Here is a 127,384-nt window from a genome sequence, read left to right on the forward strand (position 1 = left end):
TTGTTGTAAAAACTATGCACTATATTTAATTTATTGATTTTTTTTTTTTGAGATAATAAGGTGTCGTCCAGACTGATACGTTTCAGACATTTTAAGGTACAAGCAAGAGGTAAATCCTGCTGACAGTAACTCGGACGTGTCGCCGGGATTAGGGCGGAGGAGCCACCGCGGCCCTGCGCGGGTTTTGCGCGCTCCTACCCGGCCGCTCACCCTCGAGGATGCAGCCCCAGGCAGCGGCGTGGAAAACCACAGAGGCACTAACGCCTTTATTTTTCTATCGCCTTGAAGTCTCCACAGCCTGTGACCAAAAGAAAATCGTTTAGAAATTTAAATCAGAGCCTCCGACGCGATCGTTTCAAAGGGTTAGGTATCGGTCAAACCCAAATCGAGATTATCCCGATCAAGTCTTTCGACACATGGGATCTGTTCAGATTTTTGATATATGGTGATTTTTGGCGTGTCGCCCCGGGGCACGGGGTGTGCGGGGCCCGTGAGCTGGTTATGCCTGGATGTCACCTCCAGCCGAGCCACCTGAAGCTCTCGGTGAGGGATAAACACTTTTCCTTCCTGAATCTCATCCCATAATCTCATGCATCCGCCAGCCTCTGTTTCACTGGGCGGATTTTTACAGAAGCCGGGGCCACGCTGTGGCCTCGCAGGACAGGTTAAAGCGATTTTGTAGAAAATATCTTTACTAAAATTATGGGGTTTTTAATTTTATTTTTAAAGTGCACGTGAGTGGGAAATCTCTGTGTTTCAGAGGTCCCCATTCTCATCCTCCGGGGCTAGGAGGGGGAGCGGTGGGATGCGGAATCCGCGTCCTTCCGCCCCCCTGCGCGGCCCTACGCGGGAGCGGAGCCGAGCCTCCCTGTAATTCATTCACGGGGATGAATTGCCAGACGTGGCCCTGAGCTGGTGGGGATGAGCCAGTGATTATATTTAAATTCGCTATAATTGATTTGGGGAAGAGCCGCGGTGACAGGGATTAATTGATCTGCGAATTTATTGGCGAGATAAACGGCGCAGTTATCGAAAACCGCGCGCTCCAGCGCCGGCGGGGCGGGGAGCCGGGGGTCCCGTCCTCGGGACCGGGGAGGGCACCGGAGCGCCTCGCTCCTTTGGAAGTCGAGCTGCCCCGGGAAAGCAGCGCTGCTCCCTCCTTTCCTAGGCCCCATTCCCTTGGGAGGGGATGCCTCCGCCGTTCCCCGAGCTCCCAAAGCATCGCTGGGCCAGGAGCGCCGCTGCCTCCCCGGGACCCGAGCGCTGTTACCGGGGCAGCTCCCTCCTGGTACTGAGGCGCTCCTCTCGGGACTATCCCCTAAATATCAGACATTACACGGCAGCTGTGGCACTGGGCTAAATTCGGATTAGGAAGCGGTTCCCGGCTCCCTCCCGAGCGTTTTCGGCACCTCCCAAAGCACCGGGATGCCGTGGCCCGGGAGCATCCTCCCCTCACACAGCGCTCGGACACCTCCAGTAAAAAACGCCGTTTATTTTCTCCCCACCATCGCACGGGTGGGAGGACCTGGGGAATAATTTAGCATGCATAAGTAGAGGCAATTTTTTTTTATAAATATGATATACAAAAATAAAGACAGTATTGAGATTTCCAGCAGTTTTAACGTTCATGACATAAACAGATTTCCCGATATATAGTAAGAACAAAACATTTCCAATACTCAGCGAAAGGAACGCGCTTCCAAGGGGCAGGGGTGGGGGGTGAGGGAGCTCAAGTTTTGTCTGGTTTTCAGTCAATAATAACACTGTATTCGCGATAAATCCTCTTCCCCTCCCGGCATGCGGAGGATCCTCTTCTCCATCCCTCTCCAAGCAGGGAGAAATCTGAACAAGAGGGGAGCGGGACAGGTGCCAACCGGGAGCGGCGGGACGGCTGGAGGAGCTGGACCCGCGGGGGGCTCACTGGGGCTGCGCCGGGGCTCCGTGCCGGCCCCGGGGCTGCGTGTCCTCCTCGTCCGCCTCGGAACAGTCGGAGGAGTGGTACGGGCAGCATCTCCCGGCCGCCGCCGCCGCCTCCTCTTCCTCCTCCTCGTCTTCCTCGTCCTCAGGCTCGCTGTCGGGCAGCTCCCGCATCCTCCTGCCGGCGCTCTTCTCGGGGGCGGGCAGCAGCAGCTCCTCATCCCCCTTGTCCTCGCCGCCGCCCCCCTTCGGCTTCTCGGCCTCCTGTGCCGCCTGCTCCTTCGCCTTCTTGCTGCGCTTCCACTTCATGCGCCGGTTCTGGAACCAGATCTTCACCTGGGGCAGACGGGACACAAGCAAATCCCCTCATCCACCGCCCGCCGGGGCTGCCCCGCCCGGCCAGCCCTCCCGGAGCCGGGGACACCCACCTGTGTCTCGGTCAGCATGAGCGACGTGGCCACCTCGAAGCGCTTGGGCCGGGAGAGGTACTTGTTGAGCTTGAACTGGTGCTCCAGCTCCAGCAGCTGCTGGCTGGTGAAGGCCGTGCGGGGTCGGCGACACTTTCCCAGGAGGTTGGACTGCGCCTGGGCTGGGAAAGGAGAAGGGGGAGCGCGGAGGTGAGCGCGGAGCGCCCAGCCGCGGCCGCGCATCCCCCGGGAGGGCGCTGGAAGCAGGAAAGGCTGGAGCACGGCTGGACCATCATCCGCCGGGGATCGCCTCCAGCCTCCCTGCCTCCGGCGTTTCTCGGCTTCCGCCGTGTCAGGGGATCACCCACAGGGACCAAAAAAAGGGAATTAAATTAAATCTTTTAAATAAAGGAAAATATGTCTCTTGATTTCCCAAGAGCCCAACAAACGCGAGACAATAAACCGAAGGCAGGGATCGCGGCGAAGGGGCACGGGGCTCTCCGGGGAGCGACAATTTGCTCCATTTAACGTTTTAGTTAAACCTGCCGCACTCCCTGCCCGCCTATACCCGTTTAATTAGCGGGATTGCAGGCCAGAACCGGGACCGGGGCCCGCTCCGCGCCCTGCACCAGCTGCCCCTGGGAGTGTAAATCATCAGCGAGGACTAGAAAACTGTATTGGAAACGGGGACGGGGGGAAGAAAAAAAAAAAGCCTGTTTTCCTCATTAAAAAAATAACTAAAATTAAGGATTTATTAGAGAGAGGGAAAAATACCAAAACAATAAAAAAAAATTCAGCCACGAGAAAGCGGGAACTGAGCCTCTTCGAAGGCCTCGACACCCCTAAGCATGCGACCCGGCAGCGCTACTGCCCATAACCCTAACCCATTTCTCAAATTATTTAGATACTTTGGCTTATGAGGCTTAGAAAAATAAAAGAAATCTGGGAAAGGGCGGCTTCTGCTCCCTGGCCACGGTTGGAGACAGCTCGCTAAATTAGCGGCAGAAAGAATAGGACAGTGTCCGCTCCCGGCCGCAGCGCCCAGGAGATTTTCTCACCGCGGTGCGATTTTCCTTGACTCGTTTTGCTTGGTTATTTATTCCCCTCTGCCCCTTGTTTGAGAGGCAGGACTCTAACAGCTTTCCTAATTATTTTTTCTTCTTGAATGTTCCAGTCTAAACAATCCCAATCCGAGAGAAAACAATGGACTTTTTTGTCTGCGAATGTGTGTGCCGTGTAGGAGAAGGGGGGGGGTGAAAAATTCGCAATTCTTTTCCTGGCATGATTTTCGTAAAACTACACCTCCGGTATTGTTAAACCGGCCATTCCCACCGAGAGCTCACACCTCCGAAAATGATCTTTGCTTAAACCAGATGCAAGTTCCCCATCGCCGCGAGGCCTAGAGCTCGGCACGGCGCTTTGCTGGGACTCCGGGGCTGCCGGGCTCCATCCAGCACTCCCAGCCTTTCCTGGGCCCAGACCTAAACCCTTCCGACTGTACTTCCTTCCTATTCGTTATCTCCAGGGAACGCAGATCCCCAAGTTTTTGGCCGATCCCAGATCTTCCCAATATCTCTTTGTCTAGGAGGCCTGACATCGTTATTATACATCCATTTCCGATAAAGGAAAAATAAAATTAAGAACGGTGAGTGAGTGATGCGACCTGCCACCTCGCTTTTGGGGGTTACACTGAGACTGGGGTTTTAGGGACACCACAAGGACTCCTGTCCCTGCCCTGGCCCCTGACCAACTCCCACCTCCCCTCCCCGGTGGCTTCTTCCCTCCTGGAACGGCGGGAAAGGGCATTTGCAAAGGCAGGGAACAATTTGTCACCTTCCCATTTAACCTGCCCAGGCTGTGCGGGTCTCCTCAAGGGTAGGGAATGGCGATGTGACCGCACATCCCCGTTTCCCGTTGCGGAACGCTATTTCTTTCTTCTAACATAAATTTTGCCAAAAAATAAAAGCGTCTCTTCCAGTTTAAGTCCGCAGCTTGTTTAGGGGGGCAGGAGGGGGCTTCTACCCCCTCGGAAGGAGGCAGCTGCCGGCAGGGCCGTGCAGCGGGACAGGGGATGGAGGGGCCGGAGGGATGCGGTGTGGAGGGAGGCGGCTACTCACAGTTGAAGTCGGGCATCTTGGGCAGGATCATGCCCGCGGTGGAGGCCCGCAGCCACTGGTCCAGCTGGAAGGTGCCGGCGCTGAGCTTGATGGGGTCGGCGGCGGGGTGGGAGGGGTGCGCTCCCTGCACCTGCGAGTAGGGGTACGAGAGCGCCGGGTGCTGCCCGCCCAGCGCCGAGTACCCGTACACCGGGTGCCCGTAGAGGGCCGCCTGCGCCGGCATGCCCGGCCCGCCGGGCGCCGCGGGGTGCAGTCCCAGGGCCATGCCGGCCGCCGAGGCGTGGTGGTGCGGGTGCGAGCCCGAGCCCGCCCCGGGCAGGAAGCCGGGCTTGGGGACCAGGGCGCAGTGCGCGGCCAGGAGGCGAGGCGGAGACGGGCTGTCGGTGCGCAGGCAGTCGGCGGGGCCGCCGGAGGGGTGCTCGGAGGAGGATGAAGAGGACGAGGAAGAGGAGGACGAGGACGGAGGGCTGCCGCTCCCGCTGCTGCTACTACCGCTGCCGCCCAGCGAGGTGACCAGGGCCAGCGGCGCGCTCTGCCCCGCCGCCGCCTTGGGGGGGTCGACAGCCAGCAGCGCGTCGATGCGGAAATTTTTGGATTTTTCCATGGGAGCGCCGGCGGGAGGCGGCTGGGAGCATGCGGCTGCCCCGGGCCGGCCGCGTCTCCCGGCGGCGGCGGGCGGCAGTGCGGCCGCGCTCCGCGGCGCGCCCCTTCAAGGGCCGCAGGCGGCTCCCATTGGCCCCGCGCCGCTGCGGCCTCGCTCGCCATTGGCTGCGCCGCAAACCCGTCACCGCCGAGCGCCCGCCCCCCCGTGCGCCCAGCGCTGCGGGCGGCGGCGCCGGGGAACAGCCCGGGATACCCGAGGGGATAACCTGGGACACCCATGGGGGACAGCCCGGGATACCCGAGGGGATAACCTGGGATACCCATGGGAGACAGCCGAGGAGATAACCCGGGACACCCATGGGGAACAGCCCAGGACAGCCGAGGGAATAACCTGGGATACCCATGGGGGATAACCTGGGACACCCATGGGGGACAGCACGGAACACCCGAGGGGATAACCCGGGATACCCATGGGGAACAGCCCGGGACACCCGTGGCGAACCTCCCGGGACTCCCATGGGGAACCGGCTGCTCCCCGCGGAGAGAACCCTCCCAGCCACGGCAGTGTGCGGCTCTCCGCTGGCTCCGCCGTGTGTCCGATGAGAGTTTTCCACCGTTCCCGCACCCGGTAAATATTTGCCGTAAACGCGCCGCTGGCCGCTTTTTAACGAGTCGGAAAGAATAAACACCTGCGGGTCAGGGAGTCACCCTGCCACCAAATCCCGGCTCTGTCAACAGCCTTATTACACCTGCTTATCTAAGGCAAACAGCCTCGGACAGAAAAGGGAAAGAGCGGGGCGAGGGGTCTCTCCTTACCAGAGTCCCGCTTGCCCGGGGGGGCCCGGCCGTGTGAGCGAAAGGTCAGGCCACGGCACGAAGCGCTGCCAAGACAAACACGTTCTCCTTTCAAAAGTTCTCCCCCGTGGAGAAGGGTCTCGGCCGCGGGAAATGCCCAAATCGCGGCTCCATCGCTGTGAGCCCCCCGGGAGGGGCTGCTCCGCACCCGGGGGCAGCGGGGCTGTGCCCCAGGGGGGCCGGGGCAGCACAGCAAGGGTGCGCTGTCCCACCCGACCCCTGGCCCTCAGGTGGGAAAAGTAAAAGCAACGAAAAGAGGAGAGAAAAAGGGGGAAAGAAAGGGAGAAAGGAGGAAATGGAGAAGAGAAATGGAGTCCAACACAACCAACAAAATATCTGACAATTTGGCCCTGTCCCCTTGACACTGCTCCGTGGGAGGGAGGCCCGGAGCACATCTGAGGGGCGTGCACACCTACAGAGAACGAACCCTTTGCTCAGTGCCCTCATATTCTCCTTTTCCCCTGCACTTTTCCCCCACCTTGACCTCACTAGAACCTCCGGACACACTCGAACGACAGACACACAGACACAAGCAGGACAGACATGCGGACACAATTGCAGCAGGCACACGGACACACCCGTGCATAGGCCTGGCACGATGCACACGCGCGGCACAGCAGAGCCACACGCACACACACGGGCCCCGGGGATGCTCCCGAAGAGCCGCTGCCGCCCGGGAAAGCCCAACACGCACCGAGCACAGCCCGCACACGGGGCTGGGGTCGAGCCTCGCAGCCGCACAAGACCCCAGTGCCCCCCGCTCGCTGGGATGGAGAGGAGGACCCCGAGCCGCAGGATGGTTTTAATGAGCCGCTTCGCTTTTGTCCGGGTGCCGAGGGGCTGAGGAGGCCCCAGGGAACGGACCCGGGATCGCGGCCGTCCCCCCTGGCATCCCCACCGACCCCACGTTTCCCACTGAGCGCCACTTCGTGCCCCACGCAGGGGCAGTCCCAGAGCAGCGAGTGGCCGGACCTTGTCCCTGTGACAGATTCCGGAGGAGGAGGAGAGTGCTGGACCCGCACCCGCCTCCTTCCCTGCGTCCCGGCCCCGCAGGGATGAGGGCCACCCCCCTCCAGTGTCCCCGCTGGACACGGGGACACGGCTGTCACCGGCCGGGCGCCCCGGGCAGAGCCGGCGCCGGTTCCCGATGCCCGGGTCGGCGGCGCCGGGCCCGTGGCGGCTGCGGATCGTCCCGCACGCAGGGGAACCGCTCTGGGTACAGCGTGCGGGCACTTCTCAGGGCAGTTTTGGGGACGAGGGACGAGCTGCAGGGGAAGCCATCCGGTGCCAGCAGGGAGCCATGGGCGCAGGGCTGCGCTCGGGGGTCCCGCGGCCAGAGGGATGCGCGGCTGGCAGCGGCGGCGCTGGAGGCTGGGCGGTGCCGTGAGGGCTTCTCCCGGCGGCGATGGGGCAGAAGGCAAGGCCGGCTGGTGGGGAGCGAGGACCGGGGTCGCATGGTCCCCTGACCCCGGTACATCACTCTCCCGACGGCGGGCTCAGGGCGGCCGCCCCGTCTGGACACCCTGCTCCTTTGGTCCGGGTGTCGCATCTTTTGGCTGATGGATATTTAGTGTTTGGAGAGGAATTTCGATTTCCAGACTTCTTTTTTTTTAAGAGTACAATTTTTAAAAACTCCTTTCCTTTCCTTTCCTTTCCTTTCCTTTCCTTTCCTTTCCTTTCCTTTCCTTTCCTTTCCTTTCCTTTCCTTTCCTTTCCTTTCCTTTCCTTTCCTTTCCTTTCCTTTCCTTTCCTTTCCTTTCCTTTCCTTTCCTTTCCTTTCCTTTCCTTTCCTTTCCTCGCACCGTTCCGTTCCGTGTGTTTGTCCCCACAGGTGCCGCAGGGCATCCGGGCCTGCTGAACTCCCTGCGGCTCCCGCACCTGTGTTGATCCAGTGTATTGCCCGGGAGCCAACAATGCGCGGTTATCTCGGAGATAGCGCAAGGAGCGCGCTCCCCGACACCTCCGGGTGGTCCCTTTCAGCAAAGCCCCCGCTGCCCGGCCGAGGGCAAACAGATCCCTATCTCGCCTTTTGAAAAGCCGGGGCGGTGCACGCAGGGGGCGGCGTGGGGCTCTGGGGTAAATCCCGGTGGGAACAGCGGAGCCCTGCCATGGGGGTGTCTCTCATTTTTCCGAATTAACTCCCCCGATATCCCCAAAGCCGCTGCAAACGCAGGCGCGGGCCACCGTTATTGCCAAAAACACATATTACACTGCGACATTCTGTAAATGAGATAATGATACATAAACCTCCCTGATAAATGTGACATCCTCGGGATGTCTCCTCTAAATTAGCCGCTTGCATTGACTGCTAATAATGGTGAGTTTATGAAAGCAATTTCAGTGCAAAAAGCACAGGGTCTTCTCGGTCTAATCAGCTGCCTCTCCTAATGGATGAGGGGGTCAGGCGGAGAATTATTGACACTCTGCTGCCCTTAACCTGTTTCCCAATAAAGCTGATTAGTTTTTGTCAATTCATCAGCTAACCACTCTCGCCGGGACTGCATCAAAGCCTTATTTGCTCAGGGGAAATCAACAAGTCACAGATCAGATCCATTACGGAGCGGCCCCGGCTGCCGGCGGCTCCCGCGCCGGGGGCTGCCCCGGGCCCTTCTGGGGGGGGAATGGGCTGGGACCAGCACCCTCAGGCACTTGGAAAACGCCTCTGCGTTATCAAACTTGTTCCTTTCGTCCGGTAAAGAAGTTGGGGCTGCCGGGAGGGCTCCGGGCAGGTCTCAAAGGCGGCTGGGTCTCCACCAGCGCCTTGCCCCTCCTGGGGTGCCGGGGGGCGATCGTGCCCGCCCGTCCCTCCCGGGGAAAGGGCGTTTCATGCACTCCAAAATCTCCGAGCTGCAGAGGGGGGCCGGTCTGCAAAACCCTGCCTTCACCTCAGACCCCACATCTGGATAAAAAGCTGGACATGCCTTAGGAGGCCGGGACACTTTTCCTATATGTTTTTTGGTTGCTTTCTTTTTTTTATTCCCTACAAGCCATTTTCCAAAGTTTTGCCTGGATGGCTTTAGACTCGCTCTTCTGATAATGTGAAACAAAAATTTAAAATTTATTCCTGCTACCGCTGCAATTCCCGCATCAGTCGCGGTTTGTCTGGAATAACGAACGCTGGACAGTTTTTGTTCATCCACAGGAAAACAACAAAAAGCCCACCCAGAGCGCGCTGCCCCTTTAAGCCCGACCGACAGCCTCTCAGTCCACCCCCCTTCAATTTAATTTCATTAAAACAGAACATGAATATTTCTATTAAACCTAAAATGAAATATGAAGCCATTTAGACTCTGCCTGCACCAATCACCCAGATTTATGACTTTTATTCATCACATCAAGAGCTGGGAAAAATGAATTTTCTTCACCCAGGAAGGAAATAAAAACCCTGCCTTGGTCATTTCCAGAAAGCTGTTAATTTGCCCGTGTGGTAATTACTTTCACAATTAACTAAAATACAAATCAACCTGACAAATCGGGTTAGTTTATATATTAATTAGCCAGTTTAAATTTATTCATTATAAAAAGACAATTTAAGAGGACCTCGGGTGTCTGTTTTATCGCAATAAATTATTGTTAGGAAATGGGGGCTAATAAAACATCACCGCATCTGAGGGCACCGCGCGGGGCTTCCGCGGGCCGGGGCGCGGCTCTGCGCGGGGGCGGCGATGGGAGCGGGGCCGGGGCCGCTCCCCGCCTCCAGCTGCGCTGATTTAACACTCCGTCGATAGGATCATTCGATGCCTTTTAGCTTGTGATCTTTATAAATGTCCCGCTATTAAATTAGAAAATGATTCTCTCCTCGTTTAATTGTATTCTTTCGTTTCTTATTTCCAATTAATTAGTCCTATCGACGTTGCAATATTTTAAGTGACTGGAGTCCGTTTACAGTTTAAAATATATGGGTCAGCGCGTGCAATTTTAGACTAGGCAGAACTATATAATGTGGGTTTTAACTACTCTTCTCTCATACGTCTTAAACATCTGGCTGAGCGCATCACTGGGAAACACCGCGCGCATTTTGCGCACCGGGGAGCGGCCTCCCCGCGGCCCCTTCCGCGCTCCGCTCGTGGCCGCGGGGGCTGCGCGCAGCGCGGCGCTCGGAGAATCGCTTGTGCTGCTCCTTCCGCCGCCGCTGCGGGCAAACCGGGCTGTGAGGGGGGAAAGCTGAGGGTTTGCTCTGTTTTGCTCTGTTTTGCTTTGTTTTCCAGCGCAGTTCCGGGGGCTGCAGAACGCGTTTGGGGCTCCCCCTGTCCCCCCTCCTCTGGCAGCTGAGAGATTGTGCAGGGACACCTCCTTTCCCTGCTGCTGTCCCGTGCAGGAGCCTGGGCTAGGAGCTACACAGGAAATTAAATATGTATCGAATGTGTGTAATGGGGTATTAAATAACTAGCCCTCTCCGGGCTGGGGTGACCTGCAGGGCCTCCCCAAAGCACTGCCCAAGGGGTGGGCTGGGGATGGGGATGGAGGGGGATGTGTGTCCCTCCTGTGACAGAAGCAGCTGGAGGGGGGCTGGTGCTCTTTCTTTCACCTTCTCTGCTCTCCTCTCCTGTGTAGGAAAAGCCCCGAAGAGCTGCCCTAAAACACAGGCTGGGCAACACGGGTGATCTTGTTAAATTCCTTCCCAGGGTCATCCTACCCTGGGTGCAGTCCCCCTTCCCTGAACAGCCACAGACTCTCTGCAGTCCCACCTTCTCCATGAGCTGGGCTGGCTCTATCCCCATGCTGTGACACTTGAGGGGACCCCAGGAGGCCATGGGGCACCTGAATATACGCAAGGCCAACGGAGCAGCCTCCCAGGAGCAGGGTGGGTGCAGGGAGTGGTCTGCCAGGAACATGGGCAGGTGAGCATGGCTGTGACAACGTGGGGCTGTGGAGGACACGCTTTGTTTCCTGCTCCCCTGTCCCCCTGGGGCTCCTACTGCTACATCCCTCAGCTGATGCCTCCTCCCTGCTCCATCCCATCCCATCCCATCCCATCCCATCACACCCCACCCTCCAGCACCTGAGGGCCACAGTGGGGCTCAGTGTCTCAGGCACCTGCTCACAGCGACTGGGACATCCTGTGTGGTCCTTCACTGATCTGTGCTTAAACGCCACCACAGAGAAGTTGCCTCCCGCCCACATCTGGAGTAATTCTGGACCTCTCCACCATGGCTTGGGCAAAGAAAAGCTGTGCACAGAGTCCCTCCTGCAGCAGGCAGAGCTGTGCTTTGCTGTCACTGGTGTCACTGCGCTCTCCAAATGGGAATGTGAGAGGATCCATAGATCTTGGAGGCTGCCGTGAGCTTCCATATTTAGATGGTTCCCATCTCCAGCCCTGCCTCCATGGGACCCTCTCTCCAACCAGGCAAAGCCTCTTGTAATTATTTTAGAGGAATTATTTGGAAAAAGAAGAGATCCATGTGGACGGAGAGTGGGACACCTGCCACCTCTCCAGGGTACACATGAAGCCTCTCTTCACCTTCAGGCTGTTCAGCTCTGGGACTCTTTGGGCATCCAGTGTGCATGTCACAGGAACAACAGAAATGCCAGGAAGGATAAAAGATGAATCATAAGGGTAGATTAACAATGAAGCAAATAATATTGTTTCCTGGCCAGGGCTCCAAAGGTCTCTCCCATCCATGGTGGGCTCAAAAAAGCAACTGATGTGGTAAAACCTGAACAGGAGCTGCTCTCACTATTGATGACACCAAATGCCACTGTAGTCACATCAATCACAGCGAGTTCCTCCTGTGATTCAGGAGATTGTAATATGTGATTCCATAAGACTCTCATTGTGATTTAGCATTGATTAATGTCTGTTCATAAAATGATATAAAACTTACTTCTCTTCCATTGGAGAGCCCCAAACCGCATCCCAACCAATAATTCAAAACCTTGTTAATGTAACTGCTAATTTCAGAGGGTGATGGGGATGGTTATGGTGTACATGGGCTTGTGCTGAGGGGTCTGCAGTAGGGGCAGGAAGAGGTTAGAGGAATTATTTCCAAAGCAGAAAATTGCTGTCCGGTTTAAATTATTTTAGGTGTTACATGGTCATTCTGCTGTGCCTTCAGATTCACATCAGAGCTCCTGAGGATTTAATCAGCCCTTTGAAATGCCTGCCTCTAAATGCTCAAAAAATCAAATTATTTTGTGATAAACCCCGTAGTATTTTTACCTGTGGCTTCTTGATTTCTGGTAGCATTTGGCCACCTTCCTCTCCCAGTGAACTGGCTGCTCTGAAGATATTCACAGATCCAGTTTTCTTTCACTATTGTTTTCTGGAGGTAGGAGGTTCTCCTTGGCACAAGGCCTAGTACAAAATAGCTCAGGCTTTTTATTTCCTTTTCTCTTCTCTTTTTTAAGACACGTACCAGGGATTGCAATGTGCATGCATAATGGTATGTGAGCCAGGAATCATGCTCTTGCAAAAAAAAATCAAATTAGTGGAGTGGGGAGCAGACTGAGTGACTAGCAAAATGTTTAGAGAATTAAAAGAAAAAAAGGCTGAAAATTGACATCTGAATGAAAACCAATATGTAATAGAAATTTGAACACTTGGTGTTTTAATAGAAATAATTTTAATAGACAATAGAGAGTTCGCAGGATTACTTGATACATTGATAATACAATTTTTCTTTGCAAAATTTATGCAATGATTGCAGTTTTGGTTTAATAATAAATGTAATTTTGAAGAATAATTTGATTCAAACCTCTGCTTTTCTAATGGCATTCAGAATTATTAATATCTGTCTAGCCAGCTAAAGAGGTTTTTAAGAGAGTATGCTGTGTGTTCTGCAATTAGAGTAGCCATCTGCCCTTTATTAAAACTCCATTAACCTTTACATTAAAATACATTTAAAATGCAGACACACTGAGAATATCAGACACAAATAAAATAGATAAATCTAAGTGGTTTCTTTGCTTAAGTGGCTTATTTGTGCAGAACCTGTCAACTTGTTGCGACACCTAAAATTTTCTGGGGACAGATACCAACCGAGAATAAATTTTCCCATGTTAAGGATAGGAAATAATTACAAGGAGGTAATGAAATTAAAAACATCTCTGATGAAATTTTCTAGAACATGATCTTGTTTATAGAAGGCAAGAAAATCGTTTGAAGTTCATACTATTAGCTTCAGAATAAAATGTTTAATTTGAAGTGCAGAATTAAATTGCTTTGCTTCTGCAGCTGATTACAGTGAAGCTATTTTTGTGGTAGAATGACTGATGCAAGCAAAATTATTGAAATTTTCTGAAAATATTCATATTTATTGTCGATATAAAATCCAACAGAGCTCATGTAGATGGTGCTGCACTGTTCATCGAGCCTCATACTGGTGACTCTCTCAGGAGTGAGAACAATGCTGTATTTTCCCTGTGTGAATTATTATTGACATTAGCAGAGCTGCTGACTTTGTCTGTAAATAAATATGTCTAAAATACCCTTTCTAAGACCTGTTTTCACTTGCTTCCATTTTCACACATTTGATCAGAGTGGACTGAAATCCCCGAATATCTGAAATATCTGCCTGCATTTTTTTAAAACATAATCTCGTTTTTCCAGCCGGTTTAAGGTCTCCCGGTGAGGATGTTTGCACACCCACTGAGCCCTGATTTACAGCGCGGCCGGCCGGGATCGGCACCGGGCACACCCCCGGTCACCGATGCCACAAACCCAGACTTTGGCCAAACCATAAAACTTCCCAAAGCGCCTCCTCCGTGAGCGGCACATCCTGCTCGGCTGCATCTCCAGGGGCTGCCCTCGCTCCCGGTCCGGCTCTGAGCAGCATTTCCCTCCCTGCCGCTGGGTTGTGTGCCTCTCTTGGGATTGAGGGACAGCGGGGACAGCGGAGCCGGCACAGGGATGCTGCCGAGCGCGGCGGTACCGCACCCGCGGGGCTGGCAGGGAATCCAGGGATGGGAACACCAGAGACAGAGCTGGGGGACACCAGAGACAGAGGGGCTGGGGCTGGGGACACCAGAGACAGAGGGGCTGGGGCTGGGGGAATGGAGGGACAGGGCGGTGACAGGTGAGGAGGGACAGCAGGGGTGGCGGGGCAGGGAGAGGCAGCGCCTGTGCAGCTCCAGGCAGAGGGAGAGGTCAGTGGTGGTCAGTGGTGGTCAGTGGTGGTCAGCAATGGTCAGTGATGGTCAGTGATGGTCAGTGATGGTAAGTGGTCATCAGTGGTGGTCATTGGTGGTTAGTGATGGTCGGCAATGGTCAGTGATGGTTAGAAGTGGTCAATGATGGTCGGCAATGGTCAGAGATGGTCAGTGATGCTCAGTGATGGTCGGCAGTGGTCAGTGATGGTCAGTTATGGTCAGCGGTGGTCAGTGATGATCAGCAATGGTCAGTGATGGTCAGTGGTGGTCGGCAGTGGTCAGTGATGGTTGCCAGCGGTCAGTGGTGGTGAGTGATGGTCAGTGGTGGTCAGTGGTGGTCAGCAATGGTCAGTGGTAGTCAGTGGTGGTCAGTGATGGTCAGCAGTGGTCAGTGATGGTGGTCAGCAGCAGTCAGTGACAGCCGGTGGTGGTCAGTGATGGTTGGCAGTGGTCAGTGGTGGTCAGTGGTGGTTGGCAGTGGTCAGTGATGGTCAGCAGTGGTCAGTGGTGATCAGCAGTGGTCAGCGATGGTCAGTGCTCTCTGCAATCAGCCACTCCTGTGCTCAGCAGCTACTCACGGAGGAGTGAATTCCTGAAAGTCCTGGGATTACATAACCTCATTTTCACTGCAGAACGACTTTGCAAAAAGATTTGACGTGGCAAACCTTTTCAATCCACACTGCAAGAAAATGCTTTTGCTTGGCTTGACAGAGTATTCTCAAAGCTCTGTTTTCTCAGAAAGATGTACAAAATTTGCAGTTTATTTTTATTCAGAACAAACACAAATGCCAAAATTATAGAGTTTCCCAAGAACCACAAATGCTCCTTCTTTGAAGGCTCTGGTCTCTGCGATCCCTGGGTATCAGATGGTACAATTTAAGTTCAGGTCCCAGTAATGCCCTTCTGATGACAAAACAGTTGAGAAATTAAATAATATATTTCCATGGACTATCATGCTATTTTCTTAATGGTATTTTCAATAGCAGAATCCACATCTCATTAGACTGAAGGATCACCTTGGGAAAAAAAGCTCAGCTTTCAAACAGGTTTGTAGTTTTCTTAGCTGAGTTTATATATGGTCCGTATATTGACAGTAGTTTTTGATTAATATTGTGTATAACATTCCTTAATGCATCAGTTGAATTAATTATGCAGAAACATTTGGCCACCTGGACGTACTATTGATGAAATGACATTTTATTGACAAAATGACAATTTAATACTGAACTCTCCTAAAGCTCTCTGCTGAATAGGTTGTTTCAGCAAGTAGAAGAGGGGCTGTGGCAACTTGGAAAATCCTTTTGTTTCCCCCAAAGTTTCTCACAGTGGGCTGTGAGTACCTCAGGATTGCTACTGGGAGTTACTACTGGGCCACTTTGTGTCCTCAAGTCTGGGGTGGATGGGGCCCTGGGCAACCTGATCTAGGGGGTGGAATCCCGGCCAGTGGTTGAGGGGTTGGAATTGATCTTTAAGGTACCTTCCAACCCAAATCTTTCGATGATTCTGTGATTCCATGACTCTGACAATGGATAATACACAGAGCAGTGGTTTTGTCTCGGGGCCTCTCGCTGGTCAGAGTGACTCCCAGAAATGTTAGAAAGTCTCTTTTCCCAGCCTGATGCTCGAAGAGGGAGTCAGAGCTCTTCAGTTCTCTGTCTCAAGGTTGTTTATTTTTCCTTATCTATAAAATTCTTTCTCCTGTCCAGCTGAGGTCTGTTCAGCAAGACAGTCCAGGCACTCTGCCTGCCCCAGAGGCAGTGTTATGTCTTTATACTAAAAACTATGTGTACAATGTTTACAATTACTTCCCAATACCTATCACCTGTGTTAGACATTGAGCTGCTACTCTAAACCAATCTAAAAGTGCCAACATCACAGCAGAAGATGGAGGCCAAGAAGAAGAAGGAGAAAGGCTGGACACGTCCAAATCCCTCCATCTTGCCTCCTGAACCCCCATTCTAAAAAACCCCAAAATCTACTTTTTCACCTTGTGATAAATTCACTATCATTCTACTTAATTTGTCATGGCTTGCAGATCTGCATCTAAGGTTGGTAACTTGCTCCATGAGTCATAATCAAACCCACAGGCATCTTGGGCTCTGTGCCAGGGTCTCTGAGCCCCCTGGCAGGGGTCTTGGCTGCTCAGGACAGCCCGAGGGATGTCCTGGGTTCCGACATGGTTTCATCCTGGCTGAGCTCAGTGTGGTTTTCAAAAAGGTATCTATGGGTCATGGCTCCAACATCTCCTTTTGTCAGCGGCCCTGCTCTGGCATTTTTTTTTATTTTTGACAGTTGAAATAATATTGGTGAATGAGTGGAACTGAGGCCAGGTGACAAACACGGCTATTAAAAAGAAAAAAGAGCTGTCTCCACCTGCAAAGAGCCCATGTTTGCTGCCCTATCCACATGTGAAAGAGAGGAGCGCTCAAAACTTCCCCTTCTCACCACTCTGTCCACAGTGTCATCTTGCTTTGTGGTCTCAAAAAAGCTTTGTTTAGCTTTTGCCATGTCTTTGAACCCCAGACTGTAAAAATCAAGCTGCACTTCAAAATGATAGATTTAAACTGGGATTTTCAAAAGCTTACAAGTGACTTTGGAACAGGAGTCCTATGAAATCGCTGGGGTCTTCCATCATTTGGGCACTTAAAAAAATCATATTCTTTATTGGGACTTTAGTTTAACTTTCTTAAAAAATTGGAGTGTAGAGGTGGTCCTGATGATGGAGAATAATATTGACTTTCTGTAGCTGATAGCAGAGATGTGAGTGGGCTGGGAGTTTTCCAACCAGATGTTTTTCTCTTGGAAAATGCTGATTTATTAAAACTGAAACTTTTCATGGGAACATATCAGCACTGATTAAATTTTGTTGAGAGAGATTGCTAGGGCCTGAGCCAGAATCTCTGACTGTAACAAAAAATGAAATCTTTGAATGGGGAATGGCCAGCAGGTCAGGGCAGCCATCTGGAGCCTGTCTGGGTCAGGTAGAGGAGCTGAAGGGCTGTGAGTCTCTCACACAACTGACAAAGCCCTTGGGCTACCCCTTACTCCAATAATCATCTACTGGTTTTTCATAAAGCAAATTTGAAAACCTCTCCAGCTTGTTGCTATATGGAGCAGGAAGAGTATTTCTTGCCTAGGTTGTTGTGAGAATTAAATTCTTGCAGTGTCTCTGAAAATCTGATCGATCAGATTATTGCTATTGCATTATTAATACTAATTTAGAGAGGAAAGTGCATTGCAGGGTACAATCATCAGGAGCACTTTGAAGAGGATGGGTGAACATCAAGTCCAAAGACTCAATCCTCTGGAAGCAAATTACTGGTAACTGCATTATGGTGAGTTAATATCAGCAAATGTTATTAGAGTGAGGGTTTCTTCCCATGTCAAAATGATGTTAATACAATATTAGTGATGCAGGTCTTTGGTGTCAACATAAGAATATCAAATGCAAGTGGAGGAAAATTGTATTGGATTGTGGAGATGATGGCAAATCAATGACACAGAAAATCTATGGAGAGCCGTTCACAGTGACACAAGAAAGCAGTGTCTGCATAAATCAGTGCAGGCCAATGGACACCGAAAAGAAATTTCCATGCGAGATTAAGTGGACATAGTTATCATGTCAGGACTACATGAAATAAGTGCTGCAAGATGAGGATACTGTGATGCTGACATCAGACCAAGCAATGCCAACAGAAACTACTCTCATGAAAAGAAACAAACAAGGCTCCTCCAGTATAAACTGAGAGCAGCTGAAGCAGCTACTGGGAGCTCCTGGGTGGATCAATCCCTGCAGCATTTGGTGCTGAGCAAACCCAGACCTGCACAACCCCTCCTGGCTCAGAAAGCTGCCACAGAGGGGGACAGCAGATATCTGTAAGGGGGACATGGCAAGGACAGTCCAAAGGACAACATGGGAGTTGTGGTGTTGTGAGGGTCCCCAGGACAAGGTGAGAGATGAGAATCTGACTCCAAGAAGGCTGATTTATTATTATATTATATTATATTATATTATATTATATTATATTATATTATATTATATTATATTATATTATATTATATTATATTATATACTAAAAATTATGCTAAAGAATGAGAAAGAATACATCAGAAGGCTAGACAAGAATGAATAATAAAAACTTGTGACTGACAAGAGAGTCTGACACAGCTGGACTGAGATTGGTCATTAAGTAAAAATAATTCGCATGGAATTAATCAAAGATACACCTGTGGGTAAGCAACTTCCAAATTACATTCCAAGTAATCAGATAATTATTGTTTACATTTCTTTTCTGAGGCTTCTCAGCTTCTCAGGAGAAAAATCCTGCCACGGGGATTTTTCAGAAAATATCATGGTGATACATGGGCAACGTGGGGGCAGCAGCCTCTGCTTTGCTGAATTTTCTGTGTGCAAAGGAGAGAGGTGAAGGATGAGGAGGGTGATGCTCTGGGGACTCATGGGGTCACAGGGAATAAGGGGAGGGGGCTGGAGACTGGAGTGGGAGTTGGCAAGCTGATGCTGATGGGAAGGAAAAGCTGATGTTGGAGTCACCCAGGACCTTTTCTAACTAGGTGTGTGCTTAAGAAGGTAATCAATATGTTTAAGGGAGATGAGCTGATATGTCCCATCATCTTACCTCCTTGCAGTGTGACATTTGGGGAATATTCTTGGCTGTGTCCTGATCCACCTTCCATCCAACACTGCAGCCCAGCTGAGGAGCTCTGTCCATGTCCACTCAGTCCAGCCAGATGGGCACCACAAAATGTGGAACTGGATGGAAGAACTCACAAATATTTGTTACACAGCTCTCACCTGGCACAGGTGCTGCAGGCATCTACCCTGGGAAGGAATTTGGGCAGGAATAAACCCTGCTCCAACATTGCAGTTGTGTAAACACCTCCTCAACATGGCAGGCTCAGCCCAGCCCGTGCATGGTCCCATCTCCCAGCAGGTTCCCTGTGTATCTTGGACTCCAGGTGTTCTCTGCTCTGGGTGGAAGTGAGTCTGCATTTTCTACATTTAGTGCACATTTACTGTACATTTACTGTACATTTATTGCACATTTATTGCACATTTGTTGAGCTGAGGCCCAGTGAACTGGGTCTCAGGGAATTGAGTGGGAATTTTGCCACCAGTTTGACAGGGAATAGGACCAGGCCCTGTGTCTGCAGATCAGTGCAAGTGTCCTAATGTGCTTAAAGTGTTTATAAAATTACTGAAGTCAGGCACATATTTCAGTGCAGCCCATTAGCCTTTCACATGTGTTTGTGCAGAGCCCAGTGCCCAGGCAGACTGGCGGCTTGTAAATGTTAAATCAGCATAAATATCCCAGCCTCCATGAGGCCTGCTCATGTGGCAACTCACAGCATGATTAACATAATGCAGGGAAAGAAAATATTGACATTTTATAAATCTGTATCTCCATAATGCTGCATGAAAAGTCATATCTGTGATACTAATGGACGCCTAATTAATGTTATTACAATGCTTATAACTCACTGAGAAGCTGATGAGAGAGCCTGTAAAAGAGATAAGATTAAAAGAGAGAAGAGTAGTAGTAATTTCAGTGACATTTCTGGCAGCAAGCTCTGGTGCAGCTCTTGTTTCAGGTCCTGCTACAGTCACTGCTGGCATTTATGGCTCTGTAGCTCCAGGGCCTGATCCCACAAGGGTGTTGGATGGAAAAGGGGAACAGAGGGTGCTGAGCAAGAAAAGTCAGATTTGGGAATGAACCAGAGAGGTTTTGTTGCTGGTGATATTGGTGGCTGCTGCTCAGAGCTGTCTTGACAAAGCAGAGGGAGATGGAGAAGAACTCAGTGACAGCGACTGTGACAGCAATGATAGAGAGAAATGCTAAAGGAGGAAAACACAGAGTCCCTTCCTGGCATGGTGTCTTGCAAATGTGAGGTTCACAAGGTTTTGTGGGGTCCAGTTAAGTCTCTGTTTTGTTGTCTAGTTAAGTTTCATAGCTGGCTTCCCAGGCCTTCCATTAACCAGCAAATTTGGTTCAACCACAGAGGTGACCAGTGGGTATTGGCTCAGCCTTGAGCTGATCTGGGTGAGGAGCTGCTGAGCAGCATCTGAAGAAACATTCCTGTAGCTTGGAATTGTGTTATTCCCTGCCATCCTCAGGGGCTGGGCAGGGCCATCTTGGTGGGGCAGGAAGGCTCCAGCTGTGTCAGCCTGGGCTCCAGGCAGGCAGAGAGCTGAGCACAGCCCATCCACAGCAGGAGTGCTGGAGATCTACAACACCACATTGTGGTGAGGGGGATGGGAAAATGGAAAAACAACATTGAAAGCCACCCTTGGGCTAAACCACTGGCAGTGGTCAGGAAATGAAAGCTCAGGATGATGCTTTCCTCTAACAGGGCTGCAGCATCTGTAGTGCCATTGATTCGTCTCTGGGACATACAGACTTGCTCTCTTTTTTCTCTGCTGTTTGAAGGATGCAAGTATTTCCTGGAAGTGTAGCAGGTACATTGACATTGTGTTCCAAAGAGGGTCTCCTTCCTGCAGCCTCTGGAGACGTGGGGCACTGGCTGAAATGCTGCCCTGGCTGGAAAGCTCTGTCCTCCTGCAGCGAGGCTCTCACTGCATCTTCCTGCCTGCACACACCAGCCAGAGTGCCACTGTCTAAAAGGACTCTGCCAGGCTGTTGCAGGGGAATACAAATAACACACAGCAATGCCAGAACTGCCTTGTGCCATTAAAGGCAAATCCTCAAGTGAAATTACTGTGAGTGCACCAGGAACTCTCAGTACCCAAGGACTGATGTGTGATTTGCATGTACCTGCAAACACTAATCCTCCACTGCTTGCTTGTCTCCACCTCCAGAGGTGTTGATTTTGCTTCCACCCCATTTGAGCAATTAGTTTTAGTGGCCAGGACATAATTTGTATGTTGAATAGCCCAAACTGTTTAATACAAGGCTGTTTGCTCCCAGAGGGGTTTAGAATTTTCCTAAAAGATGGCAAAGAGCCACTCTGCTATCTTGAATCACAGTCTAGTTCCAGAACAATCAACTCTTAAGTTGTTTAAGAAGGCTGGGTACATTAAAGTGGCTGTAAATCAGCATAATGAAAACAACAGTACATACAGAAATTCATTACATATCTGATATGCTGGAGTGTTACTTTTTTTATTTGGTTCATTCTGCTTTATGATTGTTTTGCAGCATAAAATTCAGCAGATGGATGTGAAGTTACAAATTGCTTCCACTTCTCTCACAGTAAACAGAAAGCATTAAAAAAAATAAAGAAAATAAACACCTAAATGTTTTATTATAACAAAGTTACTTGAGGCCAAGAGTTCAATAAGGAGAATTTATAAACATATCATTTCAGATCTTGGAAGGATTTCAACATAATTTGCTTGTGGTATGGTAAGTGAGGTGAAATCCATCTACAAGTCTCTCTGGAGTAATAAATATATGGAAGTGTCTTTTTATATTTGCTGTGAATTTACTGTAGCACAAAAATGCTCTAGACTATCCAAATCAAATATGCATGACTTTTGGGCAAGGAAGAAATTCTTGATGCACTCTACTCTTACACAAGTTAAATTCTCTTTCTCCACAAAGCACAAACCTTACTCCCTCTTAACTATTTTGGCTCCAGTGGTGCTACTCAGAGGATAAGACTCTGAAGAATCAGGCCCCAGGGCCCCAGCTTTCAGCAATATTTTTGAATATGTTGTCCTCTAAGCTGACAGTGTAAATAAATTATAATAATTGAGACTTCATTTTATGTCCATTTGTAAATGAACATAGATTTTTCAATTTATCTAAGTAATTAACCTTTATCAGCACTGCTGGCTGTAATGCAATGACCATTTCATACACAAACAGATGCAGCTATTTTGGGCTTGGTGACCAAGCCACTTTTGAGGAAATTCTCTGTTGTGCAGGTGGGTGCAGCTGAAGGGTCACCTCTGCAAAACTCCCCCACCACAGCTGGCAGCTGCCTCTGCAGGGCAGTGAGAGATGGGGCTGCTGAAGGGAACAGCTCTCCTAGAGAAGGATTGGTTTTCATTTAGTGGCACTGCTGAGATTTTCACCTTTGCTGCCATTCACCACTGGAATTGAATGAACTTTTATTTAACTAAACACAGGAATTTTAAGCCTTGCACAAGGAATAGAAAAAAAAAAAGGATGGCCATTCAAAGCTTCTGGTGAAGTTTTATTTAGGGGAGCTGTTAGTCAGTAGAGGTTGGGATATATATATCCCTTGTCCTACTCCTACAGAAATACTGCCTCCTGCCCAAATATCTGGTTTTAGGCTCATTTTCTAGGGCCTCATTTTTCCCTCCAAACAAATTTCCTCACTTGATACAGACAGCCAATGCCTCTCCAGTCTCTGCTGTCATCTCTTTCTATCCCACCCATATGACAAAAATGGTCAAGAAAGGCAGTAATCACCAAGGCCAGCCCTTTTCTTAAACCTGCAGTCAGAATTTTTGTAGGTGGCTCCTGGGAATGGGATCTGCTTGCAGACATCCAGGCTGGGAGCAAAACAGGCTCCACTTTCCATCTGCAGCTTTGCCATGATCTGGAGGCTTACCCCGGAGCTCAGATATTTTGTCTTTGAACAGGTTATTGATTTGTTGCCTGTTGTTCTTTTAGATTCAACAAAACAATCTGTTCTGATTTTAAAAAAATGTTTGAAAAAAGTTTAAATAATATTTAAGAGTAGCTCTAGGCTTTGTATATTCAGAACCCTCCAGTACCAATACTGAACCATGGGAGAAGGACAATTGCATAGCATCAAATAAAGATATTTCTGGGACTTACACTTTCATTGAATGAACCCAAAGCCTTAAGAATAAACCTTCTGCCCCAGGTATACAGTAAAGTGGGAACTAAAGGTGAGGGACAGATCCAAACTCTGATCCTGGACTGGGCTGTATTAGGAAGGTCAGTTCTCCTCCATGAGCAGCCTGTACAGCATGAAGGGATATATCCAGAAGCAGGAGGGGCTTGAGGTCTAATGCAGTAAAATATTTTTTAGTAGATCTGGCTAACAAATGTTCAATCAGAGATTATGTAGATATTTTTGATCACACCCTGGGGGCTGAATCAAGGGCTTCTCAAGGTCTTTGACAATCCTATTTTCTAAGATCTGAGAGCAGTTCCAGGCTGAACTGCTGAAAATCTGCTATGTAATATAATTGATTTTAAAATGAGCTATGAGTTATTCTGGCCAATCCAAAAGAGAGAAAATGTCCCTTCTGTCCTCCTGGCTTACAAATCATAAGCTAGATAATAAAATACAGATCATGACAGAATTGCTTTTCCCTCTGTTTTGGAAATGAATGACTTTAAAACATTGGCAATCTCCTCTTGCCTACAAAATCCCAAACCCATGTTTAAGCACATTAGGTTCTTTCCATTGTGTGAGGCAAGGTAAGCATTTAAATGTTTTGGGTTTTGGCAAGCAGGGAAAGAGAATCATCAAACCCTACTATTATTAAACTCTTGAGAAAGCAAGCAACACAGTCAGCAAAAAGTAGCAGTGGAAAGGAGCCCCTCCTGAGGAGGAGAAGCTGTGGCAGAAGAGGATCACTGAACTTACTCTGGGACCACAGGGATCAAGATGGGGGCTCTGTGCCAAACCCTTAAACAGTGAAGAAGGTCTGATGTCCCATCAGGCCTAGACATGGGAAGGGTGGAAAGGAAAAGAAGGGGAGGGAAGAAGGGAAATTAGGCAATGACTGAAAGAAAAAAGCTGCAAAAGCTTTGAAATCAAATCTCTGGAGAAGGATGGTTCATAGAAGGATGAAGTGAAAAAGCTCCAGTTTGATGTGATTAACAGTGGGAGTTGCTGCTGTCAATGAGGAAGAGGAACCAGAGTACCTATTTCTGGATCTCTGATCTCAACAACCTAAACTTTTAATTTGCTCTCCAGGGACAGGATGGTGTGTGGCTTGTGTTTATGGAGGAAGTGTGATTCCTGCCCTTGTTCTGAGTCACCACACAATGGTCAACTTTTGCCTCATTTTCTTTACCAAAACTGGCTTTTCCTGAGAATCATTACATTTGTCCTGCTCAAAACTTCACCTTGCCTATCTATCAGCCATGTGGCACATGTCAGAGACAGTAAATACTCCATGAAAAATTACTTTATAATTTGTGAACATGGGCTGAAACTGCTGACCTAACTACGCAGTGACAGCTCCCAGGTAATTTCTGAATCATCTTGCAAAAGAGTAAAACAGAAAGTTAAATTTGTTCAGCAAAAGACTGCCTACAAATCCTTTATCTGCAGAAATACCCTCTATAAGCACAGTGGATGTTACCTGTGACTGAGGCAGGCAAATCTCACTTGCCTTATCTGTGGATCAACAGCAACTTCATGATTGGAAGTGACTTAACTTTCCTATATTTCAATGGGTTTGGATGGATCCCATGAACTTAACATGCATGATGGTCCTCAAGCTACCTCAGGTGACATTGCAATTGCTTTACCAGTGATTTATGCACAGCAGTTGCCTCAGATAAAAGCACCAGGTCTCCACAGCCCTTGTTAACCAAACCTGGTGCTGCCAGCACTTGCTTGGGTGAGAGACCTGGACCCTTTTCCCTTGGGGCAGGTGAGTCCTGAAATTAATCTTTTTTGTTCCTCTTTCTGGTCAAAAATTCCAACCAGAAGTGAGGAAACATTTTTTTTAAACTGATATGTTTCTGCCAAATACTTTGCTAACTGGAAAGGAATTTAATTGAAAAGTTTCTGTTTGGTTCTGGTGCATCCTGACACCAAACTCGGCAAGAATTGGGGCATGCACAGACCCAAACCAGAAGGTTACAAGCTGGTGCAGTCCCAAGGATTATAATTGATTCCTGTATGAATTATATCAGTTTAGCTATGTAGTTAAATTCAGTTATCTGAGTATAGCTTAATCAGAATCATTGAACAAAAGCAACAACATAACCTGTGCAAGAGTCAGGGGCTGTTCTTTTGTTCTGCTCTCACTGCCTGGGGTAAAGCAGCCCTTTAGTCCTCCTGACAGTGTTAGAAATTAATATAAAGTGAAGACATATGGATTCATTCTCCTCCCAACCATTGTCAAGCAACCTGGGAGCAATTCCACTAAAATCAGTTGTTATGGTCTAAAGGTCAAAAGCTCAGGATTTTTATAAAATTTGGTCTGATGAAGAAAGTATTTCTTTTGTTCCTGGCTGCTTCTGATTTGCTGGGTTGTCTCTGTGGTGCCTACTCCAGTATCAGTGAATGGGTTTTTTTCTAGATATTTTCTCCATAAATTTCAGAATATCCTTACTGGTTCATGTTTTTAATGTGAGCTGGATCTTTGGTAGCTGGAAAAAAAGTCTCTGCTGCAGAAGAACAGTGAACAATTGCAATGGGAACATAAAATGGCCAGCTTGTGATTGAGGAAGTACCCTTGTTCAACACAGGGAAATCTCTGACTCTCACTGAGTTTTAATAAACATCAGTCAGTCAAAAATGGTGACATCTGTATGTGATCAGTGACTCCTGTATCCCTGATGCAGTCAAGTCCATGACCTTTCTCTAGTGAGGAAATGGGGGTAACCATTGGACTTGGAAGTGTATTTGTGGATCTTAAAAGTTATGGAGAGGAGTGGTGACTGCTGCTTCTGAAGAGAATTATCCAAACCCTCCTGCACAAAGTATTGACTCAAAGCCCCTTGAGCTGGGCTGGGAATGTTTCTGTAGACTTCCCTAGACTTGCCCAGAGCTCAGAGCAGGCAGAATGTGCCCTTCCTTGGGCTCTGCTTCTGAAGCACCCACACATGGAAAGTTCTTGGCACAGAACAGGAATGGGCCTTTCCAAATGTTACCTGAGCCTCTGGCTTGCTCCAGGCCCTGTGCTCATCATGGGCAGCCTTCTGCTGGCTTTGGGGAAAAGAGGAGAGGTGGAGGAGTGACCTCAGTAAATGTTCCCAGTGTGAGCACCAGCCTCTGCTCCCCAGGTTTCACCTGGAGATCCATTTACCGGCTGTTATAGCTGTGTAGGAACAGGGACACTCCTCCTGGCTGCTTCCCCTGTCCTGATAAAGTTCTCAGAGGGTTTCTGGAAAAGCTGTTGACTTTTGGTAGCTTTTGACTGAGAGGAAACATTTGCACAGACCAAGGCTTGTTCTTTTTTGGTCAAAACTGAGCCCAGGACTCCCTGCAGGGGAGAGAGCAAACTAGCTCAGTGCCTCAGTGTTGGCCTGAGGAAGAGTAAAAAATGTTACAGCCCACCTGGCCAGCATCTACCCCAGGCTTGGTTCTGTGAGAATCCCAGAAGCCCAGGTGGATAGAAACATCTCTTAATGCTCTCAGACCTGGTATTTACTTCAGGATACAGATACAGCTGTACTCCTGGGGACACCTTTGTGTGGGGTCTGGTTCAGTCCTGACATTTGGCTGCCAAAAATGAAACCCATGAGGCTTGCCCTCACCCTTCCAGTGTGATTTAGAGAAGTCAGGTGAACCTTATTTCAACCTTGTTCTTGGGTTCTAAGTGGTTGTTTCATTTAGGACATTTGACTAAAAGCCCTTTTCATGGAACAAGCTACTGCAGGAAAGATGCCAGCAATTAATGAAAGATGATAAAATAATAAAAGAAGTAATACATTAACTATATTATCCTTGCACATTTGGGCAGTCTTTTTCATTATATCCTCTTTATGGACATCCTCCAGCAACAATTGAAGAGGTTCTTTATTGCTGTTCTGTGACTGTTTTGGTTTCTAGACATTAACAAGTTATTTAAATGCAAAAGTTCTCTCTTGCTCATCCATTTCCTACTGGTTATTTGATTCAAATAACAAAAAACCCCTGCAACTTGTTGCATTTATACAATTTCTCTGTGTGTAGGAATACTCATATCAAAAGGAATTTGGATATTTGGGATCTTAGACTTTCTCTTTCCTTCCTGCAACATGAAGAGATGCAAATATTCCTTACATGCAGGTGTATACTATTCTGGCTGAGTAGCACAGTACTGTGTATCCCCATTGTTCTGATTGCTGAGACAGGATTTTCTGGCAAGAGAAAGCAGAGTGAGGCCAGCAGCCCACAGGGCAGTGATTTCTGATCACCATGGAAACTGCAGCCTCTATCCCTCCTGGGCCAGGTGGGAATCACACTGGTGCTTATGGGCCGATTCCTCTCACACAAATTCCAAGGCTCACTAACTCCTTGGTGCTATTTCTTCTACCACCAACACAAACACTTGGTTTGGAGGCACCTTTCAAAGCTTGACTCTGCTTTTGTGCAGAACAGAAATAGCTCTCCAGGCAATTCTGACTGCTGGCATCAGAACAGGGCATCTGCTGGGAATGGCTGGTTCTGGAGCCCAGCTTTAGCAGGCAGGTTGGATTATTTAGAAACAAGAAAGGTAGATATGGCCAAACCCAAGGAGAAAACTGAAGGGGGATTGCCTAGCACGTTATTTATTCATTTTACTTCCCCTAAATGCCTTCTGACAGCTGCTTAGGAAAGGCAACAGCAGAACCAGGTCTGGGAGGAGGTGACTCCTGTGCTGCCTATGAACCTCAGCTCTGTTTGCTGCAGAGTATGATTGTGTCCTGCACAAAAATCAAATGCTGCATCTCATTTTTCATTCTGCAATAACCCTGTGGCTACAGAGGTTGATGAAAACTGCCAAGGTTCTCAGTGTTATTTTTATTTAGCCTATTTTTACCCACCTGCACTTCTTCCAAAAGACTTGTTGTACCAGATCCATATATTTTCAAATTCTCAACTATCAAACAGTAGTCTGCTATTTTGGAAAAAGAAGTCAATGAATTGTCAATTCTTTATGTTGAGTAATTGATTAATTGGCACACTTATATCTAAATCAGCAGCAATAAATTCTATAATTTTTAATCTTGACCTAAAAGTACTAAACCACTTCTAATTGCCACTGTTGCTGCTGTAAAATGACTGATTAAACTGCATTCATATCATGATCTTTGTTGCTTCTGAGAATTCTAATTGAAGTCACATCAGGGACTCAGTGCCAAGAAATGAAAAGACCTTGCTTTTGCTTTCTCTCAGGAATTATTTGGATGGGAAAACCTGCTATTTCCCCCTATCTGTACTTGACACCGCACTCTGATTTTAATTATTATTGCAATGCTATTTATTGTCTATTGAGTCTCAAGGTGCTGGGTGTTTCACAAACCCAAGACAAGACAGTCTTAATCCCAAAACTTGAAGGAGAATATGGAGAAGTAGGTAAGCACAAAATAATGATGAATCACCACAACAAATACCAGTTCTAGAGTATGAGAAATTTCACAAAGTTTTCACTAGGCATCAAAGCAAATGGCAGTTGTGAGGAGACATTTAATTTTCTTTTGCAATTTAAGCAATTATTTTCTGGCAATTCAACATCACGAAGACCCTGGAAGTCAGCTTTAGCCTGACCTTTGTATACATTCCTAGGAAAAGGGATAGAGCCCAAAATCCCAGTGTTATGGTGAATCATAAATCCTGGGGGCCACAGGCAGCTGGGATTCATGAACAGTTGAGTGCCCCAGGATTAGGATGAGCGTGTCCAGGTCTCCTTTATTCTCCTGCCTTCTCCACTCTGAGTGCAGCCCAGCCTGACTGGCTAATCCAGCCCTCTTGTACTATCATCATGTACCAACAGGATTTGTGAAGTGGTGCTTTAACCTTGTGAAAAACTGAGTTTTCTGACAAAGAAGCAGAGCAGACCATCAGGATCAAGACAGGCCTTCTTTGAAGCTGGGGGAGCTGGGGATGTTTTCTGACAGACAAAATACCTCCACCCTTCCTGTGTGAGTTGTGCAAACTGCTCAGAGACTTGAGTGGCAGCTTCAAGCTGTAAAAACCTTAAAAAAAACCTACCCAACAACCCTAAAAAGAAGTAAAAATAATAAAGGACCCAAATCCTGCTGGATTAAGCTGAGGCCCAACTTCTAAACTTTTGGGAACTAAGTCAGAAGAAAACCCATCTAACAAAGTTACAATGCTTTCCATCCCAGGTTCTTGGATTCTTGTTCTGGTTTATTCATTATCAGCCCAAGTTCTGTAGCTGCAGCTTTATTATCATTCTAATTCCACATATAGTTTGCAGGTGAAAAAAATTTTGAAACTGTACCAGATGTGATCTGAAAGAGACAGAAAAAAAAAAAAGAAGCCCTGACCACCATAATTCTGTAACCATGAATTTAGATTTTGTAAACTTTAGCCTGCTTATTGCATTTGACAATGTTACATTGTGGGGGGCTCTATTGCCTCAAATAGTGTCTCCAAACCTGAGAAGCCTTGTTTTAGCACAAAATTGATTAAAGAAATGCAAAACAACTGGAAAACCACCAAACTTATCAAGACCTAGCATGAGCAACATGAACATTCCTTTTGGCTCCTTATTACAGCTTCCCATGATCCCAAGGACAACACAGGGAGCAGCTGAGTTCCGTAGGATTTTGGAGACAGGTCCTGGAAAGGTAAAATGAAATATGGAGAGGAAGGCCACAGCTCTTAGCATGGGCTTTTCTCAGCAAATGCAGGTCAAATGCCCGAGGGTGCAGATTAGCCATAGGTGTTTTTAAGCACAGGGGAGTGAGATTACAGGGGATGGGGACCTGAAGGACAGGGGGATCCCATCTCATGGACTCTGAGGTCTGAAAGGACAGAACACCCCCTCCCCATGAGGGTAAAGCCCCACATTTTGCTGCTTCATGGTGTGGGTACTGAGTGGAGCACAGTGGTGCAGTGTAATTCTGCTCCTGGGGGTCAGCACCAGAGTGGCAGAAGGCTCTGGGTGAATGCTGACATTCACTGCTGCTTTTTGATGTTCTTGAATCAGTGAGGAATACAGTTAAAGCTTTTAAAAAGTATTTTAGTGTCTCTATAGGACACGAAAGAACACAAGCTCACACTGCTGTTCTCAAGGTGAAGAAAAAAAGGGAAGTTTATTTTCTGACTCTAACATTTATAGTTTTCTAAGAGTGACAGTGGATTGGAGGGTGACAGTGCCACCTCTCCAATGACACGGGACACACCAACAGTCCATCAACTTTCTCCTCCTCTATAAAGGAATGCAAAACAATCAGTTATTTACGGAAAGTGTGTGAGAAAGTTCGCTACAAGAAAGTCAACATCAGAAGGCTTCGAAAATCTTAAAAAATCAGGGCAACATCTTAGGTGTCGGGCTTTTTCTTAGGAAAGGCTCTTGGGGGGTTTCTCCTATGCCAGCTTTGGCTAATTTGCAGGGAATTTCCCAGCTACAGCAGCAGCAAATGGTGGGCAGTGACTGAGTGAATGGGGCAATGAGCTCAAGAGGAAATAGGGCTGTGAAGCCAGCCAATTTAATCTCCTCCATGTAAAACCTTGTAGATGAGAAGGAAACTCCAGCTGATGGCCATCTTTCATCATCATTTCTGTCATTTGAAGTTTCCTCTATGAGGATTAGAAAGCATAAAAGTATGGAGTATTAATCACAACTAGTTTGATTGTTAAAATGACCTCTATAATTTCTTCAGGGTTTTCTCTGCTTCCAGAACACCCAATTACTCCATCTTGTACTTAGAATCAACATGAAAATTACTCAAGAACAGCTAAAGAGCACTGAGAGAATTTGTCTTGTTTCTTTAATAAAAGGTTCCTTCTACTTCATTATTGCCTCAAAATTAGCAGAGATCATTGGTCATTTCTGCTTTTCCTAGATGGGGCTGGGTAATTTGGAAGGTGTGTGCTGTGATTTCTCTGATCACAGGTGCCAGGGTGGGAGTAATCTGTCTCCAAGAGAGAGAGTTGATGTCTTATACACCAAACACCTTCAACTGCAATGAAACAACTGTGAAAAGCAAACCCACCAAGGGTCCCTGGATCCATCTGACAGATCATCTCCACGGCTGCCAGCCTCTTGCCTCTGTCCTGACTCACCAACTTCAAGGCACCACAGATTGCTGACCCAGCCAAGAGCTGGCTGAAGTAGTCTGAAAAAAAGAAATAATAGCATACCCTAAGAAAATTTCTCAGACTGCATAAATGCCTGAGATTTCCTTCCTTGTCATGAAGAAAAAAAGGATGCAAGTTCAGATTTAAAAGAGAAAATTTCAGGAAATCTTTGTGTAAAGGGGTAATCTTTGTGTAAAGGGATAATTCCTTGGCCCTTACTGAGACTGTTTTATTCTGTTTCCTCCATTTTTTCTCCATGTGTGCCAGGTAATCACATCCACAGAGTGATTTGTACAATAGTCAGATATCAAATACAGCTAAAACAGCTTAACTGGAAGAAGCCATGATGGGACCATGTGAATTTTTGGCATCAGCCCCTCTGCAACATGGAGTGATTGTTCATGGAAAGGAGTGGGATTGCTGGTGGATTTCCTTGGGTTTATTTCAATGGTGTCAAATCCATTTCTCACAGTGCTTTTGCCTTCAAACCTGTGGCTGAGCATCTTCACCATGACCCTGGAGCTGCTATATGAAGTTGCTGTAGCAATGATGGGCAAATCCCTGTGGGAGGAAATGGAGGAAGATGTTCCTCTGAGTCACTCAGAAAGATCTCTTGAAAGAGCTTGCATGACTTAAAAATTCTAACAAAATCTATCAATTGTTGAGAACTTCTTATTGCTAGAAAATGATCATACTTGGTTGATTTCAATTTCAAGTTTTCCCCAGTGCTGTGGGAGCTGTAATTCTGAAAGATGGGAATCACACAGAGCCACTTGCTCTCAGACAGGGCAGGGAGACAGAAAAAGGGCAAGCCTGGGGCTCAGACTGCAGTGAGGGGGCTGTAGCAGAGGGGCGTCTTTGGCCAAGAGTTTAAAATTCAGTGAAATGCTGAATCACTCAACTGGCAAAGCTGAAGTTGATAAAATCTGTTATCTCTGCTGTTCTCTGTGTGGCTTGTCCTGGAAGAATACTGTTCATAGCTTATTCTTCACAAGTAATGAATACAAAACCAATTTTGTGATGCAGCATTTGCCGTGAAAAAACTTTATTACAAACTAATTTTGGAAGTAATTTTTAGCAGATACATTTTGGGGAGACTGTTATATGGCAAGCTCTGGAATGTGCAACTGTGGTGACTCTGTGAAAGCCAAAATGTACACATTAGTAAACCTTAAAATAGTCCCTGTCCTAGACTTTAGAATAATTTACAAATGGATCATTTTTCAACCTACAGACTTCAGAAACTATCTTTAGACAGATCCAAAGAAGAATTTTATTTGCCAATAAAATTTTCCAGAGGAGCTGTTTCAAAAATGGCTAGAACGTAATGTAATGGCTTTATCTAACATTTTCATCTAATGGTTTTAGTTTCCTATGACTAAGAGGTTGGGACAGTGACATCTTATTATTCATGTATTAGAAAACAATTTCATTCCTATTTTAAAAACAAATGTCCATATAAACCCAAGTGCTGGGCTGCCTTTTAAATATTTGTCATCAAATCCATTAATCCTCCAAACCCTGAGTCCATTTGTGATTAATCTGTCACATTAGACAGCATCTTTTCTAAAATAATAATCAGTGGAACATTAAGTGACAACACCCACATGATGATCTGCAGATTGCAGCGGCAAGGCCTAAAAAGATATTAGTGAATGAATTTTTAATCTTTCTCCAAATTTATAAGATTTTTAAACTGCCAACATTTAAAAATAGCATACTGCCATTGCCATGAACATAATTAAAAAGGAACGATAAATCCATGGAACTGGAGATGCTACATTAGCAGATTCACACAACCAGAATGTACCTTCAGTCTTTGTTTTGCTATAGAACAGTAGCCAGATTTCACAGCAGTAAATCTCTGAAATTTATTTTTGTACCTTTAACAGTCCTTTTCATATGGGTGCTTCAGTACAAGTTAAACATGTCCAAACCCTCTTTTAAAAAAATTATTTTTATATACAAAATCATCTAATAATAAAAAGAAAAATAATGAAACTCCCAGAAGAAAATTTTTATTTTCTTATATTATAGAAGCTGCTAGACAAATGCATTTGTAAATTTTCAGCAAACTTACTGTAGTTAACTGCACCTTTCTGTAGCACAAAAAACCCTAAGTTCCTGTTTTAAGGGCATATCTCAATTCAACTGTCAATGGAAAAACCTCTTGGTGGTTTCACAATTAAATGCTGCCTCCAAAACTCCATTTGTAATCTTGTCATAGAAATCAATTGTACAAGACAAATAATAAGAAAAAGTCTTTGATTTTTTTTTCAGCCCAAGAAGAATATCAACTGTAAAGGAATGAAATTTGAATAGCTAAATGAATTAATGCAGTTTTAATGTTAAATATTGAAGATGAACATTGTACTTCTTTTGGATGATGAAAAATTGCATCATTTGTCAGCTATTGTCTGATAATAGGAGGGGTCAATGTTCATAACAGCTTTGAATTACTTTTATCTTACTACTGTCATCACTACAGAGGCAACAGATTTTATTATAAACAATTGGTTTTTCTTTTTAGTTAGCTTCACTTGAGTTATTCTGTGAACTAACCTTCAAATTGTGTCCATATTTTTCTGCATTTATTCATTTACCCAGCAGAGACAAGTTTTATATTTCACGGCACTTGTAAAAGTTGATCTGTTGAGCAACTTCTTTCCTAGTGAGCATGGAAGCAGTTTGGACTCCTGGAGGATTTGTAAGGAGGCCCTGGCTGAACAGGGCTGGTCTGGGCTCACGTTACCTTGTGGCTGTGTAAGAACTGAGTGTGGACTGGGCTACTTTGGCCTCTTTACCCCAATGGCCTAATTAACTTGAGTTCAAGACATCATCCCTCTAAATTAAAAGTTTCTGTGCGTGGATTTGGCTATGACTAGAAACTACATTTCAATGATGCCATCACCTAGCTTTGCTGTAAATACCAGCCACCTGTCTATTTTCTTTTAATTCCAAAAGTATTTGTCACTTGGTTGCCTGGACACCAATAATCAGAGATTTTTTGAAGCTTTGTTTTCATTGAAAAACAAAACACCAATTTCAGGAAGCCTCTAGATGATCTACCAACATCAAAATAACTTGAATTCTTGACAGTTCTCCCTCTTGCCTTGTTTTTCCTTACCTGTCACTTTGTATGTTGTTACTTTTTGTTTCCCTATTGCAGCATTTGATCCTGCACATTGTTGCAGTGCTGGTCATCCCTGAGCATTTCCTGATGACCCTTTGCTACAGAGATCTGCTCATCATATTTCATTATCAAATGCCAGGTAAAATACATTATATAGGCATTGTAGGCGGGAGACGTGCAAGGTTAATGCCAGTACAGCAATAATTGCTCTTTGAATATAATTATATGTTCCTTGTATTCACTCAGCTATTTTCTTTTCCTAGAGACCAGGGTTATGCTATGGAAAATGTTATTCTCCATCAGGCCTTGTTGTTGGACTTCTTGAGATTAATGTTCTTAAAATCAAAATACAATCTATACAAGATGTCATGTCTTGGAAAATTGATGCCAGAGATACTTTATTTAGTAAATTAGTAATCAGCAGTGACACTTTGCTGCAGCACATCAAGTACAGCATAAGACTGCTCTGCAGAACTGTCATTAGAGCAGGAACAGTCTGAAATTAAGAGTTTTTCTTGAGTTCAAAAGTTAAACATATCCCTAAAAATTTGATTCCCTTGTCAGTTTTGCATACTAGATAGATAGTGTACAGTGCAGGGCCAACAAATGCATATCAAAGGCTGGATAATTTTTTGCATCCCAGGATGTTTTGTTTGCTTCTGTGGCTCCTGAGGGCAGGAGATTTACCTAGGAATTGTGTCAGTTTGGTGCAGAGTCAGGAAGAAAAATCATCATGGCAGTTTCTAAAAACAACTTAATTATAGCTGATAACTAGCTAATATTCAAGACCTCATTATTCTATCTCTACAGTCAGGTAAGTAAATATCTGCAGATTATCTGTGGTGTAGTACCTGATGACTCCCAACCATGTCAAACACACTATGTCACTGTGATTTAAGAATAAAGTGGAGACAGGGGATTTTGCTGGCTGCCAAATAAATAACAATAAATAGCATACTCACCTGAAAATTATTAACACCAATTCTAAGCAATAAGGAGATCAGCTGCATGAGCCAGTCTCCTTCTGAAACAAATTCATGACCTTCTATTCACTGAAAGTTCACTTTTAAACATACTTTTTCCAGGAAGCCTTCCAAAGGCAATCTACCCTGAAAACAAACCTGATTTTAAAAAGCTTCACACAAACAAATGAAAATAGCAAAAGCAGTACAATAATTGACTGCACTTAACCCGTATATTTTTACTCTATTTTTTTTTTAAACTTTCCCTCATGTTTAGGCTTTACAGTATTTTGGATGGTGAGGAAAAAAAATCAAGGTCAAGTTGTCTGACATAATCTGTCTGCTTTGCAACATTGCATTTTCCTTAAGATTACTGTAATCAGAGTTTAGTGAAGAAAAACTTCCGTCAAGCAGAAATTGTCTAAGCTGAGGGGTCACCAGAGATGTTCTCTAGCACCTGTCCAGCCTGGGGCTTGTCTTGTACAATTTTTCTTTCAATGACCGTGACACACACATCAGGAATTTGCCAAAAGTAAAAAGTTGAGAGGCACTGTTGATACTGAAAGGGATCTGAATATCCAGGACAAAGAAAGTGCTGAATAACCAAAAGTGCTGGAATCAAAAACTGGCTCAAAATTTCATTGTGCAAAAGTGTCCTGCTTTAGGGGAGCCATCAGAGAGATTTCTGCTGTAAATTGAACTCACCAGCTGAGAATGTCTTAGGAGAAGGAAGATCAGGATGTACCAGTGAATACCAGCACTATTAGCAGACAACAATGTTATGCAGAAATGAGAAAAGTGGATGGAAATGCATTCACAGAAGTATTTCAAAGAGCACAAGGAAAGTTTTAATTTGAGAAGGGAGACCTGCTCTGCAACTTGTCACCCAGCTCTGGTCAGATATCCTGACAAAAAGTGTGAAGAAGGGTTATGAGATGATGCTGAGAGTGGGGAGCTGATCTTACAAGAAGACACAGTGGGTGCTAACAGTGGCCTGAACAAGCCCAGTTTTGACCACCTGTCAAACAGATCCTGCTCCCTAAATCAGCAGAAAACTCTTTGTATTTTCTGCTGGGTTATTTTATTGATTTAATCACCTACATTGAATAGTCAGACAAGAGCCAGAACCAGTTGTACAGGAAATATACACATGGATGGGAGAGAGAAGAGGAGGAAGAGAAGAAAATTGGGGATCATCCCTTTCGATGGCAAGAAGCTGATGGATTGACTCAGCCTGTTCCTGGCAACCTCATCTAACTCAGCAGAGCAAAGCTTGCTCAGCCTAGAAAAACTTGACAGGACAGAAGGGAGATTTTGTCTACCAACATTCAACCAGATAAGACAGAAGCCAGAGCTGTTGCAAGAATAAATGAACATAAACAGGCCATGAACAGAGCTGGGCTGCCAGTTAGAAGAGTGGATTTAGGCTCCATACCAGCCAGATTCTGCAGTTTCCAATGGGATTAGTCAGGAAGATGGGAAAGAGGTAAACACTGAGAGACACCCAGTAAACAGTCAAGTAAAAAACTTAGAAGAGAGGGAACTTTTTCACCCACATTTATAAGCATGCAGCAACAGGATTCTGCTGTTGGAGGATGTCACAGAGGCCAGGGTAAATGGGCTCAAACAGGGAATGGCCAAACTCCTGAAGGGGAAACACCTCAGTCTCTGCTTCAAACAGTCTGTTATGAATATGAACGAGGCCAAACTTTCTCCGGAGAAAGAGGTTCTTGTTTATTAAAATAGCTGCAAGGAACAGAGCACCCAGGATAAGCCCAGGCACCCACACAGCGAGCCAAAACCAGAACAGTGCGCTACCCCCAAGTGCACTGGGTTCTCCCCAGAAAACAAGTATCTAAGTGTTGCTGGGATGGAGCCCCATAAATTTGTGCAAAGGATTGTATGTAAGGAATGTGAGGCACCAGGGGACCAGAGAGCATGGAGCAGGATGCCTTTCCAAGTGCTAGATCCAAAGTGTATGGATCACTGCAGAGGCAAATGAACCAAATTCCATGTGCTACATTTCACAAGAGACTAAATGAACATTCTTATCTGGCCAAAATATTTCCTTGCTTAACACTAGGGTATTAGATAGTGCAAAACAAACACAGCTTGTAGGCAAGTTTTCAATTTCTCAGTTAAAAAAAAATTCATTTTTATTCTCCAACATCCATTACTTTGCTCTAATTGATTTCAAATGCTGCAGAGACTAATTGGTAAGCACAGAAAATAGAACTGATGAAAGTGTGTATTTAACTAACACAAAATCCAGTTGTGTAGATCTTATATCCATTATTTGATTAAAAATATTTAACTTTCATATCACATATTTGTGTTCCAGAGATGCATAATACACAAGATCTACCAAATGGCTGTACCTCTGTTACAGAGCTCTACAAAATACTATACTGCCAGGCCAAAATATTAAAAAATTGTGAATGAGATCCCAACAATCAGGACACATTCTTAAAATTATATTTCAAAATGAATCAAGAAAATTCTGACTACATTAAACTCAATGACAAACCTTTTGTAAAGTCAATGATGAAATCCATATGGGATTAGTTTTAATTGCCTTTTGTTTTTTATGAGCCTTCAGGACTCACCTACTTGCCATTTCCAGTCTCACTAATCAAAAAATTAATTTTCCTCCTTAACTGACTGATGGAATTTTCCCATAGTCTAATAAGTCCAGGAGTTGAGGCAATAAGAGAAGGACAAGTTATCATAAGGTTTGTGCTCCAATTATATGTCTCCAGTCAATTGGAGAGCAAATTTTTCTTTTAAACTCATCCTGCAGGAAAAGGGTAGTGTCTCACAGGGAGATTTGATGAATTGGACAGAAGTGCCCTGGAATTAAAGGCTGAGAGTGTGGTCCAGACAACCCTGAGGAGGTGGAAGGACCAAGCTGGGAGAGAGAGTGGGATGCAGATCCCAGTTGAGATGTAGAAAACGTAGAAAAGCCATGTAGAAAAGGATTACCCTTGGAAAATGTTTAATTTGGGACCACTTATGTTCAGTTCAAGCTTGACACCTCAAACAATGGCAGTGGACTGATGCAATTTACAGAAGATGGATTTATCTTCTGCTGATGTTCGCTGACTTTATCTTTTAGACTCGACTGACTACATTCCAGGGAGCTGCCTCATACAGGAGTGATGATTGTGGAGCAGTGAAGACCTCTCTTGAGGCTGGAAAAAAACCATGGAAAATAGCTGGAAATATCTGCTTGGAAGATAAGAGCTTAGCCTAAGAAGGGAAAAAAACCCCAAATCTACAAATCTGAAGAAATGGGAATGACGGGAGGGGGCCAAGAGGGACAGAAACGTTTTAAACTCAAAATAAACCTCAATTCTGAAACTTAAATATATAAAGCTGTCTATTAAAAAATAGTACCAGATTACATCTCTACAGAGCCAAATAATTAATAACTTTTAATAACCCTAATAAATTTGGATTTCATCAAAATCTTGTTGCATATCATTGACTGTTTCAAGCAAGGACTATGTGTTCTTAAGGGAAACCAGCACCCATGCTAAAATGTACATTGCTGACATCTTTCCCAGGTACATCAATTATAATTAAAGTGTAATAAGAATGCCAGGATGGACTTCTCAGGCACTTTCATGCTGGAGCCCTAGCATTTAAAATTAAATCCATTAATTGTAACTACTGTACATTTGTGATCTCTCAGATAGGGTACAAACTAATTCATTGCTTTTGCAGCCATGCCAGTCTTTGTTAATTAAGGTTTGTGATTTATTTAATTTGAGCAGGGATGTATCAGAGTGCCCCAAACTGGACTGATAAAAGTTCATTAGTTTGTACTGTTTAAGACAATTTGGAATCTGATAATGAAAAATGTTTCTAGGCGCCTGACAAAAATTGATTAGCAAAATGGTCTCTAATTGTTTAAAGGAAAGCTCCATATTTTCTTCAACCCACCCATCCGAAAGTTCATATGTTAAGAAGCTCTTCTCACTCTGAAGTGGCTCTGAAATACATTTGAAGATAAAAGTCTACTTTAAAATTATTGTTGGCATTGCTCAGGGCAGGAGGGAGCCACAGTGCTGTCACCATCTGGAAGGCCTTATTTCTTTCTTCTCTTTTCATACACAGCAGCCAACACCACAGTCTCTGAGTGGGAATCAAAAATTAACAAAAGCGCTCCTCCAAAATAGTATTAAGGTAGGAGTTTCTCTGCTTTGCAATTGTAAAAGAGAGTTGAAGAGGGTGGGACTGATATGACCAAGTTGTGGCGTAGAGGAGACACTCCTTTGTCATCAGAAAGATCTCAGCAACAGAGCAATAATCCTGACCACAGTCTGGTGAATCTCATGGTGAGGCTGGCACTGGAAGAGTCACAACAGTGATCCCAAAAGGAACCCAGAGCAACCAGAGGAGATGCAAACAGCCACACACAGCCATTAGTTTGGTGAACTGAGTCACAGAGTCAGAGAATAGCTGAGGCTGGAAGGGACCTGTGGACAAAGCAGGAAAACAGATTGCTCAGCACACTGTGCAGTGTAGGTTTGAATGTCCCCAAGGATGGAGGTTTCACAAGGTATTTCTCTGGGTCCCATCCAGAGTGTTTCAGTTCCACCAGCATGAGAAGTTTCTTCCTAATATCTAGCTGAAAATAATCTAATTTCCCTTGTTGCAGCTTGTGTCCATTGCAACTTGTGTCCTCAAGATGAGTTTGTTTCCACCCTCACTATACACTCTGATTAGATGGTAATCAAATGCAGGGAGGTCTTTCCTTCAGCTTCTGCTCTCAAGGCTGAACAAACCAAATCCTTTCAGCCTCTCTTTGTATCATACAGTCCAGTCCCTCATTGTGCTGTTGGTCCTCTGATGATTTCCTCCAGTGTTCCAAAATCTTTCTTGCCCTGAGGAGCCCAGAATTGCATGGAGCTCTCCAGATGCACTCTCGGAGAGAAAAGAGAGCAAAGAGTGCAGAGAGAAGTCCCATCAAGCTGCTGGCTATGCTCTGGTTAATACAACCTGCTACACAGCTGGTTTTCTTTGCTGCAAGGGCACATTGGCCACTCCTGTTCCACTTCTTGCCTAGCTAGAGCCCTTCTGTGCAGAGGTGTTTTCCAGCTGGCTTACTTGGTATGATTATACAGCAGGTTAGAGAAAGTGCTCAGCATTTAAACTACATCTCCCAAATCCTGTGGCACCTTCATCTCTTCCTAATGGCACTTCGAAAATCCAAATTTACTGGAAGAGATCAAAAGAAAAAAGTAATTTCTGTGTCTTTTTTAGAGTAGATGTCAGTTACCGCCTTCAGAATTGGTAAAATGGGAATTATTCAGCAGTCTCTGATACTTTTCACAACATCCTTCTGTGACATTAATAATAATCCTGAATAATTTTATTGCTCATTTGTCATTTAGGTCTTAAAATCTGTTTAGAAGTGCCTCAGCATCATTGTTCCTACTTTAAGGATAAAGGATAACTTTTTTTCTTTATTGTTTTCCTTCCTTCCTTCCTTCCTTCCTTCCTTCCTTCCTTCCTTCCTTCCTTCCTTCCTTCCTTCCTTCCTTCCTTCCTTCCTTCCTTCCTTCCTTCCTTCCTTCCTTCCTTCCTTCCTTCCTTCCTTCCTTCCTTCCTTCCTTCCTTCCTTCCTTCCTTCCTTCCTTCCTTCCTTCCTTCCTTCCTTCCTTCCTTCCTTCCTTCCTTCCTTCCTTCCTTCCCTTTCTCTCTCTCTTTCTTTCTTTTTCTTTCTTCCTTTCTTCCTTTCTTCCTTCCTTTCTTCCTTTCTTCCTTTCTTTTTCTCTGGCTTGTTTTCAGTCACATAGAAAGTGAACTGACTCCAGCTAACTTCAGCCTTGCACATGGCAAGTGCCCAATCTCTTAATGAACTTTCAGTCAATCAGCACATCCAGTGATCGCCCCTTGTAAGGGAGGAGTTTATAAGAGGAAGGAAGCGATTCCCTGTGTGGAGAGGTCTAGATGAAGAGGTTAGACCAGATGCCTAATACTTAGCTAAAATTATATTACACTGATGTCGCTTGAAATGTAAGAGTAGGTAGGAGTAAAATTTGGGAACTTTTTTCTAAGGCAGCATAAACTGTCTTTACTCCTACTGAGTTCTGTGTACCCATGCTCATTTTTATCAATGGCAAACCTGAATGAATGGATCTGAGCCATGCAAAGTCTAAACTTAGAGAAGAACCTATACAGCTCATATAGGACTAAGCTAAAACACCCCTGCAGAAAATGAATCTGAATAACTTGAATGATACACAGATGTAAATCAGAACAATTGTTCAGGATCCCATGGCTAGCTGTAGCAAATTCTCCAGAGTAATTTTAAATATTAGAATACTATTGCTTCCCCTTAGTTATCTAAACTGATTTCTGTGCCTTTTTTTTTATCTTTCTCGCAATTATTTCCCACCAGATCATAATTTTTGTCCCTTAAATACTTTTTGAACAAGTCTTCAGAACATGAATTTACTGGCTGCTTTTAATTCAAGCTGCTTCCAGATGGAGGCCACTTCCATCTCATAAAAAGTGGTCAAAATTCACTTTCTGAGTGGACTTGGTATTAACAGGTGTTTTCATTTTTTTTTTTCACTGTTACAGGAGCCAAGGCCTTGTGCAACAAACAACCCATCTGAGTGTTCATACTTAATGAACAGAGGTTGAGGGGTACTGGGATCTTATTCAGACATTTAAGACTGTTAACATTTGTAATTATGAGTAATTTGTTATGAAAAACCTCTTTAAATTCTTTTGTGGATACCTACATGAAACCTCACCCATAAATCCTTGTATCAATACATGCCCACGTAAGCATGCATGTGTGCCTGTGCTTTTCTGGATCACAGGGAAGCTCAGGTGATGTAATTTAAAAAATAATCTGGTCTGGTTTTTTCTCAAACCACATGAAAGATTTGACTTCGACAGACAAAGTTCTTGTTTACATGGGCACCAAGGGAGGGTGAAAATACTCCAACCAATTTAAATAGGAAATTAAATGGAACACGTTTTAACAACAGCTAGATGTGTGCTCACCCATAGCACACGTTTCTCTCAAGATAAAATCAACATGTTGGAATTGCTAGGAATGCCAATTTTTTTAATGCTTATGTTTAGGGAAAGCTTCCAGGTGTATCAAAGGTGAGCCAAAGACAGTAAGGTAAATAAGAAGTTATGTTTGCATTCACTTGAGGGTAATTATTCTTTAAAACTGGACTTTCAATGACATGTAAGAATTCTGAATGCTCCCTTCCTATTAAAATAAATAGTTTAGGTTTTAGGCAGACTTGAAAAAGATGATCCTAATCTTTACTATTCAGCTGAACATCTTTGCAGCAATAGCATTTGAATTAAATATGTTTATATTTTTAAACCCTAGAAAACAAAACAGAATTTATGGTTAAGTAACATTTGCCAAATAACATCATAATGTCTTACAACTACAGCTCTAAAACTATAAAAAACCCTTATCCCCAGTGCTCCTCGGAAGAGACTGGATTCTGAAAATAAATGATCTTGCTCCATCAGGAGCTGTGAATGAAGTGTAGGCACATCTTGGGGGGGGGGGGGAATTTTGCAATGTAGCTATTATAAAGGAGCTGAGACTATAGGCTAATAAATTTTTCATCTTAGAAACTGTGGATATAAGGTTCCTCATCTCATCAGCTCAACATGCCTTTAGAGGAGTAAGGTGTCAATACTGAGAAAGGAACCACTTGTTTGACTTTTTTACTTCCTTAAGAGTAGGGACAGCAGGCAACCAATAGATATTTATAGATTTCTAATGGAAAGCCCCAAAATCTCACTGAACCAAGCCAACAAAACATGGAATGGTGGCCCCAGACTGGAATCCAAATGCATCACTGTAGTTTGCTGATGTGATTAGCTCTGTAGTACAGGATGGAGCCTTGTCCATTTTTCAAAACTGGGCCAAAGCCTCGAACAGTTGTTTTGGTAATGTAGATGAGCCTTAATAGTTCCTACAATTACTGCTGAATCTGGCCTTGGCTCAGGAATAAACTCCTTGTATTGAAAAGATTTACTATCCTAACTATATCTGTATCTCAATTTAATGAAAATGTTAAGGATAATTTGATGGTCTCTTGCCAGTGTAATTTTAAATAAAATGTCTTCATTCCTTGGCAGTGTCTATTGGCACTCAGGTTTAACTAAAGGAAGTGCTTAAGTGAAGTGCTTTTTACATTACAGTCTTGCCAGTATCTTCTTTGATAGAATAGATTTAATTTTCAGTGTTTTACTCAGAGTAAATAAATTAAAAAAAAAAATTACCTCCCACCATCAATCCATATAGTAGCAAACCTAACTAAAAGCATTACTAAAAATCAGATATTGGCCTATCACAGCATTTGGACTAATCTCAAGCCTCATCTCCTGTAAATTAAAGCATTTCTAACTTATTTACTGTTCATTTTTTATGCACTCTTGTAAAAAATCTTTCTGTACCTTGGGAAATAATGTAGGACACAATGAGGTGCTGTCAGTGCATCTTAGATTTTCATCTGACTTCAGCAAGTCAGCAAAAAAAGTTTAGGACACTTTATTATAATTGCATAGGGAATGGAATGTAATGGTGAGGTGGCGACAATTTGGCCATCATATCCTACAGAACTGAGCAATCGCCAAATACAGTCTTGATTGTTTACCTTGTCTAAATCAGGAATGTGTGTACAGAATGAGGCCAGAAGGACAATGCATCAGAACTTAAATTGTTTGGGGATAGTCTGAGAATAGAAAAAAGATTGTAGATATAAAACAGTGCTCATTAAAAGGGTAAAACATGAGTAATATTTATTTTCCTTCTAAAATTTAAGTGCCATTGATTTGTTTTAATATGCAGAAAGAGTATTTACAAATATAAAAAATCTCCCTGGCAGAGGCAGAGTGTGCTGCTACTTACATTAAGGTACCAGGAGCTCATAATTTTAAAAGTTTGTAAGCCACCTCCATAATGTTATCCTTGGCACCCAGCACAACAACTCAAGATCTTTGTCATGGTTGGAAAGGAATAATTTTTCTTGGTATTATTGCTCCCCACCAAATCTTCATTCCTCTTTTTCTTCTGCTCAACAAGAGACATTCAGAAGTGTCAACAGGAGACTTTCGGAAGATGGCTTTGCTCTGAGCCACTCACAGTGAAAAAGGAAGATCTTACAACAGCCATATGGGCACCACAGGTTTGTCCTGTCCTTGGCACCTAGAAGCAGGCCCTAGAGACATCCTATAGATAAGTTTACCCATGTTTTCTACAGCTGTGACTACCTTTGCACAGCTGTTTTGATTTCTATGGTGTGCATTTACAAGAAAAAGATGGTATTTGCACACACTTTGGAAACTTGGTTTCAGGGAGTGAAGAAAATGTTGAGGAATGACATTTTTTTTAATAGACTGCATCTGACAACCAACTGGACCAATCCATCTGCACCTGGGAGCAGCGTGTACACATGTGTGCAGAGGCAAAAAGGTACAATCACAGGGCAGAGAGCTGTGACTAGGACAACACAAAAAGTCTTGTAGAATGGGCAAAAAAGAGATGAAAAAGATGGGAAAGATTGCAGCAGGTGAGGCAGGTGGGTAGACACAGCACACAAACACAAGGGCAATATTCCTACATCCTTGAGTGTGTGTTTGTCAGGGCCCTGGATTGCCCTTAACAGCCACATCTGGGGCCCTACTCACTCACTCACTCACTCACTCACTCACTCACTCACTCACTCACTCACTCACTCACTCACTCACTCACTCACTCACTCACTCACCCCACTGCTCATCGGCCCCTCTAGGCTCAGGTGTACCTGTCTCCAGCCCTTCCTCCTGGATGCACCTTGGACTACATCACAGCACTGCCTGGCCCCTTAGGACTCATCCACTCACCCTGCCTGGGGCTGAACCCTGTGGCACCACTGCCAGGCTCTGCCCTCTCTCTCTGGATCCTGTGGAATTATGTTCTGACTGGGGAGGGCCCGTGCTGGGGACATCCACTTTGCTTCCTTCATGGAACAACATGTTCTTGCTGCTCCCTGGGAATATTAAACCAGTCCTGGCCTTGAGGAGCATATACAAATCATAGAATCACAGAATGGCTTGGGTTGGAAGCATCAATCCTCATTCCATGGATAGAGACACCTCCCACCAGGCCAAATTGCTCAGTGTCCCATCCAAGCTGTCCCTGGACACTACTAGGGATGGGACATGCACAACTTCTCTGGGCAGTCTGTTCCAGTGCCTCACTGCAGGGACACAGTTTGTGGGACTGGGAGTGGGGCTGGGCCCAGCCCCATCCCCAATGGGCACAGCTGTGAGCAGCAGGTGAGCAGCACTGGCAGCAATGAGCCGTGGAGTGCCCAGGGGCACTGACCAACCACCAAAGGGAACAGAGGGCACACAGGTGCAATGCATGAACATGAGGGTGTAAAAGGTTGAGCTAGAGAGCAAGAAGGGCACACACTTGCAGCCTTCTTATGGGATATGATGTTGCTCTGTATGGGTTGAAGCTTTCTGAGATTGTGTAGTGACAGTCTGTGTATCGTGGCTGTCTCGACTGCAACAGATGCTGTGGCATTTCATCACTCTCAATGTAAAGAGTTTTTTCCTAGTATCTAATCTGAATCTATTCTCTTTTGGTTTAAAGCTATTCCCCTTATCCTGCCACTACATTCAATGGTAAAAATGTTCTTTCTGTCTTTCTTGCAGGCTCCCTTCAGGTACTGGAATGCCACATGAAGGTCACTCCACAATGTTCGCTTCTCCAGGCCGAACAACATGATTCTCCTAATCTTTCCTCATGTGGGAGGTGCTTCATCCTTCTAATCTTCTTGGTGGCCTCCTCTGGACTCAACCCAACAATCTGATGTCCTTCCTGTGCTGGGGATGCCATATATCACCAGGAATTCTCAGACACTCATCAGTTGGGCCTGTGTCATTTTCCAGCCACTTCTGCAGAAGGTAACAGCCAGGGTCAGCCAAAGATCTTGTGTCCTTCTGATACTGGAGCTGGAACATGTCAAATGTGTATCAGTGAAAACCCTACTTCACAGAAACTCTGCTCTCTGCAGTTTCATGTTTCTTTTGCTTCTTACATAAGGAGAGATTGCATCCCTAAGCTGTCTTTGCTACTGATAAAGATGGCACAAACTGATGACCTAACAGATTGCTTCTGTGCTAATGAAAATTAACTAATTAACTACTAGAGACACCTAGACTAGTCCTTTTTTTAATGAGACTTATAAAGTTTATCAAGGCCAAAGTCAAATTGAAAAGAATCTTGTAATGTTTGGAAAAAGAACTTACTATCATTTCAATACAGAGTGGTGGGATATTTTATCAGCAATGCAATGTGTTGAAACTATGAACAAACATTTGACACGGTATTTCACAATATCCTAAACCCAATCTGCATTTGTAAACAGTATTTAAGGAGGCCAGGCTTGCTTATACTGAGATGATGTTATCTGGGGGAATGCCTGGCTAATGCTTACTCTTGCTAAGCCCTCCTTCCCTTATGAAAAAGTCTCAAATTTTAAAGCTTAGACTCTAATGAATCATCCAAACCCAATGAAATCTGAACAAACATTTCGTTTTCCAGTCAGCTTGACAACAGTTAAAGAGCATTGTGCTCTTAGTATGAACAGCTGCAAAGCACATACATCCTCTCCTGACGTGGGTGCTTGCCATTTGTTTGTTGTGATATGCTGATGTGAGAATTCACAAGCTAGAGCTCATGAAATCAAATTTCCACCAAAAGGAATGAAAGCTGGATTTGGCCACCTATATTTATTTACCACCTTGAGTTGCAGACTGAGTAACTGCTTTTTGTTCCTTTTGTTGTCTGTGCCACCTCTGTATCTGGAGGGATGCAGTCACCCTGCTGAAAAAAATGGAGAATGGGCTAAGAAATGTAAAGCAGCCTCAGGTGTAGCTTCACTGTTTGGGTCTGCTACTTTTACATTACAGCCTTTTTCTCTTTCCACTACTCATCAGCTGAGGTCCCATTCCTGAGCCCACCTCTATCATGTGTATTTTCCCAAGTGTATTGTCATGGCTGTGTGTATTGTCATGGCTACACAGAAGCCTGTATTGGTGTGTTCAGTCTTCACCCTAATCAAGAAGTCTTTGCAATAGGGTCATGTCCATCTCTTCATGGAGAAGAAGAGGCTCAGGTATGACCTGGTGGCCAAGGCCAGTGGCATCCTGGCCTGGATCAGGAATGGTGTGGCCAGCAGGAGCAGGGAGCTCATTCTGCCCCTGTACTTGGCACTGGTGAGGTCCCACCTTGAGTGCTGTGTCCAGCTCTGGCCCCTCAGTTTAGGAAGGATGTTGAGATGTTTGAGAGCATCCAGAGGAGGCAATGAGGCTGGAGAGGGGCTGGGAACACAAACCCTGTGAGGAACCCCTGAGGGAGCTGGGGGTGCTCAGCCTGGAGAAAAGGAGACTCAGAGGTGACCTTATCACTCTCTGCAGCTCCTGAAAGGTGTTTGCAGTCAGGTGGGGTTGGTCTCTTTCACCAGGCAGAAACTGACAGAACCAGAGGACACAGTCTCAGGCTGTGTGGAGGGAAATATAGGTTGGATATTAGGAAAAAGTTTTTTATGGAAAGAGTGATAAAGTTCAGGAATGGCCTGCCCAGGGAGGTGGTGGAGTCACCATCCCTGGATATGTTTAAAAAAAGCCTGGATGTGGCACTGGGTGCCATGGTTTAGTTGAGGTGTTGGGGCTGGGTTGGACTTGATGATCTTGAAGGTCTCTTCCAACCCAGTGATTCTGTGAATTCTCTGAATTCTCATCTCTCTCTACAACCCCCTGAAAGGAAGGAGTAGCCACGTAGGGGTTGGTCTCCTCTCCCAGCACAGGAAGAGAGGAACTGGCCTCAACTTACACCAGGGGATGCTCAGGTAGGACATGGGAGGAATTTTTTCACAGAAAACGGTGACTAAACATCGGGATGGGCTGCCCGGGGAGGTGCAGTCACCGACCCCGGAGTTGTTTAGGAGCTGGATGCGGCACTTAGTGGATGGAGGTGTTTGGTCAAAAGTTCGACTCTATGGTCTTTTTCAACCTTATTTATTCTGTGATATGCTTATGCTACTAAAAGTATAAATTATATACATATACATATATGTGTGTGCGTGTGTGTAGCGATTGTGTTGCCGTACCAAATGACGCTGAGGAGGGCAGCCCTGTGCCAAAGCCCGGCTGGACCCTCAGCTCTGCTGTCGCCCTCAGCGCAGCCCGTCTGGGCAGGATGCGGCAGCGCAGCCCCAGCCGGCCCTGCACACCCGCGGGCAGCTCCGGTGGGGACCGGGGCAGGGAAGTTTCCCGTGGAGCAGGGAAGCTCCCGTGGAACACCCGCAGCCGGGACAGCCGGGACAGCCGGGACGGGCGGGACAGCCGGCGCGGGGCGGGGCGGGGCGGCGGGCGCGGCCGTGTGTCGGGAGCGCGCCCGGCGGGCGGCGGGCGGCCGCCATCTTCTCTGCGCGGCCGGCGGGAGCGCTGCCTCTGCCCCCTCCTCCGCTCCCTCCTCCTCCTTCTCCCTCCTCCCATTACGCTCTGCCGTCGCCGCCGGTCAGGATCGGGGCGACCGGGATAGCGAAGGCCGCGGGGAAGGCGGGGGACGGGGGAACAGCCCCGCGGGGGCGGGCGGGCCGCGGGGCGCCAGCCCGGGGGGTTCGTGCGGCCCCTCCGCTCGCCCTGCCGGCCGGCCGGGCCCCGCTCCCCATGGGATAAGCTGTAAACATGTTCAGCTTTGAAGGGGATTTCAAAACAAGGCCCAAGGTGTCCCTCGGAGGAGCGAGCAGGAAGGTAAGGAGCGGCGCCCGGCCGTGCCCGTGTGTGTGTCGGTTCTGTCGCCCCCCGCCCTGTTATCGGTGCTTTTACTGTCGGGCCTTCAGAAATGGGAGCAGCGATGACTAAGGTTTAATAGAGGGGAAAAACCCTCCCCTCCCGACGATGTGTTTATCTCTGATCTCCCTGCCTCACTGTTATTATTATTTTTTAGTATAATCAGGCCACACCATCCCAGGCTTGTAGTGTAGTAAGAATTGTGGGAAGCGAGGAAATGTCTCCTTGGCTCGTCCCCCCCGCCGGCGATCGATCGATCCCGGGTGCCGTGGCCGGTGGCACCTCCCCGGCAGTCGCTCTCCAGGTCTTCCAGGGGGAAAGGACTCGGAGCCCTCCTGTCATTTCCCTGCAGAGGGAATGTCTGGCTTGGACCCGCCTCGCTGGGGGGATGTGGGACACACACAGCCTCACACAACCCCGATTGCCGGGGGAGGTTCATCCACGTGAGCCGGGGCCGCCGGCTTGGTCTCTGTCAAGTTTAGATTCAGTCCATTTGTCGTGCGCAGGGTTAGTAGCAGTTGATTGTCAGCTCTACCAGACTATTTGATTTCCTCGTGTTTATTGATGGGAAAGAAGCAGAATGATTTATTCAGATCTTGCTCATTGGACAGGGTTAGCAAATGTTTAGTCGAGCACTGAAGGGCACAGGACTTCGGAAGAACGACAGAAAGGACAAAGTGTTTTTAGAAGTGGCCTGATCTGTAGGGGTCACTTTAATTCACCGTGAAAATACTGAGTCTCCCCGTTGTCATTGGAGATGGCTGTGTGGGAAGCCATTGAGCGTTTCCATTAGTATTTTTGAATTTTAATTGGGTAAAAAAAAGTTTTTATTACTGTGCACTAAAAGCAAGTTTGATTCTTGGAAACTTTTAAGGTTTGATAGTACAGTGAGGAAATGAGCAAAAATACTGCAATGTGTGATACTAAAATCGCAGTGAAGTTTGCATTTTGGCATATTGACTTAATATGAAGAGATTGTATACAGAACTGTATTTAGATTATGCAGCTTTTCCTCTGATTCATCTTCTGTTTATCTTAAGACATGTCGGTTCATTAGGTCACGTAAACTGGCATTACATGAGTCAAAATGCCATAAATACTCCCCAGCTTAAGTAGGAGTTGGCAGAACATACCCTGGTCCTCAGCTGTACACTTCAGGTACTTTGCAACTTTTGACCCTGACTTGCTCATAGTGTTTCTTGCTGAGCATGTTGCTTCCTACAGAAGTAAGCAACTGCCATAACATCATCTTCTACACTTAGCAATTCATGAAAATGTATCAGAATTATGTCTGTTTTAATTATATGGAACAAATTTATTAATGTTATGCAGGCATAAATTTCCAAGGGCAAATATTAGCATGTAAAGGACTGGAAACTGAAACTGATGCATAACCTTCACTGTGTGCAGCAGAGGTTGTGATTCATGATGAGATTGATACTGACTGGTGCACAGATTTCATGATTCTACATGGGTTCACTGAAGTGCCTGTGCTGCATCAGAGCAAATCAGTTACATGCAGCTTTGGGCAGCATGGTTACACAGACATCCTAGAATGTCCTTGAAAGAGCTGCTGATTTGCAGAAGCTGTGTACAGTGCTAAAGAAAGAATTTATTTAAACAGTAATAAACATTACTTGAACTACTTGAACTAAATGCAGTTCACCTTAACTTCTGTGAAAATATACTACAACAGAGATTGCTGTGGGAAATGTTTGTGGGTTCCATGTGATGACTTAAGATTTTAGCTTTTGTATTTTTCAAATCCTATACTGCATTAGTGCATAGCTCTAAACTCCGTAAAAACTGTAGTTAACTGTCTTTTGGTTAGACAAAACAATCCATCTGGGCCTGTTATCCAAAGACACCCTACAGCCTCAGGCTCCAAAAAGTATAAACAAAAGTGATTGGGGGGGAGCAAACTGAGGGAATAGGACTTCGTTACCTGAAGCTGTAATTGGAGGATTAGCCCCTGATATATAAACAGACTAAACTTACGTCTGTCTGAAAAACTCATGACCACTGTCCATTTTGGGTATAGCCCTTTGGGGAGGCTCTGTCTGCTCTTAATGTACCTAAAGACCCTTCATTAAATATACCTGCTTTTATCTTTTAACTTTGTCTGGTCTCTGTTTCTAGGTAAGACTGAATTAGGCATCACGTGGGTTTCTCATTCTTTCACGTCATAGGCTCCTTGGGATCATGGTTCTCATACGTACTGGCTTCATTTATACAGAAAGCTGAATTGTAAATTATTTCTTTTCAGCTTTTGGTACACATACTAAAAAATCTCATGTTTTTGACGAATGCCCTTGCCCTCCCAGATGGTATATAACTTTAGAAGGATCAACCCTGTACCTCTGCCATGCTTTTGGCAGCAAGCTGCATACTTAGTGCTGACTGTTGTGATTCGTTTGGTGGAAGAAGGCACCATTCAGAAACACTGGGGCCATGCAGGCTGCTTATTGCTAAGAATAACTCTGAACCCAGTTTGGGGAAGTTTCCCAGAGTGGTTGCGCCACTGCAGAACAATGACAAAAACCTCCTGTTTGAAGAGCCAGTCAGTGCTAAAGGTGCCAGTGGGGTCTGATGTGAATACAGCTGCACCAAAATAGTGATCAGCAACGCTATTGGAAGTGTGGTTTTGCTGATGGAACTGCAGCTGCAAAGAGTGACTGTGTTGGTCACAGCTCACATGTGCTGACACCTGTCTGGCACTGCCATGTGTGTCTGTAGTGTTCCCTTGGGCCTCACAGGGCCAGACTTCAGTGAGTTCTATCAGTAGGAGCACAATGATAGAAGTAAAACTGGGGGCTTGCATAATTGTGGCAGTTAGGTACTGAATCTAGTATGCCTTCTCATCACTAGCTTGTGTGGAATTGCTGAATTACAAAACCAGAGAGCTTTGGGTCTGGATTTGAGCTGTTTGTATCTTATATTCGTGTGTGTTATGGTCTGAATTGTGCATGCTCTTGAGAGGCACTTCAGTCCACCCATATCAAGCATCACTTGTTTTTGTTCTAGTCACAGGCTGCAAATTAATGTTCTCAAAATTACTACTTCAGTGACTGATCCTTTCAGAATATTATTGTAGCATTATAATAATGCATTGTACAAAAGTGCAAAAATGTAGGTGGTATTGCCAGTGCTTGAACTTTTCTTTTTGTACCTGCTTTCAAGAATCTGCTGATTCATCTGGACTGCTGTTGGCCCTGTTGTATATGTTTGAGTGTGTAGATACAGGATTTGATTTACAATGTGATAATCTAATTTTAGAGGGTTTTATGTATTTATTTTTATTTTTGGATTAGTTTATCATCACCTTTAGAATATAGTTCTGTGGTGTGTTAGGCAGGAAATGCAGAGCTGTGCATGAAGGGTTGGCTTGGGCTGCAGCTCAGTCTGGCCTCACCCAGCCCCACTGTGAGGGGACTGGAGCAGATGGTGCCTTCACCTGGCTGCTTCCCAGCCCATCCCCTGTGTCCGTGCAGTGAACATATTTCTGCTAGGTGGAGTGTCACCTGGCCTTCTGGGGACAGCTGTCAGCTGTCACTGATTTTAGCATGAGGTTGAACACAGCACAGAATTGGTTTAACCACGTCAGCCTAACTTGGGACAGTCAGGCCTAGTGTTACTTCATTAACTTCAGTAATATTAAGAAAAATTTGAGATAGCAATACCTTAGTACATCCATGCAGGGGATCCTCATTCCAGTGCTGAGAAATCCAAGGGGCTCTGTAGTCTCACATTGTTTGATTAAGTTGTGAAATGTATGAGTGACACCTTGGAGTCTAACGGGAAAAATGGGTAAAAGGGTATTAAGTCAAATGTGAAGTATCACTTGGGCTAGCTAAACCATGCTTTTACAAATCCCAAGACTGTTTATAATAGAGTATTTTAAAGTTATAATGCATTATGAGATGATTTTAAAAACCACTTCCTTTTTTAGAATTTGATCAGGGTCACAAAACTGAAAGTGAAAACAACTTCATTGAGTTGGGTTCTTTTTGATCTTTGGCTTTTTTTGTGGAAGACACGGAAGCTTGCTAATGAGCAAATATTGACAACTCCATCTGTATTTTAAAAAGTCTTAGTGATTTCTTTTAATATGGACAGTTTACTAATCAGAGATATTCAATTTACAAAGTTTGTTTATATTTTAATTTAGTAGTTTCTGATATGCTTTCTTAAATTAGTAGCATAACATTAAACATTAGGTTATTGTTTATAGTCCCCCCTGCTTTCAGCTCCAGAAGCACCTTGTTTGCTCTCTGTGGTCCATATTCTACACATGAAATAACTTCTTGTGGAATTAAAATTTTACAAACAGTAGGCTGTAAAATTGCCAGTGCATGGAGAGATCTGCCCATGTTGGGATTGGCTGTTGTGGCAGATGCCTGTAGGATATAAGCATTGATGGGACAGTTAAAAACCAGTTTTGTTTCTCTCTTACTGATGGATTGAGGAAAATAGTTCATAACTTCAGGAAGGAATAATTCCTATTTTATTATAACTTACTTGACCCTACAGCATGCAACAATGGAAGTGAAATGATGGTAAGGATTTATAGGATGGGAATTCTAGATTAGAATTACAAAATGAGTGTTTATTTTTGAATGGTGGGAAAAAATTGCAGTGCTTTGTTCCCTAAGACCTTTGTCCTGTCAGGCACATGGTGTAGCTCTGTGGGCAGGTACACACCTCACCTGAGTCAGCTGGAATCTTGCAGTGTCATAGCCTAAGTCTTGAAATACTCTTGGAATTTCAGATCTGTGGCATGGAAGTGTGAGGAGACTCTCATGTTGTAAAATAATGGCTGCATGTCAGTAGGAAACTACACAGTTAATTCATCCTTGATTCTTAGGCATTTTTTTTCTCTGTAACATTTGAAATTCTCCTCATTTGAAAGCAGGCTACAAAAGATGGGGTTGTAGTTAGCTGAAGCAGTGATTACACTGTTATTTTCAGTTATGTGCTATTTTTTCAGATTCAGATAAAGAATTTCTGCTTTTATAAATACATTTTCTCCCCTTGTTCCTGAGAAAACGATGAGTCACAGAATGGTTTGGGTTGGAAGGGACCTTAAAGATTACCCATTTCCAACCCCTTTGCCTTGAGCAGGGCCACCTTCCACTAGAAATAGCTCACCTACAGCTCTGTTTACAATATACATCTTAAAAGTCATAATAGGACAAACTGAGCATAAATGCAAAAGCAGCTTTCTTGCATTTCAGTTGGCCTCTAGAGCCTCCAATCAAATCCTGGTTCCCCCTTGTGTGGTTTTCTGGGTACCATGACAGAAGAGGCTCCAGATCCCCCCTACATCCCAGAGTAAATTTCAGCTGAGGTGTTTTCTGGCAAGCACTGTGGCATTGACTTGAGTGAGGCCAAGCTTTGCAGGGCCAAATGCCTCTCCTGGGCATAGTTCACACTCCCTTCCTCTGCAGGATTGTCTGCTCTACATATAAACTTACCTGATTATTTACATCCTTATTAAGAAGAATCACAAACTGGTTAAAAGCAGAAGATTTCAGGCTACTGAACATACTCAGACATGTTCAGTGGAATTTTAATGGTTGAGGTTCAGTTCAAGGCATTGCAAGCCTTTTAAAATGCAAATTTCTTTTACTGTTTAGATTAAAAAACCCACTTGGAGTTCATCTTGTCTAAAATAATGTCAGGAGATTGAAACATTGTTGAGGAGGTGGGGGATATTTCCCAGTGGCCACATTTATTCTGTAAAAATAAATGTTAAAAATATTTCCATTTATTGGCTGGAGTTACTGAATACATGTGTTGAAAGGAATTTTATTCTATAAATTGCTTAGGTCACTTCATTTATTTTGGGAGTTGTTACTGATTTTTATGTGGTTCAAGTTAAATTCAGCTGTAAAGTTGTATTCCTCATTTTAAGGAAAGAAAAAAAGATTCAAGTTCCTGGATTTTGTAGATGAAAACCACACAAGTTTTTATAATTGTCCACAAAAATTAAAAAAGGTCAAGTGTTTATTTGTTTTTAAAGAAATTTTAATAAAAAGTCATGCCTTGTACTTTGCATGACCTCTTATAACATGAAATACAGAGCATTCTCAGCTACCAAAATAAACCCTCTTCATTTATGAAGAAGCACCAAACATTTATTAATAATATTAAATTTTTGCTTCAGTATGTTATTATTAATTTTTTTAAAGAAATCTGTGTTTAGCTAGTACCTGAAAATAATTATTCAATGTCATCTTCACATCTGGGCATATTTAGATTTTAAATTTATTTGCTATAAGATAGCAAGTAAATAGCTGTCCAAGAGTGTTCAATTTCAGATTTTAGGAGTCAACAAATATTAGAAGTGTTGAAGAGGATTTAATTGCGTATACATTTTGTTTTTTTGAATCTGGATTTTGAGCCAAGAGGGCTGAAAGTTTATTTCTCTCAAGACGAAGTGTTCAAATGCAGAAGGAAAAGACTAATAGTTTCTGTATTTGTGTACCTTATTCAGTCTTTGGCTAGGATGTGTGAAAGCTAGGAGTTCTGCGAACATACTTCTGCAACCAAAAAGTGTATTTCAGCAAAACAAGGATAAGAAAACAACTTTAATTCAGCTTTCTTTTTGTATGATGGATTGAGCTGCTGGTTTTGAAGCACTGACATTGACATTGTCCCGCTGTCAGATGTGGCTGTTCCCAACTGCTGCCTTAGAGCAGTTCTGCCACCAGGAGCTTGGCTGTGGTGGACAGCACAGTACATGGGAGTGGGTGTTATCCCATGAACAAATTAACATTTGAGATGTTACTCAGCATTTCTTTGGCGGCAGTCCCACGTTTTCCTTTCTGTATACTGTCCTCCATCTCCTCTGTTTTCACCTATTTCTGTCTTACCCTCAGAGTCATTTCTGTGCTGTTGCTCTGTGTTTTGCTGTCATGTACTTCTCTGCTTTCTTGTTTCTTTGTGCCGTGCCCCACAGAAAACTTCTCAAATGGGGTTTTTCATGGTGCTGCAGCTCACATGCTAGAGCAGGAGGTTGGGTGTTTTCTCTCATTTAGAGAAAGCATCAGGCAGAGAAGGGACAGCCAGATGTGTCCTGTATTGTGTGGAAACTCATGGATGATGTATTCCCTGTTCTGCACCTGGGAGGGCAAGCTGTGAAGGAAGAAGACCACATCATAAGAAGTCAGGACTGTGATTCAGGGAATGACTTTTCACTCCTTTTGAGTTAGGGGTGACAGGGTCAGGACAAGCTCAGGCTTTGTTCCCCCTGCCTCGTCTGCCTGCCTGCCTTGAAAGAAAGACTCAACAGCAGATGTGTTCCTGTCTGGCAGAAGAAAAGCCGGTGGCATGAGCAGCCCAGGAGCAGGGCAAGGTGGGGAGCAGGAGTGAGCTGGGTGTCATCTTTGGGAGTTCCTGGGCCATCTCCTGCTGTGAGGAGCTCTGGCAGCGGCCAGGTGTGATCTTTGGGAGTTCCCGGGCCATCTCCTGCTCTGAGGAGCTCTGGCAGCGGCCAGGTGTGATCTTTGGGAGTTCCTGGGCCATCTCCTGCGGTCAGGTGTGATCTTTGGGAGTTCCTGGGCCATCTCCTGCTGTGAGGAGCTCTGGCAGCGGCCAGGTGTGATCTTTGGGAGTTCCTGGGCCATCTCCTGCTGTGAGGAGCTCTGGCAGCGGCCAGGTGTGATCTTTGGGAGTTCCTGGGCCATCTCCTGCTGTGAGGAGCTCTGGCAGCAGCAGAGGTGCCGGAGCTGCGGCTGTCACTGGCAGCAGTCGGGAGGGTCTGGGTGGGAGTTGTCAAACGGGTGTCACTGCAGTAACGCTGTTGTCGTTCACAGCCAGCCACAGAACAACAGCTGCTGAGTTCAGCTCCTTTTCATAGTGCTGGTTGTCAAGGGCCACTTCAGGGAGGATTTCAGAGGTGACTGCAGTTAGCTCTCTTTAAGAAATGTTTTTGATAGAATGCCCTTTGTATTGGAAGAAGATTATTTCGTGTTTCTTTTCATCTCTTTCCTACTGCAGGTTTGTTTTCTTTTGTACATGCATGGTTACTTTTTAATTTCTGAAGGGGCAGTGTATTCCAGCTTGGTTTAATAACTCTTTAAGGGGATATATTTTTATTGAGTTTACTTTAAATGTGTTCTTTAGTGATAGTTATAATCTGTGTATATCTTGTGAACACGAGTAACAGTATTATGTTACCCATATTAATTTGTTAAAGGTGGAATGTACTTATACCTGAGCATTTTATTGTTTTAGGACAGTTCTTCTATTTTGTTTAATTTATACTCTAACAAGTTGGCATTTTTCTTTACAAGTACTCAAAGCAGGTATGTGGCTGACTAAAAACTTAACTTTAGTTAGTTTCAGAATGGATTGGATTAAAGACTGATGGCTACAAAGAAACACAATTCTTCCTCAATGAAAAGCTGGTGATACACTAAGGATGCACTGCTCTTTTACATATCCCTCCCTCTTCAAATAATTTAAAATTGTTTGTTTCTGATAAACCCTCTGATAAACCCTTATTTTCCTTTATCTACTAATAATTTGTGTTGTCTGTCCTTGCTTGTGTTTTTTCATACCATTCTCTTCTCTATTCACATGTAGCAATTTGTTTCCCCTTGCCTGTATTTTGTTCTGCTTTTTCTTTTTGCTTTCTCTCTGAAGTGTAAGGACAAATTACAAAACAGTTTTTCTAAGCAGAAATGCACTTTACATGGTGCTTTCTGCAGCACAATCATTTCTAAACTGGGATATTTCACCAACTTCTTTAATGCATCAGGTATCAGCTGTTGAAAAAGTCCTGAAACTTTAAGCCATTTGTTGGTTATTAATTCAGTACCTTGTTTTGTCTTTGTGTGTGCCTTTCTGTACTGCTTGAGTGGAGATACATCATCCCTATGTATGGATTTCCTTAAGTTTGTTTGTCCTGTGTGTAACACATGGAGCAAACCCTGTCTTTAGAGGGCAATAGCTGTAGTTAGTGGTGTCTTTGGCCATAAATACTGTCTTTAGAGGAAAGATGGTTAACCTTCTTGTGGGCTTTTTTTGTTTTCGCTCTCTTGGTGGTCTGTTAGAGTATTTTCTATCCTAAAGAATCCCAGAGAATCATGACTTTGCTTCTCTGTAACTTCAAGTAAGAGGTTCTTAAGAGTTTTGCTCTTATTTTTTATATCTGCTGATTGACACTGAAGAAAGTATTCCAGCACAGTTGTTTTAGCTGTACTTAAATATTTTAGAAACATTTGTTTGCCAACTTCAAATTGATTTTTCTGTATTAAAATACAGCACATGTTCAGCTTGAGTTTTTTTTCATTTCTTAACTTCTCTAGGCTAATACGGGCATACAGAGGAAAACAAAGTTGTCATTTGTGTCATAGTGTCAAAAAATGAAAATAAGTTTTCTTAAATCTGCTGTGTGTTTTAGACTGGATTTAGGAAGGATGAAAGCCAGGGTGCTTTCATCTCCTGTTGCCTACAGTGGAAACTGAATACTGTGCATCAAAACTGAGCTATTTTGTATATTTCCTTGGAAATTACCCACAGAGTAAGAGACTCTTGCAAATAAAGTTTTGTTTATATATTGTAATCTGTGAGTACTTGTATAAAATTGTGGTTTAAAAGTGAATGCATGGTTTTTCTGTTGTAATAATATTGGGTTTTGAGGCCTCATGAATACTTTAGTATTCTTGTCTTTTTCTCTGTTGGTGAGATCACTGTCCGGAAAGTTTTGATGTGTAGCCTTAACTTGGGTGAAGAGTTCAAAATTTTAAAAGAAAAAATTCCTGTCATTTATGCTGTGTCTCTCTTGACATCTTTTCTGGACAAGCTTTGAGAAAAAGGAGAAGTAAATACAAGAGCTTTGTGCTTTTTTGTAAGCTAGACAAAAGCAAGGGGCTTTGGAGCAGGATGTGATTGCTCTGAACGTGCCACAGCTTGCTGTGTGCACCTGGGCCAGGGATTTATGTACCCTCCAGGCAAGGAAAACACTCAGACTTCTGGTATGATCTGGTGAGATTGGGACCTTATTGTGCTCCAGCTCTGCCATTTGTAAATGGCTGATGTTTGCCAGGGTGATTGGGATGCTGAGAGCACAAACGTGGACAAAGATCAGTACAGTTTGCTGCTCTTTGCTGCTCCCTTTTCATAGGGACATAACTTCCCTCCATCACTGTTCTTCTGGGAGGGCTGCCTGCCATATATTTGTGAGTTCAGAAATTATTAACACCTACTTTTCTCTATATTTTATGTGTTATGCATTTTGAGCAATCCCTAAAGTCTGCATTAAATATCCTGAACACAGTTGAAGTGTGTGTGAATGAAAATGCAGTGTTATCTTTCTTTGTGTCTTATAGGAGGAAAAGGCTTCTCTCCTTCATCGAACTCAGGAAGAAAGGAGAAAACGAGAGGTAAAGTAGCCTGTAAGCGTTTGCCTGCCTGCTGGGTTTTCCTTTGGTGGTACATTTACAGTGCAAAGTACTTCTGCTGCTGTCATACTTAGTTCAACAGGTTCTTTCAGTTTGCAGGTTCTGTATAGTCTTAAAGTATGCTTTAACTGGCAAAGGAATTTGAGAGCTGTTAACTGTTCCTTAGAAGTGCTTTTCATCTCAAAAGATAAGCATGCACTGGGTGCAAAGGGAAAATTCCCTTTTATTTTGGTGCTTATTGGATCTAGTCTTTTTTTGAGAAAATATAAGGATTTGGCTAGTAAATTGCAAATTTTTGCTTATTCATAATTACTATGGGTTAGTCTCAGCAAACTTTGTTCTGCTCCTGGTTCTGCTATGGTTTCTTGGCTGACCTTTAGTACTTCACTTTGCCAGTGTGTACCTGAATTCTGTGAAGGTAAAATCAGAACAGTGATTCTTGAATACTTTGAAAAGAATTAAATTAAATAGTAAATTTCTTGAATTCTTTGAAAAGAATTTAAGAAAGTTCAAGTGCTTTGAAATTACCTGATAAAGAAGGACCAGTGAGAAGCTGATGTGTGAGGCTTTAAGCAACCTTAATACTGGTTTATGATGGGAGCTTACTGCTCTGGAAAATTCAGGCTGGAATAGTGCAAAGGAGAAATAGGCACTGAAATGCAGAACCAAAATTTAGTAGTATGGAATTTGAATCAATATGTTAATTTTTTCATTTTCCCCCACCCCACCTATGTAAGTCGAAAAAAATTGGTGTTAAATGCTGATAAAATACATGAAATACATTAAAAATGTAATTATGCAGGTTTCATGCTCATAAAGAAAACAGCTCTTTGGCCCTTAAAGGTGTGTTTGACCCATGCTAGATTAATCTCAAGTTCTGCAGTTTCTGTGTACAGTTAAAAGCTTTGTTTCCTCTCCAACACGGCTCTGTAGTTATGGACTAAGTTCAAGTTTGAAAGTACCAGGATTTCACCCATTAGTTCAGAATTCCATGTTATGAATCAGCTTTGTGATCAATGAGTCTTTAGCAACATATGTAAAAATCCTTCTTTGCAGTCCATAAACCCAATCAGTTGCTTGGCTGTATCCTGTGCAAAGCTGATGCAGAGCCACACACTCATCCCAGTGCAGGAACACTTGTGCACACAGGGATTTGCTGTGGCATGGAGCACATTTTCACCAAATGAATGGCTCTGAGAATAAAATCAGCTATGGCTTTTAAAAACTGCCTGTGGCAGAATCTTGGCAGTGACCTCCGACTTAAAACCTGTGCAGTTAGGAGTCTCTAACTGACAGTTGTGTTCTGAGATAAAACCAGTACCTAGAGAGGAGGAGCAGTTATCTGTGTTTTAGCTGAGCCTTACATTATGGTTATGAAGAGGCACTGCCTCTCTGAAACTGCCTCCTGATTGGACTTTTACTGTCAATATTTTGGAGAGAGAAATACCCTTTGGCCTATCAAAATTTTGATTTTGGTCCATGATTTAGAGGCAGTTAGTCTTCAAGAATCTGCTTATTCAGATAATTTGCTTTAAGAACCAAGGTTTTCCAAAAAAAATACAGTAGGCCTTGAATAGTGATTTTGTCTTGTGTTCTCTCTGGTCAGTTCAGGTCATGCTTTTAACTTGGATGTGTCTTTATAGCACAATAAATTGGAAGTCAAGGATTTGGGACTTGAAAGTTTATGTGAACTTTCCAAAAGTATTTTAATGAAATTTATGAAAACATTTTGGTGTTTTATTTTGTCTGGTGACCCTCAGAATTACAGTTCAATATAGTTTAAGGATTGATTAGGTTAAAATTCCTCTTTAAAGCAGGCTTCTTGCTCCTTGTACTTTTCCTTCAACCGCTACTTTGTAGCTCTAGGTTCATGAACAACTCTTATTTCCCCTCTTTTATTCCCTAAGAAACCATACGGACATTGTTAGAAATATAATTACAGTAGCCACTTCCCACAGATATTTATTGTAATGGGATATGCCCAGGATGTTGTCAGGGAACCCTCCAAGAGCTCTTTCCATAGCATCTCAAGCAGGCTGGCTTTCAGTTCCTCAGAGCCATTGTAAAGGGGTGATTTTTGCTACTCTTTCCACTTTCTGAGGAAGATGTCATGAAAGGATTCACTAGATGTGTCTGGTTTGGAAAAGAGACTAAGAACTTTTATTAATTTCTATATTTTGCTTCTGTGCCACAATGAGCTTTAAGCCTCATTTCCCTTTTGACAGTGCTACTGTCTCCAAATAACTGATTTTTTTTTTATTGTTTTCCCCACATCTAAATTGTGCCAGCATCATAATGCTTTTATATTACTTGAGTGAAGACAAATAAGTGGGTTGTCAGTGTTTGCTGCTCTGTGCAGAAGGAGGAATGATGGAATTGAGTTTGACGAATCCTTCAACATTTTTCAAGATAGTGTTAAGACTTTGTCTAATAAAATGCATTACCAATAAAGTGATGCAAAGTAATAAAATATTTATGTTGATATCTGTAGTATTGCATACTTACTGAGTATTAAATATTATTTTGCAATATTTAATGATAAATTTGCATTTAAAAAAAAACATTCTCACTGATTTATGTGTATTAGGCACAAACATTGAAATAATTTATTTAACTAATGATTACTGCTTAATTTTCATTAAAAAGCCATATTGAATACAAATATATTTGATAAAATAGTAGAAATTAGAGTCAGTCCTATGGTGTTGATTTCAGTTTTCTTGTTTTGTTTTACAGGAAGAAAGACGGAGGCTGAAAAATGCAATAATAATCCAGTCATTTGTAAGAGGGTACAGAGACAGAAAACATCAAGTCAGTACCTGATTATTTAATTAGAAAGATGCTAAATAGTTTTGCTGAAAATGAGACTTTCTTGTAATAAATAATTTCATTGAAGAGTTGTTTTGAGTATTTGAGAAAGTGGAAGTTCTTTTTTCCCTCTTGGCATTTTCATTTCAAACTCAATATTTTAGTAAACAGATATGTATTCTGCAAAGCATGGATGTGACTGGACCTGAGTGGGTAGCTGATAAATTTGATAAAAAACATTAGGTATTAAGGACTTTCACACACCAGTGGAGCTTTTAATTTTTTTTTACAGTATAGTTAAGGTGGTAGTTTGAGTCAGAAAAGTTGTTCTAGGTTGCTGTTGGATAGATTCTCCTAAGAAAGAGTGTTGTTTAAATTTGTTTATTTGAATAAATTGGACTAAAATGTTTGATGTGATAATGCTTGATAAGCAGCAGATTTGTTGCAACTGTGCTTTCTGAGTTACAGAATGGAGTTATAGCTTCAACTATGATATCATGTGTATGTTTTGGTATCTTAACAAATATGTGTTGTATCTGTTTTACTACTTTGCAACCTCACTGGATGGGAAGCTGAGATTTTGCTCTGTTTTAAATGATAACCATTACTGATGTATTGATTCATGTTGTGTTTTTAAGTACTCTATCCAAAGAAGTGAATTTGATCGCTGTGCTAATTTGGCTCAGTCTGGAGGAACCTTTTCCACTGCTAATGGAGCGAATTTGACTCTCTTAGTTCGCCAGTTACTCTTTTTCTACAGACAGAATGAGGACTCAAAGCGTTTGGTGAGTACTGTTACACACTTTGATCTGTAATTCTTGCACTTAATTCACTTTTAATGTAGTCTTTCACTTCAAAGTGCACTTTTCACTGCACTCTGCTCTTTTTCGTTTAGTCACAATAACTTAAAATTAGATTTTACAAGTGCATGTGCCCACACACATACATAGTATGTAAAATGAAGCTTTGAAAAATCCTATGTGTATTATTCACAGTAAGTTTTAAAAAATACTATACTTCTATTAGGATTTTAGTTTTTAGACAGTATTTCTACTTAGCCCCATGGTCATTCTCAAGGTGTTTGGGTGGTGATTTTTTTCTCACTGTTCAGTATTGCTGGCATATCAATTGCAAAGTCACTGCCATCTTCCCAAATGTATGAGTAATGGCTGTTAGTAATGGACCTTAAAGAATTATGGCTCTTTAAAAACAAAAAAATTACCAGATGGTGTAACTCAGTCTTAACATTGAAAGTTTAGTAGTAGTGGTTGTGGAGTTTATAATGAGTAACATTTTTTTTCTCAACTGAACATGATTCAGTCTGAGTTTGTGTTTTGTAAGTCTTCCAGAAGTACCCATAACAGCGTTGCAATATCACTGTCTGAGTTGTCATAGATTATAGAACTTGTCATTATAAATTGTAAACTTGTGCATATCTTGTTGCAGGTATGGATGTGTCAGAATTTAATTAAACAGAGTTCTCAGTTTGTTAAGCAATTGGATGGTCCAGACAGACTTACTTGCTTATTCCAAATAAAAAGACTGTTGGGGCTGTGTTGCAGGTAATTTCTTTTTTTTTCTATGTACTACTATGTAAAAGTTGTTCAGAAATTGTTGGGCACTTGTTTGTTTCTTTTTGTAGCAAGTGACATATAAAATGTACATTACTTTTATGTAGAGGACTGTTTATATTACATGTGGGTTGGCCATGGTGTAGGATACCTGTTCCTATGTACAATAATCGAATGTTCCGAAGCTCTGTTGACTTTCAAGTTCAACATGTGCTTAAGGGATGCTCTCCTAGGATAGGCCTGAGTGTGTTCTTAACTGTTTTTGTGTAGTGATATTGACAATATTTGTGGAAACCAGGTTTTCTTGGGAACTGATAGTGTTTAGTTGTTATTATCTGAAGTAGATTAATGTTCCAAGGATATGCTTTGGATGGATGTTGTTTCAAAACTAATATAATTGAATATGGCTTTCTTCTCACTTTATTTTGAACTGAAGGCATATTGAACAGTCACATTATTGGCTTTGGCATTAAATTTACTATTTGTAGTGGGAGGATCACAGAAGGGTAAATCTTTCAAGGTGACTTGAATATCTGGCAGCTATTGTTATTCTATTATTAGAAAACAGTATATTTCTTATCAATAACAGGGACTAGTTACACTCTGCAGAGCTTTAAAATACTTGTTTTTTATGATTTTTTTTTCATTTAAGTCACTAAAATTTGTGTTCTTATAACTGTGTAACGTGTATGTATGATAAACAGTGACACCAGATTCTAAAGAAGATGTGGCTGGTGGACTTTAAAGTCCATGTGCAGTGGGACACAGATGTGGTGCCACTGCATGGAGTTGTACATTTTCACTACAGTGGAAATTGTGTTTTTGTAAATGCAGCCCTTAATATGGATAAGGAAGAAAGCACATTGTTAGGACAATTCAGTCCATATATACATCTTGCAGTAAAAAATACTTTGAATTCTAAATAGGCTCTTAGTCATCATAATTCCTGTGGTTACTAGTAGTTGTTACATAAGCAACTTGTTAAAAAGGTGGGAATGGTTGTATTTTTAATATTTCAGTTTGTAATCAAAGTCAAATTGTGTTAGTTATGCACATGATGTTCCCTAACACCTGTTCCCAGCTTGTGCTGCTCTGGGGCTTTCATGGCTTCATTTGTAATGTGGTTAGTGGTACATGTTGGTAAAACATGCATTATTCTTTGCTTCTCTTCTGATTTATGCAGTAGACCTCCAAATTTTCAAATCACTCAGAGCAAGAATTTAGTAGGATTTAAAGGTAAAATGCCATATTCATAGCTACCTGAAAGTCAGGAGTTATTATTATAAAGATGCCATCAGAAAGATTTAGCTAAGCCACTGAGAGAACCTGGAAACCAAGTAGATAGAAGTAAGTTACTTTAAGGTGAATGTGTGGTGAAATATGAGAAATATCTTGTTAAATAATTTTAATTTCTTTTATAGGCTACTGCAAAATTGCAGTGACGACAGTCTGAATGTTGCACTTCCTATGAGAATGCTTGAGGTATTTTCATCTGAGAATACATATTTGCCTGTTTTACAAGATGTCAGCTATGTGACATCATTAATTGAACAAATTTTGCACTACATGGTTCAAAAAGGTGAGTAGCTAGGAGCCAGAAGTTCTCGGAAGTAATCAAAAATTGAATACCTGAAACTCATTTTGTTTAATAAAATTTTTGTCTTTATCACAGACACGATGAATAAAGTGCTGCATACACTAACCTATGCATTAGGTGGATGTTGTCCTTGTAATGAGGTCATGGCTTGAGAAATTGCTGCTTGATTTCTTTGGAAATTCTCTTTATAAATTGAATATTCCACTGAGTTATTTGTAGAGACTTGTAGCACAACTTTTGATAGTAGGTGGATTTTGCCTAACAAAAGTTTTATTTTAGTAGACGTTTAACACTTTCATGTAGACACGCACACTGTGGCAGATCTAAGCTTCAGTTGTGTGAAAGCTGATCATTGTGTTGCAGTACTGCTCTCTGTAAATGTTAATATTCATTATTATTCTAGATTGGCATTAGCTTTTCATCCTGCCAGCACTCAGACACCTTAGCAGGAATGGTGGCCTGGTTTTTATTTCTCTCCTGCCATCATCAGCAAAACGGTTTGCTAAAGTGCAGTCAGTGACACCTGTGCAAACATACCAAAAGTTAATGAATTGGATAGTTAGCACCAAAATGATGTTTAGTTGCAAAGAAACTTTATTACTCTGGGAATGTCCAAAACAAATTATTTTGCCTTTTGATATGGTGGCTTGAGTTTGCAAAACTTGTGGATTGTGAGGAAAGACAACAACATTTTGAAATAAATCTCTTGGATCCAGCCTCTTTGGTGTAAAATGCAGAAAGACCATCTTTCTTCCAATCATTGATTATTGGAATATTTCTATATAATATTTACAGTACATTCAGTGGATTTGACTACCTAATCCTGTTACTAGGGACTGTATGTAGAAGTCACTATGAGGAAAAAAATTACTCTTATTGTAGCACATTTATTTTACTTGCCTTGGCTTAACAGAAACTTTGTTTGTCACATTCGTTTTTATATAATAAATATGCACATATTTATTTTCAGTATAATATTCTGTCCTCACAACTGATACATGAAAGTTTGAGATTATAGAGTCATAAATTTCTTACCAAAATTTAGCTTTCTGATTACTTATGAGAACAAAAAAGTGGTTTTGTGCAACTGCAAATGTTCTGTCTCCTAATAAGTTTTGATGCTGAACTTGTAAAGAATCTGTTACCAGTTTTCATTAGTGTATGTTTTTGGATAGAATTTGCTTTCTGTGTGTGTCTGGTCAGCATTGCTAAGTCATTCCTTTATGGGAACTTCCACTATGACAAGTTAGGTGGTCCCTGAGAAGTGTTCTTAGACTGGACTCTCAGTGATGTGACACTGTTTATGCATTTACAGTGTTCCTGTAATTGTGGAACTTGGGTCTTAGTTTGGGAGTTCATTGAGCATGAAGGAAGTTGGTTTAAGAATGAAATCACGTGGTTCCATTTGTACTTCAGTGAGACAAAAATAAATTACTCTCTATACATGTCTTTATGGCATGGGTGATAATGCATTTTATTACTGTCTGAGAGGGCCCTGCTCTGGAAATAGTGATTGTATTCTTCAGTCTGCTAAGGCAAGGTGGTCACAGAATTGGGACATTCTGCCAGCAGGCCTCTTGCCTGTATGGTGCACTCCGGTTTTGGAATAGTGTAGAAAATTCTTAATTTCTGGAAGAGTGAAAGGACAACACGTCTAGAGTCACTCAAAGGAGAAGAGAACATCTTTGTCATAAATCATTACTTTAAAAATCAAAGTATTCACTTCATCAGTAAGAGCTGATTGATCTTTCAAAATCAAACTGACTCTGCATATGGTTTTCTATGAATGATTTTATAATGTGATGTTTCCAGAGAGATTGCTGATACAGCCTGTTAATTATGTGAATGTGACTTGGACTATTGTAAAATGTCTTCCTAAGTCAAGCTTCATGTAATGAATTAGAAAGTATTTTTCAACTTCGTTTGTATTGTTTTATATGGAAAAGAAGAAAAATAATGCTGTGTTATAAGTGGTTTTTTTTTACTTGCAGGCTACTACAAGTCGCTTTATTTGTTAATTAACAATAAGCTTCCCTCAGTATTGAGTATTCTGATGTTTCTCGTGTCCCTATTGCAAAAATACTTCTGGAGAATGTTCTGAAGCCATTGCACTTTACATATAGCTCCTGTCCAGAAGGTGCAAGGTAAATAAAGATAATATGAAACATTTGTGTACTCATTTGCTATAATCACATGTGCAGTTTGTTGTTGTCTAGTGTCCAGCCATTCTTTCATTGCAGTTTGTTGATTTTTTTGTACAGTAATGATTTTTTGGTAACACTGTACATCACTGAAACAATGTAGTTTCAGGTGTTTTTAAGAAAAAGGCAATAAAATGCTGAATGCTGCAATAAACAGAGCACAGAGAATAGCAGGTATCAGCACACAGGAATGAGGGTGTGGAAAATTTAGATGAGAGCAGAGATGCAGCTAAGGGTAGATGAAAAGAATTTTAGAGTTCAAAAGAACTTTGTGACAGATGAGCTGAGGTTTATGGAGAGAAATTACCAAGGCAGCTTACAAGCAGAAAGAGTCAGGTGTGTAGACAGAGAGAACATAAATTCAGGTTGCATCACATGCAGTAGGGTTTTTGTTACAATAGGATTTTGTGTAAAAGGGGTTTTTTAGATGTATTTTTTTTCTTCAATATTATAAAACATGTATTTAATTTCAGAATAGTTTTCTTCCGTTTCATGAAAAGTTTAAAGGATAAAATTGCATGTAAGATCATTAGGAAGAGGATTTAGTGTAAGTTAATTTTTGAGAAATCTGAGAAATCTGATGTACTAGGATGGAATTAATATGGAGCACATCTTTGCAGTCCTCTTGATGGATGTGTTCATACTTGTAAAATGATCTGTTATTCTATTGGTATAATTGTGGGAAATTTTGCCTATATTTTCTATAGCAACAATTTTTCTTCCTTTCAGGCAGCAGATTTTTGCAGCCTTCACAGAGGAGTTTCTGGCAGCACCTTTTACAGATCAGATATTCCATTTCATCATTCCAGCGCTTGCTGATGTGCAGACCATTTTCCCTTATGAACTCTTTCTGAATGCACTATTATTAGCAGAAAGTGGATGTTCAAGAAGAAGTGATCAAGCCCCATGGCTTTTCTACTTTGTGTTAACAGTTGGAGAAACATATTTGGGTGAGCAAGCTGAGTGGACAATTCATTGGTTTTATCATGTTGGAGTTAATATGTTATGTATTTCCTCAACATAATTCATTGCCAAGTAAACAGGACCGTTTGTGGATAAAAGTGTTGGAGAGATCTGTTCTGTTACCTGTTCTTACCCTTTTCATTATAAAAATGCACTAATTTGATAAGGTTTGGCATAGCTTGGTTTGGTCAGGTATTTCTGGTAAAATATTTTTTGTAGCACATTGTGATCTCACTGATGATGATTTATTTCTCTATATGTGCTCTAGGATCCCTTTCAGAGGAAGGACTTCTTGTGTATTTGAGGGTACTCCAGACTTTTCTCTCTCAGCTGCCTGTGTCTGCTGCTGGTACAGATTGTCAAGATGCAAACAGTGATTCTGAAGATGAGGATGAAGAGATCAGTAAAATGACAACTACACCAGTAAGCAATGCAGAATTCCTATGAATGGATTTGTGTACAGCAACAGCAGCAGAGATGGGCAAAAACATGGTCACTCTAAGTCCAATTTTTCTGTAGGTGTAGAAGGGAGCCTGTTTGCTTCTTAAAAATTGATGACTGTTCTCTGCAAGTAAATGGAACTGATTGTTTATGTTAAAGCAAACTCCTTACTATAATAATAGATCCAAAACTACAGATAGTATGTCTGTGAAAGTACAAAGCTTTAATTAAAAGAAGGATTAAAATTGCCTTTTTACCTTTGTATTTTACAGAGATTTTCTTACTCTCTGTATTCTGTAGGTCCACAATGAAGCTGAGGTATCATGAAATACACTGATACTCCAACTTAGTGTTGCTTTTTTTTTTTTTCATGGAAATAACTACAGTTTTTATGCTGTAGAATAGGTCAGTATATACCCACTAACTCAAAAGCCCTCAAAGGGAAACCAGCACCTGCTTTCTGTAATAATATGTAGAGACACTGTTATACACAGAACTTCTTCACTATAGTTTAAACTTATAAATAGAATAAATCTGTGCTGACTTTAGCCTCTTACAACTCATATCAAGCCTTTGACTAACTGAAGTTGGACAGATGTAAATTCAGCAGTTTCTTACTGGCCTTTATGTAATCTTTCAGAAGACACAGCCATTCAAAAGACATAGTGTGCATGCTTTCCTTCTAAAATTTGAGCAATTTCACCATATTTAAAGTACATTAAAAAAAAACTTAGGAAGAGCCATGCTGCCAGGAAGTACTTGCAGCACTTTACTTGAGTGTTATTAGATTCTGTATGTTACTGTCACACCAAAATCTTTACCAGTGTAGTGTGAATAAAATACTTTCTTTGCCAGGCACACACAGTGTGTGCAATGTAAATATTGGCAGATTCTACTTCTGCCTTAGAGATTGGTGATGCTTAAGAGGTGATTAGGTAAAAAACAAAGCAGTAATTTCTGTTCACAGATAACTTACACTAATTCATAAATTAGAAAAAAAATCTCCTCTGAGGAGGCTTTATATAAATAATACTCTTTATTGCCATATGGTTTTTTGTGTGTTTCTCCTGTGATTTTTTTGTATGTATTCTATATTTTCATGCATGCCTGTCTTACCATTAAAAAAAGCAAGTAGGTGGGCAACCCCTCTTTCTTAAAAATTTGTAACTGGTACACTTGTCTCCTTTGCTCAGCTGGGGGCAAGATAAAGATAGGAAATTAGGAAAAGGTTAAGGTGGACTCAGTTGCATACCAAGAGAAAACATTCCTCTTCACACACTGCTGGTACTACCCAGACATGGACTGACCACCCTGAACTTTCTTGTCATTTGTTAACCCAAGGATTGTGAATGTGAAAATACTCCTGTAAAGGAATTCAGAGTCAACATCCATTTCTGGGCTTCATGTCCAATGCTGACTGATGTCAGTGGAGAAGAGATGATTATTCACATGTTTCATGCCAGTAAAAGATTTTGCCTAATTGTATATGTAAGTGTTACAGAGCATACTTATAGTAAAGGCAGTATTTCCACTGGCCTCAGTGAAGGATTGATGCAAAAACTCAACACTTACCTGCCTGGGGCTTTAAGTTGGCTCTTGGATCTGATATGTTTAAGACTTGGATATGCATATGTGCTTCTGTTCTATTTATTGTACAAGAAAACTTCATTCTAGTTAAATTTGGAAGTATTTTTTTATAGAAAGGGGGATGTCATTAAAAAGAATTAAAAGTAAACTTTCCTTTGATGTTTTTGTAGGGTGATGGGAGAATATCAGTCCAGTACATAACGGAGGAGTGCCTCAAGAAATTGGACACAAAGCAACAGACAAACACTCTGCTGAACATGGTTTGGAGAGATTCAGCCAGTGAAGAGGTCTTTACCCTGATGGCATCAATTTGCCACACACTCATGGTACAACACCGAATGATGGTGCCAAAAGTCAGGCAAGTAGAAATAATAGTCATCTTCAGCTGTAGTACATCTAAAATTAGTTTTCTTAGATAAACTTGTTTTAAATTCCTCATGGAGTTTTTTCTGTGTTTTCTTTTACAACTAGCCAAAATAAATCAGAATTTCAAAATTTAAACAGTAATTACAGGCAAACCAAGGAGTGTATTGTTTGTTTCTTTTCTTGCTGGTCACTATGCCCTCTCAAGATTCTTGTAAGCATTTTATCTCCTCCCTTGCTCAGAGGCAGTGTTGAGTGTCATTCTAGTAGAAATTGGACTGCCTTGTTTCTAAAACATTCAGTGCTCTGAATTCTCCAGTCTCTCTGGCTAGCTGAGCACTGCAACCAACTTGTTCACACCCTTTTGTAGTATATGCCAAAATCTCTTGCTACAGATTAAAATAATTCCTAACTATTGAAAATTGCTGGCTTTTGTGGAGGGTTTGGCACCTGAGAGGAAAATAAAGGACATGTTCATTTGTGCAGTATTCTTTTACAAGGATTGCAAACCACAAATGTCAGAACAATGGGAGAAGATTTTTGACCTTTTTATTGTCAGACTGACACCCAGAAATATTAACACTGTTCTTGTGCAAGTAGTTTGGAGTACCTATGTAGTTGCTGGTAGTAAAGTAAGTATTCAGGGAATGTTGTAAACATAATTCAAACTGCATTGTAAACAGTGATACAGAAAACTAATTAGGTGCTATCTTAGCCCAATGGTGTTTATAGCTGCTAGAGGAAGTAAGATGTCAGTGAAACTGTGATTGCTCGATTAGGGTAATTAGTTCTTTGTAGACTAATTGCATTAGAGCAGGATGTGAGACCTGAAGATCATAGCAGCAGTTGAATTAGTGTGCCAGCTTTATTGTTGCAAGTAGTACATTGCCTTGGATAGTAATTACTGAGCTTAAATGCATCACTGCTTTGACTGGAGGCTTGCTGGTGAACTGTGTGGAAAAGGGTGTTTAGTGAATAAAGAAGTCACCCAACTTTAATTGTAGGAGTATGGCATCTATTTCCTCTGAAAAGCTCTGTTGGGTTTTTGCAGTTATTTGTGATAACAAGTTATTTACACATTGGATACATTCAGGAGTTATGAAAGTTTACTCAGCATCTTCTAGTAGAAAATAATTTACAAATTGTGACTTTTGAATAGCTGAATTTTAGAAATGAGTAGTAGATACTAAGATTTCTCTCAATGATACCAGTGCAATTACTTTTGGGGTCAAAATGAACTTAATTTACACAGATATTTGGTAAATTAAAGTAGACATTTAATTACTAGTTCTGACTTAGAAGTCAGCTGTAAGTGCTGAGTTTGCCAGGGATCATCATTTCAACAGCTGTCAGTCTTTTGTCCTATTCTCAGTGCATTTTAGATGTGGCCTAAGTTACAAAATAGCTACTCTAAACATAATTTTTGAGTGTTTTTTGAAGGACAGATGATGGTTATTTGTGGAATTTTAAAAGATAATTAAAAGACATTTTGTCATTAAGTTTCACTTTTTTTGTCTGGTGATTTTTTTTAATGCCCAAATAATTTTATCAAACTTAATGGTAGTCTTTTGAAAGATGCTGCACTTGCTTTGAAATGTTAACTTAATATCCAGAGTGAAGTATCTACTTAACAAAACCATGTAGAAGTAGTTAAGCAAAAATAATTTATCTCAAATTATTTTTAATATATTCTAAGAGTCTAATAGTGCTCTTTTATTTCATGTTTGAAATCATACTGGGTCAAATGATTTAAAATAGGAGTTGTTAAAAAGACTTTATTTAATAGAATATATATCTCTGGTACAAAATAATGATAAAAACAGAAGCTTCAAATCTGAAAAATGCGATGATAAATACAGTAATAATTAAAAAAAATTTCAATAACAGGAAAATTGAGCTAAGATCAACACAGGATTTAGAAGGGAGCAAATGACAAATATCTCAGTATTGTTTTAATAGTACTGAGATTTTTTCCCTTCTTGGACAAAGATGAGAATTTCAGAATATAAACTTGTTTCACTCTGTTAGAGCTAAATGCTTTTCTTTTTCTTGAGACTTCTTGGTACTTTTGTAATTTGACTGATGATGGTGATACTGTGTGATATATGGGACATTGGTGTTGCTGAATCAACTCAGTATTTTCCTTGATTTTGTAACAGAGATCAAGACCAAAACAAGATGCCCACAAGTTTAATGTAGTTTTGAAAGGAGCAAGCCTGTAAAGTGATTTTCTGATGTTCTAGACAGAGATCTATATTTTCAGAGGTGGATAACTGAGAAAACACATTGCTTTGGGTTAGTTATTATGATTTTTGATGAATTCTGAATATTATGAATCTTGATGAACTCTGAAATAATTCTGGAAATATGCAATCAAGCCAAATTAAAGAAGAAGGTCACAATACAAGAAAAACCTGTAAGAAATACAAATACAAAAAAACCCGTAGCTTGTGTTCAGTAAGCTGCATTAGAGGTGTAAAATAAAATCCTGATTGTAAAGGAGCCATTAAGAGTTCTGCTTGTTTTCAGAAAGGATGGGACTTTAATCTTTTCTTGATGAAGTTGATACATATTATTGAAAACAATTACTAAAAAAAAAAAAAAAAAGAACGAACTTGTGTCTTGGTCTGTAGTTCTTCTGGAGAGACTTGCAGGACCTTTTCATCAAACCAATGCTTTAAATAAGTAAATTCTGTTTCTGTAAGATATTTTGGGGTGTAATTTAATACCTTAGACTTCAGCTTTATTCCAGCTGGGTGTTAAATGTTGGTGGAAGCTGTGCTGGTGCTGGGACGTCAGTGGCTGTCAGTGCCTGAGCAGTGCCCCTGAGTTCACTGCCTTGGGTTAACAGCTGCACAGCCCCTGTTCCTCACTGCTGCTTAATTACTGAAACTGCTCATCTCCGCCTGTGGCTCAGCATTTCTCTGCTGTGATGCGAGCAGCCTGTGTTCAGATGTGTGCTGAGATACCCAGGCTTTACATGGGGCTGCTGGGGTCATTCTTTAGGCAGCGTTCTGACACTGCTGTGTTTTTCTTAAAGCCAACATCATTGCATATGCAGTTTTAATCTTCTTTTTTAAAGCTTTGCTTTATGTTCATGGTCCAATACAAGCAGAGGTAGAAGCATAAAGCAGCCTGAAGATCAGGACAGTTCATTTAGCAATGGCTGTGCTGCTGTCTCATACCTGTGACACCTCTCAGTTCAGCAGTGACAGAATCTGCTGCCCCAGCAGCAGTGACCTGTCGCAGGCTGTATGAGCTCCTCTCATTCTGCTGTATTCTCTTCATTAACTTAAATGGTCTCAGTGGGAAACTGAGCCCAATTTATGACCTAGACTGAAAATCTTGCCTTTAACTAATTAACTTGTAGTGGTGCCTCAGCTAAATTAAGCTTAATGGGTCATTTAATCTGTCCCATTGCGCAGGAGGAATTTGACACTTTTTTTAAACCAGAGGTGCCCAAAATGCTAATCTGGCAAGTAGACATAAATCATGTGGCCTTTGTGGACAGTTAGATACCTAGAGAGAGAAACAAGGTTCTAAATAAATGATCGTTATGTATTTACTTTTGGGAACAGATAATTTAATTTGGTATGATTAAAATTGATACTTAACAGGAATCACTGAAGTGAATTTAACTCTATCACAGCCTGAGGTTGAGGCAGTGTGTGTTTTTGCACTTGAAAAAAGTTTATCCTTTCTGGTAGCAGAGAAATGTTTCTTTCTTCCAAATAGCTGTGCTAAATCTTAATATTGGACTTTACAGAAAATCTATTAATGAATCCATGTATAATGGATCTCATAATAAAGAAGTTGGTGGCATTCAGTGAAATTTTCAAGAAAATGCAAAACCTCCAGATATGAGAAATTTAAACTTTAGCTGCTTTGTTTTTTTTAGAATAGTGAAAATATTGCAAATGAAATCCCTGAATTAGATTTTATAAGTTAACATAAAAATCAAAATGCCTGTAATAATTTTTATTTCTAGTTCTGTTTTTTTTTTGTTTTTTTTAAAATGAAAAAGTGTTCAAGACTATTTTGACACTCAAAACTGGATATATATGTACACACACACACACACACACACACACACATATATATATATATATGCTGATCTCTAAACTTTGTGGATTCATAAGGCTTTTTCCTCAGGATGTATGAGCCATCCCTGTACTCTTTTGCAGTTTATCAGGAATTTTTGCACTGTGTCGTTTTAATGTAGCTCTACTGGGAAAGGCTGTTTTTAAACAGATGAACATCTTTTATCTGCCAAGGAAAAAGATCAAATAAGGTAGATTTTGACCTATTTTGATTCTTCAGGTTTGGGGTTTTTTTTACTTAGTTGTTTTTTGCTATTCACAGTGCTTTTTTTTGTCAGTGTGAAACCAAAAATTTCGAAACTTTATTACAGCTGATTTTGTGCAGCTACAACTTTCTAAAGTCATCCTTGCATTTTGTGGTGGGCTTCTTTTTTGTATTTTTTGGTTACAGTTGTCATTTTCAACTTTGAAAGCCAGTTTCTTTACTTGGAGTGGGAAGGTAGCTGTTTTTCTGCCATCTTTACTTTTGCAATGGATGAAATTTCAGGTGAATCTAGCATTGCAAATCTCTTTTAACACATGGCCTAATTCACCATTCTGTGTTCAGTTTGCAGTTCTGTGTTTGTTTTCTGGTCACAGCCCAGAAACTTTAGAATGGAAGTTTTAGAACAAATGAGTTCATTGGCTTCATAGTTACAGTTATTTCATATTAATGAAACAGGCTGTTGGTGCCGTCTTCTACCTAATGGGCATTTTTGTACTTAACCAGATTTTCAGGAAAGGGAAATGTGAAAGTTGAATTAATTCAGCATTTCTGGATCTGAGCCATGAAACAGAGCAGTTGCTACAATTGACTGCCTGAATCACGGATATGGAATAAAAATGGCTAAAACTTAGGCAAAGGTTATTATTATAAGCTTTTAAGGTTTGTCCTTTTTCCCCCTTCATTATGGCTGAATATTGCTCGAATGAAAAAATGAATTACATTATGATAGGTTCATTGTCCATAATGTTTGTTCATTTCTGCTCAAACTGTTCCATAGTTTCCAGGGATGATTGAGAAATTAATAAGTTTTTACTTGGAAGCTGCGTGAGACCTGAAGGCAAGGTGCCAAATTCCTTTTCATTTTAAATGTGAGGCTGAAAACTGAAGGTCACTGAGGAAATTTCTCATTTCGGAAACCAAGACATCTGAGCTATCATACAGATATTTAAACATTAAAATACAAATCCTTATTCTAAATTAGCTAGGTATGATAAGGCTGTCCTTACATGTTAATGCATAATTTTCGCCAAATGTCAAAATAATGTGACTTTAGAAGGGAATAGAATTCTCATGTATCAAATTCAGGTTAAATTAAAAAAAAAAACCACACAGAGTAGAATTTAATATAACAGCAAAGCATATCTTAAACTGGCATTAGCTGCAGTTGCTTCAAATTTGACTTGGACTTGGTAATGTTCCCAATGTGCAATTTCTTTGAAATAAGTGAAGCTCCCAACTCTTTTTAAATGTAATGGTCTATGCATTTAAAATTCAAAGAGACACAGTGCAAACTCGAGGCTGCTTGTTTCATTTCCCATTTTTCTGCCTGGCCCTAGTTTATTTCCAGAATTCCCTGTACCTGTGAAATGATCCTTGGTGCTCAGTGGGGAGTTCTGCCTGCCTCCTGCTGCTGTATCCCAGCCCAGATGCTGTCTGTGCAGCTTGGGGGATGCAGGTGAGCTGGGAGCCCAAGGAAGGGACCAGCTGTGGGCTCAGGACTGAGGCTGTGCTTGTGGGCGGCAGCAAGAGCAGCCAGCCAGGACCCAGGGGTGTTTGAGAGGGTGTGTAGGTGTTCTTGTGTGGGAGTTAAACTATTCTCCAATGTTTTTAAGCCTTTATTGGTATTTTACTTTTTTTCTCTAATGAAATGTGTGCTTCTTTTCCTTTTGCCATCTGGCAAATTTGAATTTCCACGTGGTCCATAATAAATACTTTGTTTTCTGGTAGTCTCCCTCTGGTAGTCTCCCCTTCCTGCTCCTATTTCCCAGCCCCCCATCTCCTGTATGCCTGGTCACAGAGAATTTTGATGTTACAAAACTATTGGCCACTGAGAGGTGTCGATCTCAGTATTTGTTTTACTTACTCCCTAATAGGAATTAGGAGATCTAGGAAAGTAGCATCTAGAAAAATTAACTGAATATTGTTCTTTGATACCTGAAAAAAATGACTGTTTAGTCAGTGAAATCCAGTTTGGTTCTTAAAAGACATTGTTTCAAATGATTGTGTCTCATTTGTTGTTTCCTACAAGGGAAGGAAAATATGCTAGGGATGACTTTTTAGTTTCAGGAAGCTTTTTATTTCTCTTTTTTATAAAAAGTTTTTGATAGTGTAATCATATGTGAAGTAATGTGGTTAAAGTCAGTCCTGTGTATAACTGGCTTGTGAAATTACACATTTACAGACTAGTAAAAAATTTTCAAACAATAAACAATTTTCAGTCTGCAGATGGGTTAGTGCACATGTAGCAGTCCTGACATTGTTCCATTGATATTCTATTTCTCTCTGCCAGGCTGAGTATATCAGTAGAATTGCTATAGTTCTGACATAAATGAAGGTATTTTAATCTACCTTCTGCAAAAAATTACTATGTTTGTTAGTGGCAGAAGAGCCACAGAAGTGACTTATTAACTAGTTTGGTGTCACTTTCTATATTAGAATTTAAAAGGTCCCAGATCATTAATTCGGTGTTACATTATTTTTATTAATATATGTTGAATTCAGCAAGAGACTGGAAATGTGGGTTTATATGGTAGGGGTTGTTGCTGAAATAATGAAACCTGTTATTTATGGTTTGTTGCTGAGATAATGAAAGTTGTTATTTTTGGTATAAGGTTTTATGTACTCAATTGTCAGTTTTTGGGGATTTACCATATTGATCAGAAAAAGACCTTTCATGTGGAAAAAGTAAATTTTAGTTGTTAATTTCTGAGAAATGCTTGACTAGAAAGTAATTATAGAAATACTGTGTTTTGTGAATTTTTAGTATTTTGGAAGACCCAATTAATTTAACTTTTTTTTTTTTTTGCAGGCTTCTTTATAGTTTAGCATTTAATGCCAGATTCCTGAGGCATCTTTGGTATTTGATATCTTCAATGACTACACGGATGATTACAGGGTATGTATTGTACCACTTCTAGAACTGATTCTTTGTTAAAATAAAGCATATATAGTGGAAAGGGAATGGGACAGTGAGAGGTGTGGATACTTACCTTCTGTGATTTCATAAAACTGAGCAAAATCTTGGAAATTGGACAGAATAAAAAAATACTTATTTAAAATCAGTTGAATATTTTGTAGTTCTTGGAGTGCTTACAAGCCTCAGTGTAACAGACACTGAACTCCAGGTGGTTCATCCCAGATGTGTGAGTTTTCTCTCACATGCTCTGACTAGTCCAGAAGTAGATGGTGGCAGAAGCACTTTCCTGGGAGCTGAGGCACTGGATCTACAGATGTGTTCAGTGCTGACATGCAGATAATTGTTCTCTTTGCTTTGTGACTCCAAAGTATCTGCAGTCTGTATTAGTTAATTTGTCATGCAGACGCTGCGATACCAGTGACAAGAACTTGTGAAGAGTAACCTTATTTTCCAGGAATTGAAATCAATAATTATTTAACTGAAAACACCATTGTTATATTGCTGTTGGAGCTACTTCCACATTCTTTTACTAGAATGCTGAAAGTAGTACTGTCATAGAGTATTTTATTAACCCTCTGTTTTACACTGCATTTTGTATTTTAAGGTCTATGGTGCCACTCCTTCAAGTGATTTCGAGAGGCTCTCCAATGTCTTTAGAGGACTCCAGCCGAATTATCCCTCTCTTCTACCTTTTCAGTTCTTTGTTTAGTCACTCACTCATTTCTATTCATGATAATGAATTCTTTGGTGACCCAATAGAAGGTGAGTTTCGAACATGCTGAATAGCAGTGCTTTGTGAAATGTTTTTGTGTGAGGCTGGAAGGCTCCCTGGGCAATGATTTGCTGACATCTGGGAGGAAGGATCTTCTGGCCTGGCTTGCTGATGGTCCCCTGAGCACTCAGCTGTCAGCTGGCTCTTTTATGGTGATTGCACTTAGAAAAAAAGAGAGAAAAATTAATGGTCTGCACCTTGGGAACCCTAGCTTTACACAGGGTCTGATATGGAAGTTCTTAATCATGATAATTTTTAATGAGTTACTGAAGAGAGTGAACTTCTTCTGGACTGAACCTGTAGTTTAATGTATAAATTTAACATAGCAGGAATCACAAAAGAGATCAAGGTGATATTGCAATTAAAATAATTGTGACTACACACAATAATAAGATCTAATCTCCTTTCTAAATGTTTACTCATTCTCTTTTTGGGTGATGTTTCTTTTCTCTACATTTAGATTATATGCGTGAATATTAAAGTTGAATTAAATAATTAGGGTTTTTAAAAGTAATTTAAGGAAACTTAAGCTTGTGTTTCATGTAGTTGTAGGTCAAAGACAATCATCAATGATGCCTTTTACACTAGAAGAGCTTGTAATACTCTCCCGCTGCCTTCGAGATGCGTGTCTAGGAATCATCAAGTTGGCTTACCCAGAAACCAAGCCAGAGGTTCGTGAGGAATATATTGCAGCATTTCGAAGTGTTGGAGTAACAAAAAACACAGAAATGCAGCAATGTATACAGACAGAACAGAAAAGGTGGATTCAGTTATTCAAGGTAAATTCTGGCAATTTTCAGAACATACCTATATAAAATTTTAATGATTCTGCTGAAGATATGAAATTACATTTTTTTTTCCTCTAATTTTATTGCTGTTGCAACAAGGAGTATGGACTTGGGAAGATTGCTGTTTGGCATATATGCTAAACTTCAAGTAATTTAATTCTGTTAACTATAATTTTTTTTCCTTCTGTCAACTCTTAATTTTCTTCTTGCTTGTCTTGTTTATAAAACAGTTACTGTGTAAAATAATGACGTTTAACTTGGACTCCCATTAACCAAGGTGCTTAAGCATGTTGTCATAACTTTGTATAGGTGTGAAATTCTAACAAATTCTAATGATTACTCAGGTACTTCTGTATTAGGGACTTCACTATACTGGTACCATGCTGTATTGGCTTTTTTGGTATTCTCCTAAAAACTGTTGGTATTCCTCATTTTGGGTTTGCTGGAATACTAAAGGGAAGGTGAATCTGGCTTAGCAAATGTGAATTTAATGTATGTTCTTTCTGGATATCTGCCAGTGTTTTTCTGCTGGTTTTATCCGTGGCATCCTAGCTAAGACATGAGTTAAGAGAAGCTGAAAACGTTAGCAGAAAAAAAAGCTCTGATATAACTGTTGTTGAAAAAAAGGAGTGCTTGACTTGTCATGAAAATTCTGCAGCAAACACATCTAGTCAGCTAAAATTGCTCATTAAAGAAGTGGGAGCAGAAGAAATGCATTTTCCAAATTGAATGCTAGATTTACAGTCTGTTTAATACTGGCGACCTCTCGCACACTAATGTTCAGTTCGAGTCATCAGCTGTCCCTTCAGGTCTTTTATCACTGCTTTTGTCAAGCTATCTATTTAATTGAAAGAAGTTAATTGAATGAAAATGATCAACTAAGCTTGTATTAATATTGCTAATGGAACTTTCTTCTTGGCCATGTTTGGAGAAAGATGTCATGCTAGACTTTAGGAAAGGCCCATTAAGGCTTGCACTTAACCTGATGGGCTAATTAAGGAATGCTTATTCATTCTACAAGTCTAAGGTAGCCTCTATTCAGCCTATTCTGCCTGATTTTACAACACATTTCACTTATGAGCATAAGCATTAGTAGCAGTGAGAGTAACTGATAATGTTTTGATTGCATTGAATACAGTCCTAATGCACCGCTGAATCTGTAATTTGCACAGATTGATCTAATATGTGTTTGCACAATGTAATTTAATTACTTGTCTTTAAATTGCCAAATAAACTTTTGATTTAAAGGTCACTAATGAAACCCCCAATATGTGTTTTTTTCTGAGAAAGATCTCAGACCAGGGGTATTTTTATGCATGCAGTTTGTATCATGCCTCCTTTTTGGTTGCTTTAGTTTGTTATGCTTAATCAATCTTTGTCTAAGTTGGTGGATTTCAGGTGAATTTGATCATATTTTGCTGTCATTCAGAGAGCTGTAAAGTTCTGAGTTACTTTGTCCCACTCTGGCAGTCTGAAATTAAATTTGTAGTGGAACTGTCAAAACTGGGTGTACTCTTACTATGTTCAGGAGCCAGGGTTGTCTTCCATCAGCTGAACTGGAAATATAAATCTTGAGGGTATCTGGAAGGCTCCAGTGCTACCCCAAAAAGAAGATAATAGCAAAGCTTCCCTTGTTTGCTTCTTCAGAAGTATGTTTGTTGTTACAGATAAAAATTGAACATGGCCAAAGTTAATGTCACCAAGAAGACTCCTGTGTATAGCTGAGTCTTTCCTGACAGCAGCTTCAAAAAATTGCTTCCTGCCAGTAAGCAGGCAGCAGTACCTTCTTCCAAATCATTACAACAAAACTAGTTAATTATAAATTAAAGTAGAAACTGCTTTTTGTTTCTTTTGCACTATGTCAAATATATCTATCAAATATATGGGATTTATCTTTGCTAAAGCTTTTGCAAGCTGCTGGTGGAAAAAAGCGCATTCCTCCCTTATCATCTGTGCTTTTAATTTCTCTTTTTTCTTTTAACTCCTCACTTCTTTTGCGTATTTTCCATGCCTCTGGTGTCTAGTGAAATACATGTGTATGTATGAAGTGAATGAAATTATATAGAATTATATATATAATTATATTATATAATGGTAAGTCTGGAAACAGGGAGGCTGCTGACAATGATGTGCATATTTGCTAACAGATTGGAGGTCTTTGGTAGGATTTACATGTGCAAATGTCTTCATTTAACAGAATCCCCCATTTTTGGCTTGGTAGAATGATGAGTAGTATCGTCAACTGTTACAGATTCCATAGAAAATATTAAGTTATGAGTATATGAAAATGGATTTTGTTAAACAAAAGAATTATTTCACTGTCTTGAGTTAATCCTGTGAAATCAAGTTTCTAATTTTGCTGAATTTTAGTTTTAAATGCTGCTTGCACTGTATACTTTATTGGGAAGAAATCCCCCTTTTAATATTTTTTATTGTAGTACATCTTCCCTTTGCAGAGAATACATACTTAGGAAAATTTTTACAAAGGAATGCTGAGTTGGGGTGGCAGCTGGGTTAGTGTTCTCAGTACCAGTACATTCTGCAGGAGAAACTCCCAATTTCACCTAATCTGATTCAGCTTCCTTTAAGGTTTCTTTAGCTGCTTGTAAAGTACTGTATTTTCATGGCCTTCATGTGGGTAGTCTTTTCTGATTTTATTGTGGTTTTTAAAAACATTTGCATCACTTACAGTGATAATGGGATCCGAGAGTTTCAGTGATTCGTGTAACCCGCACTGAATTTTATAAGGGAAAGGTGATGAAAATTTCCATGTAATCAGACAGTTCACTTAACAGCATTCTTTGTTCTGTCTTGAAAAAGACATTACCTTAAAAACTGGATGTTAAAAGCTCTTTTGTGTAGCATCTAGACCCAGAATCCTTTAGAAGGCCCATTGAACTTTGTTACTGTTGACACCTGTCTATTAAGACTGTCTTTTAGCTAGATTATTTCAGAAAAGCTCTGTGTACACTTTTTTCTTACTAATTTTTCAAGTGCTGTACTTTAAAGTTGCCAAACAGATGGTTGTTCATTGTAGCAGTGATAATGTCTTTTTAGCCTGGTAATTTACTATTGTATTGATTCCACTTAATTATGTTTTACGTAGTGGTGGGTGAACTTGATTCAGCTTTGGACAGAAGGCATGTAGCTGAGTATGGCAGTTCTGCTTGAGGTGGAGAATTTGTTAGCTTGGTTTCCTACTTTTTTTTTTTTTTTTTTTTTCTGGATTGGAGGAAACTTCCAGGAAAAACAGTAAAATTGCAAAGATACCATGATAACAATTTTTCTCAGCCTCTCAAATTTGCTAGGAAGATAAAAGAACATTATATACATACCTAATATATGTTGTGTGTATACTTGGTGTTATTTTCTTTAAATGAGGAGTTTATTGTTGATAATGATTTTTTTGGGCTTCCTTGAACTGGCATCCAGCACTTCAGGTGTGCAGTACTGCTAAATCCTGTGTAGTCCTGGTTCCTAGATTTTGGAATGAGACATTAATAAGCCAGGTTTTTGATGTCTTGCAGGTGAACCATGCATTTAATTGATTCTATTTAAGTCTGACAGCAGGTTTTTGTGAATTAAAAATAAGTGGCAATTTTTTATGCTACTGATTTTTTAAAAAAAGCTTTTGCTTTGTGAATTATGTAATTTCATTCACAATGCTTAATGTATACTGAATGTATGTGTTTCTGACACCTAGGTCATCACAAACTTAGTGAAAATGTTGAAATCTAGGGATACAAGGAGAAATTTCTGTCCACCAAATCACTGGCTTTCAGAACAAGAAAACATTAAAGCAGATAAGGTAAGAGTCATATCCTTTTAAAGCCCTGCAGGTGCCAAATTTCCAGTGGTAAAGTGTTTGATTCCTGACAGTATTGGTTATGTTGATGTTGCACAGATTGTATGGTTTAAAACCTGGAATAATGCTTTTCTCTAATGGAAGAGTTGCATCTCTTAAGAAACTTGTATGTTAAAGTACATTTCTAGTCCATGAAGGGGAACTTGCCCTACAGTGCAAGAGTGTAAATCATTGGCATTTATAGCAGAGGAGAATGGGGAATCTGGTAGCATTTAGTTGCATCTTCTCATAGTAAAAATGCTAAATTAAAGAATTGTTCTCTAGTAGGGAAAATTGTCTTCCAAAACGAAAGGAAGTTCAGCATTTTCTGTACTTACCTCACCTAGAAATGGTTTTATTTTTCTAAGAGCTTTTGAAAAAAAATGACGTTGATCTCAAAAAGTGTGTATGTTGTGCAAAAGAAAAAGCTAATACCTGCTGTGGACTAGATTCCTTTGAATCATGACACATGCTCAGTACAAAATAAACAGAATATTTGATATCTCAAAATTCAAAGTTGGCTTCTCTAGTGTCCTAAGTACCAGAACTGAATGTAACATTGTGTGGTATTTTTAAATACAGGGGATTTATATTGTACTGTTGTTAATTGTGCAGCTCTCCTGTAAGGTACAAGTGTAAGGAGGGATCAGCAGAAATGAAGATGTCTCAAGCTGCGTCAAGGGAAATATAGGTTGGATATTAGGAAAAAGTTTTTTACAGGAAGGGTGATAAAGTTCTGGAATGGCTGCCCAGGGAGGTGGTGGAGTCTCCATCCCTGGGTGTGTTTAACAAAGCCTGGATGTGGCACTGGGTGCCATGGTTTAGTTGAGGTGTTGGGGCTGGGTTGGACTTGATGCTCTTGAAGGTCTCTTCCAACCCAGTCATTCTGTGGATTCTGTGAATTGAGGCATTCAGACGCACTTCTGCATGTGACAGCTCTGTGTATTTAGTATGCAGCAGTAAATTATAATGTGTAATTGGTCCTGTTTAACTGTGAAATCCTGTTAATTTGTGAGGTCACACAGCTGTACGTGCCATCAGCCAGACACGTCTGGAGAGTCAGGAGGATGGGGAGAATAGGACCACTGCAGTCCACTCTGGATGGTAAGACACTGTCCATGCAATTCCAGCTTTGCTAAGTCAAAAAAAGAGATTACCTTATGCAAAGGAAACTGTATTCTCTAGAATGCAGTTGATATTTGTAGTAAAATCTTGCTAACCAAAAGCAAGACAATCTTTCATAATTTTGGCTAAGATATTTTTAAAAATTGTGCACTTGTATGCATGTGTGTAAATATTTGTAATAAATAATGTTATTTAATTTAATAATTTCTTTGCCCAAGCTTCCACTGGCATGATGAGGTGGAGAAATGATGTGTTTTTTAAATAGTGTGTTAATATGTATAAAAGGCAACTGCACAGAACGGAAAATTAATACAGTTGTAGAAGATGTAAAGCATTGAGATTTTGCTTTTACTGTATACTATAAAGAAACATTTTTGTTATGTATTAAACTGTAACAAACAGGCTTTGTATGGTAAATATTAATTCCTGTTTATAAATATTGTGTCAAATTAGATAAGACAGAAATGTAAACCTCTGATTTACTCAAAATATCAGGATTTTATGGAACTTGCAGAGAAAGATTAGAGAATGGGACAAACTTAGCAATCAGGGTAAATTTACACTAGATTTTTCCAATATGCTTTCTCATGTAGACAGTCCGTTTCTTCCAGCTTTTCATACCTTTTCAGCTTCACTATTCTAGAATTTTACTTCTCTGTGATCAGGTAAAATAATCATTAAATCACTGGCACTTGTGCAGAATTAATAATGAATTTAAAATGGGGCCTTTAAGCAGCAAAATGATTCATCTACAAAAGTCCTTGCTCTCTTTCAAGATGATGCAATCTGCTTGAGTTAGTTTAGCCAGATCCAGTAGATCACGGAGAGACTGTAGCCTTTGGATGCTGCTGTAGGGTTGTACAGAATTAAAAGCTTTGGCCAGGGTGGAAGCCTAAAACTTCTAGTGATAATTTTTATTTGAGTAGTTACGATGGTAAAAGTTAATTTTGATTACCTTATTAGTGTAGTTGCCAGATAATAACTAGTTGGCTCACTTCAAGTACCGCTGAGAATTATTGATTATATATTTTTCCAGTTAGTTTCTTTCTTTGGAAATCACCACTTCTCCACATCAGCAATCCTTTGTTTCTTTCACTGACCTGCACGACCCTCCACAGCTGTTTATAGTGTCTGGATGTTCTCCACTGCCAAACCTATTCCACATTCATCACTTCCACATTCTCCTGCTCTCCTTGCCCTCATGCCTACACTACCTTGAGCTCTCTGCCAGGTCTTCCTTCCCCAGATGCCCCCAGTTCCCTCCATTTCATGCCTCTCCTGCTGTGGGCAGTTGGGGGATGAGGAATGCCTGTGCTGTGCTGGTGTGAGCAGCTGTGTGCCCTCCTTTTCCTGGCTGGCTCCAGGTGAGCTGGCACACTGGGCACTGCTCTCCTGGCTGTGCCTGCATTCAGGTTGCTGAAAGAATTTCTCCTGTCTGGCCTGGGAAAATTTTCACAGAATTTGGTATTTTTGAATCTCCTATTGTCTGTTGAAGTTCAGCTGATGAACTCAAGAGGTGTGTTGGAGGAAAGATGGCGCAGTGTGTTCATGTAAACCTTGTTTTCATGCAAAGTCAGGCTAAAAAGAGAGTGCAGTCAACATGAATGTGTGAAAACAAGCAGGTAACCTTGTGCACATGACTTGTTAAATCCCTCTTGACTCCATATGGGTTAAAGCCAATTAGCATGAAAGTACTGCTGAATCACATATGGCCATGTTTATTTGTGCTTTTTCATTTACTTAAATGGCAGACTTGTGAGTTCTAAATGCCCTCTGTATTGATGACTCCATCCCATATTTCTCTCTAAAGAAAGAAGCTGTGATGGAGAAATGCAGATAAAATTGACTAATTGACTGAAATAATTGAACTGTCGAAGTCATGTAGTAGTTTACCTTTGCTGTACATGCACTTTTCATTTAAAATGATTTTAACTGTTAGCTTAATAGGCTTCATACATTGACTTTAATTAAAAATGTTTACTAAGTAAACTAAAGGTAATCACAAATCAGCATTTTATCAGAAATTCCAAAGGCTTGCAATGTTGAAACCTGCTCCCAATGAATATATATCAAGATTAGTGATGTTTAGGGTCATACCCTATTAAATTGGTGCTTAAAATATCCCTACTTAAAGTGCTTTGAGGATTTAAAAAACAAACAAAAAAGAACATTGAAGTGTTCAGTCCAGAAGATTGCAGAAGATGCTTGTCACCATGGGTGGAGGCCAAAGAAAAAACCTTGAAACTGTAATCAAAAACTTGCAGACAGAGCAATGACATGAAGCATTTGCTTATTTTGTAATACACTCTGTGTGTCCAGACTCTGGAGTCTTTCTTCAGAGTTGGTTATTAAACACAAAAATGAAACAACCAAGGAACTGTGGGTGTTGTTACCTCTGTAGACTGAAGTCAGGTGGGCCTTTGGCCACAGTGGCTCATCAGTGAGCAGTACTGACTGCACTTAATTAATTTACAGTCAGGTATGTGCTCACTGGCTGAGTTTCCTCCCATAAAGTTAGAGCAGGGCTGTCATTTCTACTGTGCATCACCAAAAGTTGTTTCCTAAAAATACCCTGTGAGTGAGTTCAAAGGAGCTGCACAGTAGTTTGGGAACTGCATGATGAATCTCTCTGCTGTGGCTTCTTGAATTCTTCTCCTAGACTTTTGTCTTAAATACAGTATACAGGTTCTTGATGATGTTTTCATTTTTTCTGCAGTCACTGGGATTTAATGTGGTCGCTGTGACTTTGCTGTCAGGGGAGAAAACTCATTGAAATAAATGTTATCTTTCTGTTGGTTTCCTTAGATTTGGTTTAATTCTTAAAGTTTTTACCTAAAACGACTTGATTGAAAGTAGAATATGTAGTTGAAAGCACGATAGCTGTAAACTATTCTGAACATGAGAATAGGAATATTATATATTCCTGCAATGAAAAGTCTAAATCATGACAGTTACTAATTGTCTTCTATCATGCATTTTTTCCTAACTCCTAAGCTAAAATGTCAATAAGGAGATTTTTTTTCTGAATAAAAATAGAGGTACAGAAGTACATATTTTTATATGCATTTTGCTTTCGTGTGTTTTCTCTACTGATATTTTGGTTTGCCTGTAGCAACTAATGCTTAAGGAAAGGTAAGGCTTTGAGTGAGTATGTAATAAATAAACTATTTAATGTATGTATTTTTATACCAGGTAGATTGAGTCACTTGATACAAAATAAATTGTTTGAAAAAAATGTTCTGTCCAAAATTTTTAAAATTATTATTTCTGTTTTAAGTGGGTTTGGAGCCAGCACCTCTTTCTGTATCTGAAGAACGACAGCTTGCAATTCTGACAGAGCTACCTTTTGTAGTTCCTTTTGAAGAAAGAGTAAAGGTACCTAATTTCTAATTTAATATGCAATTGGTGGTTTTTGTTTTGCGTAAGTGTAAAAAGAGCACTTAGTGAGGTAGAAACTGGATGGATTCCCTACAGAAGGATATGGCACTCTGCACTGTTTTTCTGCAGTACTCATGCAGCAGCTGAACATTTGAAGTTACTGACTTCTGTCTTACTTTCCTGCTTATGTTGCCCTTAATAATATTTGTATTAAAGTTAGGAACATTTATTTTGAGACAGCTGAGAGCAGTTTGCAGTCCTGGCTCAGAGATGGCTCTACCTGATTGCACCCTCTTGTGGTGGCACAGCACCGGCCGTTGTGTGTTGTACCAGAGTGCAGGGTCGCAGCTGGAGACTCAGGAGCACTCATTTACTCCAAATGAGATTATGGATCTCCATTTTGGGAAATTAACACCTACAGATTAAGTTCCTGCATTCATAGCTGAGTAGCTGGACTTTAATAGAGTGTATAGCTTTAAACTTGCAAGATTTTTGTACTTGACTGATTGCATTTGCTTATGAATGTTTTTGAGACTTTATAGATGTAATTGTTAGTTCCATTATCTATTTCAGTTTGCATCATTAATATTCTTCAAGCTTTTTTTTCTGTTAAGCACATTTTTTATTGTTTACTTTTCAACAATATCAGTTATTTCAAAACTGCTCCCTAAATTTTCTTGGAAATGTTAGTTTTCAAGACACCATCAAAGGAATTAAGAGTAATTCCATAGGGAAAGTCAGTCTTTATTTGTCAAAACACAGAGGCAGCTTTGGTAGAAAATGTGTGGTTTTTTTCTCAGGCTTCTATGAAACAGTTGTTCCAACAAAACATCTTATTACTGTATGGCAATGCCACACCAGGATTACAGGGAAATTATAGGAACTGATCCCAAGCAGGGATCTCTGTCATGACTTAGTCACTGCCTTGCGACCTCTGGACTTCTTAAAGCTGTGTTGAGATGCACACATGTTATGTTTTTGGAATTCATAAGGCTTTTTTTTGGAATTGGAATTCATAGAACCTTGTGTGCTTTTATCACAAAAACTGAAGTAACAATGTCATGAGAGCTTGGAGATGAGGATAAAGCTACAACTGACCTTCTGTAGTTCAAAGAGGAGATCCTGTTACACTGTGTTTTGGAACAAGTGTGTGCAGTCCATTTTGTGTAACAGTGGGAGTCAGCATTCCGTGGAGTCTCCCACTGCCTCTACAGAGCAAGTTGTAATAATGGAAGAAAATACCATGACCATAATAAGTTTTTTTTTTTCGTTTTGGTCAGTTGCTGTCTATTGCTCTATAACTTAATATGGTAAGCTCAGTGCTGCTTGTCTGGGGTATTTCCATATGCCCTTTCATTTTCTGACTCCTCATGCCATTTTTACCTTGACCCACCAGATAACAGATCGTCTAACAAGCAATTGCAGAGTGTAGTTCCATGGTAGGCTCTTGAGCTTTCTGGCCCCAGGGAGTGTTTTCCCATCAGCCTTAAGGCACATTGGGGTGCACCTTTCAGTCTGTGGGAGGTAATGAATCCAATTTGTAGCAGTGCCTTGGTTCTCACCTCCTTAGGCCATACTTTGGTTAGCTTGCCTATGGTGATGCTACTTCCATGGTGTGTGCTTCAGTCAGCCTTGCTTGTTTTTGTGTGTTTATCTGAAGTCATCGCAAATGCTTCAGTTGTGCATTTTCAGGACTGACATATCCATGAACATTGGGTTGTGTGGGGAGTCAGAATCAGTACCAAAATGAGTTTTTCTATGAGATGTAATACCAGGTGATTTTTTCCATCTAGAGTCAGGTAATAATTAATAAACTGTATCTAGGGCTGCTTCAGGAAGGAGAGTGGTGGTGAGCATATTCTCATGCTCTGTACCTAAAAAAGGTGCTTGTGACTACATGTCTGGATGTTTTAAAACTGTAGAAAAATTTAGGCCAGAAGGGACCTCTGGAGGTACTCCAGTCCACATCCTTCCTCACACAAGAGTGACTTCAGACTTGGGTCAGCATGCACAAGGGCTTGTCCTGATGAGTTTTGACTATCTCCAGAAATGGAGATTTCACAAGCTCTCATGTAACCTTTCCAATACCTAATCACTCCCATTATGAACTTTTTTCTTTATGTCCATCCCTTGTTTCTCTTTCTGCAGCTTAGGACTATTTTCTCTTGTTTTCCTTCTGTGTACCTTAGGAAAGATTCCTGCTTTGTCTATACTGTAATCTTCCTGGTTGGAAAGCATCTTCTCCACTAGCAACAGTTGCACATAAAAACAGTAGATTTGAGACCTTATTCTATCTCTGTTTGCTGTGGTCAGATTTTCTCTTTCATGGTAAATTTGTTGTTTTTAAAAATCCCTGCAGACTCTTACTTAATGTTCTTAATTAAAAAATAGTCTGACATATTACTGGGAGATTATATCCCTTGGAAAATGTGCTAGACTATTTATTAAATATGTGATTGATGGCAAGGGAGAATATAGTAAACCTACACTCCATGGATAGAGGGAATATTATTATACATTAGGCAACCCCCTCCCATGCTACATCCTGGCATAGAAACACAGTGAGCTACAGTTACTCTTCAGGGGAACAGGTGCCTGTTGTAAAGACTTGAAAATGGACAGTGTGAAATTCAATTTGTGCTTCACCTGGCATAATTGTTTTGAATTTTTATGATACTCTGGTTCTTTTTTTAAATATGGTGGTAATATCCATGATTTTAATCTGAATTATTTGTTCACTGCTTATACAAGGGGAACTGGTACCTATTTTCTTATTACTGAGAATGTTCCTGACCATTGCAAACAGCAACAAAAAATTGTTTACCAGCATTGAGAATACCCTCTGTGTGTGTGAAATACTCATGGGACTTTTTTCATTTGTTGTTGAATGCTTTACATTTCAGAACTCTGAAAGTTAGGGAGAGGAAACTGGAAGCATTGGCACAGTGTCTATAGATGTGCTTCTTTATGTAGAAAAACCTGAGGATGTTATTTTAGCACAGGAAAGTTCTTTGCATTTCTGTCCCACTCCCCCCATTCCATGGGTCATGGTTCTGTATTAAGTTTCTGCAGCTCAGTGAGAGAGAGAAGACAACTTGAAAGTGAGTGCCAGAGGCAGCTCAAAGGACAGTAACAGTAGTGAATAACCGTCTCTCATTGAGTATTTAGATCTGCACAATGACATGATTGCTCTTTTCACTCATTTAAACAGATTTTTCAAAGACTGATCTATGCTGATAAACAAGAAGTTCAAGGAGATGGGCCATTTTTGGATGGAATTAATGTCACTATCAGAAGAAATTATATTTATGAAGATGCTTATGATAAACTTTCTCCTGAGAACGGTAGGTTTGCAGTTATCAGCTTGTTCCAACACTTTGTTGCTCTTATTATGTAGTTCCATGTTTGCTTATTTGACTGGTATGCTATAGGTGTATCAGATCTGAGATGTGAAAGTTCTTAAAAGTTAAATTTTCTTGTTTTTACAGAAGTAATTCTCACCCATATTCTTTCTGATTATTGCAGTCTAAATTATCTCTTTACAACGTTTTCTTATGGTGCTTTTCTTCCCATTTGCTCATCCAAATAATTGTAATTTGTATATTTTTCTATATAATTCATTAGATATTATCTGCTTTGGTAGTCTTGGCCAGTAAATACATATGGACTGAACAGGATTTGCTTAGTACAATGTGTCTGATAATAATCAGGTCTCTTTTTAATGATGGGATGTAGTACTATAAATTTTACTACATTGAATTAAATCACGTTTGTGTGAATCTGTGTGATTGTGCACTCACAATGTTTTATACAAATATAATTTTCAAGTTTTCCTTGGTCTCTTTTAATATTTTGTAGGATTTTTTTTCTTCCCCTACCTATGGTATTATCATCTTTTTTTGATGACTCTTAAGATGATATCTTTTCTACAAAGTGAGTGTTTCACAAACTGAATATTCCAAAATTCAAGCCAGTAATAGGAGTTTTGCTACTGTTTACTATGTCAGATTTTATTCTAGCATATGTAGTTTGTGTGTGTGATTACATGTGCTGTTATCCATACAAAGCTGAAGCAGACAATTGCATTTGAGTTTGTCTCTCTCCTTTTCTTGCAGAACCTGACCTAAAAAAGCGCATTCGTGTTCACTTGCTTAATGCACACGGTCTTGATGAAGCTGGCATTGATGGTGGTGGAATTTTCAGAGAATTTCTGAATGAACTCCTCAAATCAGGATTTAACCCTAACCAGGGTTTTTTTAAGACCACCAATGAGGGGCTGCTTTACCCTAACCCTGCAGCACAGATGCTGGTTGGAGACTCGTACGCCCGACATTACTACTTCCTTGGGAGAATGCTTGGAAAGGTAAAACCAATGTTCTGGAATACAAAGCTATAGCAGTACTGACATTATGCAGTAATGGTTTTTTCTAATTAGGAAGAGTGCATGGGAAAAACCAAGATTTTCCCAGACTTGAGAGACAGTAACTCTGACATATTGGGTATGAACGTTACTACTAAATTTCTGGTTGATTTTAATAAATTATATACTTGGGAAGTACAGGAAATTTGTGTTATCCTGACTGCCAGTTGAGTTAGGTAACAATAATTAATGAACTGTATCTAGGCCTGCTTCAGGATGGAGAAGTTTGCATATGTGTGCTTCTATGTATATCCTCGTGCTTAAGATTAAGTTGATTAAAGTAGCCAGCTCTATTCTGCATATAATGATTTTCAACCTGGAGCTTTTAGGACTATGACTGCAGTTTACATTTCCATCATTTGGAATATATGAAATGAATGTTTTAAACAGTTACTAGTTGTATGAGGTATACCATTTTTGATAGCATTTAAAGTTTGCCATCAGCATTTGAAATTCTTAAGAGGCACATGCAAATTACTTTTCACATATTCTGTTTGGGGTTTTATACATTTTGCATATTTCTTGAGTTCTAGTGCTTGATAATTCAGTGATATGAATGTTCAAAGGCTAATAGATGCTTGTTGAGCTAGGTGAAAAATGGAGGGAGAGGAACAAAGACATAAACCATTACAAACATTAATTACATTCAATTTTCTTTTATGGTCAGGTTTAATACTGAGGCTATTTCATTCTAAGCTCTCAAAATAATTTTTATAAAGCTAATAATCGTGCAACAAAATTTGGAATACAAATTCCATTTCAGAAAAAAAAAAGTATTAACTGCTACTTAGCTGTCTAATACTGAAGGTATTTAAGATGTAAAAGTCTCATTTAATTGCCTGCAGTAATTTGGAGGCTAAAGTCTGCTGCTGCCTTGCAGTGAGGTTTGATGTCTTTGTAGTATAGCTGGAAGAGGTTTCAGGTTTCAAGGGATGTCGTTGGCAAACAGTGAATTTTTGAACCAGTGCTGTGCTTGGGAGTTGCCAGTCAAGTGAGTTAGATCAAACTGCCTCTTTGTAAGCAAATACCCTGCTAATGCATCCCAGCTACTGCCATATCCAAATTTCCTAAACAGTGAAATTACAAATCAGCCATTTCAATAAATAATCTTTGACTGATGTTCCCACTCCTGTTGGGAGATGGATTCAGTACTGATACAACAGTTGGCAATTATGTCTGATACTACATATCCAAGCTTCATTTTCTTTCTGCATGTATAGATTTTTGGAGTGGGAAAGCAAACACTTGTGGTATTGTTAAGGGGGTTACTTCACCCCAAAACTATTTTGTGTATATCTAGGAAGGGCTCAACTGTCAGGGAAAGTTTGAAACATTATTTTAAAAAAAAGATTGTAATTTTGAGTCTTCACTTTCCTCTGTCAAAACAACATGTTGCCTTCCATAACTGAATTTCAGATAATAGCATAGAGACAGAAGCTGCAAAATATGTTTTATCTCACAGAGTGCTACAAGTATATTTTTTAAGTCAGAAAGTCTATTATTTACCATTTTGAAAGTATAAATTGTTTTTGTATTTGCAGTATGTGTAGATAAGGTAAGAATTGATAGTGCTACTTAATAATTACCCTTGCCCAGGTGCACAGACACCTTTTTAGTAGTGTATTTAGAGACTTGATGAATTAAACAGAAAGATAAGGCACGAGCATACTATTCCAAACCTCCTGGTATTATGATCTTGGTTAGGTTATTGAATACCCACTCATCCATTTTCAAAAATGTGCCCATTTTATGCTTTGCACAGTGCTATTTGTGAGCAATAGGGAATTATTAAAAGCCCCTTTGCAAACAAAGTAGATATAATGCAACGGAAGCAATGAGGCATCCACAGCAATTTCTTATTTGTGCAAATCAGTGTGCAAAGAGTGCTGCCACCAGAAACTCTCACGTAAGAGGATTCAATGTTATCAGAAAACAAATACATTAAAATATAATAATTTATAGAAATTCTCTGTCTCTTGGTAACCACTTCATACTAATACCCAAATGCATTTAACTTTCAGCACCAGGAAGTTATACCAAATTCAGTTTTTCTTCTCATCAGGGAGTTTCTAACAGCTTGGCATCTTCTTTGTTAATTGGTCAGTTCAGAAGCAGAAACATCTTAAAATATAAAACATATCTTGAGAAATAGTATATCTGAAAATAGAAATAATTTTAATCCTGAATAAATTACTTACTTTTGGGTATCTTTCTAGTTAATGAAGAAATTAAAATCTGTGTACAATAGGCATAGCTTTTGTAGTCACTGGATGAGCAAAAGGTCTTGTGGAAATAATACTTTGTGATCATGTAATTGCATATGTTATCTAAAGTCATCCTTTAAGAAAACCAAAAATTAGTTTGCTTAAACAGCAGCTATTCAAACACTTTGAAAGTTTACATTTCTCAACTGTCAGTGACTTTACTCTGAAATGCAAATACTGTCTTAGCAGTGGTGCCTTTTAAGCATTTTCCTTTCTCTTCCTTAAAAGTTAAAGCTCAGCTTGCTGTGCACAGTGAGAGTCTCCTACAGCCAGAGGGGTTGGAGGCTTGAACCTCTCGGTGTTGCCCACTGGAAGCACAGCTGGGACCGAGAAGAGGGAAACACTGGTTAACCATTCAGGCAGAAACAGTGTCCAGGTAGAAGAACAGTGACAGAATTAAAATCTGAACTTCTCTATATTCTGACGTAAACTCAGTCTAGTACACAGCCTACTTCTCCATTTCCAGTTTACATTTGCATTTATTCAGTGATGTTACTGTGACAGATGTGGAAAAGGACATTATTTGCATTTGGAATTTTTTGACATCAAGCTGCTGATTCTTAGGATAATTTACTTAAATTTCATGAAGTATCAGCATTAGTTTAAGAATATGGCAGGAAATCCATAGATAGATTAGTATGATAATTTTTATGGTTTCCTCTTCTTCCCTTTTGACATAAACCTGCTAGTTCTTGCATTTATTTTGTTTTACAGTGACAGTCTTTGCATGTTAAGCAGAGTGACTCTGACAGTAGAGATTTTTGTATAATACACTCAGTGTCTTTGAATTTACTGAATTCTACCTCCTCTCTTATTCCAGAATATTAAATAGCACTCGTGAGTCACACATTCATGTTGCTGAAGAACATCTATTTTTGAAATATAATGTTAAGTCCCCTTTTCTAAACAATAGAACCTGCAGTCCTTGGAAGACACTAAGTTTTTCTGGAAAGATTTAATTTGTTTTGCCGAGACCCAACTTCTGGTTAAATGATTGGGAAAGCAATATGGAGAACAAAACATCTTTTGAGTTTCTTTTGAACTAAATCCTTTAGTGGAACCAAGTAAAGAAGTTTCATAGAGGAAGCAGCAAGGACTGAGGAAAAATTAACGTGTTCATTTTAAATTTTAGCATTATTTTGATGGTGGATACAATCTAGGTTTTGTTCTTTGATCATTAATATTTAATGGTATATAGGAGGTCAGTAATTTGCATGGACTTGTGGATATTTTATTGATGAAAGCCAAAGTTGTTTATTTTCCTATGAGTTTTTGTTGTTTACTGATTTAAGATCTAACAGACTGTTCTTTGCACACATCTAAATGTTATTAAATATATATAATTGAAAATAAATAGTTACAAACTAAGTCCTTGAGTAAAATGAAGCTTTAGAAGAGTAATAGTAGATCAAATACAGATGTTATTACACTACAAATAAATGAACAGGACCTAATTTTTGGTTAGATTATTCTTCTGTGTATTAGAGAGTATGCCTTATGTTTGTAACTTTGAAAACTGTGCCTGTCTGGAAAGTCCAATTTTAAGATGATGTCTGTAGAATCCATTCTGCAGAAAAACTAAAGTAGTTCTTAATCATTCTCAGGCCTTATCTAAGAAGTATTGATTCAGGGGAGTCTTTCCACGACGAGATCTGCATCAAATCTAAACTCTTAAATTATAAATAAGATGCACATATGGAGTTAAAACATTCAAGGAAATGGAAATGTTTCTAATAACATATTTGAGTGCCATTCATGCCCCAAAAGCTTGTGGAAAGAAAGCAAAGCAAGCAAACTGTACAGTGAGAACTGACTTTCATATACTTGATTGTTTGGTACTGTGGTGTGTCACTGCCACTCTGACTGTTGGAGGGTGGTGGATTTTTCCTTCTGATTTTTAGGCTTCCCTTTCCATTTTCTTATTGTTCACTTAATTACACCCTCTTTGGCTTGATTGAAGTCAGTACACCCTTAATTAGCTTGTGCTGCAGCCCCAGTTGGTACTACTAGTACCTGAAATGGTATGGGATTGGTGATACTGATGCAAAGAGGAGGTAATTGATTAAACTCTTGGTTTTATTAATTTCAATTACCTCTCACATGATTTTGTAGATTCAGCATTTTGCTTAAGAGCAAGTTAACTGATGATCATTTGTCTCAGAAAATCCTGAATGATCTGATATGAAATCAAAACAGGAATTTACCATGGAAAGAACGTGGTCCTTTAATGATACACTTACAATGCAGAAACACAATCCTGAGAGAGCAGAATTGGTACCTTATGGAAGTTATTTCACGATTTATGAATACAGATGTAAACTAACTTGAATCTATTTTCTGACACAGTTCTTCAGCTTGACAATTCCTTTGTGTACTGGTGCATTTAACAAAACCAATTATCTTTTGATTACAAATAGCTATGTTAGTAGTAACCCTGTAAATATGTGTCTAGTGCTGAAAGACTACTGAAATGTGGTATTTTAACTCTAAATCTTTAGGGAGGAAAAGTGTTTATTGATGGATTGTGATATTTATTGGGTCATAATGTATTTAAATTTTCTTTAATGCATATGTTAGTGATTGTTTACCGTGATAAAGTGCATAGAGGTCTCTGCAAGGAGTTCTGAATGGAAAGAATTACCTCATGTCAGTGGTCACTCCTCAATTAAAAGTTCCATTAGCAGATGATTCCTGCTTCTGGTTTGTGTACTGATTGCATTTTATTGCCTCTAAATCAGGTTCCTAGACAGGGAATAAATAAACAGTTAGAGTGTGTGGTAATGGTATCCTGATCTTTTTTCACAGTTGGGAACACCTACATCCATTTCAATCAATTAGGTTTGGAATATTTACTGAAATTCTTAAATTGGTTTGAACTTTAAGAATTACTTGTTTCACTGCTATTAAAATACAGATTTATCTTAGAAGCATATCCAGAGGTTAGTTATATAGTGTTAAGTGTTTCAGTATGTCAAAAGATTAAGTTTAAATAAGGAGGAGAAGTTTCCCTTTTATCTTCAAGTTCTTCCTAAATTATGTTTAAATTTGAGACAAGAAAAATCTATTAAGCCTTTACTGGAACTTCAGTAATGAATGATAACTATCAGTTATCCAGTGCATCCACAGGTATCCACAGTGCTTTCCTCTCTCATAATTCAAAACCCCCAAAATGACATTGATAGCAATTTATATCATATTTATGGCATAAGTTACAGAGATAACTGTTCCTGTTAAATGAGAAAGAAAGTATCAAGCTGATGAAATTGTAGTTTTCTGCACGTGCTGGCATTTCTGAAGCACTCTGTTTTAGTAATAAACATTAATGTTATTAAAGACATCCTAAATTCCTAGAATAAAAATGCTAGCATGACTTTACATTTTTAAATTAAAAATTAACTCAAGGTCATTACAGTTGATATGATCCAGTGAAGTCTTTGGGAATGGATCCTTACATTTTCCAGGTCCTGTGTTCAGGAGTTAGGAGTTTGGTCTGTGCTGCCACACCCCTGCCATCCACTTCAGGGATTTGCACCATCCTTTATCCCTGAGTCTTGCCACCTCAAATCTCTGAAACTTCTATAAACTCGTACATACTGACCTTCAAATTCACATTGAGTGGGAAATCTGAAGTAAAACCAATTTTCAAAAGGCTTTTTCTAAAAAAAACAATAACAATAATTTTAAAATGTAATGATATTCACTCTGCTGCAGGGGTTATTAAAGCTTGCACAAGCCTCATTACAGGCATCAAGCTGTGGAATTTTGGACTCCTGTTCTTTTAAAAGACAGAACAAAGGCAAGCTATGAATTTTCACAGTAATACAGGGAAGATAATCCACCAGATTTTCCATTACTATGGTGATTCAAATGCATCTAAACATCTTCTACTGCTCAAAGGCTTGGAAACAGTGGCTTAGAGCTCCAAGGTAACAGGACACATTGCATTGGGACACATACCTGGGAGAAATAATTTTATTTTACTGTATTGGCTTTAGAAACAATATCTTTGGGGTTTGCTCACTTTTAAACACATTATTAAGCACATCTTTAAGAAATTATTTTATCTAGAGATTGCTAAATGTTAGCTCTAAAAATGCTTCAAAATATGAGGACATGTTGATTTTAATTTAACATAAACTTTTAATCTTTTTTATTAAGGTTGAAAAGTCTCTGCTGCCCCCAATAGCTTTGTGAATGTGATGAAATATTTCTAGGATATAAATAATAAGGTAGAAGGAAGTTCTAATGGTTTTGCTATTTTTCGATCATTTTTATTAATGGTTCTGTACAGCTTTGAAGATCTATTACACTCTGTAAGTGCTAAGTATTATTTAATAGTAACTGTTTAAAATTACTGAAATAGAAAGGGTTATGGTCTTGGGGACTGATTATGGAAATAACTGAATTTCAGTCCAGTCATTTACTGCCTTACCCCAAAAGCTGTGCATCTTTCTAGTGATATGACTTTAGCATTGTTTATGCTTTAAACTACAGTTCTGGGTTGTGAGGGATTAATGGAAAGTAGCAGCAGTGACTGATTATTTTACTTAAGAAAGATTTTAGTTGAAATAATAAATGAGAATTAGTTGTAGACCTGAAAGTGTAAGTAAAGGCACTAAAGCTGCCTTACAGGGAGGGAGGTTTAATTAATTCATCTGTAAATTTGTTTATGCAATTTGTTGAACCTTATTCAGCACATTGTAGCGCTCGTGTAACCTCTACTGTGTATGGACAATCTGGCTGAAATGACTCCAATAGCTTACATTTTGTCCAAATTTAAAACATGGTGTGGAATCTTCTCTTTCTGAAGAGCAGTTCCCCAGTCTTGGGGTCATACTTGAACAATACCTTGTGTGACTGTGGAGTACTTAAATGGTGACAGTTACCATCTGTAGTCCCTGTCAGGCACTACTGTTATTTTGTTGGAAGAAGAAAAGTCCTCCTTGTCCAGAGAACTGTCATCCTTCTCTTTTTGTCACTATGTACAGCTGTCCTTCAGCCCAGATCCTTCTTCCATAATACATTACAGATACTAATTGCACGCCTCTGTTCTGAAAGGTGCTTGCTTTAAAGAACTGTTTCTTTTTCCTCCACATCACAGATGTGTAGTGAGTGCATTCAGTATATTTGTGTCTGAAGATCATATTTTTCATCACTTCAAATGCCCACATTGTGATCTGTGTCACCCAACTGAATAAAGGCCAGTCCCTGTAGCAATCAATTTCTGTGGAACTACACTGTAATCACAGGTAGCTGAGGTTATTTAAAAGAGGAACAACTTCAGACTGCATGTGAAGTGAAAACTTACTAACCACAGGGCTTTCTGTTACTTTGGTGGTTTTTAATATTCTGGTGTGTTCTGCAGGCATTCTTACTAAAGGGGAGACAGGTGAGTGAAGTTCCTGTCACTGAATACTACTTCTTCCACAGTGAAATAATTGGTCTTGGCCTTTTAACCAGGAAAAAAGCCCCTTATTTTAACCATCTATTCAAAAAATTGTAAAGGCTTGACATAATTAGAACACTAGGTTGGAGAGTGCTAAAAATAATTTGTTACTGAAATATAATTTCTTTTGTTTAGTCATTTCAGAAGCTTTTAAATTCCTTTTTTTTTTTTTTTGATATCTAGAGATGTCAGCTTTTGACTAAAGAGCATCCCTAATCAAGTTTGAAAGAGTGCTGGGAAATTCAGGTTGGCCTTTTCAGCAGACATTACCTTTTAGCTGCTTAGGAATGTGTTACCCTGTGAGCATTACAGTGCTTGTGGGATTGCCCTTGATGTGAACATCACTGCCTCTGCTTCAGACCAGCCTCTTACCCCAAGTTTGTACCTCAAATTGCCCATCTGTCCAGCTGGAATGTTACTGTCCCAGCCTTTCAGGGAGGCAGAGCTCTGTAGGATAGGTTGAGGTTGTTGGTGTTGACCCCCATGTCTGAACATTAGAAGGTGGAAATCTGATGCCATCCATGGCTACCACTTGCTCCTTTCGTGACTTCCCCTCTGGACTCTTTGCCTTCCATAGGCCTGCTGCAGTTCAGGGGCTGCAGGGTAGAGACAGTGGGGTCAGGGGCTCAGGTGGGAAAGCTGGGAATGGGAACTGTCAGAGCTCATCGTAGAAAGGCGTCAGTCCCATTGGTGATTGCTACAGAATGAAAGGAAACTTGGGAAAGGGTGAGAGTACTTGGAAGTTTGAGAAGAGATTAGTTCTAAAATAGACATTGGTTAAACTTGCTGGCTTTGAGCTCCTGAAGCAGTGTATGAACAGGAAGCTCTGATTTAGCCAAACAGAAGTAGCCATCTCTGTCCAAGAGCAAGCTAGTTTTTGCCATCAGTGGTGTTCCTCACTGGCTGTGAGAGGAGGAAAGAGAACAAGATCTGTGTGGAGAGCATGACCATATATTGTATTAAAGAACTGTGTAAGTATAGTCTAATGATGCAGCTTCACACTGCAGCTGATTAATCTGGCAGAGCTGCTTTCTTCTGGGGAGGTGGTCACCATTCCCTTGCCTGTTGCTGATGCTGGGCTCCTTGATGTTGATGCTGCTCCTGCCTCCTTGATGCTGATGTTGTAGAAAGCCAGTTCAGAGAGTTCAGACAGGCAAAAAGCTAAGCTTAAAACAGGGTAGCTTACAGCTTCCCAAGGCAGTTCAGTATGGAAAAACAAGGAAGGAGGGGAATCTCCCTCTTGACCTTTAAATTTAGCTTTAGAAAAATCCCCATCAGGGTGGGCTTCCATGGGCAGCTGGCAGCTGGAAGATTGTGCTCCTGGTGAAAACAAATTGTTCTGCAATTCCCACCCTGTTTCAGCCGTGGCTGTGAGCTGGATCTTACTCTAATTGAGAAGACACTTCAGTGTCCCTGCTGTGGCCACCAACACACAACCCACCCTGCAAACCCCAAATCCAACAGCCCAAAAAAAGCACAGCACAAATAATTTGTGAGTTTTGAACCTTATTCAGGTTGTAGTGACCTTGTAGTCTCTACTGTACAACTGCTCTGCTTGCAAACAAACCCAGGGGAATCAGCAGCCAATGGTTTTGTTGCCCTAGCAGGAATGTGTGGAATCACATTTTTTAGCAAGAATAGGTAGTTTGATCAGTTGATGCTGACTGAGAAATAGAAAAGTTTGATGGAATCCAGAAAATAAAGCTTCAATTTATTTACTCATATTGTACACAGCAGCTCTCAGCATCTCTGCAGTGCTGGGGCTGTAATGGTGGCCATCACCTCTTTGAAACAAAACCAAAGTTCATCATGACTTTATTCACCAGAGATTTAGTGCATTTTTTATTAAACTTTATTAGGATAGCTTGACTTTCAAACTAATTAAAACACTACTGTTTGTCTTCTTTCCAAAAATACTTTCTTTTGAATATTGCAATCACTTAGCTAAGAGAGGGAGTAATTAAAGTTATTCTCAAGTTGCACAATTTAGTTTATTTAAAAATGCTTTATATAGTTTTTAGATGAAGTTATAAATGTTCACTTTGGAACTACCTGAAGATTAATAGTGATGCATTTGAAATGCATTATTTTTTTATTGATTCTTAATGTAGTAAATTACTGAGGTTATTTGGCAGCAAACAGAAATAGCCAGTGATGTTGTTCACATTTATTTTCCTGATAGCATCACAATTTGCATTAATTGCATTGCAGCTGCACTCACTTATATTAAAAAGCTTCTACCATAATTAATCCTTTTTATTTCAAATCATTTTGGCACAATTTCTAGCAATAAACACTCATAAAAGACAGACACTTGAAAAATAACATACAAGTTTCTTCAATATACCTATTGCTGTTTTTTTCCTGACAAGGAATTATTGATAGGCTTCTAGGATCAAGTGTTGCAAGTGGTGAAGACTTAAGACCAGTTTGAAAAATGCTAAGTGGATTATTTTGCATAAAAAATAGACAGGTTTTGAATTTGTGTAATTAACCTGTGTTTAGAAAATACCTTGATTTATGTCTACATTTGTATTTCAGTTGCATACATTATGGAAATTTAATTTATAATCCATTTAGCTGATGTGATCATAGTTTTTAGTGCTATCATTTATTAGTCTTTGTATATTGAATGCTCTAAAGGCTTAAACCTGCCTTGTGTAAAAAATTACACCTCTGCATTTACATTTTATGAGTCACAGATGGAATTCCATTTTAAATTCGGGTAGCTTTGATATATTTAAGGAATTACAATAGCTTTATTGTTACTAATGCAGGAACAGCAAACACTGACCTTACACATTGCAAATTAATGATTTATCCCTCTAGTTTGCTTTTAAAGTCAGCTATACAAATGAGGATTTTGACTTCTACACCTTGAATAAATCATATGGCTCTAAATATAATGCACCCTTTGGCTTTGAACTCGTTATTCTCAGGTTTTTTTGCAAGGTCTAACTCACCTCTTAGAAAAATGTTCTTTCAGAAGTTTAAGGAATTGTGTATATTTTTCTTAAAGTCTTTGTTGGAATATCATTGAGTGATTAGAGCTGCATCTATTCATCTTTTTTTAGTTTTGTTTTTTTCCCCCCTCAGTGGGATTCCTTTTCTAAGTTTGCAGCTGATTATGGAGGAATTCAGTAGCACCAAAACTCTGCTCTTGGAGACTTAAAAGGAGCATACAATGATGTTACAGTGATGTTATGTTGGTGATGCCTTGTCTGATCAGCCTGGCATCGCTGTTAATGTTTTGTAAAGATTTGGTTGTCACTGGTAGAGATGCTGATGTGGCAGACAGCGGACAATGAGAAGGGCAGCATGCCCCAGGAATGGGCTTTTTAAAGCAGTGGTCCTTTATTCAGAATAGCCTTGAAGGGTGCACCTCTCCTTCTTCTGAGAGCTACCATAAGTACTTTTTTCTTCCAAGCAAGCAGTAGTTACTGACTTAATAAAAAACAATGCAAAGATACTTTACATTACATGGAAATGTGCTTATACAGTAGATGAACCTAGAATGGTGTTGCTGGAGTTTGAAAATTCAGATTATCCAGGGGGATAATTTGAGGTTGCAGTCAAAAGATTTGGGTCAGGTACATGTTTGGTTCATGAGTATTTTGACATCTGTAGCAGTGTCAGGCACAGACAGGATTGGACCTGTGACACAGAACTGGTCAGCTCTTGGCTTGGAAATGAGGATGTTTTAATGTTTTTGTGGCATTAGAGCAGTGAAATTCACCAAAGGTGCAGCCATGAATCACTGTAACATGCACCAGATAGTTTTTATTAGTTTAAAATGTGCTGGGTTTACCGAGTTATTCTAAGGGTTTGAGGGGGATGACAGTTCTACATGCAGTGATTGATGTGAATGGAGTAATACTGCTTGTGATGGTGCTAATGGAAGTAGAGGTGTAAACTTGTTTTGTAAGACATTCTTGAAGCAGTTGCATTGTCCTTTAGCAAACCTTGCTTTTCCTGAAAATAAATGCAATTTGGATGAAGAGTAATGACAGATAAGCAATGACCTTGCATTTTAAATCACAACATAATTAATTTGTGAGATTTGAGACTGTGGTATTTCACAAGAATATTCACATCTCAAATTTTGGATGAATATTCTTAAGTTTGTGCAATATTTGAGCTATTTCCATGCTAGAAGAACCAAATTAAGACAGACTTACTCAAAAGTTGAGAAACCCTCTGAATTCCTGCATGTACAAACAGTAATATCTAATGTGCTTTTATCTGCTTTATTTTTCAGGCTCTTTATGAAAATATGCTGGTGGAGCTGCCATTTGCTAGTTTTTTCCTCTCAAAATTATTAGGGACAAGTGCTGATGTTGATATCCATCATTTAGCTTCACTAGACCCGGAAATGTACAAAAATTTGCTTTTTCTAAAGAGCTATGAAGGGGATGTGGAAGAACTTGGACTCAACTTCACCGTGGTAAATAATGACCTTGGGGAAGCGCAGGTAAGAATGGCTTTGAATTTTTATTTTCCTTTTATCTTTTACTGATGAATCTTTACTATCCCTACTAACTATTTTTAAAATTTAAATGTGATGGGAAACAACTGTTAAAGGTGCTGTAAGTCATCAGTTGGAATTCTGACTCAGTATTTGGAGTAGAGAGTAACTGTGTACTTGAAAAAAAACTTCTGATGATTACTTAAAGGTTTTATCTTCTAAGGAGTAAACTGCAGTGATTATTTTCTAACAGTCACACATATAAAGTTCTATTGCTTGAAAAAAAGATGTTTCTCCAATTGCACTTGTAATAGTAGCAAAATTTAGATGATGTGTAAACTACAGAAGTACTGCCTAGTTTTAGAGTTGCAGTTAGCAGTCAGAGAGATTTTAAATAATAATGATAGTAAAGACCTTTTATTGTGAGATAAGCATTGTCTCCTTTATCTGTAATTTTCAAAGTAAGAGAGCCTGAAGTTTGATCAACCTCAATTTTTTTTATTACCCCCCACCCTTTTTTTTTAAGGGGTGAGATACCAGATTAGTCAGAGGGGATAAATGGTGTTAGTCCTTCTGAAAAGCAGTTACTTAGCTCCCCAAGTCTGAGTTTTTAAAGCAGTTGCACCATATAATTTGATTACAGCTTTTATTTGCTCTGTTGTGTCTACTAAAGATCACTCATAGTGGAAAATAAATGTCACTAGGGCTCTAAAAGCCTGCCTTAGTGTGCTAATGCAGGTAACCTCCTAGTAAAGTCTTCTGTCATGCCTCCTCTTTCAATTTTGAGGATTTAAAATTGAGGATTTCAAACTTACACTTGATTATGGCAAATAATAGGATGAAAAATGTAGATCTGACCACATTGTGATGAGCAGCAGCATCTGAATTCAGCCTCCTGTTGTGAGGCAGGAACCAGAGACTCCAGGAGGGGGTGAGCAGTGCTCTGGGTTTGCTGCTCAGGGGGCCAGGACTGTGCACATCTCCAGTGCAGCAGCACCACTGAGATGCACTAACCTGTCCTGGAAATTGGGAGTTGAATTCTCTGAGGCTGCTTAAGTCATGGCAAGTCTGCTGGCCAGGACTTCTACTTGAATGGTGTCAGGCTTGGATTTTATCTTACTCTCCTGTCATTCCTTTCCTGTCATTGTAGAAGATCCTAAAATCTGGATTGGATTAAATTTTAAAATAGTACCCTCAGATTTGGGATTCCTAAAGCACACTAAAGGGGAGAGGCAACAGTTGACTGATATAAGTAACATTTAATATTAAACAGGTGCCATATGTAATTTTCCTCCCTCAATTACACTCCCTATATGAAAACATCTGACCTGCACTGTCTTTAGAAAAACACTCAAAAACTTGAGATAAAGATGTGATACAGATGTACCCAGAAGCACATTCTGAGTGCTCTGTGTGGCTGGTACTGAACTGAGCACCCAGAGGTTGGGTTCTAGGGAGCAGAGCACACCAAATGGCAGTTTCCAGTATAACCTGGGATTTTTAATACTGGGGGCAAAGTCTGAATTCTGCAACTATTTATTTAATTCTGCTTAAAGTAATAGCTTTGTTGGTCACAGCTAACACAAATCCAGTTTAGTATCTAACTAAATTGAGGGCTATGGCTGCTATTTTCAAGACTTATAATTCGTAGTTGTTTGGCATAACTTTAAAAGGAAGATTAATATATTAGTCAGTTACTGAGTAACAAGGTGAAATGTAAGTTAAAATAAATATTCTGATGCTGTTTTGCTGGCTTTATACTGTAACATTTTACCCACAAACTATGAGCCATCTTTTTATGAGGCTCACTGCCTGTTAGTGTAGTTCAACAGAACCCACTGGTTCCGTCTTCTGCCTTTCAATGCAACAAGTCTCTTTTTATACTTCATTTCATTACCTTAATAAACCTCATATGGATAAATACATTTTATCTGCTGTTTGACTTGTAACTATTGCATACTAATTGCTTGTGCCAAGGTAAGGCTAATTCACTTTGGGAAAAGAGCTTAATTTGCACTCCTTAGGTTGAATGTACATTATATGTAGTTTTCAGCTAAACAGCCACTTTAGTGTTTAATAAATTAGTGCCCAATAAATGCATCATAAATCTATCATTGTAAATAGCTCTGCTCATGGCAGTGTCCATCCACCAATTGTGACACAAAAGCATTATCTGCAATGAAAGACACATTCAAAAGGGGCTCTATTGCCTCTGTCAGTAGTAGAAGGTAGAAATTCTATTATCAGTGTATTGATTCCAATCCTGTAATGTGCTTTTAGACCCCATTAAACTATTGTCAAAGTGCATTCACCAGAAGCTGAAAAAGGTACTTAATAATTTGCACATTAGACCTGCTAATTAGGGGAGCTATGCCATCAACCTTATCTTCCAACCCCAAATAGCTTTTGATAAAGATCTATCTAATGCAGTGATACCAGCCCACATTTCAGCTGTTGGGTCCCCTGCAGAAAATGGTGGCCAGTTGCAAAGTCTCAGAGGAGGTCAGCCTGTGGTTACAGGTCTGTATATTGATTTAGGTTTTCCTTTTATCTTGTAGATGAGATGGGTATGAAAGGTCTGTAAGAATAAGGTTAGCAAATTCAAGAAAATACCTTCTCAGACCTTTCTCCCTCCCCTTCTTTCAGTGAGGAAAGCAAGTTTTGTGGATGTCCAGGGCAAGAGGGAGATGTAAATACTCATTCCTCTTCCTTCAGAAATGTTGGATGCTGTACTCAGAAACTCTGCTTGAGAATATCAGTCTCACACTGATACTTGAGAGTACATGGATCACAAGTTGAGTGTGATCAGAAGATTCCATAAATAAAGTGTAAAAGCACAAATCCACAGAGAAGCACTGTGATACATATGGCAGCAGTTTCTATGAAATCCATATCATACAGAACTTGGTTTTGGGACACCTTGGGCTTTTTAAGCAGGTGTGAATGCCATTGCTGTCACTGAAAATATGCTCACTCACCAAAGGGGAGTTCTTTGCTTTTAAATTTATTTTGGGGAAAATTTTGAAGCCTTAAAAAGAGTTTTGAAAGTTTTTGTCTTGACAACCTCTTTACTAGGATGTAGTGGCATAGCTGGATGATTTTAGAGGTTTTTCAGCAGCAAAGTAATTAAGCTGAGGCTGAGCCTTCTCAGGCAGACTCTTAACACTTACAGAAAATGCATTCTTAGGCATTCATATGCAATCTCCTACCTGGAACTCCTGCATGAACATCTGGTAGGCATATGACAGGGAAAGGGAAAAGAAACTTTATCGACTTCTTTTCAAAAGGGGGAAGAGCTGTAGGGGTGATGTAAACAAAAGTGATCAGAGCCCAAGAGAAAAGATTCTCATCTTGTAGGAATTCTTAAATATCTGTAAGAACTGTGTGCAATTGCACTGGACGTTCTGTGATTCTGTGAAGAGATAAAGTGTCTTATGTCTTCATATGGGATTTTTCTGTCCCCTTTTGGTATTTCCCTTTCATTTTGAAGATGCACTTAGTGAGTTGGGAATCAAATTTATCAGAATTATATGAATACTTACCTAAAGGATATCTATGGTTTGATTGCCTTTAGTACATGCGATTTTGATTACAAACCAAGTTAAAATGCTTTTTGTTTGTTTAAACTTAGATCTGCAGAGTAGAAGCAGATGACACAGGGCTGTGGTTTCCTCATGTGGCCATCCCGGGTAACCTGGGTTATTGGCTTGCCCCATCTAGTGGCCAAGACTGGATGGATAAAATAAAAATGAAGCTGATGAAGTGTTTATGATCTATTAAGTTGTGTTGTGGCCTTTTTGAAAAGGAACTCTTCAACAATCATTCCTGACTTTTAGAATTAAGTGGGAATTCTACAATAGTTCCTTTAATGCCATGAAAACGCTGAGTGCATCTACCTTTACTTCAGTTTTATGTTTACCAAGTGTTACTGGTTTCTGTTTTACATTCTTCTTAGCCTTTTTGGCATAATTTATTTATTATTTGTGTTCTGTTATCCCTTTTGTTCTAGTCTGGGATGATAGTTTAACACAACAGTGGTAAAATTAACCTCACACTGACAAACTCTGAAAATGGATAGTTGGGTCTCTGGAAAACCCCAGGAAATGCCCTTAACTGAGTGCTGTACCTGTACTTGTGGCAATGCAGGGCTCTGGGGAGGAAGGGGAGCTACAGAAATGTTGCTGGATCAGAAATCAAGATTTACTACTTAAAAATATAGAAATGAAAGGAATAATAGGATTTAAAAACCAAAACAAAACAACTTTGTCCTGTTTTCTAAAAATAGCGGTCAGAGTGCAACACCTTTTTTTTTCTTTGTTTTGAAGGAAGAACTTTATGGGGAGAGAATAGGTTTTTATTATAGAATGAATGCAGCTTTCCTGACATGCTTAGAGCATTGTGGAGCCAGTGCTATTACAATGCAAATGTAAATTAATCTGTGTCCTGATTTCTGTTTGCTGGCCTGCAGGGAAGGTCAGACATTTTACTTCACCTAGTGCTGGGATGAATCTTAAAATACAGAAGTTTTCTAGAACACCCTGCCAGTAGTTCCCTTTGGCTATTTTAGGAAGGAGGTCAGTTCAAGCATCCTTTAGTGTAAATACTGAGCTCACAGAAATTGTTGTATGCACATGGAATGATATATATTCGTTTTTGTTGGTGTGTATATTCTTAAGAGATGCTTGATGAGTTAGGTGATACAAATATGCTTTAATGCATTTTAATGGCCTAATTCAGTGTGTCCATACCTCAGAGAGAAGGATTGTATTAAATGGTATCAGAAACCCAAGGGATTCTGCAAGAACCCAAGGGATTCAGAAACCCAAGTTCTGCAAAAGAAGTAGAGAAGGTTTGTAAGCAGGCAGATAGTGAAGTGTTAGTAATATTGAGGTCACAACACTGGTCTGTTCATGTGGAGCATCACTGGTTGCTCTGATCTCGTAAAGCTAAAGAGGACAAGAATTTGAGAAGTAAGAGAAAGCTTTCTGGTCTTGTTAGGCTTTGTAAAAGGTATTTTATAGGAGGAAATTAAAAGAGCTGTCTTTAGTTCCATGTTAAAGTTTCTGGGAAGATGAATGAAGTTGCTGCCCTTAAGTAATATCATGGATATATTTGAGGGGGAAGGAAAGAGCTGATTAGACTCTTCAACACTGAAATGAGGACAATAGGTATCAACAAACTTTACCCATTGGATTTGAAGTAAAAATTAGAATGTTTCATGTCAATAATTGGATTAATCTGATGATTAACTGTTCAGCAACAGTAGTAAAATTATTACAGTGGATGAAACACAGAGAGCTCAGCAGTGCAGGAGCCCCTTCTCATCAGCTGTTTCCACTGTGGTATGGAGTATGTCCCACACTTCTATTAATACTCCATCTGGACTTTACCAGTAAAAATACCCTCAGGCCAGCCAGTGGCCCCAGGCACTGGCCTGTACCCTCTGGAAATGGTCCCTGACTGTCCCAGGCCAGACACTGTGATGGATGGATCCCAGAGAGAGCCCTCCTGTGTCCCTGGTTCTTGTGGAAGGAACAAGATAATGTGTACAGGGTGTGAAATGGTGCCACCTACACTGACACCTTCCTTTTGCTTAATTCTTGCAGGAAGAGGGTTTAAGCATTATCAGTACCTGCACACAGACATGGTGGAATATTGATGAGTTTTTTTAATGTAGGAACTAACAAAAGGTAGAAGCTTGGAGCTGAAGGATTAAAGTGGGAAGTAAGACGTATTTTTAACACCTATTGTAATTCAGGTTGTGGTAGCTTACCAAAGAAAGTGGTAGATACACCATCACAGGATTGCACATCTCTAAAAATGTGCTCTAACTCATCTGTGGATTTATGGAGTTGAATACAGGAATCTCTAGACAGAATCCTCTGGCCTGTGTCATCTGGGAGGTCAGAATTCACAGATCTTAATGGTTTCTTTTGTCTTAAAGAGCTATGAATCAAGAAAAAGTCTGAATGCTGAAAAGCATTGTGAATTTTTAATCATACCATTTTGCACATTTTGCTTAGGACATGAACAGTTCACATTATTAGGTAGCATGTTAGAAAAGAAGCTCTTCATGTGTTTAATTCTGTGCTCTAAAGATGCCATTATTACCACATACTGAAGTGCACTGTTGGTTTAAATGAAGAAATTGCTGACTCCAGAGTGTAGGAAAAAACCAACAGTTTTTGGAAGAGTTCAGAAGGTGATGGTATTACGGCATTTTTAGGTTTTTTTAATTCTTCTCTTAAGTACTCTAATAATACCTTCCAATTGAGCTGCTGCTTAGCTGAATTAACCTCATGTAGTAAAGAGTAGAATATGTGAAGGCCTATAGTGTTCTAATAACAGCTGTCTTTGAACCTGTTATCTTAATGCAAGTACAGCATCTTTAGTTTTGGGATTTTTCTTTAAAAATTCTCCCATACTGAGGTACCTTGGTGTACTTGAAGGACAAAAGTTGAGCTTCCTAGTAGAAAAACAATACTTCGACTTGATTTGTGTTGTTGGGTTTTTTTTTTTACTTTCATTGAATATACTGACTGTGTATAACAGTACATTTTCCACAGGATGAATTGTGAATGCTGAGCTGGGAATTTTGACTCAGTGGTAATGCGGTGTTCAGCTGGGTTTCGGGGTGTCCCCAGTGGGCTGCAGTGGATCCGGATAGCTCAGTCCTGCCTGGCACAGGCTGTCCACCTGTCTGAGTTCCCAAGCAGTTCTTAGCCTCAGGCAGCCTTAGCAAGCTTAGGTGATATCAGCTCTTTAGTGATTATCAGCTCATTGTGATTTTAGCTCTTTGCTTGCTAGGTGCCAGTAGGCAGATGCAGGGAGAGAGAGGAGAAGGCTGTATGAGGTTCCACAGCGATGTCTTTATTGAATCTTCTGCGAAGGTTCTCAGTGACAGCTCTTCTCCCGAGCTGGGCAAAAGTAGGGGTTTTTATAGGATACAAGGATTTAGAAATTGTCCAGTAGTAAGGGTCAAAGGAAAGTGGCCTGTAGTCTTACAAAGAGATAAGCAAGGGTCCGAAGGCAGAAGAGAGGGGCTTCTAAGGTCCAGTCATTGTGACTCAGCATTTCCTATCCTAGGCTGCTGACCGCCAGGGAGCCCTTGCAGGCTCTGGGCCTGCTACACAGCGGCCATTGCTTTACCATAATGTGACCCTGCAGAATTCACCAGCAGCAGCTAGGGAGGAGCCCAGCCTGTCAAGCACATCTTGCCTAATCCAGCTTTCTGATGATAAACCATGGGGCTGTGTGATGAGCTGCATTGGCAGCTGGAGGTCTGGGTGCACAGAATGTGCTCTTACACATAACCAGAGAAAACAGCTTCCTTTGTAACTCCTCCTAATCTTCTATCTTCTTAGAGGTAAATATTCCTGAATGTGTCATAGCCATCTTCAAACGGATACATCACTGACTAGGATGATTTGCAGCCCCATTTCACAGTTAGGGCACAGAAGTGCAGTTTGCCAGGTGATGAGAATGGCTGTGTTTGTAGGTGGTTGAGCTGAAGCCAGGTGGGAAGGACATCCCCGTCACCAGCGCCAACCGGATCGCGTACATCCACCTGGTGGCGGACTACCGGCTGAACAAACAGATCCGCCAGCACTGCCTGGCCTTCCGCCAGGGGCTGGCCAACGTGGTCAACCTCGAGTGGCTTCGCATGTTTGACCAGCAGGAAATACAGGTACTGTGCTTAAAGCTGCACAGAGCAACTGCCCCTGACAGAAATAACTGCTGATTTCTGCCTCTAATGTAACGGTCTCATTTCCTTTGCTGTTAGGTTCTGACTTCGGGTGCACAAGTTCCTATTAGTTTGGATGACCTTAAATCTTTCACAAACTATTCAGGTAAGCATATTTTGTTTAAGTAAAAAAATTTGTTATGACTGACTTGGAAATAACTGAACTTGCTTTTCATTCTGTCTTTTAAGAAAAAGTTGCAGGGTCATTCTTGTTACCTTTGGCCAAATTCAGAAAATTGGCTAAAATTACAACCCAGTGTTATAAATGGTGGGAAATTGAGATACACAGTTTATTTTTTTTCACATGCTTAAATGCAAGTTTATAGCCAGATAATTTGAGGGAATTTATTTTCTAAATTAAAATTAGACTGTGTCTGAAAATAAGTCTGCAAATTACTTTGGGATAGTAGTTTCTACTACCTCATTTAGATACTTACCATTTCTCAGACAGTCTGAAGTGAGATCATATATTTTCCTTGTGAAAAATGCAAGGTATCTTACTTCATTTGTCCCCTGCATTCATCATTAATGTAATCAAAAAGTAGCTACCAAATCATCAGTTCACATCTGGGCTTACCTCAGGGTAAGCGGATTAATCAGTAACATCCTGGGTCTTGCAGATTTTGCACACTCTTGGAGTGAAAGGCAATAATCTGAAGTTACTAGCTAAATACTAAACTAAATAAAATGAAATTAAAATAGGCTTCAGTGAAGAAAACTGCATTTAAGAAGCTGAGGGATAAAGTAGCCATAGGTAAGCAATGAAACTGAAATTGCAGTGATGACAGAAGTTAACAATACAAGCCTGCTGGCTATATTATTTTCCCCAAACCTTCAAGATTTCATATGCTAGGTTTACTGAAGAATTTCTCTTAAATAGAGCTATTCTAGGTGTAAATCATTTAAATCTCATTGTAGGTGGCTACACAGCAGACCATCCTGTAATTAAAATATTTTGGAGGGTTGTAGAAAGCTTCACCGATGAAGAGAAACGCAAACTACTCAAATTTGTAACGAGCTGTTCTCGACCACCACTTCTGGGGTTTAAGGTATGTCCTCTGACTTCCTGGCAAGCTTTTAGAAATGCTGCAGATGTTGGTCCAAGTTTTTCTTGTCTAGGAATCTACAATTTGAGAATACGTGTCCATGACTACAGAAACAGCTTCAGTGTTTGCATTTGCATGTATAATAAGCACAGTTTTAAAATATGTAATGAAGTGTTCTTTTGCTTTCTATTTTAACTGTGAAATTTGATAAGCCTGCAAATCACTGATTAGAGCACTTGCTGTGTGTGATGGAAGGTCCTTGCTGCCATTTCATGTTGTGCAGGAGAGTTGCTACCAGTTTCAAGCAACAGGTCGAGTTAAGCCTAGTGTCGTCCAAGTCAGGCAAAAGGGAAGTTAGGATATAAAAGCAGTTATTAAATTTGAGCCTCTTAAATTAACCGTTTGAAGCAGGACATGTATTTTCTTCTAATTGCCATTTATCTGCTTATAGCTCACATCCCATTACTCTTAGCAGCAAAATATTCAGCTGCAGTCTCCAGATTGCTATTTACAGGGAAGCTTAAGTATCAAAACCTGCTGTATTGCTGATAAAACTAAAGAGAGGCCAAGGCAAGGTGAAGACATTTTGAAACGAAATTCTGGGGTTGTTCTACCCATGAATTTCAGTGGACTGCAAAATTTTGGCTAAGAACCAGCCATCACATAATTTTCTCTAAAATGTGGGAACATTCAGTGCTGTGTGGTGGTGTTACCATGTGGATGGATGGGCAACATCCTCCATCTTCAGTATCTGTAATCCATACCTCAGCTACACTCCTTTTATAGATACCTAGGATTGGAGCTGGCACTTTCAGTTGATAATTGGTCTGACTGTTCTGTAGGTCAGCTTCAGGATAAAATGAGTCATGTCTCAGACTCCCCAAAACATGCTAACCAGATCCCCTTTAACAGTAAAGAGTGTCCATAGATAGGGGTATGGAGACAATGGACATGGCTTTTGAATCACATGAATCCTGTCTCTGGTATTTGTCTATTGATTTATGTGATTCCTTATTTAAAAGTCTGCAGGCTTTTCTCCTAAACCCCCCAAGTCCATGTAAATATCACTGTGCAGTACTCCAGCAATGAATAGGATTTTACAGGACAGCAGGAAGAGCAATTGGAAAACTCTGGGATGAGACCAAGATAGAACAGTGCACATCAGTCACATGAGGAAGGGAGAATTGGGAAACAGCTGGGGAAACCAAGTAAGCAGAAGTTCCCATTTGTTGTCATCCTCTTTAATTACAAGGGGAGAGGAGGAAATGCAGATGTAGGTACCCAGCTTGGAGGTATCCGGTGTGACATTTGAAGAGATGGAGGAAGTGAATCAAAAGTCTAAAAATAATAAGGCTGACAGTGACACACTCGAAAGAAAAGCTAAATGTGGAAAGCTACAGTTTGTGTGTTCACTTGGGAGATGGGCCACAAACTGCCTGTAGCAGACATGGCTAGGAAAAATGAAAATTAGTCACCAGATTTTCAGCATGAAAGCAGTAAGTTAAAAGATGAATTCACTGTACAAGGGGCTTGCATGCTCAGCCACATGCAGCAGTGTTGGCAGAGGAAAGCAGCTGAAAGGGCATTGGAGCTTCTCTGCTGGGCAGCTCTGAGTGCGACCTTGGCAGTGGTGGCTGCAGCAGGACCTGTGAACAGGGATTTGCCTCCAAACCAGAGGCTTGCCAGGAAAGGCAGTGGGTGAATGTGTTGTCATCAGCAGGAATGCATTGCTAGCCCCTGACAGTGCATTGTTTGGAGCTTGGAAGGTGCAGAGTGTGAAGCCACAGGAGTGCTGAGTATTGCCAGCCAAGTAAACATGAGAACGTGTTTATGTTGATGGGAGACATGAAGACAAACCATCTTCAAAATCTGTTTGCGCTTCTAGTGTGTGTGCTGTATTTTTCTGGGAGAAACACAATTTCTGGTTCTTACTCTGAAGTTTTCTGTGTATTTCTGGTTCCCACTCTGAAGTTTTCTATGTATGCATTATATTGTGGGACCAGAATGTTTTCTTTAAGTCAGTGCATGTTAATTTAAGATTAGGAAATGTCTTGACAGTCATAGCTTATAGATAACATAGTCTAGCTTTGCATCATTTAAAAATGTTCAACTTTCATTGCCAGAGTCAAGTTCAGAATAACATTTACTAAAGCTAATTAAAGTTTAATAAGTTTAGTAAATGTGATTGTTACAGATTAAAAAGAAAATCATTAAAGTATGGTTGAAAATTGTTAAGTTCCAATCAGGTCACATAATAAATTGATGATACTTTTCCCTTCCAAACTATTGCAGTTTCCCGCTGTACAGTATTTAATTATGCAACAAATGGTGCCCTTGGCATGACATATCAATTTAGAACTCTATTTTGCCATTTTTAAAGCTAGAGTAGGGGAATTCAATTACCATTTTGAAAGGAACACTAAAAATGCAACATTTTAGCCATGAAATACTTTTAAGGCCTCCATTTGAGCAATAATTTAGCTTAGAATCTCATTGACCTTTTGCCTTTGAAGCTGGTTTTTTTTTCCAGTTTCTGAAATCAGAACTTTTTTACCTCAGGCAAGCTTTTGATAAAATGGATACTGTGTTGCCAGCAAAAGCAGTGATTTGGAGGTAACAAATAAATATATTTTTCACTATACTACTTTTTGGAAGGTGATAAATGGGATATTATTAAACCAATTAAATACTACATGCAAAATGTCTTTAAAGTGTGTTCTTCAGATCAGTAGTTAATGCATCAAAGAACAATCAGGGTTTGACAAATTTTTATCATTACAGGCTCACTATGGACATTGATATTGTTTGTGTAGCACTGCAAATTTGTACCATAGACTGTATGAACAATAACAAGTCATTGTATTTTCCTTTGAATCACATAAATTGCTTTGTGTGTTCCAAATGAGTGGATCTTGCTGGGACAAGGCAGAGAGAGACACAACACAATTCAAGAGTGGTTTTGGTGGTATGAGGAATGAAAGAAATGCCACTTGAGTGTCATTGTGACAGGTTTTCATCCAGTGATTTACTTTCTTTGTAGAAATGTGTGCTAGCTGCTACAGGGTAGGTGTGGCTTGTATACCTTTTTTTTTTCATACGTGGTTGTTTTTTGTTTTGGTTGCATCTTCCAGGAGTTATATCCTGCATTTTGCATTCACAATGGAGGATCAGATTTAGACAGGCTGCCTACTGCCAGTACCTGCATGAACTTGCTGAAGCTTCCTGAGTTTTATGACGAGAACCTGATGCGAAGCAAGCTCCTCTATGCCATTGAATGTGCTGCTGGATTTGAACTCAGCTGAGTCCAACCCATGCTTATGTGGATGACCTGCAGAAGAACGAACCAGTGCCTACTCTATAAGCAGCACCCATACCCGAGCAGTTTTAAGGGAATTCTGTCTACATTTCTGCAGCTCTTATGTCTTACCAAATGCCCTCGAATAGGTTTCATTTCTAAACACGATTTCTTAGTTAGCTTCCATTACTGAATATTGCATTGACACTGCTTTATGACTGAAAACAATGAATGCTGTGTGCAGCGTGGCTGATTTCTGTGTTTATGTGGAGAAAGAGCACATTTAAAGAACAGTGACATCTCAGTGAAATTAACCAAAGATGAAGCTTTGGCTTTGTGCTGTTCAAACATAAATAATTTTGCAAACTGGCAATAAAGTTGTGTACTGTGCGGTGCATTAGGATGAGACAGGGCTAACATCCTGTAATTAATCTTGTAGAAGGAAGGCAAGCAGATGTTTGCAGATATCCCAGAACTGAGAGGATGAAAATGCTCATTTCTGACAACCTAACATTGTAACTTATATTGTAGAGTTGTTTACAAATCATGGAGAGATGGGCAATCACCAACCATGTGAAATTCAACCAGGGCAAGTGCTGGGTTCTGCTCCTGGGACTGGCTGTGTGGACAGACTGGGGAATGAGAGGCTGGAGAGCAGCTGTGGAAAGGGACCTTGGGGTCCTGCTTGATGGCAAGTTGAACCTGAGCCAGCAGTGCCCTGGCAGCCAGGAGGGCCAGCCCTGTCCTGGGGACATCAGGGGCAGCATTGCCAGCTGGGCAAGGGAGGGGATTGTCCCACTCTGCTCTGGGCTGGGGCAGCGTCACCTCGAGTGCTGGGGGCAGTTTTTGATGCCACAATATAAAGACATTGAGCCTTTAGAGAGCATCCAGAGGAGGCCATGAGGGTGGTGAGAGGCCTGGAGGGGAAGCTGTGTGAGGAGTGGCTGAGGTCACTTGGTCTGTTCAGCCTGGAGGAGACTGAGGGGAGACCTCACTGCAGTAACAGCTCCTCGTGAGGGGAAGAGGAGAGGCAGGCACTGATCTCTGCTCTGTGTGACAGTGATGAGACCTGAGGAAACAGCATGGAACTGGACTGGGGAAGGTTCAGGTTGGGTATCATGAAATGGTTTCTCACCCAGAGGGTGGTTGGGCTCTGGAACAGGCTCCCCAGGACAGTGGTCACAGCCCCAGGTCTGCCAGAGTTCAAGAAGCATTTGAACAATGCTCTCAGACACTTGTGACTTTTGGGGTGACCTGTGCAGGACCAGGAGTTGGACTGGATGATCCTGATCGACCCCTTCCAACTCAGCATAGTCCATGATGCTATGACAGTTGTTGCAAAACTGATTTTGTTTCATATTACCTTCCCTCAAGATGGCAGACACTGAGATAAAATGGGTGTAATATTCCATTTGTGCTTTCTGAAACACTTTGAAGAAAACGGACTTGCATTATTTTAAGTTCAACCTTTGCTGCATCATTATCACTTGGACACTGTTCTGAATGGATGTGACTTTCCAGGTTTTCTCTGTCCTGTTCTGTCTTGTGCCTGTACAGGTTTGTTGATTGGTTGGTTGGTTTTAAATGAATCAGTCTCCTATTGCATACAGTACATATAGAAATCACCACTTTGGAAAAATATACATGTAATAATTATTTAAGTTATTTGAACCAAAGTTATCAGGCTTTATCTTTTATATTTGAAGCCTGTGGTGTTCACATTCCTTTTCCCTATCATTTCTTTCCATCTTAAATGCCATATCTGTGCCGTAGACATTAAACAAATTAACTTTTTTTTTTGTGATTAAACAGCTTTTATATTCATTTCCCTGCAGTATTTCTGCTGAGAAAAGTAAGTGGGAATATGCTGCTTAATGTAATTTGTTATCTGGGGAGAAAATTGCTTTCACATGGAAGGAGCTGATCCTCTAACAGTAGGCACATCGTAGGGTTTCGTATGCAAACTCCAGGGAGTTTAGAAAAGGAATTATAGTTCAGACTATAAGATTCATCAGTCCATCCCTCTGAACTTTACTTTTATATTTTAAATCATCAAAAATTACAATCAAATTTGTATTCATCTCTTATGCAAAAAAAAATATTTTGCTGTTACTGGAAACTCTGCTGGATTTCCTATTTAATAAGCAGTAACCAGCAATATCCTTTTAAATGTGGGGAAACTGAGTGGTTTTAAGATGTTTACTAGTAACCATATAAAAATGTATAATTTCTTAATTTGGGTAATAAATGAAGTGTTAAAATACTATTTGTAGTCTTGATGTACAGAAATAAAATGATTGGTTTTCTTTTTGGTTTTGCTTTAGGCTTTTTATTTATGTTAAATGTTACATGCTCAACCTATTCTTTATCCCAAATTCTTTTCTTGTATATTTTTCTACATAAATTATGAAACTTGTAAAGAAGTTGAAGAGATCAGTAATAGTGAAACTGCCTCCTCCTAATTGCAAAACCTGAACACTTCTTTTAGATAGCATTATTTATTTTAGAACCTAATGCTTTAAATATTTTGAAATTATTTTTCAATTCCATTATTTTGCTACATTGAGTAGTGTTGTATCTGTATTTTGTAAAATTAAATTAAATTTTTCTATTAAATATTTGTATTTTGAAGATTGTGTTGGAGTCATGCCAAGTACTGGTGACTGGTACTGTCCACTTTGTGCTTTTGAAAAGGAGCCAGTGTCCACTATTGCTGTCTGTGGCCAGGAGAGCAGCAGGGCTGCCACAGGGAGGGTAGGCTGGGGGAAGTGTGACTGCACAGAGCTGTACTTGCAGTGATCTCAGAGCTGCAGAAACCTCCAGGAGAGAACTTGAGTTTGCTGGCGGTACTCTGATGTTTTATTTCTTTGTTCTGCAGCACTCAGTGGTGTTTGTGTCCTGTAGATGGTGTGACACTGGCACAGGCAGGGCATCAGAGCAGTTGTGTTTCACTGTGCACAGGCTGCAGGTCTGTGCAGCTTCACCACCTTCAGATCCAGGCTGCACTGAGAGCACAGTGAGGCTTTCCTTGGCAGCCAGTGCTTGCAGCTCTGCCAGCTGCTCTCAGACCGGCAGGATGAAGCACGAGTCCTGCTTTTCAATGATCTGTTGCTGGGTATTTTAAGGAACAGGAGGTAAAGGTGTGAGAGGTAACAGGCATGTCCTGGGGAGCAGGGGGGGTAGAAATGATCTCTTGTAGCACTTACATAGCAAGAATTGTTTCTATGTGAAACTGGATTTTCTGGATTTTAAAAGAAGACCAAACTGGCCCCCAGTGGTCATGCTCCCAGGGTTGAGGTAGGCAGAGGCAGGCTTGCATGCAAGCAACCTGAAATTTTATTGTAGACTTGATCATCAGAATTAAAGCAGTAATAATTACGAGTTTGGGGTTGGTTTCTGTACAAGACAACCCTTCCTTAAAGTAAGTTTCTGTACTACAGTGTTTCTTCCTCCTAGTTCAGTACTTGCTTTTTGAAAACGCAAGCATTTTCTAATTGGTTTTTGTTTTCAAGTAGGTTTGGGTTTGTAACTTTGTAACCTGTTCTACAAACATTTTTGTCAAGGTCTGTATGATAGAAGAGTTCATGAATTTTTCACCTCTACAAAGTTCAAAGGCGTTAAAAGTGGAATAAATAAATGAAATTAGCACTTGGTCTCTTTCTTCCAGTGAGAGTTTTTCCAGATGGGGGTTCAGTCCTGTTAGGTGGATTAAAATAAAATAAAGCACAGCAAACCAAATCAGGAGTAATTGGCCTTGTCCTTAATCTCTGTTGTCTTCCATCGTGGTCCTGAAAGCCAGACTTGTATAAATATTAAAAAGCTGATTTCTAGGGAACATTTATATATCTTTAGAAGAGGGAAGATTTCCCTCCAGTTTCCTGCATAAACACTGAGCTGACAGAAGTTTGATTTGAATGAGGAGGATATCTTCAGGTATTTTTTGGGGAGGTGCTCCATAAAAATAATCAAACATGAGCTTCCCGATGCTATTAGTAGCAATGTTGACTTTCTTTTTTTTGGCATCACTTGAATAATATAGCACAAACATTCTCAATCCTGTAAAGGGGTTTGGAATTCAGAGAAAAAACTGAGTGCAGTGAGTTCATACATTTTAGTTTCTACCAAAAACTATTAGTTAAATACCAGTGAGACAGCACATATTCTTGCCACCACTGAAAAGCACTACAGCACAGAAAAAAAAGGAAAAAGAGGAATATTTGTTGGACCTGTAATATTTGCTCATATACATGAATCTGTGTTAATAATGGTTTGTGATGTAAATGCTTGTTACTTTTTTTTCATGATGCTTTTGCCGGTCAGTGAAGGAGAGAAGAAATTAACATGGTCTGTAAAACTGATCAGGATATCTATATTTTTATTGACTTCTGCTTTTGTGAATAAAATAATTTGAGTTTTCTTGAAACTCTACAGAAACACTCTTTCATTTTTTTGCAGTAAATTGGGCATTCTCTTGTTAAAAACTGATGGTACTGAATAGGTTCTAAAAGAATCTAATATTAACTGTTTCTTGGTCTTGATAGTATTGTTGGAACTGGCCACCCATGGCAGTGATGGAGTCACATTCATGGAGGAATTTAAAATTCCTGGAGATGTGTCACTGAGGGACTTGGTTCAGTGGTGGGATTGGCAGGGCTCGGTTAATGGCTGGACTCAGTCATCACTGTTTTCCAACCTAAACATTCCCATGGTTCTGCTTTGGGATGGTTCCTACCTTCAGCTTTCGAGCTGTGATCCCCACTCTGCCAAGGAAGTCCCAGCTCTGAGGATTACCTTTGTTCAGGGTGGCTTTCAAACAATGCACTTGCTCTGCTTTGTAAAAACTTCTTCAGAATCTTTGGAAAGAATAAAACTCCATGGATAGAAGTCTGAGAAGCTGTAATTGATAGTGAGGAATGCTACTCTGTCAGCAAACACAAAAATTTCAGCTCCTGGAATTCTAGCACATGTGGGCAATTTAGTTTTTATCTCCTTTGATAATTAGACTTACCGGCTTCCCTTTGCTTATTTATTATTTTCATTGCTAAATACACTTTTAGTTCTACTTTAATACTTATAAAGTTAGTATTGTGCATATTTCTTTTTGACTGTTTAGAAATAGCAGCATAAATGCTTCAGCTTACCTGCTACTAAAAATGTGGTGAACATAAAACTACAGAAAACTCCTCTTGTAGGGCATTTCCTAATTTGTAACATTAATAAAAACACAAATGCCCATGTATCTGACCTGGTTTTCAGTATGTATCTGGTAGTCTGGAAAGTGCATTAAATTTCTCATGTGTGTAGAGAGGCAAGAAGTGATCATGAAGTTGCACAAGCTGAATCCATTAAAGAGAACACAGAATAGTTGAAGTCAGGAGGAATGTCTGGAGATTACCTACTCCAACCCCCAGCTCAAAGCAGGGTCACCTACAGCAGGTTGGACAAGACCTTTACCTGTGGAGTTCTGAATGTCTTCTTGGATGGAGAATCCACAATTTCTCTGGGCAACCTGTTTTCAGTGTTCAATTAACTTCACAATAAAACCTTTTTAATCAGGTTTAAACACATTTCTTGTATTCCAGTTTGTGCCCATTGCCTCTTGTCCTGTGGGGCAGTACTAAGGAGTCTGAGCCTTCTCCAGGCTGAACAACATCAGCTGTCTCAGTTTATCCTCCTCATATCACACAGCCTCCAAAACCTTAATCATCTTTCTCTCTGCCTTGCTTGTCAGTGACCCCAGCAGCATCTTCAAAATATCTTCTGTGGACTTTGATGTGACTGGGGACTGAGTAAGTGACAGTAAATCTCTTCCTTATTAGACTCCTGTGGTTGTTAATCAGTGGCACTTACCAGGTAAGGTTGGATTTTAGATTTTGTGGCTTTGCTTTTTCAACCTCCACTGCTGCTTTGACTTTCTAAGGATTTTGCAAATCTCTTATCAATGTAAAATAGCAGAATTGGTAAAAGCTGAGTTCTGAATTATTTTCACAAATTTTTATAGATAGGATGCTAAACATTGATATAAAAAACATAGGACTAATGTTAAATTACCTAAATGTATATTTGCTTCTGCCACCAAGTGTCAAACACCCAAGTGCAACCTCTTGTGCAAACCCCTGTATTTTGATTGTCTTCTGAAGGTCAAGTAGCTCAGAATTCAGCAAAGCACATCAGACAAACAGGAGAAACATGGGAGTTCTGACTGGCAAAAAAAGGGACAAAGGCAGGCACAGATGTCCTGCCCCTTGATTTCACACTGTTAGGGATGAGCTCTTCCTGTGTGATGGTTAAATCGTTGCTACATTTATTGCCAGAATAGTTGCTCTCCAGTCTGGGACTAAGCTTCCCTGTCCACAGCTTTGCAGAATCACATTCTGTTTGCAGAGTTGGTTCATGTATTTATAGGAGCAGCGTGCTCAAATTTCCTACTATATTTAACATCATTCTTTTCTGCATTCCCAGAGCAGCTGTTTGTTCATTCTGTGTAACATTTAACTGAAAAGTAGTTTTGCATTATTTCTATTTTATTCCTTGTTTATAGTTAGACATAGTTCTTGATTGCTGAAGAAAGAAACAGGCATCACCAGATGGTGTTATTTCAGATCCTCCTGCTACTGCTGCTTGCCCAAATGTTAGACCTGGGACAAGCATCTCTCCTCAGTTGCTATGTAGTTTTGCTGTATGTTGGCAAACAAACCTTCTGAAGGAATTGTTTCTTTTAGCCCTTGTGTCTTTACTTAAGAATTATTTTCATTACAGCTCTGTTTTTCTTTTTTTCCCTCTTCACTTTTCAGGCAAAAGGCAGCAGAGCTCAAAGTTCTGCTGAGATACTTCAGGTATAATTATCTGGTAGAGCTATCTGGCTATTGATGAAAAATTACATAGAATTAACTAATATTTCATATTGTCACATGGACAAAAAAGCATATCCCTGATCAAGTCAATGAAAATAAATGCTGATCAAGCTGTCCTTGCAAAGCATAAGCACTTGGCATAAGCTGTGAGATCACCTGACTGCCCCCAATAGTTCCTGGGTTGTTGTGTGCAGACCCCAAATAATCAGCAGAATACACCTGATGTTTCAGGAGGAAATGGCAAAAACATCAACTATGCTAAAGTAGTTTAAACACTTTCAAAAGCATCCACTTAGCTCAGGCTTCTGCACACAAAGAGGAGTCCAGATAAACTTGCAGCCTGTAGATTAACTAAGACACACTGTACCAATGAAAACTGAGGTTGTGCTTGGCAGGAAAATACTGGAGAATGCAAGGGAAAATGGGTTATTTTGTGCTTTTAATGCTTCTAGTGAAAGTTTTAAACTCTAGGTGTATTCCCCATATTTCAAGTCTAATTGTTTCTGATAAACTCTCAGCAAAAAGTTAATGCTTATATTTAATTAAGTGGCACTTTCCAGAATTACTTTGCCAGCAGTGCTATAATTAGATGACGTGAGAACAGTCTTTGATACATATGCTCATATTCTTTGTTAACACCAAAAATAGAATCTGTAAATCTGTAAATAGAAAAACGGGTTGCATTAAGCAGCAGGGCTGAGCAGCAGGCTGGGAAGGCTACAGCCATTACCACCTCAGGAGGATTAATATTAATGTCTCTCTAATGCAGCATTTTTAAGCATTTCTTGTGTCCTGATGGGCTTTATATAATTGACCTCCACAAATCATAAAAGATGGTTTAAAAAAAGAATCTGGGAACTATGTGAATTGCCAATACCTCCTGGAATGCTGCCACATGATTTCCATCATTAGGTTTTAGCTACCAGTTAGGCCTGAATTCATCTCACTGAACTTCAGGCATCTGTGGGGTGGCTGTGAGGCACCTGGGGAGAAAAGGCAGCCCCAGGACAGAGCTCTGGCAGGAGGTTCCTTCTGTACTGAAACACAAACCCAAAAATTCCACCCTCTCCAAAGAGGATGGGACAAACTGTGCCCTGGAGGTGCCCTCTCCTCCTCTCTCTTCACAGTCAATGGCCTCAAACTGGATGTCTGAGACAGCTGAAGTTGGGTGAAGCGACCAGACCTTTCCTGCATGTTTCCAGAGGAGAGTTGAAAGTTCTTAAACAATTAAGATTCTTTGATAGCAGTGTTTATCCTGACTCAATGACTCAGCACTTGGATATCAGCCTGGATCTCTGATACCAGCTTTAACAGACCCACCAGAACTTTTGTTATTGGAATGTTGATGCTCTGCCAGCAGCATCAGATTTAATGCCCCTTAACACATTACTCCAGGCTTCTGCTGCAAGCAGTGAGCCATAAAAACACAGGACACCTTGACTTCATACTTTTGCAAATACCTTTGAAGGTTTTCTGAATCTAAAAGCTTTTCAGTTTTATTAGTCCTATAAATAGAACTAATTAAAAATATAATGAGCTAGTTATGTAATCCTTTTGGATTTCAGCAAAACTTTCAATACTGTCTCTCCCAGGATCCTTCTGGACAAAATGTCCAGCACACAGCTGGATAAACACAGCCTGGGATGGGTGAGCAATGGGCTCACGGGTCAGCACAAAGGGTTCCAGTGGAGGGGGTTACACCAGGCTGGTGTCCTGTCCCTATGGGCTTCCACAGGGCCCCAGCCCCAGCCCTGTGGAATAACAGCCTCACAAATGACTCGGATGCAGGGCTGGAAGGGATACTAACTAAGTTTGCCAAGGACACTAAACTGGGAGGAGCTGCTGACTCCCTTGAGGGAAGAGAGGCCCTGCAGAGACCCAGACAAATCAAAGGGCTGGGCAATCACTTCAATATGAAGTTCAGCCAGGGCAGTCCTGGATGGATGTGCTTCAGTACCCCCTGCAGTACCCTCTTCTGGTGGGTTTTGCCATTTGCTATTTTTATTGAAATCACTTGCCTTTCCCTGTAACAGAGAACAGAAAATTAAATATCATGTGCACAATTCGAGCAAACTTTAAAAAGTAAATAATTCTTGTTATTGTTCAGTATTAGAGATAATCTGAGCTACCAACGATCATAAGTTAAAAAAAAGAGGTGCCCTAATAAATGATATTTGTAATTGGCAGCTCTGTAAAATGCCCATTCTGAGAAGTCTTGGGAAATGTCTTCATATCTTCTTCAAAGACAAGCATAAACCAATTAAAATATATTTTTGGTTTATTATAAAAAATTTACAGTCTTTTGTTTTCATCTATAACTTTGTTAGGAAACATTTATCTACATTCTCAGTGTTTTGCTGAGGCACTTTACCTTCTCATACTTTCCTTTCTCCAAATGCAAAATTGGTCTCTAAGCCTTCCCAAATATTATTCCTATATCTGAAGGATGTTAAAGCAGGGCTATGCTGTCTAGAGTCAGAACAGTGTTAGAAGCTCTCTGGGCAGGTTAATGTAATGATAACAATTGTGTTAAAGAAGCCATGGTCCTGGTTGCATTGATGCAGGCAGGGTTTGGATTCCAACCCTCTAGTTCCATATGGAATCATGCTTCTTTGCCATGTTCTATTTGCTTGGGTAAACAGAAAGTTTTATGGTTGGCATCCATCATAGCTTAACTGTAAATATAAAATCTGCTCTTTAAATTATTAAAGCAAAGAAACTGCCTCATGCAACTTCTGTCTGTTTACTGCAGCTCATGTTTTAGGACCTTGTGACGGTGTTCACAGGGGTTCTTGGATGAGGGAAGAGACGAGGATCTGACTCCACGTTTCAGAAGGCTTGATTTATTATTTTATGATATATATTACATTAAAACTGTGTTAAAAGAATAGAAGAAAGGATTTCATCAGAAGGCTAGCTAAGAATAAAATAGGAAGGAATGATAACAAAGGCTTATGGCTCGGACAGAGAGCCCGAGCTAGCTGGGCTATGACTGGTTATTAATTACAAACATTTAACATGGGCTAATCAAAGATTTACTTGTTGCATTCCACAGCAACAGATAATCAATGTTTACATTTTGTTCTTGAGGCTTCTCAGCTTCTCAGGAGGAAAAATCCTAAGGAAAGGATTTTTCATAAAAGATGTCTGCTACAGGATCCTTCAATTTTTTTCTCCCCAGTAATTAGTTATGAAAGGTTGGGGAAAAACCATTATTTCCACATCAAGAAATGTTTAAAGGATTAAATCAAAATTTTATATAGTCTCCTCCCACACCTCACAGTACTGACCTTCCTTTGCCTTTGCCAGGCTGTGAATCCTGAGGTCTGAACCTCACCCATGAGGAAGAGCCAGTCTAACCTACTAATCCTTTGGGCTTTGTCTTTCCAAGTGGACCAACGACTTGGACTCTACAGCCACTTGCTGATGAGAAACTAACAATGGAGTGAGGTGTCTCTCTGCTCTAATTTTGAAGAATTGTTTCCACGACCACAACTTAGCATCAACAATATTTCTTTTGAAGCTTGCATTTCCCCAAAGCACCAAGCCTATACTTAGGGTTGCCCTACTACTTGTCCTGCTGATTTGTTTTAGGTTTTCCTCTGCCTTATTCCAAGCTGGCTTTTGTCTTTTTGAACTGACCCTACTCCCACACAAACACTTCCTAAATAATGAGTAGCCTTTTAATTGACTTTATTTGGGAAGCATAGATTTTAGGCGTGGAAACTCTCTAACTTCACTTTGGTGATCTATAAATTAATGCCTCCACATTTTAAATAAGTAGCAAGAAATATAATTTTACAGTAATTTAAAGCATGGATGAGGTCCACATTTTAAAAATAGAATAATAACTTTGCTGCCCTATACTTTGCTTTCAGCCATGGCACTCAGAAGACCACATACTTGAATATAACACAAAGGATGCTCCAATACATTCACCCAGTGCTGGGCTGTA

The 127,384-nt window shown here is 40.9% G+C and overlaps 2 protein-coding genes across 2 annotated transcripts; one reads left to right on the forward strand and one right to left on the reverse strand.

The window, feature by feature from the left end:
- Positions 1 to 1,832: 1,832 nt before the first annotated feature.
- Positions 1,833 to 5,045, reverse strand: MNX1 (motor neuron and pancreas homeobox 1). The gene is made up of 3 exons (XM_030943635.1): positions 4,442 to 5,045; positions 2,346 to 2,506; positions 1,833 to 2,253 (listed from the first exon to the last, which is right to left on the reverse strand). Exons 1-3 carry the CDS (start codon positions 5,043 to 5,045, stop codon positions 1,918 to 1,920), a joined length of 1,101 nt encoding a protein of 366 aa, XP_030799495.1. The 3' UTR covers positions 1,833 to 1,917.
- Positions 5,046 to 48,428: 43,383 nt separating this feature from the next.
- UBE3C (ubiquitin protein ligase E3C) lies at positions 48,429 to 117,686 on the forward strand. The gene is given in 24 exon segments (XM_030967863.1): positions 48,429 to 48,787; positions 59,164 to 59,217; positions 61,972 to 62,046; positions 62,682 to 62,828; positions 63,490 to 63,605; positions 65,036 to 65,193; positions 67,203 to 67,244; positions 67,247 to 67,355; positions 68,142 to 68,362; positions 68,644 to 68,798; positions 70,574 to 70,761; positions 77,881 to 77,967; positions 78,593 to 78,750; positions 79,307 to 79,539; positions 83,252 to 83,356; positions 84,409 to 84,496; positions 87,795 to 87,892; positions 91,107 to 91,239; positions 92,011 to 92,258; positions 104,284 to 104,496; positions 111,989 to 112,177; positions 112,274 to 112,340; positions 113,153 to 113,283; positions 116,412 to 117,686. Coding segments are annotated over 24 exon segments (3,252 nt in total). The 5' UTR covers positions 48,429 to 48,721; the 3' UTR covers positions 116,583 to 117,686.
- Positions 117,687 to 127,384: the final 9,698 nt, after the last annotated feature.

Source organism: Camarhynchus parvulus, chromosome 2, assembly GCF_901933205.1.
Source record: "Camarhynchus parvulus chromosome 2, STF_HiC, whole genome shotgun sequence".
Taxonomy (NCBI): domain Eukaryota; kingdom Metazoa; phylum Chordata; class Aves; order Passeriformes; family Thraupidae; genus Camarhynchus; species Camarhynchus parvulus.

What these genes read in the sequence shown, in the direction of transcription:
- MNX1 (XM_030943635.1), bottom strand. Translation starts at nt 5,045, where the DNA reads ATGGAAAAATCCAAAAATTTCCGCATCGACGCGCTGCTGGCTGTCGAC. An exon ending in CAAGATGCCCGACTTCAACT is followed by an intron (nt 2,507 to 4,441) that starts GTGAGTAGCCGC and finishes CTCCTTTCCCAG; the next exon opens with CCCAGGCGCAGTCCAACCTC. An exon ending in TCATGCTGACCGAGACACAG is followed by an intron (nt 2,254 to 2,345) that starts GTGGGTGTCCCC and finishes CGTCTGCCCCAG; the next exon opens with GTGAAGATCTGGTTCCAGAA.